This window comes from Lygodium microphyllum, chromosome 2, assembly GCF_053477565.2.
Source record: "Lygodium microphyllum isolate KBCC chromosome 2, Lygodium_microphyllum_v1.1.10, whole genome shotgun sequence".
Lineage (NCBI taxonomy): Eukaryota > Viridiplantae > Streptophyta > Polypodiopsida > Schizaeales > Lygodiaceae > Lygodium > Lygodium microphyllum.
The window spans coordinates 157,952,912-158,097,090 of record NC_141136.1 but is presented as its reverse complement, the minus strand read 5'-3'; positions in this window follow the sequence as shown (position 1 = coordinate 158,097,090).

Sequence of the window (144,179 nt, the reverse complement as noted above, 5' to 3'; positions counted from 1 at the left end):
CACTATGATGTAAATATCCCTATATATAAGTTAAAAACGTTAGGTGACATCAAGATAATATAATGATTGTTACATGCAATGAATAGATCATGTAATAATGTATGTGCGATACTAAATGTAGATTGTGTTTCCTCTTCATTCCTTTTCATACTCTATCCAAACATGTTATTATGATTAGAGTAGAACTCATGTTCTTTAATTCCATATGCCTCTCTCTCAAACATCACCATGCATATACTAAATGCACTACCAAATCCTAGTGTGAATATGAGTGTAGTATTCATCTAATATTCCAGCATAGGTTTTAGTGATTTCCAAGCACCCCAAATCTAAACATATCTTTGAAAGGACACCTTGATATCTCATATTATAAAACGTGGTCCATTGAAAACAAAGACAAGTCATCAACTTATTTGAGGAACAATATTAAAGTGCTAAGGTCTCACAACATCTCCTTAATGAGAATTGGCATGCTATTAGCTTCAAAAACATTCTCTCAAACATTATATTACTAGCTACTATTGTGTTCTCAAAGCCATTGTCCTTTATCATGATCAAATCATTTCACATATCTTTTGTTTACATTGAATTACTTTACTAAAACTATAGTGTTAATGTGTTCTCTTATTGGTCAAATGTGGTATGGCTGTGCCAAATATTTTACCGTTCAATTTCCTCTCATTTATACTCTACATTTTGTGTACCATACAAGGATAAACCGGATATTCTCTACTTGAAATGCGAAGCATTATGAATGGACCATTCTACAACTATTTGATAGCTTGCAAATGTTGATCTTATAACTATTTGATAGCCCTTGGGCACACCCTCGACCATGGTCGATACACCGTACTCTTAAGGAAAACCCACATGGATCTTACAAATGACATATGCCCATCCCTAAATATTGGAAGGGGGTAGGCTTTCTCTTTATAGCTAAAAATGACCTCCAAGGTGGACTTTGTTGTTCCAAAATTTAAAGCATCTATACTTGAATCACCACCATACCATGGCCAGCAATCCTAGACATGTGACTTTACCTATCACACAATAGAAAAATACTTGACTTCAAGCTTTGTCTATCACCACCATACCATGGCGAGCAATCCTAGACATGTGACTTTGCCTATCACACAATAGAAATATACTTGAGATCAAGCGTTGAAAAATAAGAACTATCTACCATAAACTTCTAGGCATGTGGAACTACCTCATTCTTGTGTCATCAACATAGCAATATCTAGTGTTCCTTTACATGTGTAGACTTACAATAATAAGAATCCCATGATAGATGTAATTCTCTTTGAAGCTTTAATGCCATTATAGAGCTTTAGACAGAGTTGCTTTTGAACTAACATAATATTTCAAATAGAGAAGAAAATCCATTTCCCCTACAATCTTTGTGAAGTACTAAGGAGATTCCCACATAATTAATAGCTCTATGCTTCTATACAAATCCCCCACACTACCATCTTTGTAGGATAGAAAAGTTATTGTCATTGCTTGTTGTTGAATCCTATGCTATTTCTCCCCCCCCTCCCACACACACATCTATAGAGAGAGTGTACGTATGTGCTTTTGAAGAATAATAAAAAGATAGAAGCCAAAAAATAGGCACAAGCAATGTAGGTATGTCATGTAGATAAATCTATTCCACTCATTTGTTGTTTTATAGCTACGTCGTGTAGATCATGCTATGTAAAATAACAAAAAGACAGAAGCTTTGTTGTTTTGAGTAGCACCCTAGCCACAAGCACCATAGCTATGTCATGTAGATACAATCTTCTTCACTCATTTAGTATTCATAGAAATTATTTCTTCCACATTAGACCAAAAAGAAAGCCTTGACAACCTTTACTTTAATGTCTTATGAGCTTCTACTTAGAAAATTGAAGCACCATTTTGAGGGGGTTTAAAACTTTCAATGTACATAAGGTGCATACCCTCTATGAAAGTGAGTAATATCCATTTGGTATATGATAGAACAATGATATTCTTCTTGCCATTTACAAGCCCCCATATTTGAAAATCCAAGAACATATTCAAATCTCATTGTAAATTAAGAAGAAAAGAAGAGGGGAGGTGACTCTTAAAGATTGACAAAAACAATAATTTCCACTTTTTCATATTGTTATATGAGTTGCTTGTTGGAGTTTGGGTTAGGGTTGTAGAAACAAACAAAAATGCCTATATCGAGAATAAGAAGCTGAAGAGCACTTAAAGTAGAAGATGAGTATAATGGAGTCTGCTAAATATAAAGACACAATATCCCTAACTAGGCATATTACATGCATCAGACAAAAACTCCTAAAAAGGGAAAAAGTGCCCCAAATTTGGTCCTAAGTGTGTTCTATGCTCAGTGTGTTCACATAAATTACATCGTAACATAGTGAAAAATCTTTCCTAGGAGTGTAACGCTTTGGAAAAAGATTCAAACATCTCATAAGACAAAGCATTTATGAAAAGAGCTACAATGTTGACTTTTATTGGCACACATGCCAGGCTAATTTTCAATGTATTGACTCTCCCTTGACATAATGACATTGCATCTCAATATGCCTTGTATGAGCATGAAATATTGGTCTCCTCATAAGTACCAATACACTCTACTTTGACTATCATTGAAGATGGTAGTGGAGAAATATTGTCCAACATCCAAATCTGTTGTAAGGTGGTTGACCCAAACATACTCAATATAATAGATGAGAATGCTAGCCTATACTCAACTTCACAACTTTATGTGGTTGAGACATGCCCCACAATGAACTACTTCTTGTTGTGCCATGAGATATGCTAGTCATCAAGCTAAAAGAAAGATCGCTAAAGGAGACATATGTCATAACAACTAGTTAATTGTGAATCTAGTAAAGCATGAAAGTCTAGTGCTAATGATTCCCCTTGGAATAAGATTTGGCATCAACTAGCAAGAAAAGAGCATTATTTCTTGCCAATACTTTATGCTTGGATCATGTAAAAATAAGCTCATTTATGAGATTTCAAACTAAATGTACAACCTTGTAATGCAAACATGTATGGTGCATCCTATAGCCTCTTGGTAGAGAACATGATCATAAGAAACTTTGATATGTGAGTGCTAACATATACCAAGTTCTATTTAGCCTTAAACTTGTAGGATGTCTCTTATTGTCCTAACAAGCAACATCTAATCAGCATATAAGACAATCACTAACAATACCTCACCATCCCTTTTCACATAAAATGTACACTTAGCTAGACTATTGCAAAAATAATACGCTATAAAGTATTATTATCCTTTTGAGCAAAATTTTGAGGAACTTGCTTCAAGTGAAATAATGCTTTCTTTAACATGCACATATTTTTGTCCTACCTTTTTGGGTGAAATCATGAGACTATGATATATATATATCTCCTAATGTTGATCTCATTAAAGAATGTAGTATTTCTGTCTAATTGAAGAAGATATTCCACCCATTGAAAGCAATTTCTATAGGAATACTACAAGTGGGAGTCACATGATAAGTGGGAGGAACATATTTTTTGTCATTGCAGTTACTAGATGTGATCTCTGTGTGTAGGAAACATAAGCATAAGATGCATTTTGAGAGCTAGAATGAGTGCAAATAGGTAGATGAGTGGCCAATTTGTTGTAACCTAAAGCTTACATTTGCCACTTTGGCATACTTCTTGACTCTTCAATAGCTATCCTTTCCTCCTCAACTACGTCAGTATATCTACATAATGAAGAGATAGATTTATGGGTTGATCTTCAACTTATATAGGTAATTACTTGCCTCCAAATGAGCCTCGTGAGTTTTTACATATTGCTATCCAATATCTAACAAATGTAACAAAGCATCATAAAAGTATTATAAGCTTGAATTTGTTAATTTAGTATATATAGGTAATGATTCTATGTGTCTTCCAAAATATCACATCTCATTAACCATTATCCTTTGAGTTTTAGGATGATAAATTTTGTATTCTTGCTTCCAACACCATACCCAATAAAGATGAATTTTATAGCCTTATCATCAATTTTCCACATTGCATTGGGGGCACAATAACGATATTCAAACAATCAAAAACATAGATAGTGATAACTTTAAAACTTTACAAACCTTTAGTGAGACACCTATACAGAAGATAACTAGCACATGATAACCTCAAGCCAAAATGTGTATATAGCAAGATCTGACTCTTGACTATGTATATGACCTATGCATTTGTGCTTTGCCTTAGGTCCAATTAAAAATGTATCAAACTCTTTAGACCTACATGTACGGTGCCCGCTTTAGATCTTGATACATTTTTTATTGTGACTTATAAGATCTTGATACATGTATGGTGCCCGCTTTAGATCTTGAAACATTTTTATTGTGACTTACGAGATCCAAACCTCTAAGCTTGTCTAAGCCAAAGTGAAGATCACCACCAACTCTGTGGAAACACTATATATACCACTTCAAAGATTAGAAAAAACACCCATATATTAAATCCTAATGGTAAGTGCTAAACCATGTGGAACATGTGTGAGAGGATTATTCTACTCTCTTAAACCAACTTGTAAAGGTCAACATTGTAACGTGTCCGCTTGACCACTTGTGGGACACATCTTAACAGCCCATCGAGAGGGGAGTCTAGAAAGCGCCACCTGGCACTCGCAAGGAAAGTCACAGGGTTTGCAATCTAGGTCTTCCCGAGTCTTAGCACCCCATCAGGAGGGGAGTCTAGAACACGCCACCTCTGGAACTCGCAAGAAATGTCACAGGGTTTGCGATCTAGGTCTTCCTGAGTCTATCCCAAGCGAAAGTATCCGGCCATTCCCACTTAGGACTGCCAGGGTCTCTTTCCTATCAACAAAGTCTCTAGGCACAGTAGCTAGCACCGAGCTCCAGATGAACCACTTTGCGTAGGAACGACAGAGTCGAACCGGATTTATGCTGCACTTGGTTCATGGAGAACGGGAAACGAGAGGGATGTGAAGCTCAACTTCTCTGCCCATAAGGCATAGTTCCATTCCGCTCCCCTAAAATAGCATAAATCGAGATTCTAGCTCTACTCCTGACTCTAGGTCTTCACAGTATCATTTTTACGTCTTTTGAGAAAAGTTCCCAGCTAACCGAGACCACCCTTCCGTAGGATGGACCCAAGTCGCATCCACTGCACTTTCCTCGGGTTGCTTAGTTATCGAATTACCTACCACATTATGTTTGACATGCAAAGGCATCTTCCTTAATTAATCAAGTTAAACACAGGTTCCTTCACGTAACTTAGGCACTGGCACAAAAACAATGTCAAGCAAGTTCCTTTTCCAAATATCTGACCTTTATTTATCATAGTCTTGGAATACATCAAGTATCATGCCCGAAGGCTATCCTAGCAATCAATAGGATTGCTGCTCCAAGTTTCGTCCATAGAGGCCTCAAGATCCCATCTCGAGTCACGTTGGCCTCTTGTGCGGGATCCGGAGGCAAGGAATTTATGGCCAAAGCCTCCCCTAGCACCCAAGTGTCCTCCCACTCCAAGCACCACCCACGGAGAGACCTCTCATGACAAGTTCGGTCCATGTACCTGGCGCGGCTAACAACCCCCTTGGATAGGGCCAGGTGGGCAGCTGGAGGTAACTGAACCTGCCTCTTCCTTTAGGCTATTAACTTGAAGTATTAAGTGTTTGGTCTTGAATTAGTTCCTTGAGCAAAGAATTTCAAACAATGTACCTAAGTGTACAATCACGATCATTTCAGAGGTCGTTCGTACGGCCAACTGCTAAGGTGTGATTCCTTCTTCTCGAATGCTCCCAGCATTCGATCCTGGATCGTTCGCGACTAGGCCAGATTCCAAGGGATTGGCAAGCTAGGTTGCTTGTTTTCCCTTTTTCTTTGGGTTAGGGTTTGTATCCTACCGACCTAATTGTCCTTACCTTAGGTCTCCTTGTAAAATAGATCATGGATGACCCCGTCGTCCTCAGGTTATCTCCTAGATCCCTTCAAGTACCTATGTACCTTTATCTTTGATCTTAATTGATCAAGATTGTCTATCCCCTTGACCATGGTTGGTCAAGATGGTTCTGTTTAGAACAGTTTGTACTTTGTCTTAAGTATAATCTTCTTAAGCCCTCTTAATAATGCTCACATGCTCTAAGTTTTTACCTATCCCTCTTGAAGTCACCAAGGACTTTGACATGGGACTTAGGGATCTCAATCCCATTTGGTAAATTACAAACAACGTTGAATTTTCCCAACAACTTTAATGCACGCAACGTAATGCCATGCCTTCATTTCAATGCTTAAAATTTTGATATAATCCATACGATATTTTATGCCACACATGTGAAGGTATTGTCTATGCATGCAATCTTAACATTATCCTCTATGTAATTATTTACACGGTCTATAACCTTCTTAAATGATATGATCTTTATAACTTTATGTGATTATTGTATGAGTCTACCTGCACTATAATCTTTTCTGTAGTTTATTACATGTACCTTAGAATCCATCTTGCGATATGGAGATGCACTTTGCTTCTTTCGATGTCCTCTGAAATGTATTTTGCAAGAACTTGTGCAAGGAGCAATGCACTTTATGCAAGAATTCATGCAAGAATTTTTTTTGGGGTAATTTACAATACAATTACCTAATCAATTTCACCTATTATGATGTCATCTTACAACGAAATTTATCTTGTTTGTTACGAACATCACAACTAAATTCATACCAAGGCAATTACCCATCAATCGCGCGCGCAATCAATGTGATGCATGTGAATATGATTTTCACCATGATAATTATAATCTATGATTTAATAATAGAGCAACTTGGGTTTGGAGTGATGTCTTGATTCTAGTGGTATTTACTCCTGATGATAGGCCATTCTTGGTTGCGGTACCGTCTTGATTCAAGCCGCCATCCACTCTTGCGGGGTTTTCGGCTATCCTTGTAGATCTACGCTTCGGGGCCATACTCGAAGATGTGCGTACGAGAGATAGAATTCTCGCACTCTCCTATGCAACTTTAAGTAAATTCTTGCAGCCTCTCCTTGAGTGGAGAAAAGATAATGAAAGGGGTTGTATTTTCAAAAATATTAGAGGGGGCGTATGACCTCTCTTTAAGGGAAGGGAAAGAAGAACCCTCGAAAAGCTTCCCTCTCTCTCTCTCTCTCTCTCTCTCTCTCCCCGTCAGAGAAGCAGGGGCGGCGTTTTCTGATCACAGTGGGGGGTGCTGCTGAAGACAACGAAGGGGGGGGGGGGGGGGGGGCTCCCCTTTATAATGGGGAGGGGGTGGTATATGGGGGGGGGGAGACGGCCGTCTAACAGCCGCCATCCCTCCACCTTGGGGGCTGCATGCCCCCCTTCTCTTTCTTTACTCCCTCTCTCTCTCTCTCCCCGACATGCTATCGACGGGGAGAGAGAGGGAGAGAAAAAAATTTGAGTTAAATTTAAAAAATTTTAAGGGGGGGTTCTTATGGGGAAGGTACGGGGGGAGATATTACATCCTCTCCCCCTTAGAGGATTCGAGATGTCCTCATCTCGAGAAGACCTGGGGGTATTGTTGGTTGAGAGTATTTTCGTCCATCCAGGTGGCATGCTCTTCTGGATAATCTTTCCACTGGATGAGGTATTCTCTCAAGGTCCTTGATCTCAAATGCCTCTCCCTAATATCTAGGATTCTATCAGGCCGTAGCTCAAGGACTCCTTGTCTAGGCATTACAATTTGTTGATCATCAAGTACATGATTCAGATTAGGTAGATACTTTTTCAATAGGCTAACATGGAATACATTATGAATCTTTAGAGTTGCGGGCAGCTGTAGTCTGTAAGCATTAGGCCCTAGGCACTTGATGATCTTATAAGGTCCACAATACCTCAGACTTAGCTTCTTGTACTCTCCCAAGGACAGTGAACTCTTTTTAGGGTGTACACGGATGAAGACCATATCACCTTTGACGAAGGATTTGTCTTGTCGTTTTGAGTCAACATAGGCCTTCTGTCTATCCTTGGCAGATTGAATGTCTTGTCTTATTGATTTGATTTTATCATCCATGTCTTCCAGCATCTGTCTTGAAGCTTCTACCCTCAAAGTTGGATCCAAGAAGTTCAAAGGGTACGACAATCATGCCCATACAATGCTTGGAAAGGGGTCATTTGAATACTCTATTGGTAAGAAGCATTGTAGGCAAACTCAACCAGTGGTAAGTATTGAATCCACTTTTTGGGTTTGCGACAGCAGTATGCCCTAAGCATATCTTCAATGACTTGATTGACTCATTCTGTTTGACCATTAGTTTGGGGATGGTAAGTTGTACTAAAACATAGTTGAGTTCCAATGGCCTCAAAGATAGCCCTCCAGAAGTGTGATGTGAAAAGAGGGTCACGATTCACTAATGATTCTTCTGGGTAACCCATGAAGTTTGAATATTTCCTTGATAAATAATCTTGCGATGTCTGAAGCTTTATAGTTCGTCTTAACAGGGATGAGATGTGCGACCTTGGTGAGCATATATACTACAACCATAATAGAGTTATATCCTCCCTGAACTTGGGGTAAGCCAATAATAAAATCCATACTAATGAACTCCCATTTCATTTGTGGAATGTCAAGTGGTTGCAATTTCCCAGGCATTTTAACATGTTTTGCCTTAATGCATTGACAAGACAAACATTTCGTGACATATTTTAGTACGTCTCCCTTGAGCCTTTCCCAAAAATAGCTCTTCCTGACCATGTTAAGGGTCTTGGCATAACCAGGATGCCTTGAGAAAGGGGAGTCATGGGCTTCCCAAAGTACCTTCTGCTTGAGAGTTTGGCTTGCAGGGATATATAATCTTGTCCTAAATTAGACAAGTCCACTATTGATGGAGAATTCTTGATACTTCGTCTTTAGCTTCGGGTCTTGATCCTTGATGGGGATCTCCCTTAGCATTTTTTGATAGACTGGGTCATGATATGCCCCTTCTTTTGCTAGCTCAAGAATTGGGTTGTTTGGCATTGATATCTTTGTGGCTAGAGACCTTGCTGTTGATGGATCTTGCAAAATGAGAGAATTTAGAAATGCCTTGCAACTGAGTGCATCGGCAACTACATTCTCTTTTCTAGGCCTATATTTGATTTCAAGATCATATTCTTCCAGCACTTCGATCCATCGACGTTGCCTCATATTGAGCTCATTCTGAGTGAAAATCCATTTAAGAATCTCATGGTCCGTTACTAAGGAAAATTTGTTACCTAGCAAATAATGTCTTCAAAGTTTGAGAGCATGGATGACAGCCAACAGCTCCAAGTCGTGGGTAGCATAATTTCTTTCATGGCTCTTCAATTTTCTTGAAGAATATGCTACGGGATGACCTTCTTGCATAAGTACACATCCTAAAGCAAGTGTGCTAGCATCAGTTACCACTTCAAACTCCTTACTAAGATCAGGAAGTTTCAAGATGGGTGTTGATACTAAGCTTTGCTTTAGTTTGTCAAAGTTGGTCTATTCAGCAGGTGATCATACAATTGCTACTTGCTTCTTTAGTAGATTAGTCAGAGGTGTTACAACCAAGGCATAATCTTTGATGAAGATCCTGTACCACCTTGTCAACCCAAGAAATCTACGTATTTCTTGGTGTTGGCCATTCCAAAACATCTCTGACCTTAGCTGGATCTACTGAAATTCCTTCTGCTGATACAATGAATCCCAAATATTCAATTTGTCACTTAAAAAAGATGCACTTCTTCTTCTTGGCATAAAGCTTGTGTGCTCTCATCGTTTCAAGAACAATGCAAAGCTGGGGTTCATGGTCCTTTCCCTGTTTTGAGTAGACTAGGGTATCGTCAAAAAAGACGAGTATGAAGTCATGAAGATAGGGTCTAAAGATATCCTGCATTAAGCTATTGAAGGTAGCAGGAGCATTCGTCAGCCCAAATGACATCACTAGGAATTCGAAGTGTCCATACCTTGTACTGAATGCAGTCTTTGGAATATCTTCTTCTTTGATCCTTATTAGTTAATATCCAGATCTAAGATCTATCCTTGAGAAGATCTTTGCCCCTTGAAGACGATCAGGTAATTCATCTATTCTTGGAATGAGGTATTTATTTTTTATGGTTGCTTGATTCAACCCTTTGTAGTCAATGCATAGGCAAAGCATTCCATCTTTCTTCTTTTGGAACAACACTGGAGCTCCCCATGGTGAACTGCTAGGACAGATGTAGCCTTGATCTAAAAGTTGCTTGAGTTGCTCTTGTAGTTTGATAGCTTCCGAAATGGACATCTTATATGGCCTGATGCAGCTCCTGGCACAAGTTTGATTGCGTGGTCGAATTCCTTTGGGGAGGAAGTTTCGTCAGATATTTAGGGAATACGTCTGTATATTCCTTTAACCATGAAGGTTCTTCTCCGGATTTCTGATTCTGATCTAGCTTATTCAGTTTAATCAGATAGATAGGTAGACCCTTTTGAACACCTTTTATTATCCATGTTGCTTTTGCCAACTGTATTTTTGGCTTACTAGCCTCACCTTGAGTCATGACTAGTTCCCCTTTATAATTTCAGAAGGAGACTTGGCTCTTCCCACAGTGGATGTTGACATCATTGGGTATGAGCTAATCCATTCCAAGTAAACATTTGTGGACACCTAGGTTCATCACCTTGAATCTCACAGAAGTTGGATTTCTACCCAGTAGGAATTTCACCTTAGCAGTTTGCCTAGTACAAGTGACCTCACAACCATTTGCTAGTTCCACAAGTAAAGTAGGTGCATCTATTGTGGCTATCCTTAATCTTTTTGCACAAATTGGTGAGATGAAGGAATGTGTACTGCCACAGTCAATCAAGGTTTTGAAGCTTTTACTTGATATTCTGATGGAGTTTGAATCACTGAGAATTGGCGATTCGGACCCTTCTTGTGAAGAGTGGCGTGTACCGATGCCCTCTCAATGTCAGCTTCCATGGATGGGTCTTCTTCATTGTCCAACTCCTTAGTGGAAACACTGGAGGTTCTCCCTCTGGCCATAACGGTGGTTCCTTGGCCATGAGTAGCTCTGTTTTGACCTTGGAATTGCCCCTGGTGATGCCCTCTGCCAAGCTTGGGGCACTCCCTCTTGAAATGTCCGGGCTCGTTGCAATGGAAGCAACGTGGGTTGCGATCATTGCTTTGTGTTGGGACAAAGTTGTTGATAGCATTGACCCTAGTCTTCTTTCTTTAGCCCTGATTCTGACCATGTGCTCTCCTAGTCTGAGCCTTAGATATGCCCTTATTTTGACCTTTGTAAGGCCAAATCCTATTGTTCCTTGGGTTGGTCTGCACCTCCTGTATTATTGGATCAGCTCGAATGAGTGCATCTTGTAGGTCCGTTGGGCGCATTGATTCCAATCGAGTGTTTATGTTTGGGTGGATTCAACCCAATAGAGAATTTTGACACCTGTTGTGTCATATCCATTGGGGGTGCATACTTTAGGAGTGAAACGAACTTCGAATAATATGCTTCAAGGTATAATCCTAACTGCTTCAAGTCATAGAATTCATTCATCTTTTGTGTGCGGTAGGCAGGTGGCAGATACCTCCCTCGCACAGCTTCCTTAAGCTTATCCCAAGTGATTGTCCCCTCCGAGATGGATTGGTCTCTGCACCATTGTTTCCACCAAAGTCTCGCTTCGCCTGTAAGCTTAAGTTTGGCGAGCATGGTTTGGTTAGTAGGTGTAGTTCCTGCTACCTCAAAATAGTCCTCCATGGACTTAATCCAGATCTTGGCGTCGGCTTGAATAGTCCTTCCCTTGCCATCAAACTCGGGTGGCTTAATTTGTTTGAGAAGGAATTTCTTCTCTCGAGCCACAGCTAGACTTAGTGTAGGAGTCATATTTGGAACCTGCGCTTGGGGTTGCATTTGAACAATAAGATTCTTTGTGTTAACATCTTATAATACGTTTCCATATTACGTTAATATGAACAGCATAGCTTTTTAGCTAAGTGATTTAATCACTTAACATCTTAGTTAACATTTATGATCAAGATAGATAATTGTAAAAAGTCTTATTTATTCATGAAGGCATAACCCCTTGAGCACATTTATTTTGGATAAGTAGAGCAGGCTGAATGATACATTAGTTTGGGAAAAATAGGATTGTGTTATAATCGCTACAGGGACGGAATAATAATATGGAGTGGGGTCATGGATTTTCAGGAAACGGTAGGTCATAGGAAGCTTGGGATATCCCTTCCTTTGATACCCGTTCTTCTCATAGTGCCCTAACACTTTGATTCTGTCTCAGCAAAGATCACCCGAGTCACTTCTTCATAGACATACTTGTTCTACTTGACTTGCCATCCGCTCACATGCAAAGTTGAGTTTACGAGAGCTTCAACAAAGATAAACAGCTTCACTATCTTTAAATCCTCCATCCACTTGATTCTCTTCAAGTTGGTCTGAAGGTACGCGAGTCGGTGGGCTGCTATGTAGTGTATTCCTGAGTCTCCCGTCCATCTCCCTCCGCATACAGGGGCAAAGGATTATAGATGCGGTCCATAATATTCATCATGCCAAGCCTCTGACGATAATTCGAAGCATGCATTGCAGTCATGTACATGATCTGGAACACCAAGAACTTGCTCCATGCTTCGTGACTTTGTAGCCCAGCATCCATAAGTGAGTAAAGAAATGTTTTCAACACAAAATACTGCTCTGTTCTACTCACCTTCCCCTGTTTATCCCCTTATTCCCTTTATTTTTCTCCATTATGTACCCTTATAATCTTTAGATCTTTTTGGTTCACTCTGATACCAACTGTAACGTGTCTGCTTGACCACTTGTGGGACACGTCTTAGCAGCCCATCAGGAGGGGAGTCTAGAAAGTGCCACCTAGCACTCACAAGGAATGTCACAGGGTTTGCGATCTAGGTCTTCCCGAGTCTGCCCGGAGCGGAAGTGTCTGACCATTCCCACTTAGGACCGACCTGATGCCAGGGTTTCTTTCCTATCAACCAAGTCTCTAGACACAGTAGCTAGCGTCGAGCTCCAGATGAACCACTTTGCGTAGGAACGACAAAGTCAAAGAGGATTTATGTTGCACTTGGTTCATGGAGAATGGGAAACGAGAGGGATACGAAGCTCGACTTCTCTGTCCATAAGGCATAGTCCCATTCCACTCCCCTAAAACAGCATAAATCGAGATCCTAGCTCTACTACTGACTCTAGGTCTTCACAATATCATTTTTACGTCTTTTAAGAAAAGTTCCCAGCTAACCGGGACCACCCTTCTATAGGACGGACCCAAGTCGCGTCCACCCCACTTTCCTCAGGTTGCTTAGTTATCTAATTACCTACCACATTATGTTTGACATGCAAATGTAGCTTCCTTAATTAATCAATTTAAACACAGGTTCCTTCACGTAACTTAGGCACTGACACAAAAACAATGTCAAGGAAGTTCCTTTTCCAAATATCTGACCTTTATTTATCATAGTCTTGGAATACATCAAGTATCATGTCCGAAGGCTATCCCAGCAATCAACATGACTGTTGCTCCAAGTTTCACCCATAGACTAGTATATGGGCCTCGAGATCCCATCTCGAGTCATGTCGGCCTCTTGTGCGGGATCCGGAGGCAAGGAATTTATGGCCAGAGCCTCCCCTGGCACCTAAGCATCCTCCCGCTCCAAGCAGCACCCACGAAGAGACCTCTCAAGGCGGGTTCGGTCTATGTACTCGGCGCAGCTAACAACCCCCTTGGATCAAGCGAGCAGTCGGAGGTAACTAAACCTACGTCTCCCTCCAGGCTATTAAGCTGAAGCATGAAGTATTTGGTCTTGATTTACTTCCTTGAGCAAAGAAGTTCAAACAATGTACCTAAGTGTATAATCACGATCATTTCAGAGGTCGTTCGTATGACCAACTGCTAAGGTGTGATTCCTTCGACTAGGCGAGATTCTAGGGGCTTGGCAAGCTAGGTTGCTTGTTTCCCCTTTTTCTTTGGGTTAGGGTTTGTACCCTACTGACCCTAATTGTCCTTACCTTAGGTCTCCTTGTAAAATAGATCATGGAAGACCCCGTCGTCCTCGGTTGGTCAACTTGCTAGTTATCTCCTAGATCCCTTGAAGTACCTATGTACCTTTATCTTTGATCTTAATTGATCAAGATTGTTTATCCTCTTGACCATGGTTGGTCAAGATGGTTCTGTTTAGAACAGTTCCTACTCTGTCTTAAGTATAATCTTCTTAAGCCCTCTTAATAATGCTCACATGCTCTAAGCTTTTACTTATCCCTCTTGAAGTCACCAAGGACTTTGACATGGGACTCAGGGATCTTAGTCCCATTTGGTAAATTACAAACACGTTGAATTTTCCCAACAACTTTAATGCACGCAACGTAATGCCATGCTTTCATTTCAATGCTTACAATTTTTATATAATTCATACGATATTTTATGCCACACATACAAAGGTATTTTCTATGCATGCAATCTTAACAGTATCCTCTATGTAATTATTTACACGGTCTATAACCTTCTTGAATTATCTAATCTTTATAACTTTATGTGATTATTGTATGAGTGTAGCTGCACTATAATCTCTTCTGCAGTTTATTACATGTAGCTTAAAATCCATCTTGCAATATGGAGATGCACTTTGCTTCTTTCGATGTCCTTTGAAATGTATTTTGCAAGAACTTGTGCAAGGAGCAATGCACTTTATGCAAGAATTTTTTTTGGGGCAATTTACGATGCAATTACCTAATCAATTTCACCTATTATGATGTCATCTTACAACGAAATTTATCTTGTTTGTTACAAACATCACAACTAAATTCATACCAAGGCAATTACCCATCAATCATGCAATCAATGTGATGCATGCGAATATGATTTTCACCATGGTAATTATAATCTATGATTTAATAATAGAGCAACTTGGGTTCGGAGTGATGTCTTGATTCTAGTGGTATTTACGCCTGATGATAGACCATTCGTGGTTGCGGTACCGTCTTGATTTAAGCCGTCATCCACTCTTGCAAGGTTTTCGACTATCCTTGTAGATCTACGCTTCGGGGCCATACTTGAATATCGCACCCTCCTATGCAACTTTAAGTAAATTCTTGCAGCCTCTCCTTGAGTGGAGAAAAGATAATGAAAGGGGGTGTATTTTCAAAAATATTAGATGGGGCGTATGACCTCTCTTCAAGGGGAGGGAAAGAAGAACCCTTGAAAAGCTTCCCCTCTCTCTCTCTCTCTCTCTCTCTCTCTCTCTCTCAAGTGCACAACACAAATTAGGTACAATCTTCCCCCATGTATTGAGGAGCTCCCTCAATCCATGTAATTGATTGAATTTAGCATCAGCAAAAACTTTGAAATGTCAGGAGTCCTTGAGGATTATAAATAATACCTATACATCTAGTATGGGGAAAATGGTGCTCATGAAGCACCAAAAGTTCATGTACCTATTTGATCAAGTGCATGCGAGAAGAATCTACATGCTCACTACATTAGATGAGCTTGGAAAGGTGTTCGATCCACTTCTTCTATAGGAAGAATTGAAGAACAAGCACTCATTTTTGAGTCAAAGAAAGGACTCGTTTGCACTGGTATTGGATGTATATATTGTGGAATCACCCTTGTACATCGGAGTGAGCATCACACTTGGAAATGATGGATATCTAAGTCAACTCACCACAATAGAATGGAAACATAGACATGATTGCTAGACATGTATTTATAGGCACGTATTATACCTCATATAAAAGGTGGAGGAGGAGGAGAAGAAGAAAAAGAAGAAGAAGAAGTTGAAGAATCCACTTTCAATAAAAAATCAAAGGTATGGATTTCTATGATTCTTTTGATATTTGAGGCTTAGGATAAGGGGTAAAACTTCTCTTTTTTTTTGTTGTGATTGCTGATGCAATAGCCTAGGATTGCATTTATAGGTGTGTTAGCTCCAACTAAACAAATCTATAGTCACCTTGTTAGACATAGTTTTACTATATAGAAAACATGATAGTATATACATTCTTTAGCATGGTGCCCATTGTTTAGGGTATACAAGTTTCTACATTTAAATGCATGTGTAGCTACACTATTGAACAAGGTTATTCCATACTATAAATGTGCAAATATGTTGAATGTGGTGCATGTTCTCTTGACATTATGTATGAATTTTTAATTTATTATTATTCTATTTGGGATGGAATTTCTTTTTATAGTTTAAAGTTGGATTTCTCTTCTTTGGTACTTGAAGAAGAAGACAAGGAGTACAAGCTCTACAAAAAATCAAACACATGGATTCCTATGATTCTTTTGATGTTTGGTAAGATTTCTCTTCTTTGTTGTTGTTTTATATTTCAATGGTTGAGTGGATGAGGGTGTACTAGCCATTGGTTAGCATCCTTAGGCTCTTTTTTGGATGAAAATGAGGATGTTTGGAGTGTATGTATGTTATGCTAGATCTATTTAGATGGAGAAGATCAGGTATTTAATCCCTAAATCCATAATTCAATACCCATTTTAGTAGTTGTAGCAGTTGAGCTGTTTGGAGGAGCCTATTGTTGTGACATGGTGGTGACTTGGTCACCACTATGTTTAGGCTAATCCAATAGCTTGGATTCGAGGATGATAGTTATTAGATGAACTATAGATGCAACTTCTTCATATCTTCCTTTTATCAATCACTCATGGCCACAAGGCTCTAGAGGTTGGTTTAGGTTACATAGGTCCATGTGTGCTCTAGAGTGTGAGAGCCTACACATACACCTACACTAATGCACATATGCATGGGGTATGCCATGCCTATGCATCACATAGGCATGCCTATGTGTATCCTATGCTATGTGTAGCCTAGGATAGGTATAGGTGTAGATCATGCATATGCATATGTGTATGTGTATGTGTATGTGAATGTGTACGTGTACGTGTACGTGTACGTGTACGTGTACGTGTACGTGTACGTGTACGTGTACGTGTACGTGTACGCGTATGCATATGTGTATGTGTATGTGTATGTGTATGTCATGCATATGTGTATGCTAGGTGAAGCATATGCATATGCCATGCATACATGTATATCATGCATATATGTATGGTATACTAGGTGTATGTAGTGTGTATGTGTATCATATGTCATGCCATGCATATGATAGGCTAGGTGTATGTCATGTGCATGTGTATCTCATACCATATGTATGCATGTACATATGTCATGCATATGTATTTGCTAGTCGAGGTGTATATCATATGTATGTGTATGTGTATGCCATGCCATGCATATGCTAAGGCTAGGCATTTGTCATGCCATGTGTATGTGTAAGAATATATATATGTGTATGTCACACATATGTGTATGCTAGGATAGGTGTATGTCATGCATATGCATATGTCGTGCCATGTGTATGTTGAACTGAGTGTATATTGTGCATATGCATATATCATGCCATGATAATGTGTATGTGTATGCACATGTATGTCATGTATATGTGTATGCTAATCTAGATGTATGGAATGTGTATACATATGCATGTGTCACACTATGTATATGCTAGGCGAGCCATATGTCACATGTATGTGTATCCATATACACATGCCATGCCATGCCTATGTTTATGCAAATGCATGTGTATATCATGAATATATATATGCTAGGCTAGACATATCTCATGACTAATGTGTATGTTATGCCATCCATATGCTAGGCTAGGTGTATGTCATGCATATATCATGCCATGCATATGCATGCGTATGTCATGCATATACATATTCTAGGATAGACATAAGTCATGCATATGCATGTGTTAGACTATTAGAATGCTAGCATATTATTATTGTTAGACTGTAACTTGATTTTGAATGCTAGTAACATGACATGTTGTGCTTTTGTAAATGTATCCATGCATCATGTTGTGCCAATGTTGATGTGGTCTGAGTCATCATCTTAGAATTTTGACCTCAACATTAAAGGGGATAGTGCAATATGTGATGGATTTATGGCAAAGTTAGAGCCTTTTTTTGAGCATCCCCTACCATAGTTGAGCTTTAAAAGTACACGACTAGTCCTTGGCCTTTTTAGCCAACCATAGATGGCCTCACAATCCCCAATGATCATCCCTTCAACACCATAGAGCCTAGCCTGACCACCACTAGTGGGAACATTGCTTGCTCTTGTTGCAATTGCTCTATCATCTCCGTCATTAGGGTTGTCCTAAGAGAGTGGTGATAGTTGTGGATGCCATAGGTATAGGGAGAGAGGTAGAGGTAGAGAATGTCTAAGAGTCTATTTTGGTAGTTGCATCCCATCACCACTAGTAGCCCATAGGTTTATTTGTGTTCAACACAAGAATTTCTTTAATGAGACATGATGTCAAAAAATTTCAATAGATTGTTCATTCTTTTGACATCTCTTTACATAGTCTAAAAAGATCTATTTGTGTTAACTTGAGGATTTCCTAGTTATGTCCACTTTATATTTTGCAAATATTCATCTTAAACATTGTTAGTCTGGGTTGATAGTTATAATGTTTGATTACTTAGCATTTATTGGGAGCAAGGTATTGAAATCCCATGTGCACTTCCAAATTACATGGATTTTTTGGGGGTGGCCTTTGCTTCAAGAGTTGGTGTTAAGGAAGGAATAGATGGGTTAAGCATGACTATAATGAACAAAACTCCTCTACTATATGAAAGTACAAGAGCTTACAATTTAAGGAAAAGTTCAATGGAAAATAAATTCTTAAGGGTTTCTAGGTGACCAATTAATCAGGTCTTTTCTCATTCTTTGTCCACATGCGCATATTATAGGTTGGAGCATCTCATGTATATAGACTTACTTTTTCTCTTGCAATGTGACTTTTAACTACTGTGCTTGCTTACTATAGAGACTTTTTGCTACATTGTTGTGTAATTGTTGTTTCAACACTTTCAATAAACATAAAGGGTATGTTATTGTGTACTGTCATTGGTCACTTTAGGTGACTTTTGTACATTATATCACATGGCCTTTTTCCTACATTCATATGTTGTTGTTATGTCATATTGATTGTGTTTGGTGAACATGTTATTGTAATGTTGTTAAGAGACGTCTCTCTAGCTTCTCTACAATTAACATGTTAAACTTTTATATGGTATTTGAGGCTTGAACTAAAACTTCTTAACTACCATCTACACCCTTTTAAAAATTATTCACATTCTTGTCTCCATAATAAGACATCATAGAAGATATCCTCCATGTGCGTGCTTCTAAAATGGAGCACTTTTCACGTGCTCAATGTGCTACATAGGGATTGCATGACTTTAATAACCCTCTTGTGGTATCTATAATTTCACTTGTATTCTTAGGTACAATTGATCCAAATAAAGTCAATTTTATGTCACTTTCTCTAGTGCTCCCTTAAGATTACACTCTTACTTGTTTGTAGCACTATCACTCAATTATAGACTAGTTTAATCTAAACTTTTATGCTAAAAGATTAAAGGAAATTGAGGTATCATTACAAGTAGAGAGCAACATGATATCATCATCATATACCAAACTCTAGCCTATCAACTCCCCACCCCTTCCAAATCAACTCATTATTTTACCCATATTGAGTAACTAAAGTGGACTATGTGACAATGGGCATCCTTCCTTGCTACCATCTTATTTTGATTTTTAGTGAGCATAATGAGAATAGTTATGGTGATTAAACTTAAATAGAGCATAACATCAATATAACTTAAACATGGCACCAACACAATTGTTTAAATAGTGCAAGGGGAAAATGTGACACTCAAAGTGTAGATTGAATAGAAGGTTAGCAATACCTTAGAAATAGGTTCTTATCACTTTAAGTCAATACAAGGTGTGCTAGATGATAAGTGACTAAAAATTGGTGTACAAGGGGTATGCACACTTACCAAGCTAAAATCCGTAAGATGAAGTCCTAAACACATTTTTTTTTCATTAATCTCACCTAATTTTTCTTCAAGAAAGATTAAAACTAAAATTAGGTTTTGGATGCGTGTTTTGATTGTCTATTTCTCTTTTAAGTCCATAACTTGATTAATGTCATTATTTTATGAAAGTACCTTATCAAGAGTCATAAACATGGATATTGTTTTTCCATAACGTCATGACACATGCTCTCTCTAGTAGCTAGATAAATTGAAAGGAAATATCTCCAATACGGATGGAACATACATAAACTAGTGCTTTCCCAACTACTTTCACTTTGGGAATGCATTCCAAAACGTACATGACATTCACATCCAAGGTCCAAACACAGTCATATAGCCACTCAAATCAATGGAAAACTTGCATTCAAGCACATTTATGTGGTTAAAAGTTACATAAAACATGATGTAGCATGTCAAATGTAAAAATAACTAGCCTTCATACTTTTTTTAGTAAAATTAAGGAGTCTAGTGTCTCAAGTATTTGAGAAACATGAAATGACTTTCTTTTATGTATTTGAGAAATGCACTACAAAGAATATGCACATCTAAACATAGATTCCTTTGAGCATTCCCAAGTGTCTACAATGCTTATGGTTGAGTTGTACTTACATCAACTTATCTTTTAAATCTTTGATATAATGGTGTGATTGTCTTTAAAGCCTACATAGTATATTATTAAAGTTTCTACCCCTATTTCTCAAAGAAATATGTACATAGGATCTTCTAGATTTTAGCTTGGTGTCCCATGTGTGATAAACAACATGCATTGGGGAAGGAATATCAACCTCCACAAAAAAGGGAGTTTGATTGTGTATCTTAGGCCTAAGATGTCCTTTGTAGAGGCATCTGAATCTAAATGTATCTCCTAAAAAGTGATAATTTAGTTAATTTCACAATAGCCAAGCTAAGACTTGATTTGTTTTGACATGATTGTTTAATAATTGTACAATAATCAAGTCAAGTGTATTATGAGACCATTATAACTAGAAGGACGACTTTAGGGGCTAGTATTCACCATTTGGTTGATTTTTCCAAAAATAAAAACTTGCTTCAAAAGGTAATTATTCTTATCAATAAGAAACTTTTAAAATGCAATTCCTCATAATTTGAAAATTTCATAGGAAACTACATAGAAATTTCCTCTTATACAAAGACTCATAGTTTTACATCTATATTATATATAGTTTTTGATAACGATATAATCACTTTATCTTCTTTTTGGGATGGTATAGCACTTCTCTTTAGGTTTACACTTCTTTTGTTAAAGAAATGACATTTAGAAATACCCAATTTCGGTAGGGGACTATTCTTAAAGTATTTCTAAGGAAAATGATTGCAAGTCTTTATCTAATAAACATGCAAATCAAGTCTTCCAATTTTCATGTATGATTGCAAGAGGTATCAAATAACATATAAGTAATCCAAAAAGCTAACAAATGATGCAGATTTGTAACTGTTAGCTTGAGATTTAATTGTCTAATAAAATCTCTATGAGACATATCCAACATTGTAACTCTTAGCTTGGGATTTAATGTAGTGTACCTATCCCCATGCAAATCCTTGCACCACGTGATGTACCTTCCCCTAGCTAGGCTAGAGGAGATAATGTTTAGTCGTCATTCAAACACCTCTCTAGAAGCAGCACCATCTGGACCCAATTTGGATGCATAGACTTCAAGTCTACTTCATAACAGAATATCAAGGCCTGAATCCAAACTTGAGGGTTCCTAGATCACAAAGATCTCCTAAACAACAATCTAGCACCCACATAAGAATGGTCACTTTGTAAGCAATCAAATGTAGTGGCCTAACATTTCACTTGGTTCAAAGAGAGTGAGAGACAAGGAAAAGTGTTACTCTATCTCCCTACCCATAAGGTAAATCTTAGCTATGGTCCAGTTAAATATCCTATTGAATTGGAGTCACATTTTGACAACTCTATCTAGTGTTTAGAAAATTTATTCAATTAATTAGATCTACCAACCATAGACTCTCATTCTCATCAAGATTGAGGCCTCCCATTTTCCTTGATGGGTATGTTTTAGTTTATTAATGTAACGTGCCCACTTATCGCATGTCTAGGCATGTTTTAGCGGTCCATCAAGAGACAAATCTAAGTGTCACTGCCCAACACTCCCATGGAATGTTATGGGGTTTGTCGCCTAGGGTTTCTCGAGTCCGCCTTGCAACAAAACGTTTGCTACCAAATCCACTAGGATCAACCTGGAATTTGGGTTCCTAGTGGTCAAGGTCTCCTGACAGCATTCTAGCGTCAGGCCTTGGACATCCTACTTTACGCAGAGATACCCAATTAAAAGCAGATCCATGTTGCACTTGGTTCAAAGAGAATGGAAAATGAGAGGGATGCGCCGCTCAATCTCTCTACCCACAGGGCATAGTCCCATTCCGATCCCCTAAAATGTCATGAATCGGGGTTCTAACCTAACAATCGGTAAGGTCGGTTGTCAATAAAACCTTGTGAGAAGCCTCCCAGTTCTTTGGGACCACCCTGCCATAGGAAGGACTCGTCGGGGGTTCCACCCACCCGCTTCCCTCAATGGGCATTCTTTAGTTATCTAATTAGGCCCTATCATATTTATGTGTGACATTTAAAATCGGATTCCTTAATTAAGCCTTTTAGGGAACAGGGTTTGTTCACGTAATTTATGGCACATACACAAAAACAGAGCAAGCAATCCTTTTTTCAAACAAGTTTCTTAACTTATCTTCAAGTTAATATTTGTCTCCTTTCCATACAAGAGAAATTATATGTCCCTTTTGCCCTGCAGAAGTACTTGGTCCAAATCACATGGCACCATAATTTCCATCCTTCATCTAGAATAGGATCTTCCAATGCCACAAACGTTGGGCTCACGGCAGTGTTCAACTCCGTTCTAGACTAGGCAAGGGTTGTCCAGAGCTCCACCTGACCCACAAGCAGCCTAGGAGTGAAACATCATTTCCGTGGTTGGCCTTTTCACCACTCGTCTTTTGGCCCATGAATCGAGCAGTGCCCTTCTCGGGTTAATCTGTAGTGCGATATTGGAGGTGAACCACCCGTGTAAAATATCATTTTCTTAATTAATTCATTTAAGAATCAAGCATAGTCAAGGCAACCAGTCGTAATATCATCTTTCAGAAAGCATTCCTTTATTCCCATGGCAACTTGTCATCACATACCCTTGCCATGCATTAACCACCAATCACAAGCACTTGGAATAATCATCCAAACCACAATCCAACAATCAGTTGAATGTACAAGCATTTAGGGTGTTGTTCGATCAACCAACAAAAACCGATTGTATTTTTTCCAAACAATACAAGAATAGGCGCAATAACAATTCCATTGCATATTTGCCCTCCCCCTTGGGATCAAAGAGTGATTCTATGCAAAAATTACTTATCACTTGTATGCACAATTCTTAATGTCATTCTTTTTATGATTGTGCCATTCATAACCCCTGACCAATTCTTCCTTGTAATTGATCTATCAATGAATAAGCCATATGCAACTAGGTGCAATTAACTTCCCTTGATACATGCACTTCGCAAACTCCATCTTTCTAATATTTGCGATGAATTTATCATTTTTAATAACCCATTCTCGTGCGGCATAGTACATGCCTGATGTATCTCATGCAAAACTAAAACAAGGTGCTTGACAACTTAGAAATGTATTATCCGGTACCATAGTTGTATTGGTGGTGGTACCCTTACCTAAAGCTTTGTTGTTGGTTGTGGGATTGCCATCCATACGCGACATTCTTCGCTTGGGGGCCATCTTTCGCAAGTAGATTCGAGAGATAAAGAAAGCAGAATAGATTTGAGATGGGAGAGCATTAGAGAAGATGGGTTAGTTGAAGACCGAGATAGGGGGAATTGAGCTAACTCTCTCTCTCACAGCCTCTCGAGATAACACGCACACACACACACACACACACACACACACTCTCTCTCTCTCTCTCTCTCTCTCTCTCTCTGGGTCTCCTTATGCTTCCTTGTGTCTTCCCATGCCTCATATTTATAGCTAAACAAGAGAAGAAGGGTTGTGGTTGAAAAGAATATCTCTTTGTGGAGGGGATCTTGGAAAAATCAATGATCTGATGATCAAATCATAAATATGATTGTTCCATTAGTTCCGAAAGGAGGGTAAAACCCCAAGACACTTGCTTAGGAATCTTTTAGATCACTCCTTTTTGTTTTTCCTATTCAAAGTGATGTTTATTGCCTGTGAATTGTGATCGTGGCGTGCATGATTTTGCAAATACCTCTTTTTTGTATTAAATCTCTAAAACTAGCTTTAAAAATCACTTGCTTTTTTTTACATGACATCTAGTTTTAGAAAATTTCATATCTCTTTAGGATATTTACAATAAGTAATATTTAAAATATCTAAAATATGCTAGTTTTATCCAAAATCTAATATTTTTGGACCATCCATACTATACACATTAACACTAGTGATTAATATGGCTCATAACTCTCGTTCTTGTTGTAACTTCCGTGAAGGGTGGCTAGGGTCCTTGTCAATCGGATTACAACTCTTGGTTTTTTTAACATATATTTTTAATTAAATAAAAATCATTAATTATTAACGTTAGTTAGTTTTTACTTTAGTTAGTCTTTAGCTAGTAATCTTACTAACTTATTAATTGAATAACTTTCGAACTAACCAACTCATTTTTAATTGTGTGGAAATATTATATCTTATTAGCAAATCATGTTGCCACACTATGAGAACATATAAAAGCAACTTCCTTTTATTATCATGTTACACAAGGTTCATTACACATAATTTTGGCACAATATATGAGCACTCAATAGGAAACTCAATTTCTTTTAATTAGGTTTTAACTCCTTTATTATGATCCCTACAAGGATTGTGGCTTCTATGAAGCCGTCTCAGTCTCCCACGAGGACCCTTGATCCCTCAAGGTCATTTCACCTCTTGACTAGTATTTGAGGCCATCCATCCCTAAACCGACGATGGGGATCATGAAGATCTACATCCCTATCACATAGGACATTGAGGAATTTACTAGCTCAAATTCCATCTAAGCTCCTTCCCCTGAGATGATGTAGCAACAATGTGCTTGGTCTTTTTCACCACTTGCTTCTCAACTCTAGATACCAAGCAGTACCCTTGCAAGTTTATTTCAATCACTATTGCATTCCCATTGGACCTTGGGGATAGCTCGATTGTTGATGGTTTTGTTGGGTCCATGGATCCAATAGTTACACATCCTCTTTCTATAATCCCACAAATCCAATAGTTACATATCCTCCTAAACCTTAGAAATCATAAAGCAAATATATCGAAGCAAGGAATAAATCTTCTCTAAAGTAACACTTTTCATCAAAATAAAACTAAGAAAATACAAAATAACAACTCAAATCTAGTTATTGTGACATGATATGATACGTTCTACATCCTTGATGCCATCTTTTACATTATTCATTTAGGTATCTTCCTCAAGTTCTCGAGAACTGCCTTCTCAAATGACCTAATTTCCTTCATGATATCTCTTAGGGGCCATCATTTAAAGTAAATTTGATAGAGCTTCCTCATATTTGTGAAAAAATAAAAAACAAGCTAGGAGGATTTTAGCAGATATTCCATATGGTTTTTGGGAAGACAGAAAAAGCTTTGAGGATTTCGATAGAGCTTTCTACATGATGGACAAGAAGAGAGGAAAACCTCGATGAGTTTCAGTAGAGCGTTGGTGCACATATGGGGAAGAGGAAAGAAACTCGATGGATTTCAGCAAAGCTTCCATGCACATGTGGAGAAGAGGCAAGAATCTTGGTGGATTTTCACAGTGCTTTCTCATATGTGTAGAGAAGAGGGGAGAAGCTTATTAGAGTTTGGTAGAGCTTCCATGCATGTGTGGAGAGGAGAAGAGAAGCTCAATAAATTCTAATAGAGCTCATGCACAATTGTAAAAGAGAGGGAGAAAGCTAAGAGAAAGATCTTCCCCCTAGCTTTACATGTATCCATAAAATGGTGTCTCCTCTAAGAGAGTTATGTGTATTTGAGACTGCCTGTGGGCTATTTATATAGATTGGTGGGGGGGGGGGGGGGGAAGGGGGACTTGCTTAAAGCTTGAAGCAAGCTATTTTGAGTGCTTTTTGAGTGGTTCAACTTAAATTAATCTATCCACGTCTTTACAAATCTAGAAGTCTAAAAAGGTAAAAACACAACCCTTTCGCACACGCATGCAACTCTCATGTAAAAATTCATGCACATTGGAAAGAACTTAAAACTGCCATAGCTTTTGATCCAAACTTAAAATTCACATCCATTTGAACTATTGCAATTGTAGTAATGAGGTCTACAATCTTTCCACTTCATTTTCCATTTTCAAGGAAATTTTAAAAAGTCAAAATTCAATCTTCCATTAAAAAACCCTATCAATATCTTAGAAAAATCAATAAAGATAAGGCCTTCAATATTCCCAAACATCATTACTCTTGAAGTTATTGATGTGGAACAAGAAGCATCTTTAATTAATTTTATCACTAAATATTACATAATATCTAAGGTTTTCATTATACACTAAATTCAACCCACATGCTGTAAACGCCCCGAACAACGTAGTATGCTTAACAATTATGATATTCGCTTGTTTTCGAGATTTAATATAAAAGAGAATGAACACTTAAAGCTGAAAATGAAAATTACTCACAAAATTACAGCTATGAAAATGTAAAAGTAATGGAGACAAGATTGAGGGTTGAAGATGGGCAACCCCCCCCCCCCCCCCCCGAAGGAATGTATTTCTGCTCAACCCAAGTCCCTTAGGGAAGAGCTCAGTTACAATCAACCTGAGAGTGAGAAGAAGTAATTCTCACTCTCACAAGATCATGCAAAGATGTACAAACACACATGCATTATCTATTATGCAATGATAAGAACTGATTTCTTTACAGTATGAGAGAAGAAAAAGGGAAATTCAGCCTTTCTCCATCGTTGATCAGCAGTACATGGATAGGGCTTGCTTCTTGTAGCTAAAATGGAAGAAAAAGCTCGAGAAGGAGGTGTTGTGATGAATTTACAGGCTTGCTGTCCTATAAACAACAGTGATAGAAGAGGGAATATGGAGGAATTTGATAATGAAGAAGTGGGGGATGATGATGGGGATGGATGGGGCCAGTTTCTGGCTATCTGTGGGGTGTTGTACATGAGTTTACAGCAAAGAAAAATGATGATCAATGAAGAAAAACGAGCTCTTATTTATAGGAGAGGGGAGAGCTAGTACAAAAGGGAAAAGTGGAGTAGCACAAGACAAGTGTCCAGCCACATGTCATGAGATGTGACAAGTGGTGGGACACTTGGAAACTTGTGTGACAAGTGTCTTGACACTTGTCTCTTCTCTATGGCCTTCCTTTTTGGGTTGAATACTGTCAAGAATAGAAACAACCAAATTTAGTAAGCACAGTCAGAGTACAGAACTTACTATTTTTAGAATGACATCCCTATTTTTTAGGACTAGCATTTTTAGGCTAATTCGAGGCTCCTAAAATTTAGGAACCTCCTAAAATTTAGGGATCTCCTAGAATTTAGGGGACCCCCCAATATGGGTATCATCTGAAAGCTTTTTCCGTGTACATCGCAAAAATGGTATCCGAATCTTCATGTGACTTTCCTATGCAAAGAAATGTGCATTTCAAGCTTTCAACCCACACATGCACATTATACAAGCATTTCATGATCATGCCATCTTGTTGATTGTAACTGTCTGTTCTGGTGGATCTAGCCCACACTTCAAGGCATCAATCCTTTCTGTGTGCGAGTCTAACCCTGATATGCGTGAGTTCTAGTCACAGGCGCCCAATCGGGTCATATAGGTGGAAGTGTGAACTATCTTTTCTCTAACCCACCGTGTGGGTCCACCATAACCTGTGACCACTCATCAGTGGCCAGCTCCAATGCACTTTTCTTTATATCTAATTAGTGCAAAGGAAATAAATTTAATAAATCATTATATAGACAAATTAATGAAAAAGGATACAAATTCTGTTTCTATAGAGTTGTGACAGCCCTCTGGCTTTTATTCAGCTGTCCTCAACTGAAAATCTTCTTGATATTGCTGTAGAATATTTGGGTAATCCTTCATGAATTTTTCATCTACCCACTGTGCATCTGTTGTGGGTAGATTCTTGAATTTTAGCAAGAATTTTCGTGTCACAAGGCCACTTCTCGTGGTTCGATCCTTGAGAAACAAAATCTTTTCAGGTTCCAAGAGTTGCTCTGTTTCTTCAACTTCTGGGGGATCTTCAGTAATGGGTTCCTTTGGTTCTGGTCCTATGTAAGGTTTTAGCAAACTTACATGAAAAGCATTGTGTATTTTCCAATGAGTAGGAAGCTCAAGTCGATAAGAAACTTCATTTTTTTTCTCAATCACTTTGAAGGGTCCAAAGTATCTACTGGAGAGCTTTGGAAAAGATGAATTTTGACCAGAACCTTGTTTGAGCCTGCTTTTATCAAACTTTAGCAAGACATATTGACCTTTTTCAAAAGCCAAATGTCTTCTTCGTTTATCTGCTTGCTTCTTTTGTCGCTCTTGGGCCACTTTGATAGTGGCTCGAACTTGATCCATTGTTGTTTTTAAATCTGAAGCAAACTCATCAGCAGCAAAAATCTTATCATTGGAGGAGGAATCACTTTACCCTGTACTATTTCATTTGGAGCTTTCCCTGTGGATGAGTGCATTGTATTGTTGTAAGAAAACTCCAATAATGGAAGATATTTCTCCCATTGTGACTTATGTTCACTAACATAAGCTTTCAACATATCCAAAAGAGTGAGATTCATCACCTCTGTTTGGCCGTCAGTTTGAGGATGAAAAGCTGAGGAGAACTTTAAAGTGGTTCCCAAATTCTCAAATAAAGCACGCCAAAAGTTACTTGTGAATTTGGAGTCTCTATCTGAAATGATCTCAGAAGGCATACCATGTAATCGGAAGATATGTTGAATGAAAAGTCTTGCAGCTTGTGCGGATTTCAATGTTTTATGACATGGAATAAAATGTGATTGTTTGTTGAATCTATCAATTATGACCCAAATCATATCATGACCTTGAGGTGTTCTTGGAATACCTGAGATGAAATCCATTGTGATAGATTCCCATGGATCTTTGGGCACTAGAAGAGGTTGCAACAATCCTGGAATCTTCTGCCTATCATATTTGGATTTTTGGCATACCAGACAAGCCTCAATGAAGTTATGTGTATCTTTTCGTCATGTTGGCCAATAAAAGTAGCGCTCAATTGCACTTAGAGTGGTTGCCCTCCCTCTATGCCCTGCATAAGGGGGTTCATGACTTTCTTTAAGCACCTTTTGTCGAACAGGAAGAGTGACACAAAGGCGATTGTTCATGAGGAGGTAACCGTCTTTGATGGAATAATCTGGATGAGAACCTCCTTGCTATAAATTTGACCAAATTGCTGCAAAATCAGTATCTTCATCATAAGTATTCTTCATCGTTTGAAAATCTTCATGATGAGCCACTGTAATAGTTGCAATGCGAGGCACTCTAGAAAGTGCATCAGCAACTACATTTTGTTTCCCTGGAGTGTACATAATTTGAAAATGAAACATAGACAAGAAATTTTCCCATCTTGCATGTTTCTCCTGCAAATGCTTTTGAGTCTTGAAATACTTCAAGCTTTGATGATCGGTTTTAATAAGGAATTCATTGCCTAAAAGATAATGTTTCCATATCTTTAAAGCATGAACCACTGCTAAGAGCTCCTTTTCATAAATGTCATACCTTTTCTCCACATCATTTAGACGGCGGCTTTCAAAGGCTATGGCATGGCCTTCTTGATTTAGCACTGCACCAATACAATCACCGCAAGCATCTGCTTCCACCACAAATGGTTTTACCAGATCTGGAATGATAAGAACAGGTCCAGAAGTAAGAGCTATTTTCAGCCTTGTGAAGGCTGCCTTCTCTTTTTCCTTCCATTGGAAAGAGATATTCTTCTTTGTAAGGTCATGAAGTGGAGAAGCCATATGTGCAAAATGCTTGATGAAGCGGCGATAATAAGAACATAAGCCAAGAAACGATCGCACCTCATGTACATCACGAAGATGAGGCCATTCTTGGATTATCCTGATCTTTTCAGGATCCATCTGAATCCCTTCAGAAGAGATGACATGCCCAAGGTAATTTATTTTATGCATGAAAAATTCACTCTTTTTACCATTTACCAAGAGTTGATTTTGTTGTAGTAATTGTAGAACAATTTCCAAGTGTTGATGATGCTCCTCTTCATTCTTGCTAAAGACAAGAATATCATCAAAGAAAGTACCGACATATTGTCGATGCTCTCTAAAGATGCGCTCCATCATTCGATTAAAGGTGGCTGGTGCATTGGTTAATCCGAAAGGAACCACCAAGAATTCATAAAGACCGTATGAAGTGCGAAAAGCAGTTTTGTGTACATCTTGTGGTATTACCCTAATTTGATGATAACCACTCTTTAGATCAATGCGGCTGAAAACCTTTGAGCCTCCTAGACGATCCAAAATGTCGTCAATTCTAGGAATAGGAAACTGATTCTTCACAGTGATTTTGTTGAGGGCTCGATAATCAATGCACATCCTGAATGTGCCATCTTTCTTTTGAACAAGAACCGGTGAACAAAATGGTGAGCTACTTGGCCTAATTAGCCCACGGTTGAGTAGGTCTTCGACTTGCTTTCTGATTTCTTCTTGTTGAGGACGGCTCACACGGTATGGTGCTATATTAGGAGAAGAACTACCCGGGATAATATCAATATGATGGTCTTCTAGCCTTTCTGGGGAAAGCTGATAAGGAAGATCATAGGTATGGTGTCTCCAGAAACTCCAGCTTGGATCTCGTACTTCTTGCCTTTGTTGGTGAGTTCTACCTTCTTTTTCTGAGAGAAGATGGTTGAATCTACTCTATGATTCCAGGGCATGCCAAGAATCACATCGCAACCATCAAGGTCTCCGATACAGAAGGTATCTTCGTCACTGTAGCCTTGAATTTGAAACTTGAGCTTGCCAATGTAGGGTATCACAGTCTTCACTGTGTCACCTTCATCAGCATTTAAAGCTTGGCGAACTTCTGCCGGAGTGTCCATCTCTTCATTCTTTAATCCAAGCTCTTTAGCTAATTGCAAGGAAATGATATTTTCATTCGCCCCAAGATCTATCAAGAATAGTGCTTGCTTACCTTGTAACTGTCCCCAAGCTTTTAATAATTTGCGCGTCTCTGGAGTGTGAGTTGTGTTTGCAACTACATCACTGATAGCATTGATTTTCACTGGCGACTTAGGCTTGTTGTCAGAAACCTTGCTTTGTCCCTTGTTTGGACATTGCTTCGCTATGTGGCCTGTTTGTCCACATTTAAAGCACTTCCCTTCTTTCATGAAGCATTGCTTTTCTTCTTCGGAAAGCTGCTTTGCTTGTGGGTATAGATTGGAGTGAAATTGAGGAGCATTAGGAGGTGCATAGGGCTTCATCTTCTTTTGATTTGATGGCTGCTTTTGCCACTATTTTTGTCCTTCATTTAGGGCTGAATACTCCTCATCATCAGCTACTCTCTTCTTATCATTCTTTTGGAATGATTTGTTGCCATTGTGCTCCATTTCCCATGTCTCAGCATGGTCAATGAGTTCCCTGAGACTAGAACAATGATAATGATTAAGAGCAGTACGAAGTTTAAAATGCAAACCTCCTTGAAACTTCCTAAGCTTTTCCGAACTGCTGATCTTCTTGAAATGTTGGACCTTCAAAAGTAGCTCCCAAAATCTATTGGTATAGTCACCAAGTGACTCATTTTTCTTTTGCCAAAGCCGATCCCATTCCATTTTTACATCTCTTTTGAAATGAACAGGAAGAAATTGGCATTGTATCAGGCGAACAAAGGACCGCCATGATTTTGGGGCAGCATGATCATATTCCAACCCCGTCCACCAAGTATGGGCTAAGTCGATTAAATGTAAAGCTGCAAACTTAATCTTTTCTTTTTCTTTATACTTGTCATGACCATACAAAATTTGAAATTGACGAATAAACTTCAGAAGAAGATCAGGATTTCGGGAACCATCATACATACTGAACTTGATCTTCTTTTCAAGTTGAGATAGTGACTTAGTCTTCTTCTTCTTCTTATGCCTTCGTCCATGCTCGGATCTTGAGGTTGAAGATGATGAAGTGCTTGATGGGGATGAAGATGGAGACGAGGGTGAAGAATGTCGACGCCTTTGACGATGATGAGGTCTTCCACGAGAAGGGTGTGACTCTTCATTACTAGAAGAGGATCCATCAGAATAGGCGCCAGATGACTTTGAAGAAGAGGATGAGCTTCGACGCGATCTCTTTCTTTGTCTTGAAGTAGAATGGGACTGCCTCTTAGAAGTAGTTGGACTTCTTGATCGGCTCCTTTCATTGGTATGGCTTTGTCTCCTTGAAGTAGAGGGGCTTCTTTCCTTGAATTCTTTGGGATTCTCAACTTTTTCTAGTTTGAGAAGTTGCTCACGAATTTGCTGATTCTCCTCTCTAAGACTTTGAATGGCTTGAAGGATAGCACTCGATTGATCCATTGAGACTAAAGAAAAAAAATATATGCTCAAGCACTCAATGCAAGGGCTGAAATCAAACAAACTTTTAGTTGTAAGCACTACCAGTGTTGGGGGTGAGGACCGAGCCAAAGCTCTGATACCACTGTAAACGCCCCGAACAACGTAGTATGCTTAACAATTATGATATTCGCTTGTTTTCGAGATTTAATATAAAAGAGAATGAACACTTAAAGCTGAAAATGAAAATTACTCACAAAATTACAGCTATGAAAATGTAAAAGTAATGGAGACAAGATTGAGGGTTGAAGATGGGCAACCCCCCCCCCCCCCCCCCCGAAGGAATGTATTTCTGCTCAACCCAAGTCCCTTAGGGAAGAGCTCAGTTACAATCAACCTGAGAGTGAGAAGAAGTAATTCTCACTCTCACAAGATCATGCAAAGATGTACAAACACACATGCATTATCTATTATGCAATGATAAGAACTGATTTCTTTACAGTATGAGAGAAGAAAAAGGGAAATTCAGCCTTTCTCCATCGTTGATCAGCAGTACATGGATAGGGCTTGCTTCTTGTAGCTAAAATGGAAGAAAAAGCTCGAGAAGGAGGTGTTGTGATGAATTTACAGGCTTGCTGTCCTATAAACAACAGTGATAGAAGAGGGAATATGGAGGAATTTGATAATGAAGAAGTGGGGGATGATGATGGGGATGGATGGGGCCAGTTTCTGGCTATCTGTGGGGTGTTGTACATGAGTTTACAGCAAAGAAAAATGATGATCAATGAAGAAAAACGAGCTCTTATTTATAGGAGAGGGGAGAGCTAGTACAAAAGGGGAAAGTGGAGTAGCACAAGACAAGTGTCCAGCCACATGTCATGAGATGTGACAAGTGGTGGGACACTTGGAAACTTGTGTGACAAGTGTCTTGACACTTGTCTCTTCTCTATGGCCTTCCTTTTTGGGTTGAATACTGTCAAGAATAGAAACAACCAAATTTAGTAAGCACAGTCAGAGTACAGAACTTACTATTTTTAGAATGACATCCCTATTTTTTAGGACTAGCATTTTTAGGCTAATTCGAGGCTCCTAAAATTTAGGAACCTCCTAAAATTTAGGGATCTCCTAGAATTTAGGGACCCCCCCAATATGGGTATCATATGAAAGCTTTTTCCGTGTACATCGCAAAAATGGTATCCGAATCTTCATGTGACTTTCCTATGCAAAGAAATGTGCATTTCAAGCTTTCAACCCACACATGCACATTATACAAGCATTTCATGATCATGCCATCTTGTTGATTGTAACTGTCTGTTCTGGTGGATCTAGCCCACACTTCAAGGCATCAATCCTTTCTGTGTGCGAGTCTAACCCTGATATGCGTGAGTTCTAGTCACAGGCGCCCAATCGGGTCATATAGGTGGAAGTGTGAACTATCTTTTCTCTAACCCACCGTGTGGGTCCACCATAACCTGTGACCACTCATCAGTGGCCAGCTCCAATGCACTTTTCTTTATATCTAATTAGTGCAAAGGAAATAAATTTAATAAATCATTATATAGACAAATTAATGAAAAAGGATACAAATTCTGTTTCTATAGAGTTGTGACACATGCAAATATGCATCTTCCAACCCTATCACCATGGACAATTGGAAAAATAAATTTGCTTCAACTTGCATGAGAATACCTTACAAATTTGGGTAGAGAGGATAGACACATGATTACATGAGATCCAAAACTTCCTTGCCCCTCCCATGGGTGAGTACATGAGTGTGTCAGAGCTCGTATAGTGGCACAAAAAACATATGATTGCCAACAGGAGCAAAGTCCTTTGATTGCCATGTGGCAAGCAGATATGCCAATCAACGTTGCTTTTTATTGCTATAACAAATATCAAAGGTACATATATGCTTTAATACTAAGGATATTATTATAAAGTAAAGATCGGCTCTTTTGTAGAGCTATGTGCTCAAATCACAATGTTATGGTCAATTCTGTGTTGGTCCTCACTTTTGGCAATGCATTGATAGCCCTCATGCACTAAGGCTAGGATCTCCTTCCTTATTAGGGTCCTCCACCTTTATTTTTCCCTCCTTTACCCCCCCTAGCTTGTATCCAACCATTTTACCACCTCCCTCCTTCCTTCCCCTACTCCTCCTCCTTCATGTCACCCTATTCATAAATTAGGAGGACCCACACAACTTTCTCTTCCCTAGAATCCAAGGACAATGCTTATTATCTATCCTTAGTGAAGGATGGAGGAGGATTCTTCAAAAAAGTCAAATGGAGAGGTTGCAGCCTCCCAACCATAGCGAAATCAACAGGTTAGTGCCACTACCTTTTCCCCACACATTATGCTTACCTTGATTTGTATGCTCTAGATATGGAATTTTCACTTATGACTTGGTTTTTCTTGGTTTGCTTGAATAGTTGATTAGAGCAAAAGAATAGAAAAATAGTTGTGACTATTCAAGAATATGTCAACTCTTTTTTGAAGATTAGGTTGACAAACTCACTATTACACCTATAAATTACTATAAATGGAATGCCATAAAGGCATAGGCTAACATATATACCTAGATGGCACCATCCCTATGGCTTACTAGTAGTAGGGGATTGCAATGACATTTTCTTTAGGCACACAAATTGATATATTTTATGTATAGCTTGCATGCCAAGGATTTTTTAGAGGTTTGACAAAGTGAGTTTGAGAGGGATCATTGAAGTTCAAGTTATTTTGTCAAGCAAGTGAGATGGGAAATTTTGGCCAAAGAAAAGAGAGAGAGAGAGAGACAGAGAGAGAGACAGAGAGAGAGAGAGAGAGAGAGAGAGAGAGAATTTATATCCCCAAAGAAGGTCACAACATCTATGCATGAGAGGAGCATTCAAATCTAGATTGCATGTAGCCTATAACCTTTACCCTAAGCAATGTATGGCAAGAACTTCTCCAATGCGATTACTTGAGTCATGTCAAATCAAGCCACCCAAGTCTTTCTAAATCTTATAAATTTAGTTTAAAAAGATAAAGATATTTTCCCTTATCTATCACATATTCTTTTATGTTGTATTAATGAATCAAGAGGAATAGAGTACTTGATTTATTATTCATTTCACATTGATCAAAATTTAGCAATATACCCATTATATGAAGTAAATTCACAATGAATTAGAGGAAAGTTTAGCAACTGGTTGTAGATAGGAGTCTTAGGAATACCATATGGAAATTCTATATTAAAAATGCATCCCCATTTGAATATGATTTCTATAAATTAGCATTGATACTTAGGTAATTGACAGATATGTACGATATGGAATGTGTTTGAAGCCACCCCAAGTGATTATAAAGAAGAGGTGTTTTTGAAGATAGGGATCATGTGACCATATCCCTAAGGTTGATTGAGATTGGAAAATGCAATGTTTTTCTTGAATTGTACCTTGTGCTTACTTAGGCATGTTGTAGGGATCTTGCAATGGTATACCATATGTGCACTGATGTGTTATCATCAAAGATAGAGAACATGTAATGGTATCTTATGTGTGCTATTTATGGGATAGGGCGGAATCATCATGTGGTATTAGATTGAAAGTGTTGTGATTGCTTTAAAATGGAATTACTATTTTTGTAAAATAGTCTTGCACTTTGTAAGATTATTTGTTGAAGAGATTGAAGAAAACTATATTGGCTATTATGGATGTGCTTTATGGGAATAATGAATTGGAATATTAGACTAACATTGTACTTTGAGTCTGACTAGGGATGGATATCACTCAACTAGATATTATCATTTAGAGTGTGAGATTGCCACACATAGGTTCCCTACTACAGTGGCACCGGGCCAAATGCGGACACTAGTTCTACTAATTTTAAGCCCAAGAGACCCTAATTCTAGGTAAGGGTAAGGGTGACAAACATGAGAAGGGGTTGGATATCAAAGCTTGAATTGAGGTGAGGACTAGGAAGGGGTGAAAATATCCAATGATGGAAAATCATTGATCTATTGAATAAACCAATCTAATAAATACTACTTTAAGTAATTAATTGAAAATAAAAATTTTAATCTATTTTGTGTTGTGCTACTAAGAATGGTTGGAAGGAAATGCTTTTTTATTTAAAAAATAATGAATGAATCAGGGTTTGCATTATTGAAAGAAAACCAGGCCCTCAATCCTCCCTCACACACATTCCTCCCACATGAGAATGGAGTACATATGTGGGGTTAAAAAGTTTTGTGATGGTGGGGGTGAGAAACCACACCAATGGGATATGTTAGACAGGATTGGGATGACGCATGTGATAACCACATCGCATTATGAAAAATGGATAAATAACTTTGTTTACACAATAATGCAAAAGGGTGGAAAAAAATAATTGGAGAAAAGAAGGTAGTAGGCAGCCATGATATCATTTTCAATATGTATAAAATGTATAAGAAACCCATCAAAAGTATTGAGATTTGTAGAGTAATGTTCTAGGAGGATGAAAACCCACCACATGAGTGAATTGCATGACCTCTCCAACATGATCCAAGGCTTGAACAGCCTACTAATATTGAGGTGGGAGTTTCTAAGGATGTTGGATACCCCCATGTCTTATAGGATAGATAGGTGGGATAGCCAAAGTTTCTTATTGAACCAATTTTATGTCGTTCTACAAAATACATTGGAAAGGTATAAGAGCATTTCAATATGGAACGACATAAAATGCTCCATATTTGAAACTTATTTAGGACAATAGCACCAGGTCAGATGAGAGCAAAAGGCTGAAATGACTAAGATTCATTATGAATCCATAGTTGGTAGCTTGATGTATACCATGGTTGCTACATATCTTAATATTGCTTATGTAGTGGGAGTTATTAGTAGGTATATGACAAAACTTGGCAAGAACCATTGGGAGGCAGTTAAGAGTATCATGACATACTTGAACAGAACTAGATCTATGTGTGTATGCTTCAAAAGGTGGGATGCATCCATTGTTTTATTTGTAGATGTTGATTTTACAGGGAGTGTAGACTCTAAGAGGTCCATTTAGGTTTTGTCTTCACTTTCATATATAGTGTAGACTTGGGTGTCTCAATTGCATTCATGTAGCACTTCATTTATCATTGAGGCAAAGTATGTTGCATTCATTGAAGTTTGCAAAGAAGCTATATGGATTACTCATCTAATAGAATACATGGGTATTACAGAAGAGGTGCCTATACTGCATTGTGATAATTTGTGTTATGCAATTGGCATAGAACCTTGTCTTTCATGCCAAGAAAAAACAAATTCAGGTGAATTATCACTATATTAGGGAGGTTCTTGAGGAGAAGCACATTGACCTTGTCAAGATTCATACAGATGATAACCCTTTAGATCTTCTAAAAAATAGTTTACATGTTGCGTGCTTTCCATATTGTGGAGTGTTGATGGACATTGGATAGTGTCTTTACTTTCTTCTTATAAATAATCCCATAAATTTGTATTGGCCTTTAAATGGGAGATTTTTAGGGCAAAGGCCAATGGCATATAGTTGAGTGAGCACCCCTTGTATGTGCACATTGTATAGTAATGTATAAGTGGAGATAACAAAGAATAAGGTAGCATTCATTTCTGTACCCATACAACTCTCTTGTGTTCTTCTCCCTCTCAAATCTCTTACACTCCATAGCTTCTACATCACATCCCACCATTTCTTCCCTCTTAAGCAAAGTGACCAGTCATAAATAAGTGGAGATGACAAAGAATAAGGTAGCATTCATTTTTGTACCCATACAACTCTCTTGTGTTCTTCTCCCTCTCAACTATCTTACATTCCATAGCTTCTACATCACTCCCCACAATTGCTTCCCTCTTAAGAAAAGTGACATTTCTTATCCGATAGAGATCGAGAGTAAGGTCCCTCAACATTAGATGGCTGATAGAGATCGAGATTCTTAGGTCCTTCATGTCAATTCTAGTGCATCAAGGCCATGATGTTCTATTGTGAGATGGACTCAAAAGTCACCTAACCATCTAAGTTCAAGAATCCTAAAGGATTCAAACAATACTACTTAGGGAAAAAATCCAAGTGACTACCAAATGTCTCCACCCATGGCTTAGTTAGGGATGTATATGTCACATACATTACCACAACAAAAACTATTGATGACTTGGATAGTACGAAGTGACTTGTTTAAATGAAATTCTAGCTCAAAAAAGACACCTAAGTTCTTTTCTAGATGAGGATGTATCCATTTTGTTGAGGGAAAGAGAATGTATTGTACCTATACACATGCAAATGCCTCCATCAAACTCAACTTGTATGTGAAGACTTATCCTCGAACATGATCACTAGCATGAACAATGTGAAACATAAATTGGCTTCAATTTGCACGATAAAATTTTGGATAGAGATAATAGGTACAATAATAATGTATGTATGTATGTATGTATGTATGTATGTATGTATGTATGTATGTATGTGCAAATATGTATGTTTATATGTGTGTGTGTATGGGTGTATGTGTGCATGTGTCTGTGTGTGTGTATGTGTCTGTGTGCGTGTGCGTGTGCGTGTGTGTGTGTGTGTATGTGTCTGTGTCTGTGTCTGTGTGCATGTGTATGTATGTATATATGTGTGTGTGTATGGGTGTATGTGTGCACACGTACACGCACACGCACACGCACACGCACATGCACACGCACACGCACACGCACACGTACGCGCACACGTACACGCACACACACATGCACACACACACACACACACACACGCACGCACGCACGCACGCACACACGCACACGCACACGCACACGCACACGCACACGCACACGCACACACACACGCACACACACACACACACACACACACACACACACACACACATGCTAGCATATTCTTAGAAAAATAAAAAGGGGGAATACTCATGTTAGTAAGGTCAGTAACTATGTTACTAAATTGAACTACTTAATTCATTAAGTTGGTTAGTAAACTTGATTAGTTAGTTAATGAATGAACTTAGATTAGTTAATTTAGTTTAAACTAATTATTGAGCTAGGTAAGCCATATAAATTAAAAAAAGGGGGAAAAATAATGTTAAGGAAGGAAGGGAGAGTTAACGGAGGGGATTGGTGGCCCCTATAGCCTATAGCATAAGGTTAAAGACCCCTAAATCCTTCTTTGTCAAGGTTCCAAACCTCCCTAGTGCCGTGCCTAAGCTTCCTCCCCTGTCTTTATACCCCCCTCCTCCATCTAACATACAACCCTTCTGCCACCTCCCTCCTTCCCCCCCACTCTTCCTCTCTTCTCACTCCATCCCATTCATCGATGCTATGAAATTTTGTGGGAGGACCAATACAACTTCTCTCTTCTCTAGAATCAAAGGACCATGCTTCTTAGCTCTCCTAAATGCAAGATGAGTGGGTATTCTTCAATAAAACCAAAGGTAAATGTTGTAGACTCCTAACCATAGCTCCATTGACAAGTTAGCATGATTGGGTCTTCCATAAGACGAGTCTCCCAACAGTAGCATTAAAAAATGGTTGCATGAAAAACAAGAAGGAATGCTTATTGAATTGTCTTTACTCCCTCTTTTCTTATAAGCATCAAGAATGACTTACATCGATCCATGTCTTTCAAGCATAATAGGTCTATAATTGAGGATCTCAAATTGATGTATTACTAGGAATACCTTGTTTATTACCAAACATTGTTGGTTCTACAACAACAATGGCATAAACTTAGCATTTCTTATATCTCTTGTACTTTAATTACATGTAAAGTAAATATAGTTGCCTTGATTTATATGCTCTAGATATGGAAGTGGAGTTTATGATTTGGTTTTGCCTCACTTTCTTGGATAGTTGATTGGAGCAAATAAACAAAAATGCACTTGCGACTATTTAAGCTTGTGACAGCTCTTTTCTAAAGACCAAGCTCATGCTTACTCACTATTATACATGTAAAATACTAAAAGTGGGCTGCCCATAAAGGCATAATCTAAGTTATATACTTGGTTGGCATCATCCCTATGTCTCACTAGTAGTAGGGGATTGCAAGGATATTTCAAGGCACAAAAGTTGATACATTTTGTGCATAGCTTGTGTACCAAGGGCTGTTGAGAGATTCCATAAAGTGAGTTTGAGATGGATCATCAAATCTCTAGTTATTCTATCAAGTCATTTTAAAGGAAAATGAGATGGGAAATTTTGGTTGGGGGGATAGAAGTAGATAAGTATAGAGGGAGAGAGAAGGAAAGAACACACACACATGAGAGAGAGAGAGAGAGAGAGAGAGAGAGAGAGAGAGAGAGAGAGAGAGAGAGAGAGAGAGAGAGAGAGAGAGAGAGAGAGAGAGGGGGGGAGGGGGAGGGGGAGAGAGAGAGAGAGAGAGAGAGAGAGAGAGAGAGAGAGAGAGAGAGAGAGAGAGAGATTTATACCCCAAAGGAAAAGAAGGTTGCAACATCCACACATGATGGGAGCATTCAAATCTAGATTGCGTATAGACCATAACTTTTATACTTCTCCTTCTCTCATTCATTTTTTCATTCCTATGAGGAATGGCCCCTAAGAAATGCCTCTAAGCTATAGGTGTGTGAATATGATAGATTATACAAGTCTTATACTATCAATCTAGAAGAGAGAGAAGATGGAGCTCTTCTTGGTAGCAAGCTAGAGATACCTACAACCATTGAAATTAATAGTATTGATCTATAAGAGAGAGAAGATGGAGCTCTTCTCAATAACAAGCTAGAGAAGATTGGTTTGAATGCCCACAACCATTGAATTTTCAAGGAAAAGTCATTCTCATGTTTTGAGCAAGAAATGAAAGAGGTGATAGTCACTCTTGGGAGAGGGCTTGCAATCAAAGTATAACTCACTACAAAAAGATCGTATGTGAAATTTAGTTCATTTTCCTAGTGGAAAAAGTGTGCTTTGCCATGCAAGTGAGTGTGCAAGTTGAAGAGTACCCCTGGATACCCCATGTCAACCTATACGACTAGATTGGTTGCTAAGGGTTTTAACTGAGAGTATGGTGTTGATTTTAATTATTTCTTCTCTCCTATAGTTAAGATGACTATCCTAAGATTGGTTTTGGCTTTGTTTGCACAATTAGATATGGACCTCTATTAGATAGATATTAAGATAGCTTTCTTATATGGGCACTTGCATGATGAGATCTATATGTGTTGAGAAAGAACCTTTATATCCTTAAGTACTTAAGGAATGGTATATAAGTTTGATGCTTTCATGCATTCACGGGGATATACCCAAAGTAATATGGATATGTGCCTATACACGAAGAAGGCCCATCATGGTAGCCTTATGATTTTGGTACTCTATATGAATGATATGCTAATTGTTGGGAGCACTCATAAATAGTTAGCTCAAGAATAGCTTTGAGATGAAGACATGGGACATGCTTCACATATTCTTGGGATATGCATCACACATATCACTTGAAGAGGATCCTTTACTTATCGTACAGGGGGTACATCCAAAAGATCCTTGATTGATTTCATATGCAAGATGTTAATCCTATTGGTGACACTTTATCTTCTCATGTGAAGGTTAGTCATACTAATTGTCTAGAGTCTAATGAGCAAAAGGTAGAAATGGCCAATATTCCTTATAAGTCCATAGTAGACACTTTGATGTATATTATAATAGCCACTTGTCCTAACATAGAATTTGTAGTGGAAGTTGTGGCACACTATACGTCTACACCTAACAAATGATATTTAATGCCATGAAGGATATCATGAGGTACCTTAAGGGCACTACAGATACGTGTGTATGTTATGGGGGTGAGGATATAGGAGTCATGGGACACATTGACTCTAATTATGCAAGACATGCAAAATAGTAGAAAGTTCACCTCTGGCTATGTCCTTACCTTTGTTGGAGGTGTTGTTTCTTGGATGTTCAAGGTGCAGAAATACAAATCCCTATCTACTATAGAGGTAGAGTATGTTGCAATCGCTAAGGCTTGCAAGGAGTCTCTCTAGTTGGCTGTGTAGTTGTAGACCTTGGTATTCCTAATGTGGTATCTATATTGCATTCAGATTCTATGAGTGCTATTCAATTGGCCAAGAATCTATCCTTCCATGTGAAGACAACGCACATTGAGTTGTGTATTACTTTATTAGAGAGGTCATTGAGGACAAGTCCATCGAGCTTATTAAGATCTCAACTAACCAAAACCCTACATAAAGTCTATTAGCAAAGTGCTTTGCCTTCCTTAGGAAGCTGATGGGTGTTGGATGAGATGATATCTTTTCTCATCCTATTGTTCTTTGTGTACATTTGTACTTTTGTTATTTTTTTCTTGTTTTGTCCTCACTAGGGACACATTCACCTTTAAGTGGGAGGTTGTTGGGGATAAAGGCATATATGCATGCACCGCAAGTGTATATCACTACACTAATAGTACCCACACACTTGTACACTATAGGTGGCAAGTACCCATCACTATCACTTCATTTTTTATTCTTTCAATGGCATTTGAATAAGGGAAGACTAGTCACACATTGTGATTGTTGGACTTCCCACATCTTGAGTCTCTCTCTCTATTGCTCTCTTGTACCATCTACCATAACTCATTCCTCCATTACTTTTGCTTGTTCATGATCTCACTCAAGCTTCTCCCTTCATTTTGATAGGGTATAACACACATAAAGGATGATTCAATTTACTTGTGCAATAAGATTTTAATGATTACAATATATATCAACAAATTTTAAAGCAAATTTTGTTCTAGATGTAAAGTTTAGTTATATGAGAGCCAATATATTTATGGTCAAAGCTATTGTCACACTTAGACTATACTGTTTATGGTTATGCCCACAAGTGGATTTTTTTTTTGTTGCAAATAAGGTGTTTTTCAGTTGCTATATACCATTGTAATTTCACAAAGAAAAGAAAAATCTTAAGCAATAACAAATAGGAAAAATTCCCAATCCTTAACCAAAAGCTGTAAATAAAGAAAAAGAATGCACATTGTGGTTCATTAAAATATAGGAAGTGAAGCATACCTTAGATCTTTTGAGAAGAGAGTTCACTTGTTGTTTTGAAGGCTTTTGCACCTTGGATCTCTCTCTCTCTCTCTCTCTCTCTCTCTCTCTCTCTCTCTCTCTCTCTCTCTCTCTCTCTCTCTCTCTCTATACCTAAATTTTATCCAGTGGATGTTTCAATATAAGCACCTCTATAGTCACATTTAAAAATGTATTTACGAAGCTTATCTTTGAATGTACATAGGTATACTTAAATGTGCATAAGGTGCTTTTTAATACCTAATAATTTTTGTGCTCTTCTTGTTGTAAGGATGCACACACGTGCTAATGTGTACTTCCATTCTATTGTATTGGAACTCACTCCTAGGTACTAATCAAGATGAATGCCAAATTTGCACTAGATTTCAATGCTAAATGATTTTTAAAATTTGTTGTCTCTCTAACATACGGATAACAAATTTCTTAGTGCTTCTAGTAATTTGACATTATTTATTTAATCTCCTTGTAGTTCTTAAGTTGTTCGTATATTTTTTAAGAATATATCTATTAGTTAACATTACTTTATCTAGGGTCGCAACCCTTTGATTCTAAAGTAGTTGGAATTGCTCCAACACCTCTTAATTAGCATACCCATTTAAGTTCAAAATATAATTTCATGGCATTGATTGTTAAAACTATGGATTGGTTAGAGTCTTAATCAAGAATTAAGTACTATTTTAGACACCTTAGAAAAGGGACTCAAATGCTCTTTTAAGTTACCGATCTTAAGCTCGATCATTAGGGTAAGTTGTTTTATCCCCATGTTTAGTAAAGAAGTTTGCCTCAAGGGTCTTAAAGTGAGGTACAAAAATGCTTTTAAGACCCTTGGCACATTTTACAATAGGATAGGACTACAAACCATTGAAGGGCTCAAGGGCAATGGATTGTGTGAATGGGTATTCTAAGATCAATAGTTGTGCATGGCAAAAAATTGTTGTCGTGCTTTTGTTTCCCTATAGAGCTAGTTGATGTGGAAGGGGCAAGATAGATCACACGTGGAGATGCGGCTATATGACACTTTCAAGCCACTTGCTATGATGATTCCCATGAACATGGAGAGTAAGATAATGAGGTCTAAGGTGCAACTTATGTAGGTCATTATGGTTCCTTAAGTGATAATCTCTCACCTAACAACAATTTTACTATCACTTCCAAAAAGAATAATGAGAAGGCTGTTGATATCTACATTATAAAGCATGTAACAACTAAGAACCCTATAACTAAAAAGTGAATCAACAAATCATGAAACAACATAGAGGCCCATACTTTTATGTGTCATTTTGTTTTACCACTTTTAAGTGCTACAAAACCACCTTGAAGTGGTGCATCACCATTTTGAAGTAATGCACAACATTTAGTGGGGGAACAACACCTTTCTCAACTTTAAGCCCTAAAAATTGGTGCATCACCACATCAAAGTGGTGCATAACATTAAATGGCAACATCTTTGTAAGACTTGATATTAAGCCTAAAACTATCAACTTTACAACATTTACTTCCAACAAATAATGGCGTATCACAAAAAACGCAATAATATCTCATGCTGAGCAACCACTTTCAAGTGGTGGAGCACTATCTAAGTTGTGTTGCACCACTTCAAAGTGGTCGAAAAAATTAAGCACTTTTTAATGCTAACACCACACTCAAAAGTGATGTAGCATCATCCAAAAGTGGGTTTGGACATTTAGAAAGTGTTTTAAAATGTAGATATTACAAAAAGGTATACTAAAAGTTCTCTAAAAATCTTACTACATCTCATTTGTCCTTTGTGGCTATTTACGAAAATAGAAGGTTGGTCCTTGCAAGGGTGGAAATCTCATTTGTCCTTTGTGGCTATATATGAAAATAGAAGGTTGGTCCTTGCAAGGGTGGAAAAAGTGCGCGGGGGAGGTAATAAGAGAAATTTTTCTCATCTAAATGATCAAAAGTAGATGGACATATGCATTTGTCCCTATCATTGTCATTACATATATTTTTATATCTGTAGTCATCAATTAAAAATGGTCGAGTGGCATCATACTTAGGAAACTTGCTCCAAAGCTAAAAAGGGGGCTCAAAGTACATATGCTTATATGCAAGATCACTTAGAGCATTGGCAATCACCTCAAAGTAGTTCCACTTCTCCCACCATTGATTAGAGAAAATATTAACAAAATAATAACGCTTGTATTTATGTACATTTAGCGAGCATGACTTCATGAAGAATTCGTTGTCATGCATAAAACAAGAGCTCTAAATTATGGCATCTGCTATTTGCTTCAAATTTCAAAGAAATTTCTAAGTATCCTATCTATAATAAACTCACACCCATTTCATCAATCTAGCAAATTCAATGCATTATGAAGCTAGAGGTGCTAGATCTATAATTGCCCCTTCTTTTTTTGGAAACATATCTTTTCACAAAAGTAATCAATTAAGATCAAGTATGATAAGCTTCTTTGGAGGGGAGCTATGGAGCTCTAACCCGAGACCTACGGACCGCTTATTGATCAAGCGTTTCAAGCCAAGTGGCCATGGCTACCTCTCACATAGTCGACGCACAATGCCTACCTTATGAGTGTAGTGAGCTTACCTTGATGCTCGATCGAGTCCCCTCCTCTCTCTTGCACTCCGGTAGCTCCACGATCCTTGTGGCAAGCTCAAGAAACCTCAAGCCCCCTCCGTCAAGCTCCATTCTCCATAGCCGCATGAGAGAAGAGAAGAGAAGAGAAGAAGAGAAGATGAAGAGAGAAGATGGAGAGCTTCTTCTCCACGATCCCTCACTCTCACACGCTCACTCCCTCACACTCCCTCAATCCCTCACTCAAGCACAAGCAAGAAGGCAAGAAACAAGAGAAGAAGAAGGAGAAGCTTTGACCACACACAAGAATGAGCTTCTCATTCACTTTTGAACTTTATATACATGCCCTACTTTTTGGGCGGTCATCCCCACTTTTTGCATGGCCGGCCATTAGCCTAGGCCCTCTTTTCCTATTTCCCACCGTTCAAACTTATCCCATTCCTACTAATGCATACAATTTGCACAGGAGTGAGCCCGACACTCTTTTTACAAGGATTCGGGAGCACCTTCATATTTAATGGCGCGCTTTTACTCTCTTCTTTTCTCGAGGCAACATTGAAGCCTTCTGGAGAGGTCCTCATTCAAATTTTCAAGGTCTGACCTCTATCCGGGGTGCCTTTTCCTTCCTTTGTCCTGTGCATTTATGGTTATCTCCTTCTTCCATTTTTCCCGCACTTCTGCTCCATTTTCTAATCCTCTGTGCTGTGGTAAACATTCTTAATCCTATGAAAGCTTGTAACTGGATACTGCTATCCTTAGGTAGCTTAATGAAATCTCTTCAATCTTGGGACAACCAGCCAACTTTGAGCATTTCTTGCATTTATATGTTTGCATGTGTGAATCTTGCTTACTATGTTTAATCTTGTCATCTGATTCTTCTACCTCTGCTATCCAATTCAGTTCTACTACTACAAATGCATCAAAGTACAACGCCTTGAGAAACACTTTTAACAACCTATATCTTAAACTTAACCACTTACATCAAATTATTTGTTGAACTACATTACTTTCAAGATGAAAATGTATCAAACCACACTTCAAGATTATGGTTTTTTGGGATATTATTTTCCACTACATTTATTCCTTACATTTTTATGTCAACGAATGTTCACTTTAGCATACTTCCTCATTTGTGTTCAAAAACTACAGGGGGAAAAAAAACTTGAAAATGTGTACCATGACTCAAAAAAAATACCAACTTAGTAAATGAATAATGAACAATAGTGGATAGAATATGAATTACTCATTCCATTGTCAAGGAAATTACACATTAGAAAACAAGTTATAGTGATGATATAGGTTATGAAGATGTCATACAATTAGGCAAGTTTAACAACTTGAAATGGGGCTACAAGAATCCCTTCTAGGACTTTAGTTTGGGGGTTTTATCATTTGATTATTTGATGTTAGTGTTCTTTTGAGGAGATGAACACTCTTTGGTCCTTTTACCCCTTGAAGCAATTACCATCATCTTTGTGGCAACCTTTGTCTTTTCTTATGATTGGCCTAGTACTCATTAGTGGTGCTCCTCTTTTTGTCTTTCTTCAAGATTTCTACGTAAGCCTTTGAAAAAGTTTCCATCCCTCTCATCTAACAATTCTATTGTTTCTCCCTCTTCAAGATGGCTTCTCCTTGATTGGATTTTAAACTTCATAAGCATGGTTCTTGCAACCCATTCTTTTGCCATACAAGTGCTTTTCACCATCCTCTATCATATTGAACTGGGGCTATCTTCAATACCCTTGCACTTCTACCATACGAGTCCACATGAAAAACGAATGTTTTTCTCATGGTTTGGAGGATCTCATTGATATAACTTGTGCTCACCTTGTGGTACAGAAGGACACACTCCTACTACATGTTTGGCCTTATTCCCTTTAAGTGCACCATCTCCCTAGTGTAGCATTTATGTAGCTAGACTGTCCATCACTATGTGTATATGAAATCATCATAGCAAAGGAATTTTGGATCATATCAAACCAATCTAACCCACATTCAAACTTGAATTTTTTCTTTGATTTTTTTTTTTGGTTTGTGTGGGCAACATTAGTCATGGTGTTGTCCACCTCATTGCAAAAAATGCATATGCATGCATGTCAATATTTAATGAGCCATAGGTACTTTTTTACCACCTTAAATTTCTTCTTAAATACCTTAAAGTGGTGGTCAACACTTTGGTAGTTCTTCACCAATTTAAAATATTTCAAAAATGTCATGCAGTGTTACACCAACATTATTGCATATTGGTGAGTTATGATGCTCCCAACTATTATGGACCTTTCAACATTGCTCCACCACTTAAAATGTGGTGGATAACCACTCAGAGGTCATGCATCACATAAAAGAGGTGATTGCTTTATTTTTTGAGTATGTGACACATTGCACCACTTTCTAGTGGTGCTCCACTACTTAAAAAGTAGTGGAAAACCATTTCAAAATGGCATATAACCAGTGTTGCATGGTGGTTGCTACAAATTTTCAATGATCATGAGGAATTTCGAGTAGAAACCCACCAATTTTTAGCATTTTTCTAGCTCCTAAATGTGGTCAATGATGATTGTGTGGTGACACATGATGTAATGTGGAGTGGTGGAACTACTTAAATGTGGTGCTCTACAGCTAGATCACCACATGTTAGTGGTGGAGTACCACTCCACATTAAGTGGTTCCTCACCACATAGTGGTTGTTCACCACTTAGGCATTGGAAAAATGCTAACAAGTGATGGGCTTCCACTCAAAAGTCCTCAGTACCACTAAAAATCTCAGACACCACCATGCAACAATGGTTGAATGGTTCTCCCCCGGTCTTCAATGGTGGAGAAAAACTTTTAAGTCAATGTGGGACAATAATAAAATGTCATAACCACAACTTTTGGAGTGATTGTTTACCACTTTAGTCTAGGTTTTTACCACTTTTGTGCAATGGAGTACTAATAAAAAGTGATTCAACAAGGTATACATTTAGAAAATGAAGTGATGCACCACTTTTAAGTAGTGTCTCACTTGTGAGTAGTTATTCGCCACATTGAAGTGGTGAAGAGACTCTAAAAAGTCCTTATCACCCATTCAAATCTTGGAGCACCATAATGCACCACCATTCAATAGTAGTTGTTTTAGAGTGTTTGAAAACCATTTTTAAGTGATGGAGCATCACTAAAAGGGAATGCAATGTTGCAGACATTTGAAAAATGAGGTGATTCACTAATATTATGCAATGCCTCACCTTTTAGTGGTTATTTGCCACTTTTAAATGGTGAGACAACTACTAAAAACCTCAAAGCACCTTAATGCACTACCATACAACTATGATTGTTCACCACTTTTATGTGGTGGAGCACCACTAAAAGAGGTGCAAGGATGAATGTGCACAAAAATAAAGGGATGCACCATAGAATGCACTACTTTTAAGTTATCATACAACTCAAAAGTCCACCACACCACTAAAAAGTGGGGAGCATCACAACACACTATGGAATACTATTAGTTGCAACTGGTATTCTACTATTTACATGTAATACTAGACCACTTTAATTGGTGCGCTTCCACATAGTAGTGGTAGAAGGTGGTCTACTGGCACTTGTAAGTAGCATAATATGACTTAAAAGTCATTTCATACTATGTGGAAATGGTATATTACCACTAAGCAAGCTGGAGACCACTTGTAATTTTTTGCTAATAAGTTGAAGAGGATTGCTTGGAAGTGGCCACAGACACACACATATATATTATCAAGGAATTTTATAATTAAGATTTCAAATGGTACGAAAGATATCTATTGCATGGAAAAAATTTGCTATACATGCTACATGGTACAAATTTAATTTATGCGAATATATTTAGTCCATAGAGAAACTATATTCTACATACCTTCTTGACACTTACTATATTTTTTTGGCTTCACATCTTGCCCCAAAACTTCTTCCAAAATGGCCATGATGCCCATTTTGTGCCAAACTTAAAAATAGATTGATTTGATGCATGCCTCTTTGGTAAGGTAATGATATCAATTTAAAAACCTAGAAATCTAATAATTTACTTAGTTAACCAATTACACAAATGCATGCATGCAATAACCCTACTAGGCAACATTTACATACTAGGAATCCTTCCTTTTCAAGGAGTAGACTTTGAAGAGTTTGAGAAAGACCCTTTTGCAATTAGGTTCTTCATATACAAACTACATGTACTGAGTGCATGATCCCAAAACCATTAAACCTATGTGTAGTTGTATTGACTACATTTTATGCACAAATAGGGGACAAAACATTCAAGACACAAAGCAAAGGAGACTACCTCATGCTTCAAATATGAGTTGCTCCAATTAGTAGATATTTCTTGATGTAAGAGAGAGAGAGAGAGAGTGTGTGTGTGTGTGTGTGTGTGTGTGAGTGAGTGAGAGAGCTAGTAGAGAATATTTTGTAGCATACCACTTATTACATCACTACCTTAATAGTACTTGAAGTCATTATTAAACATTTTGGGCTTTCTCTTCATCAATGTTAGAAATCTAACCCTCTTTTTTGAATAAACTTGTATCTTGACTATTTATTATATGTCAAAAGGCTAAACCACCCATCTTTAAAACCCCAAAATTGTCTACTTTTTAGCACCAAAAATAGGCCACCTATCTATGCTTTCATCCACATACAATTTTCAAATGGTTGTTAGTACAAAACATTTAGAAAGCATACAAAAGGATTGCCTTAGTAGGTAGTTTCATCTCATATTATTAGAGCACTATTATAAAATGAAATTATAAGGTAGTTCCATCTCATATTATGAGATCACTATTATAAACTGAAATTATGAGGTAGTTCCATCTATACTACTTTATTATTTGAGCTACAGGTGTCAAACCACCACAGTGCTCCTGAACCTAGCCCCCAAACCAAACCAAAGTGACCATTTATGTCACATGATTAGGGAAAAAAGAAAGGTAAGTGACCATTTATGTCACATGATTGGGGGCACAAGGAGACGTGGTCTCCTTCCACCACCTTCTCTTCTCACTCTCACTCTCACTCTCACTCTCACTCTCACTCTCACTCTCACTCTCACGGGACAGAAGGAGGCAGGCCAGCAGGCAGCATAAGTAGGCAACAGGAGCAGGAGTAGGCAGCAGGAGCAAGCATCATGTTAGTCCTCTCTTTCTCTCTCTCTCTCTCTCTCTCTCAGCATTTTTGTGTTCTCTCTCTCTCTCTCTCTCTCTCTCCACTGCTGGTCAGTCCTCAGTGGTCAGTCCTCAAAACCACGTTTCTCTCTCTCTCTCTCTCAGCTCCATACTGACTTCCAAGTTCTTGGTCGACGGCCTGATGCTCCACGCTGACTTCCAAGTTCTTGGTCGATGGCCTGATGCTCCACGCTGACTTCTTGGTCGATGGCCCTTCTCTCTCTCTCTCTGAGCTCCACTCTGATTACTACTCTCTCTCTCTCTCACACAGCCAGTCATCAGAGAGAGAGAGAGAGAGAACACGCATTCTCTCTCTCTCTGACGACTGGCCGTCAGAGAGAGAGAGAGAGAGAGAGTATTATCAACCCCCCAAGCTCTCACCTTCCTTCTCCGTCCTATTGCCGCTGCTTACATTCGGATATTTTGAAGCGTTTATTGGGCCTTTTAAGCCTGCGTCTGATGCAGTTGCTTCTGCTCCTCCTTGTTGTTCGCCTTCTTTGTCCTCTTCTTCGTGATCGCGGATATCATCGTCTGCAATGTGGAGAGTAATGCAAGAACATCGCTCGAGCAAGAGGAAGAAGGCGGAGGTGAAGCTGGCGCCGATCTTACCGGCGAGTCTCTCGAGCTTGCCTGCGTGCGGGTCGTGGAGGAAGGCACGATCGTCGACAGGGGAAGACATGGAAGGAAGGCAGAGAGGAAGGGATCTATGGGGAAGCTATGGCGGGAGCGAGAGGGAGAGAGAGCACGCTATCTCTGCAAGCTGAAGGGAGCTGCAATTGTCGAGACGAGGCAAGAGAGAGAGAGGTGAAGGACCAGTGCGGTGTGCCAGAGCGGGCTTGAAGAGAGAGAGAGAGAGGTGAAGGACCAGTGCGGTGTGCCAGACCAGGCTTGAAGAGAGAGAGAGAGAGAGAGAGTATTACTACTCTCTGAATCGACCTGTTCGTATGCCATTTCCCTGTTCATATGCATGCCCGCCTTCCTCCTCCCCTTCGTCTTCTCTTCCATCAATATCACCTTCTGCCGTACTCTCTGAATGGACGTATGGGTATGTACCACTTCCATTGCCACGTGTGAATGGACCTTTTAATGTGGGTATGTGTTAGATGAATGGACGTGTGGGCAGCAAACTCAAGGGCTGGGCGGCCATAGATGACTGAAAATGCAAGTGTTTGGCAGCCCCTAACTTGGTAGCAGTTGGTTATGATGGGCAGTAGCTCTAAGCGTGCCGAGAGAGAGAGAGAGAGAGAGAGAGAGAGAGAGAGAGAGAGAGAGAGAGAAGTATATTGAGCTTCAACTTGAGTTTTAATCTTTATGTTTCTTACTAAAATGGAATGGTAATGGTGTATTATTGAGAGAGAGAGAGAGAGAGAGAGAGATTAGTTTTGGTTGTTTGTGGTTAGTTAGTTTATTTTACATAGTTTATTTAGTTTAAATTATTTAGTTGATTAGATTATTTAGTTAGTTTTATTTATTTACATTATTTTGGTTGTTTGTGGTTAGTTAGTTTTACATATTTTATTTAGTTTATTTAGTTGGTTGATTAGATAAGTTAGTTTAAATTATTTTTGTGTGTTATACATGGATTTAGTTATTTAGTTAGTAGTTACTTCAGATTGTGTGTTAGTTACTTTAGATATAGTTTAGGGTTAGTTTGTTAGTAGGTTTTACCTTAGATTAGTTTCTTAGTTACTTTAGATTGTGTGTTAGTTTAGGGTTAGTTTTTTTTGTTTTAGTTTATATATGTTTGTTTCTTTTAGTTTTAGTTTAGAGAGAGAGAGAGAGAGAGCGGTTGCTTTGCTTGGTATGGTTTAATTTATTGGTATTTTGGTTTATTTTGTGCAGTTTGTTTGTGAAGATTGGTATTTCAGGTCGGTGATCTCTCTCTCTCTCTCTCTCTCTCTCTCTCTCTCTCTCTCTCTCTGGTTGTAAATGTGTTTTGATGTATCTATTGGTTTAAATAGTAAGTTAGTTAGTTAAATAGGTTGTTAGTTAGTTTGGTTAGATTTGTGGTTAGTTAGTTTAGTTAGTTTTGGTTGTTTACTTAGTTTAGTTAGTTTGTTTAGTTAGTTATTTAGTTTATTTAGTTATTTTATTTACTTATTTAGTTTAGTTAGTTTATTTAGTTAGTTGATTAGATAAGTTAGTTTAAATTATTTTTGTGTGTTATATATGGATTTAATTATTTAGTTTATTTAGTTATTTTATTTACTTATTTAGTTTAGTTAGTTTATTTAGTTAGTTGATTAGATAAGTTAGTTTAAATTATTTTTATGTGTTATATATGGATTTAGTTATTTAGTTAGTAGTTACTTTAGATTGTGTGTTAGTTACTTTAGATATAGTTTAGGGTTAGTTTGGTTAGATACATTAGCTTATTGTCTATCGAATAGTTTAGTTAGATTGATTGGTTATTTGTGTTAGTTTGTTTTTTTGTTTTGGTTTATATATGTGTTATGGGTTAGTTAGTTGGTAGGTTTCACCTTAGTTTAGTTTGGTTAGTTAGTTAACTTTAGTTTAGTTAGTTTGTTTTGTGTATGGTCATGTTTATTGAGTTTTGAGAGAGAGAGAGAGAGAGAGAGAGAGAGAGATTAGTTTAGTTAGTTTATTTGGTTAGTTATTTAGTTATTTTATTAAGTTTGTTTTTTTGTTTTAGTTTATATATGTGTTATGGGTTAGTTAGTTAGTAGGCTTTACCTTAGATTAGTTGCTTAGTTAGTTTAGTTAGTTTAGTTAGTTTATTTAGTTATTACATTATTATTTGGTTAGTTTTGGTTGTTTAGTTAGTTTATTTAATTAGTTATTTAGTTAGTTTCAGTTATTTTATTTAGTTAGTTAGTTTATTTACTTAGTTGATTAGATAAGTTAAATAGTAAGTTAGTAGTTACTTTAGATTGTGTGTTAGTTACTTTAGATATAGTTTAAGGTTAGTTTGCTTTTTTGTTTTAGTTTATATATATGTTAGTTACTTGAGAGAGAGAGAGAGAGAGAGAGAGAGAGAGAGAGAGAGAGAGAGAGAGAGAGAGAGAGAGAGAGAGAGGTTGCTTTGCTTGGTATGGTTTAATTTATTGGTATTTTGGTTTATTTTGTGCAGTTTGTTTGTGAGGATTAGTATTTCAGGTTGGTGATCTCTCTCTCTCTCTCTCTCTCTCTCTCTCTCTCTCTCTCTTTCAAGTTGTAAATTTATTTTGATGTATTTATTGGTTTAAATAGTAAGGTAGTTTGTTAAATATAGTAAGTTAGTTAGTTAAATAGGTTGTTAGTTAGTTTGGTTAGATTTGTGGTTACTTAGTTTAGTTAGTTTTGATTGTTTATTTAGTTAGTTATTTAGTTTAGTTAGTTTATTCAGTTAGTTGATTAGATAAGTTAGTTTAAATTATTTTTGTGTGTTATATATGGATTTAGTTATTTAGTTAGTAGTTACTTTAGATTGTGTGCTAGTTACTATAGATATAGTTTAGGGTTGGTTTGTTTTTTTGTTTTAGTTTATATATGTGTTATGGGTTAGTTAGTTAGTAGGTTTTACCTTATATTAGTTGCTTAGTTACTTTAGAAGATTGTGTATTAGTTTAGGGTTAGTTTGTTTTTTTGTTTTAGTTTATATATGTGTTATGGGTTAGTTAGTTAGTAGGTTTTACCTTAGATTAGTTGCTTAGTTACTTTAGGTTGTGTGTTAGTTTAGGGTTAATTTGTGTGTTAGTTTGGTTATATCCATTAGCTTATTAGATTAGTTAGTTTAAATTATTTTAGTTAGATTGATTGGTTATTTGTGTTAGTTACTTTAGATATAGTTTAGGGTTAGTTTGTGTGTTAGTTACTTTAGATTGTGTGTTAGTTACTTTAGATATAGTTTAGGGTTAGTTTGGTTAAATATGTTAGCTTATTAGATTAGTTAGTTTAAATTATTTTTGTTTATTATCTATCGAATAGTTTAGTTAGATTGATTGGTTATTTCTGTTAGTTACTTTAGATATAGTTTAGGGTTAGTTTGTTTTAGTTCGGTGATCTCTCTCTCTCTCACTCTCTCAGGTTGTAAATTTGTTTTGATGTATTTATTGGTTAAATAGGTTGTTTGTTTTTTGTAAGTTAGTAGACAAATTGATGATTGATTAGTATGTTAGTAGGTTTTACCTTAGATTAGTTGCTTACCTTACTTGGTTTAGTTAGTTTAGTTGGTAGGTTACTTTAGTTTAGAGGTTGGTTAGTTAGTGCATTGGTTGGTTGGTTAGGTGTATAGAGTTTGTGAGGAGAAGCAGAGAGATAGGGTTAGTTGAACTTTGGCAGTATTAGACATGGGAGTTTTTGTTGTTTTTAAAATTCGAGAATATTTTATATATCCCTCAAGGCTAACGCGTGCTTTTTGTCCAGTATGGAGGCTTCTACAGCAAACAAGAATATGTCTATAGAAGATATTATACAGTGCACTTCTAACGTGCAAATGAATGCACGTAAAATAAAGGAGGCCACAAGGAAAAAGGCTGTTCGTTGTGCACTTAAGCATGTTGCAGGGCATGATAGTTCCGTTGGTTCCTTAAGGTTTATTCGTCGCTTGGATGGGATTGAAAAGCAAGTGAAGACACTATTTTGGGGTCAAAAAGCTTCGGTTTCAATTTCTGAGAATATTGGTGACCGTCTATAGAGGATTGAGAGAATGTTGGACGAGAAATATGAAGGGAACCTTGCTGATGCAGTAACGATACATGGCGAGTTAGAAGAGATCAAGGGTTATATAGGTGACATTTATGAACATATCCAAAAAAATTGGTGGCCGCATGTTGGATCTTCGAACGATCAAGAAGAGAAGTTGAAAGATATTCTTGATAGTGCAGGTCGTATAGAGGATGGAGTATGTGAGCTGATTGCACACAAGAATGAGAGCTTAGTTGCACCGGAGAACATTGCTCTTGATGTGCAACTTACTTCTTTGAAAGTTTATCTGAATAGATTTTCAGCAGTGTTAACGTAGATGAATCGCCGTGCAGGCTCATCTTCTGGCACTGGAGATCATTGCCCTTGATATGCACTAGAGAACATTGCATCTTTGAATAGTGGTTCACAATAGGTTTTTTGCAATGTTAACCAGTGATTCTTTGTCATGGTTTGCTTGGTATATGTAATTCCTGCAAGACTTCTTAAATGAATTGTTTGATGAAAATCTTCATTTTGAAACACATCGTATGTGTCTTGCAAATTATAAAACTACTTTTAAACCATTTTAATAGTCTCTCTTTCTCTCTGTTTCTCTATGTTTCTCTCTCGATTACTAAGCAATTTTGCTAATGTACTTTTGTAACTTAGATTGGATTAGATACATAGAATGATTGCAGCTTTGATATGTTGGGACGTTTTGTATAGTTTGCCTCCCTCCCTCCTCTCTCTCTCTCTCTCTCTCTCTCTCATACTTAGGTGGCTTATGTGTTCTTTCATGCATTTAGGGTTTGTGGTTGCGAATGTGAGTTGGTAAGCTATTGTGTGTCCTATGGGATTGACACCAGTAAGTATTTTAAGATTGGGGACACCTTTCTATATAGGAGATGTTCTTTTCTCTCAAGATTGTGCTGATGTACGTGAATGAAGATCGACATGGCATGGCCTTTAGGCAATGCGTGGTTGGTACTTGGTGAGCGTCATGTGTGCATGATAGCACTCATGTGTAGCGTACATATATTCTTTCATGCATTTAGGGTTTGTGGTTGCGAATGTGAGTTGGTAAGTTATTGTGTGTATGGGATTGACACCAATAAGTATTTCGAGACTGGGGACATCTTCCTGTATAGGACATGTTCTTTTCTCTCAAGATATTGCAGATGTACATGAATGAAGATCCATTGGAAGGGCCTTTAGGCAATGCGTGGTTGGAACCTGGTGAGTGTAATGTGTGCATGATAGTACTCATGTGTAGCGTACATATATTCTTTCGCGCATTCAGGGTTTGTGGTTGCGAATGTGAGTTGGTAAGTTATTGTGTGTCCTGTGGGATTGGTACCAATAAGTATTTCGAGATTGGGGATACCTTAATGTATAGGTCATGTTCTTTACTCTCAATAAGATTGTGCAGATTGTGAAGATCGACATGGCATGGCCTTTAGGCAATGCGTGGCTGGTACTTGGTGAGTGCCATGTGTGCATGATAGCACTCATGCATAGTGTACATATATTGTTTCGTGCATTTAGGTTTTGCGATTGTGAATGTGTCTATCACTTATGTCTTGACGTTTGGTGTGCAAATAGCTCTGAAATTTATTTGTTGTGCAACTCTTATGTTCTCTTTAAAGTTTGGTGTAGCCATGGAACAAAGCAAAGTCATAGGAGATATTCCCAATGTAGTGCTTTCGACTCCATTGAATGTAGTGGATTCAATTGAATTAAACAAAATGGCAATGACATCATCTCTTCGATGCTTGCTAGCTTGGTGCTATTTGCATAGGTATGGAAGATAGTTTTCTTAATTGTGATTGCATCAAAGTGCTACTATTTATATTTTTGGAGATGATTGTTTATATGTTTCATTGCAGCCAACGTATGGGCTCTAATAGAATGAATGTGTGAAAAATGAAAGAGGTGGCAAGGGGACAAGAGATGCATGTTGCTAAATGTACAAGAGCTGGAAAGATTCGAAGAAACAAAAGGGCTACTTCGGGTGCTTCGGACTTTTAAAAACTTGAGGCCAAGATGAATGAGTTGATGGAAATGCAGACGAGTTTATGTACGCGTGTTGATAGTGCACTTGCCATGTACTCAATGGAGTTACATGAACAGGCTAAAGGTCTGTATGGTGTTGTGTGCGAGACAAAGCACACACAGGGTGTTCTCCAACAAGTGTCGAGACTGATCTAGGTGGTGAAGTAAGGGCACTTTCAACAATTATTTTTTAGACAAGCAGATTAATGAATCGGCTCTGCTGGTGAACAATATGTGGGCTTCGGTTTGGGGGCTTGGAGATAACCACAAACCTGTGATCTACCAGAGGGGTTGTCGGTTGCCGTTCTTGCAGTTTCAAATGAATGTTAGTAGGTTTAATGCTTTGTTGCAACAATTGAGCCGTCGGATGAACGGTCGCATCTAAGGAGACTATGTGTATGTGTTACAAAAGGATCTCTTTGTATAATGCAAGAATTTCTTAGGTTGGAACCTATAGGTTCAAATCGTCTTGCGTATTTTAAAGTGCATGAGCTAGCACTTTTTATGATAATATTTGCTTCTTTTTTGTAAAGCCTACGTGGAAAGTGCTAAGATGTGTAACACTTTTGATATAACAAAGCGTATTTGAGTAAAATGTATTGAGTGTGTATGACGTGATGTCTCTTTCTTGATATTTACATAGAGCAGATTTGATAGTCCAATGATAATTGGTATATTTAGACTTGATATATTGTGTACATTGAATGTACGCAATACATTTAGTTTAGAAATCAAACCATGCCTTTGATAAAGTGTATTGATAGTCGTTTTTGCGGTTGCATGTTTACTTTCTTTTGTTAATTAATTGAAATGGATTAATTGTGCATGTGTTTATTACCAAGGTTACTTCTATCTTAGCAACCAAGCTCTCTCTCTCTCTCTCTCTCTCTCTCTCTCTCTCTCTCTCTCTCTCTCTCTCTCTCTGTGTCTCTCTCTCTAATGGGTGGGCGCAATGTCTTTGTAGACAGATACATTGAGTGGGTTGTAGTGGTTTTGTGTCATGATATTTAATCTTAATATTTAGATATTTAAATATTAAATGTGTCTATACGTTGATAATAGGTTTTGTGGCCAACTGATCAATATGGGTTGTTCGCATCGAGTAACTGGCAAAGACTATGCGTTGCATGTTCGTAGGGACATGCTTACTTTCACAAGGTATGAGCGATGACAGATTGCTAGACTCAGGGCTCGGAAAGGGATTTTAGATCGTGGTAGATCCATTCAAAGAGACATTGAAAAATTGACATTCCATGAGGGGATTCTAAGTGGTCATCGTGAACTAGGCCAGTATAGATGTGGCTAATGTTTTGCCATCACTGGATAGAACCATTAGGGGATTTCAAGCCTAGCACGAAAGTTTGGTGTGGATTTGATGAATGCTTTGCCATCAGTGGGGGTGGTTGCAATTGTCTTAATCATGTGACTTTCGAGTCACATGTTAATAATGTTTCAATGTCTAAGTGCCAACATGGGGGAAATCTTAGTGGAGTGGTTTGTGAGAGTGTGTCTCACCGTGTTGAATTTGTAAATGGGGATAATGAGCTAGTTGAACAACATGTTGATTTAGATTTTGGAAATCACCACAATGTGGAAAATTCCGTGGCTAATGAGTCACGCGTTCATAATATTGTTGTTTTTTATCCCCAAAGTGGTGGATTGTGCTCCATTTGAAATGCTTTGCCTACAATCGATGTTCACGCAGCAATGTCAATACTACTATTTCAAGAGCCAGATGTGCATTCCATGGGGAGTCTTTGTGTGATGTGTGAAAGGTGTTCAGCTAAGTTGTGGAGATGCGAGACTCGGGTTCAAGGGTCGATTTTGTTTGGAAGACACTGTTGTCGAAATGGAAAAGTAATGTTGCCACCATTGCAACATCCACCACAGCCATTGCATGATTTGTTGCATGGTATGCACCCTCAGAGTAGGATATTTAAAAACAACATACGAGCATACAACAACGCTCTTGCATTTGTATCACTTGGAGCTAATGCTGACGAGCTACCTATTATTGGGAATGGTTACACCTTTAGAGTGCATGGCTCTGTTTATCACCATATAGGTACTTTGCTTCCTGATGTGCAGCATCAAGAAAGGCCAAGATTTGCACAACTGTATGTTTATGATACCGAGCATGGGTTGCTTAATAGGTTGGGGGTTATACGTGATTTATTACCAAACTTGCTAGGGGAGCTTCAATGTATGATGCATCGACACAACATATATGCACATGCTTTTAGGTCAGTGGGTTTGCAATTGCAAAATAATCCCGTGTAGGAACTAAGAATGAGTATTTTTGGTATTCAAATAACCAGTAAACAATACTCTGCTCCTACAGCAACTGAGGTTGTAGCTATCATGCCAGGGCAGGGTAACGAGGGTACTCTTGATCGTCAGGATATTCATATTTACACTCGAGGTGGTCGATGTGTTGCTATTTCAAACTTGCATAGGGCATATATGCCAATGCTATATGTCCTCCTTTTTCCTATGGGAGATGATGGTTGGCATGTAAAGGTTCTCTATAGTAATGTTAGTGTTCCTGTTAACATATATGAATTGTCCAATAAAAATTGTGTTACCTAGATACCGTTTTATGCATTTCGTCTTCAAGTACACGAAGATACTGAGGTGTGCATATTGCGTGCTGGTCGACTATTGCAGCAATTTATTGTTGATGCTTATTGTAGTATAGAGCAGTGCAGGTTAACTTGGTGTCACCAGAATCAATCAGTGTTACGATCGGAGACCTACAAAGGCTTGGCGGACATGGTGGGGGCAAACGATAATGGGACAATGCCGATTGTTGGTGCCTCTGTTGGCAAGAGAATAGTTTTACCATCGTCATTCACAGGTGGACCAAGGCACATGTATCAATTATATCAGGATACCATGGCTATAGTGTGATGTAAGGGAAAACCTGACCTTTTTATAACAATGACATGCAATCCAAAGTGGTTGGAGATAACTAATTCTTTATTTCCTGGGCAAAGTGCTTATGACCGTCCAGATTTGACTGCTCGTGTGTTTCATAAAAAGCATGCTGATTTAATGTATACGTTGTTGCGGAAGGATCTCTTTGCAAAGGTTGCAGGCTATGTTACTGTGATTGAATTTCAAAAGAGGGGGCTACCACATTCTCATACTTTGCTAATTTTAGAGTTGTCTTTCAAACCTTCTGAAGCATGTGACTACGATAGATTGGTTTGTGCTGAGTTACCCAATAGAGTTAAGTTTCCAGCCTTATTTGAGACAATTTCAAAGTGCAACATTCATGGCCCTTGCAGAGGATTGAACCCCAAGAGTCCCTGTATGGACAAGGGTAGATGTACTAAAGATTACCCGTGAAAATTAGTGGGCATGACAACGGTTGATAGTTCTGGCTATCCCATTTATCGAGGACGAGATGATGGAAACTCTATGATCATAAATGGTAATGTTATTGATAATCGATGGATTGTTCCATATAATCCATTCTTGAGTAAAAAATACAATGCACACATAAATGTGGAGGTGTGCTCGACAATTGCGGCTGTGAAGTATTTGTATAAGTATGTGTACAAGGGGCATGATCGTGCAACTGTCAAATTTTCTGCTGGGGTTGATTCAGTCTGGAATGGTGGCGATGCTCACGAGGTGGACGAGATTAAAAGTTATTTGGATGCACGATATGTTTCTGCCTCTGAGGCGTGTTGGTGGATCTATGATTATGCATTGCACGATGAAAAGCCTGATATACAACGTTTGCAGGTACACTCACTTGGTGAGAACTATGTGGTGTTTCGGGATATAGATAGTATACTAGATGTTGTGCAAAATGAAGACCTCTAGAAAACTACTCTTACTGAATGGTTTATGTGCAACTGCATTCATCTAGAGGCTAGGACTATTCTCTATCAAGACTTTCTAGTGTATTGGATGTGGAATGCACGACATAAGATGTGTAATGAAAGCAATCAACCATGGAATGAAATCTAACTGAAATTGAAAATTAACTAAGCTACAACAAAGACTTAACAAATCTATTGCACCAAGACATCCTCATCATGTATTAATGGTTGGGGATTCAAGAATACATGACGGCCATGGCTGAGTGCTTCATAGGCTAAGAAGAAGCTAGCTCCAAGAAAATGGTAAAGCCAAGATTATTGAATGATCAAAAGATGTCTTGCCTTTGGCCTCTAGTCCCTTTTATTCTAATCCTCTTCCAAACTTAAGGGCTGTTCACACATGTACACATAGGCTAGGGCTAAATTTACAAAGGTTGGAATTAATCCAAGGTGCAAATATTAATGTTGTATTTTCCTTCATGACAAACCATCCCGTCCTGAAGATGGTTTTGTTCTCAAAACCAAGAAGTAATGGACTAAATCCAAGTCAAGGATGATAGTAATCATGCCCATTCATCTTCCCAATGATAAGAAAGCACTGTCCATGAAAAGAAGACCTTTTTGCATGCCAAACTGTGAGAAAAACTGGCTGCTGTCCAAACAGGGCTGATTCACTAAAACTGCCATAACTTTTGATATATTGGTCCGAATAAGGCGTATGAGGTGTAGAAATGAAGTATACACTCCCAAGCATCACCCCATAACATCAGAATCAAATTTTGATGAAGTCAGGACAGTTTTATTATCTGCAGAAATTTCATACAACAAGCTGTCTCTGCACAATCACTGCATACTGCATCATATATCATCTTATAATAACCAAGGAAAGTTACTGACATAAGTGGATGGTTGCCAAGAAGACTCTTCAATGGGCAAATTCTTCCACTTAACGAGATACTCAATGAGAGTACGATTTCTGAGAACTTTCTCTCTCTTTCCAATAATGCTTTCACATTCATATATGATCAGTCCTGCCTCATCCAATGGTGGTAACTCTTCCAATACTTGTACATCAGGCCCAACATACTTCTTCAGCTGTGAAATATGGAATACATCATGTATTCTAGTGGAAGATGGTAGATGAAGTTTATAAGCAAGCTCTCCAATTTTGTCCAAAATCAAGTATGGCCCATAAAACCTATGAGCAAGCTTGTTGTTCCACCCTTTAATGAAGCATAATGCGTCTTGGGAACTTTGAGAAATACCCAATCTCCAACCTTGAAGTCTAAATGTCTTCTTTTCTCATTAGCATAGACCTTCATTACATCTTGTGCTTTCCTTATGCTATCCTTGCATTGCCTCATGAGCAACTCCATTCTTTCCAACTCTTCCTTTGCTTGTGGGTTGATGTCTTCATGGAATAAAACTGATGGAAGTTGGACTTTATACCCATAAAGAGCTTCAAACAGAGACATCCCAATGCTCATGTGATGCGTGTTATTATAGCAAAATTCAGCAAGGTGGATCCAACGATCCCATGAAGCTTGTGTGTCATGACAATAATGCCTAAGGTACACTTCCACCCAATGATTAACTCTCTCCGTTTGCCCATCAGTCTGAGGGTGATAGGCCGTGCTAGGAGTGAGGAAAGCACCCATAGAAGAGAATAGACTTTTCCAGAAGTTGCCCATAAACTTCGAATCATGGTCTGATACTATTCTCATAGGCATACCATGTAGTTTGAACACACCTTCCATAAATTGCTCGGCGACTTGCCTTGCTGAATATTGGACTTTAGTTGGGATAAAGTGGGCTGATTTGGTCAATCTATCAACTACCACATAGATACTATTCCATCCATGACTGGTAGTAGGCAATCCCGTTATGAAATCCATGGAAATATTTGTCCATTTGCCCGTAGGTATGGGTAAAGGCTGAAGTAAGCCGGCTGGTAATAAAGTGGAATCCTTATTTTGCTGACACTCCAAGTACTGAGATACATACTCTTTAACATCTTTCCATAGACCTTTCCAATAGAAGCTTTGATGAACTCTATCAAACGTCTTGAAAAGGCCCAAGTGACCAGCCATTGGCGATGAATGCATCTCTTGAAGCACCTTCAGCTTGAATTTACTGCTGGGAATCAAGTACACTTTACCCTTAAACCATAAGAGGCCATTATGCACTTTAAAATTAGGGAATTCAGCATCACACCCTTGCTGTAATTTCTGTAAAATATGGGCAGCATGCTCATCAAGCACATATTCCTCTTGAATGTCTTCAATCCAATCCTTATAGATGGTAGACACAGTAGATAGACTGCATGCCCACATTCTTGATAACGCATCAGCCACCACATTATCCTTTCCAGCCATGTATGATATTTCAAAATCATATGATTGCAAAGTGGCCAACCATCTATTTTGCTTACGAGAAAGATTGGGCTGCGAGAGAAAATATCTCAAGACCCTATGATCGCTTTTGACTTTGAAGTGTGTCCCATAGAGGTAGTGGTGCCATTTCTTGATTGCATGTAAGATAGCAAGCATCTCCTGGTCATAAACATGCATCTCTCTCTCTTTGTCATCAAATTTTCTACTCTCAAATGCAATGACACCATGCTCCTGTATCAAAACTGCTCCCAAACCTCTACCACTAGCATCTGCATAAATGGTAAAAGTCTTGGAGAAGTCAAGGCAAACTAGTATAGGTGCTGAAACAAGCAATTCTTTCAGCTCATTAAAGCTCTTGCCAGCGATCTCATCCCAAAAGAAGGCCTCCTTTTTCAGCCGATCGGTAAGAGGAGCTGCAACATGAGCATAGTTCTTCATAAACCGTCGGTAAAAGGATGACAAACCAAGGAAACCTCTTAATGAAGTGGCATTGGTTGGTGTAGCCCATTCTTTGACGCACTGAACCTTCTTAGGATCCACTTTGATTCCATCTTCTCCCACTATATGACCCAAGTACTCCACTTCCTTTGTCATAAAAGAGCATTTAGTGGCCTTGGCAAACAGTTTGTGTATCCTCAATATGTCAAAGACCTCTTTTACATGCTGCAAATGGTCTTCTTTATTCTTGCTATAGATCAAAATGTCATCAAAGAATACCAAAACTGTTTTAAAGAGCAATGGCTGAAGTATCTTATTCATGAGAGATTGGAATGTGGCTGGAGCATTTGATAACCCAAAAGGCATAACCATAAACTGATAAAGACCCCTCTCCGTCCTAAAGGCTGTTTTGAATTCATCCCCTTCCTTCATGCGTATTTGATGATATCCCGATCTCAAGTCAATTTTGGAGAACACCTTGGCATTAGGTGGCTGAAAAATATCATCATATTCTTTCAGCAATTTACAAAGACATGGGTCCATATTTTTGGTAGGAGAAGAGGGCTGATCCTCTTCAATCTTGGAAAGAAGAATGGTGAACATACATGCCTTTGCATTTATCTCTTTCTTAACCTTCTTGGGACTGATCATCTCCATTCTTTTCTTTTCAGCTCCATGTAGTGTTACTTGTTGTCCACACCATTTAAACTCCATTTCCATGTTGTTGAGATCCATGGTAAATCTGCCCAAAGATTTCAGCCAGTTGCAGCCAAGTATTATATCAATGGGACCCATTTCTAATGCAATTAGGCTCACTGATGTAGTGCACAATGGGGAAAGACTGATAGGTACATTTGGACAGCATTGATTGCTCATCTCAAAATTTCCATTTGCCACTTGGATTTTGAGTGATGTAGGCATTTCATGCATATTCAATTTCAGCCCATTGAGTGACTTAGCATTAATGAAGCTATGTGTACTTCCTGTATCTATGAGTATATGAGCGGTCCTTCCCTTGATTTGACCTTTAAGGCGTAGGGTATTATCCCCTCTTGAACCACTCCATGCATCACTTGATATGGCACATAGCGATGGATGTAAATCAGTCCATGAATCATCCAAATAATGACCACCCGGGTCGAAAGGAAATCCATCCATCGGATCATAGAACTCATCATGGCCATTCTCTTCATTTTCATGCGCCTCTTCTTGAGTTGTTGTGACATCAAGCTGAGCCAAGCTTCCTTCAATAGATTCAACATCGGAATCATCCTCGATGATCATGTTAATCTTCATATTTTTGGTCTTGCATTTGGACTTATGATTGGGTGACCATTTCTCTCCACATTTGTAGCATAGACCTTTAGCATACATATCTTTGAGCTTGTCATTCGATACATGTTTGCCTTGAGTAGGGGCTGAAGTTTTGGCATTTATATCAGTCCTCTTTCCATCAAATCTATTTTCAGCGTTAGGTCTGAAATTACTGCTTTGTTTTGACCCAAACACAGTAGGAAAAGTGGGTATCTTGCTGTAGGTATTGCTAAAAGTATTTGATGGCTTCCCAATATGCTGAAAATCAGTTTTAGCATGCCCATAATGGCCTGATGTCCTTGGGAACTGCGTAGGCTGAAAAGAATGCCCTGTTTTTGGTTGAAAACCCTTGTATTTCTGCCCATAACATTCAGCCAATTGAATGGCAGCTTGTAGGGATGTAGGATTCATGGCTCCAACTTCAGAAGAAAGAATAGGTTCCAAACCAAATATGTATTTATTCAACTTGGCACTATCGGAAACCCCATGAACATAGATTGAGAGGTTCAAAAACTGATTTGAGTACTCTCTAACCGAGAGACCACGTTGCTCAAGTGCATATCACTTTTTCTCTAACCGCTCTTTTTCAATAGGAGAAACAAAGACTTCAATCGTAGCATTTTTCAATGCGTCCCAAGACAAGAAGTCATGTCCCATCCTCGCCATATATCTCCACCAAGTGTGAGCGTAGCCTTCTAGATGAAGGGCTGCTAATTTTACTTTGGCATTCTCGGGCCTTGGGTAAAGGGAAAAATACATCTCTAACTTGTCAAACCACTCCTCCAACTCCATGGGTGAAGGGTTCTCTCCCTTAAAGTTTGAGATAATTATTTTCTCCTTGTACTCTCTCTCGTATTGAGGAGGTTGTCCATTAGGGTGCTGCTGCCCACTATGGTGTTGTGGCCCAAAAGAATTGCCAAAAGGTCCTTGCCTAGGATATTCATTATTTCCATGCTCTTGCGCATAAGGAGTTTGCTGTCCATAATGCATACTATGACTTTGTGGCTGGAAACAATGTCCTTGAGGCTGAAAGTATGTGTTGCTCACATTGGGGGGTTGTCCATGCATAGGTGAGCTGAAAGGTGGTTGCTGCCCATTATTTTGCTGATTCCAACCATGATTTAACATGGGACTTGGCCTATTGGGCTGCACTTGAGTAGAGAAATTATGTTGTGACTGTCCAAAAGCATTTGGGGCTGAATTCACATGTCCATGTGGCTGCCCATAAGAGTTTGGGGCTGAATTAACATGCCCTTGCTCATAGCCACCAACATTTGCTTGAGGGTAAAATTGCTTGTAGAAAGAGTTGCACCCATGGATGTCTTCATCATGCTTTGAGTTTGTTTGCACTTTCTCTTGAAGATCCTGCCCATGTGGCTGAAAGTGACCCTTTTGTTGATGGAATTGTGGCTGAAGTGAAGTGGGATGAACAAAATCCTTAGCTTTAGATGACTCTCCAACTTCAAATTGACCTACCACCTTAGGAGTAGGTGGTTTAGGTGATTCTTCGACCCTATGAGGATGTGGGATATTAAGACCAGCTGTAGGCAACATTTTCTCACCAAGAAGTGCTACAAGCTTGTCAATACCCAACCTCATACCCTCGAAACCTGATTTCATATCCTTTATGTCATTTGACAATTGTTGAAAACTGTTTGAATTCATTGAGATATGAGACGTCTCTAGGGGTTGATTGGTAGGGGAGTGGGTGGAACTTGCATCGACTTCATCGTTCTCATAATGCATTCGGTAAATGGCATCTTGAGAAGTGTCATGTTCACCCCTTTCCTGTTGATGTTCATCCCTTTCCTATTGATATTCCTTCAATTCTTCATTGATAGTATCCAAAACAGGGTCTCTCTTCTTATTTCTAGCCATGGGTTGATTTCTGTCCTGAATTTCCTGCAGTAGAAAAACTTGATTATCTTCACTTCTAGAGCTCCAAATTACGAGGTCTTTGGCTCTATTCAAAGCTTGAAGATCCCTCTATCCAACGATCTATCAAGTGCAGAAAATAGATGAGTACATAAATTTCTATAAGGGATTTTCTGTTGCTGTCTGAAAATTCCTGCAGGCAGTAAATACCCTGTTCTAGTCAATTAATGGCTTGTACCATCAATACCAAGCATGTACCAACTTCATAACCCTGTAGGAGAGCCTCATACATCTGCCCATACTGAAAAATGACCTCTGTAACCAGCAAAATGGCTGTCTAACTCAATGTAGACTGCAATCTTTAATGAGGATATGCATACATACTCTGTTCCAAACTTTAATGCTGAACCATAGTGTCTTTTCAATAGGATGCATACATTTTACTGTAGCCATATGTCTTCATACATTTGCCATACATTCATGAGTACCATACATTTGCCAATATCTCAAGAACTCACTGCCCATAACTCATGCTATAGGCTGATTTCAAGTGCCTTTGAGATTTGTACCTGCACCTAAACTTGAAAATACGTGGGATCCGAGACCTGAGGGGTTTGCAAAGTTCCCTCTCGGGCCGGGTTGTGCTCCCCTTCAGGGTCCTCGTCGGTAGGGGAGGGTCACCTCTCTTTTGTCCTACTGACTCGCCCGGCATCCACTTTTCCTCGTGGACAAGTACATGGCAAGTGAATTCTAGCTCTAAAAATCAGTATGATATGCATGGAATAGGAAGGAAATACAATTGCCTTTCATTTACCCTTTTCATGATATGCAAGATTGGAATTGAAAAGGATGAAATGTAAATGAGAAATGGAGAGGTATTTACCTCAGCAGTGACTCACTGCTTACAAAGCTTTTCTCACTTACCAATTGGGTAATGATTTTCTTATGATCAAGAGGCAAAATAGGCAATCAATTTCATGTCAGGGTTAGGCAATAAAGATTGAGTAATGAAGCTCAAGAAATTACTGATTTTAGTGAATGAAAGTAGATGGGTAATGCTCATTCATTATGGAAGAGTTTGAGACATTTAGAGATGGCCACTTCAGTAAATTGAAAAGGTTTAGCAAAGACAATGACTGACATAACCTATAGGCTTCAAGTAATGCATTAGGCTATGAATGAAAGCTTCATTAATCCTCTTATTTCTCTTCAACAATTGGAAATGAAATCAGCAATTGGATGTAAAGAGAAATTAAGAGTGATTAGAGTACCTCATTTAATTGATTGGAGAAGAGCATTGTTGATGGAATGACCTTCAATCCATAATGCTTGACATAGGTGAGTTGAGCTTGATAATCCTTCTAAAATCAGTCCAAGAGATCTTCAATCTTCAAGAATAATCCCTTCCTTGATAAGCTTCAGCTTCATTAATCCCATGAAAGCTCCATTACTCCATGAATGCTCCAAATGAGGGTTGATGAAGACCGATTACCTTCTCTACTTGAAGTAGGTTGCAATTGGTAATAGAGAGGGCTTCAATGTGTCCAAGAGATCCCGAAATTTGAGAGGGAATGCCAAAATTTAATGGCATAAAAGCTTCATGCTGTCCATTGAACACCTAGACCTCCATTGGCTTCAATCTCCTTCAATGTCGGTCCAATGTTGATGGATTCTTGAGGGGAAATGGTTGAGGAAGCTTCAGAGATGCTTTGCCCACAAAAGCCCCATGAATTGCTTTAAAAATTTTAGGAATCTTTAATGCTGTCCCAAACTGTTATACATAGAGTTTGCAATCTCTATATCCAAGCTCTATCAAAGCTTCAAGCTTCAAGATCAATCAATGTTGGTACTAGGATGTATGTAGAAGCCTCAGAGAGTATAATAGAGCAAAAACCCTTTGATCTTGATGAAAAAATTTGAGAAATTTGAGTGCTGTCCAAAACTGTCATAAAACTCCATACCTAGGGTTTGAGAAAGCTCCCATCTTCCAAAAGGAGTGAAAGATCAAGTAGAAGATGATGTAGACTCATAGTTGCACTCCATTTGATCCTTCCATGAAGAGTACAAGCTCTGATTGCTTCACGTTTGCTGATCAAGAAGGGGGGGGGGCTGTAAAAACAGCGCAAACTGCTGCTGAACATGCTCTTACATCACGTGATGAAAACGTGGTAGATATGAAGCATGTAGGTACTCAATAGGTAGCTTAAGACCCATACTACAGTCTTACATAATCCATTTGAGCACTAGAGATCATGGGAAGAAGATCTGAGAAGAAATGTCCATGGCAGTTTGTATGGCAGCTTGTAGGAATGAGGAAAGGGAAGAAGAAACCCTTCCTTCTCAAAAGTAACTACAGTTAAAATGTCCAGTAACCATTAGTTTGTACACTTACCCCAATTTTTGGCTCAAACCTTGATCACGTCCTGCTATTTTGGCTGGAGCCCTCCATTTCTTCCATTATTAATGCCAAGAATCACCATCTTCATCCCTGTTTATAGCAGACTTTCACATGTAACTCCGGTTTGAAGCCTTCATGTCCTATCAAGTCCTGTCACTCAAATTCCTAACTATGGTTTGCTCTCTCTAGCCTAGGAAACTGAATCTAGTACTTGAAAATGACTTCTGCAAGGATCTAATCTACAGCTCTGATACCAATGTAATGAAAGCAATCAACCATGGAATGAAATCTAACTGAAATTGAAAATTAACTAAGCTACAACAAAGAATTAACAAATCTATTGCACCAAGACATCCTCATCATGTATTAATGGTTGGGGATTCAAGAATACATGATGGCCATGGCTGAGTGCTTCATAGGCTAAGAAGAAGCTAGCTCCAAGAAAATGGTAAAGCCAAGATTATTGAATGATCAAAAGATGTCTTGCCTTTGGCCTCTAGTCCCTTTTATTCTAATCCTCTTCCAAACTTAAGGGCTGTTCACACATGTACACATAGGCTAGGGCTAAATTTACAAAGGCTGGAATTAATCCAAGGTGCAAATATTAATGTTGTATTTTCCTTCATGACAAGATGTGGACTAGAAGGAAGCGTGGGAATACATGTGGTCGGATGTATTTTGTGGCGCCTACCTGTGGTGAGCTCTACTATTTGCGGATGCTTTTAACAAAGTGTCGGGGATGTACTTCTTTTGGTTGAAGATTTGCGTACTGTGATAGTGTGATCTGTGATACTTTTAGGGATGCTTGCATTGCAAGGGGCATGTTGGAGAGCAATGATGAATATGTTGTGTGCTTAGAAGAAGCTGCCTCTGTGCAAACTGGTGCTCAACTCTGAACTTTATTTGTTGCAATTTTGGTCTTTTGTGAGCTAGCTCGACCTGGCCATCTATGGAAAAGATTTTTGGTGCCAATGGTAGAGGATATCATGCATATATTGCAGCTACAGCACATGCATGCCTCTCTTGGTGTTCTGCAGCATGAGGCATCTAACATGGCTTTGTTACATCTGCAAGACCTTTTAAGTCATATAGGATGAAGACTCTATGATTTTGATGGGTTGCCTGAACCTCATCAGCCAAAATCACAACTGCATGCTGACTCTCTTTTGCAAGATGAATATGCATACAACATATCAGAACAAGATAGGGTTTCTGAATCCATGGAGGGAATGTTGAATGAAGGACACGGTTGTATGGCATTGGCAACAGCATCATGTGGCATTGCTACCTTGCTTTTGCCAAGTGGTCGTACAGCTCACTTGCGGTTTAAAATCCCAGTAGAATTAAATAATCAATCCACTTGCAATATTCCTGTTCAAAGTGACCTTGCTCGGTTATTGAGACAAACAAGCCTTATTTTGTGGGATGAGGCTCCTATGACCCATCGATATGCCTTCGAAGCGATTGATAGAACTCTAAGGGATGTTATGAGTTGTGATAAGCTGTTTGGTGGAAAAGTTATTTTGTTTGGGGGGGATTTTAGACAGGTCTTGCCAGTTGTGGTAAAGGGAACACGTGAGGATATTGTTAATGCTGCATTGTGTTACTCTGATTTGTGGCGTTACATAAGGGTACTAAGGCTATCTGGCAATATACGAGTATCGACAGCTGGTAGTGTGGTGGACAATGGGTTCATCTGTTGGATTCAAGGAATAGGGGATGGAGTGGGTGTTACCGAAAGTTGTGATAAGTTGTGTGTCCCACCTAGCATGATATTAAAAGGGCACTCTATCGAAACATTGATTGATAGTGTCTACAGTGACGTGTCCAATGTGGATGACTACACATTGTATTTCAGTGAGCGGGCTATACTTGCCTCACGGAATACTGAGGTGGCTACTTTGAATGATCGTGCATTGCAACTAATGCCAAGAGAGGTTAGGCAATATTATAGTGCACATTCAATTGCAGAGACCGACGACTCATTTTTGTACTCTGTTGAGTATTTAAATACATTGGACCTTGGAGGTGGATTTCCTCCTCATTTATTGCTGTTGAAGATAAATGCACCTATTATTCTTCTTAGAAACCTAAATCCAGGAAGGGGTATGTGTAATGGTACGCGATTGAATAGGAAAGTGATAGATTCTCAGATAATAATAGGGGCAAATGTGGGCGAACGAGTTTTTATTCCCCGGATTACTTTTGTTTCAAATGCTCACAATTGCCATTTACTATGAAGCGGAGACAGTTTCCCATCCAGTTGGCAGTCACTATGACAATTAACAAGTCACAGGGGCAGACTTTGTTCATTGTTGGGCTTTATCTAAAGGCACCAGTATTTACACATGGTCAACTATATGTTGCATTTTCAAGGGTAAAATCTTCGCATGGTGTGAAAGTGCTATTGGGTGAAGAGGATGGGGATATGACCACAAACATTGTATACAAGGATGTTCTCCGAAAGGTGCAGTAATGTGCATTACTTTCTTTGTGGAGATGTAGTTATTGACGACCATGAAGGGACATTGGTTTTGCATATATGTGAATTACTCTCTGTTGCTTTCTTTATGGAGATACAGTTATTGATGACCATGCTGGAACGTTGGTTTTACATATGTGTGAATTGCTCTCTATGCCCTGTTTGGCTGGCATATACTCTCTTGGAAGTATAATTTTTTCATATTTCACTATTCATTGAACTTTTGCAGATGCCTACCCTAGAGTGGCACTATTACCCAGCTTCTGACTATCAAAAGGAGCTACAATGCACATTACTCACTATAGCTCCTGGTGATATCATAAGAAGGACACTTGCAAGGGTCATCGAGCGTTTATATGATGATGTTAATATCGACATCAAGCTTCCAGTTTTTATTGAAGTTGTACATTGTGGATACACGTAATGTTTTCGGGTGCATATGTACGAGGTTGACCATAAGAAGAGATTTCAACGCTCTCATACCAATAAGATATCAAGGCATTGGTTCAAGTATGGATTCAAAGATTTGGGATGTTTTGTGACGCCGCATCAACGTTTGTCAGTACCTACAGAGTGGTTCACAAATGTTCGACCAGGTATTATTATTGTTGGGTTGGAATGATCTTTGTTAGTTGTTCCATGTACTTATATTGTAATTTTTGTTCTAATGTAGGTGGTAAAGAGAGAGGTAGGACCGTTGCATCGCCCATGCCATTACCAATAGAAAGTGTGGGATCGTTCCCTGCTTCACCTTCACATATTTTGCTCAAGGAGGAGGATTTTGTTAATGATTCCTCGAAGAAAAGGAAGATTTCTTTCCATTAGGCGTCTTCGAGACATTGTCTTTTTTTGTTGGCATCGGCCATTTGCCTATGGTACTTGGAAACACATCAGTGTCTTATGCTTGGCCTTTGTGGCTTCATTTTGACTAGCTCTCTTATAGAAATTCTTTTTGTGGTGATTGGTCTTTGTCTCAATTATGACCCGCTTTAGTGTAACGTTGTTGTTCCACATACTTATGTTGTTATTTTTGTTCCAATGCAGGTGGTAGGACCGTTGCATTGCCCATGTGATTACCAATGGAAACTATGGGATCATTCCCAGCTTCGCCTTCTCATGTTTTTCTCAACGAGGAAGATTTTGTTAATGATTACTCAAAAAGCTTTGTTTCTATTAGGCATCTTCGAGACATTGTCTTTTTTTGTTGGCATCGGCCACTTGCCTATGGTGCTTAAAAACACTTGTGTACCTTATACTTGGCCTTTGTGACTTCGTTTTCAGTATTACGTTGTTGTTTCTAATTATCGTGTGTGCAAGCATATGATTGCTTACATTGATATCGAGAGGAATGTTTGTAAGTATTGTGCATGGAAGAGATTGTTTCTATGTCTGGCATTTTGTGTTACATTGATTTTAAACCACTTTTAGTTTTAAGTTTTGTGTGTGTGTGTGTGAGACAGAGAGAGGGTGCTTAGAGAGAGAGAGAGAGAGAGAGAGAGAGAGAGAGAGAGAGAGAGAGAGAGAGAGAGAGAGAGAGAGAGAGAGAGAGAGAGAGAGAGAGAGAGAGGTTGAGAGAGAGGTTGAGAGTGATTGAATGAGTGAGTGAGTGTGGATACAAAGGGGGGAGGTGTAAATGGGATGAGAGATAGAGGGGTTGTGAGTAGAGAAGAGTAAAGCATGTGAGATAGGGAAGTGAAGCTGCCGTGCGGTAGCTTCACTTCCCTTGCACCCCGCTCTACGGCAGCTTCGTTGCTGCGGAGCGGGATAGCGTTCCTTGCGCGCGAAGCGCGCCAAGAATGCTAGTCTCATATTATGAGAGCATTGTTGTAAAATGAAATTAAGAGGTTATGAGTTAGCATCCAATGATGTAGTCTTCTTTAACAATTGCACTAGAAATTCACAATGCATGTCTTCAAAAGAAAGCTATGCATTAGAAGCTTACTTTTAATAATTTTAACTTGGTCTTCTTAAGTGAAGCTAAGAGTCTAAGAAGTTATATAATTTTTCTCTACTCTTGTCATTCGGATTAATCAAAGAATGTATTCCTTTTAGGATCTTGTGTGCATTTTCCACTCTACCAATTAGGAATAATCATGAGAAATGCATCCCTTCTATGGAAGGGACACGCTATCCACCATTAATTTTTAAAGCAACTTTTGGGCCTTATACTATCATTTTACTTTGTAATGCCTTGATTAACTTGGATCTTTGGAAAGTTTAAATCTAGTTATGTGATGTGATTGTGTAGACATGATTAAAGCTTCTACACACAATCTAAAAGAAAGTTGCAAAGGAATCATCACACATAAGGACACGTGTTTGCATCTATACAAATGGCTCTTTGAGAGATTTTCATATTTTGGGTGAACCATTTAGTTTTCCTCTCAAGAAAGGTTTGTATGTAAGGATCCAACTCACCTTTTCTTGAATTTTTGCCAAGTCCATGGATGTGAGTAGGTGCATCCACAAGCTTCTTCCCTCATGAATAAGTTCTTGTGTGAAAGCACAAACAAGGGTTAAGCGAGAATATTATAGCCTACTAACTAATTTATACTCAAACCTTACAAGAAACAATTCAATACTCTCTTTCACATTAGCCATTTGTGGACAATTCAATGAAAAAGGGAAAATGTAGACTAATATTGTGGCACCCCAACCCAAGCTAAGAGCATGCAAGGAGTGTCACATGGACAATTGCACAATGACTTTGTAGTTTGCATAGTTTTGGTGGCTTCTTTATCCATATTGGTCAATTTTTCCTTAGTCAGTGTTATATTGGAATCTATTTGATATTTGGCATCTCAAGGAGGTTTACAACTGGCCATTTTCCCAAAAGGATTGATAACCTTCCATAAAATATGATAATGCATGCTCATGCCAATTTTATCCTAATAGTCTTTGTGATTAAGGAGAATCAATGCTTTTGACCTTATAAGGTGAGGTGACATGCTTCTTTTCCTAAAGTGAAGCTTTGTGTATTTGATAAGACAATGTTTAATATTCATCTTTTTTGGTTAAGTATTGAGCAATCACATATAGCAATATATAGCTTATAAACTACTAAATTGAATCTTCTTCGTGAAAGTAATATGTAGCTTATAAACTAATTGAAACTTTATGAAAGTAATATGTAGCATATAAACTCATTGGAACTTCATGGAAGGAAAGGTTACTTGTTGAAATTAAACTTTTAACCTTGATTGACTTGTATACTATATGATTGAATTATTTTTTACTAAAAAGACGTCATTCAACAGAAAATTTTGAAGAAAATAATGAAACTACCTTTTTGCATACCTAGACTAGCAAGTGATCATTTTCCATGTCATTCTAGGTAGGCCCTATACTTGATTTTCATTAAGTGGACCCTATAATTGTTACTATTATTGTTGCACACGTTGTAAGGTAGTGAAGATGTATGCATGCATTTAAAGATGTTCACGTGAATGAGATTTAGCATGGGACTATTATTCAACATTTTAGAAAATTCTATTGGGTTCTCAATAAAAATATCATCATCATGTGCTATTAAGTTTGATTTAAATCAAAGTGATGGTAATAGCTCGTAAGAAGTCACTATGCACTTGTTGATGCATATACAAAAATCATCACATGTCCTATCATAAACTACTTGCATTGCTTCTTAGCTTGGAAGATGAAATTGATACTTTGGAAATCCTTCTATTATTCAAGGTTCATGTGCAGAAGTTTTTGTTTACTTCACTTCACTAAGTTTAGATAGAAAGGATGTATTGTTGGTGACCTATCATCTATCTTCCTTTGAGTCTTTTGAGTGCTCAAATGACTACTCGCACATGTCCTATCTCTTTGGAAGAAATAAAATAATATTTTGTTTACTTCCAAAGACTAAGTTTAGATAGAAAGGAATGTATTGTTGGTGACCTATCATCTATCTTCCTTTGAGTCTTTTGAGTGCTCAAATGACTACTCGTGCATGTCCTATCTCTTTGGAAGAAATAAAATAATCTAGTGGGCCTGGAACCAAGTTAATGTGTTTAAAGTTTTTGATCACACACTCCCTCCCTCCCTCCCTCCCTCCCTCCCTCCCTCTCTCCTCTCTCTCTCTCTCTCTCTCTCTCTCTCTCTCTCTCTCTCTCTCTCTCTCTCTCTCTCTCTCTCTCTCTCTCTCTCTCTCTCTCTCTCTCTCTGTGCGCATGTGCATGCCAAGATCTTTCATTCATTGGTGTTAAGGGTCCTCCATATGAGGCATGTTTTACATTTAAAGTTGATTGTACATTTTTGGGGGAGATTGGGTGGATGGATACATACTGAACCCATATAACACATGAAATCATGAAGTAGTTATGAGAACCTAGTCATACACATTTTTGAATCTTAGATATATCCCCTCAAGGAACTATTTGGATAAAATAAGTAGCCCTTAAATATCAAAAATTTCCATTCCACTTTTAAAACCCTTTGTGAGTGTACATAATCTATAGCTTCAATTTTTTTATAAACCCCTTCTATTGAATTCATCTCCTTTGTTACATATATATTGAATTGACACCCCTAAGGGCGTGCTAATGTAATACTATGAACATTCTATGGATAGTATACAATGGCATCTATGGCATTTAAAACATGCTCCTACAAACTCTGCATTTGAACTCAACCTAGTTCCACATTTACAAACTCCACAACAATCAATGAAGGCTTTTTCTTGAGTATGTTAAAGATTGAAACCTCACATCATCCTTAAGAATAATGAACAATATCAAAGGATAATAAAAACAACATGGACTTGATGTTAAAGTTAAAAAATGAGAATTTATCAAATGGGGAAAGTGCTCCTATATTAGGGCATAAATTTTAGGTAGCAACTTTTCAAAAGATGGTATTAGAGATGTGATATCTAAAGATCTAAGCATTAAAATTCTATGATGTGAAACAATGAAATGTTCCTCTCAATATAATCTATAGCTTTGATGGTTGGGATCACCCATATTTGACTTATATCTCTTGTATCATGCTTGCATTATGGATAGCAAAAAGCTATGGGAAATCTAGAGTGCAACTACCTACAGTGAGGACTAGAGGACTTCTACCTAAGCACACAACCATTGTATGAGAATGGTGCCAAAAGACTTATCCATTTTATCATTTATTTATCACATATTATAGAAATTATTCCCAAAATTTTCACAACAGAAAGTAATTATCTCTTAGATATCTTACTAAAAGGTTTGGGGGTGCCACTATACATATACATACATACATACATACATACATACATACATACATACATACATACATACATACATACATACATACATACATACATACATACATACATACATACATACATACATACATACATACATACATACATACATACATACATACATGTATCTATATCCACACACACACACACACACACACACACAGAGTTGACACCTTAGCCCAAATAGAATGACTACCGAGTTTGCCATCCAATTATCGAGACACTAGTGCATCATTGCACCTGGACTACACCACAAATGATTGTTACATTTCATTTTTTATATCATTAAACTCATCATCTAAAGATCATATTCACTACCTTAACCTTACTCCACCCATCTCGTATGTTGTTGATAAGTCATATCCTCTTCTCGTACTACTAAATATTGTAGTTGTTTAATCTTCTTCCTATCCTCAACCTCTCACCCCCTTATTCGTATCTACCTTATCACTATCTCCCTTGCAAGCCCTAGCTCTTTGGCATGCAACTTAGCCTCTTGTGCTACCATTAAAACCACTAAAAATCCAAGACTGCAATACTATCTTACAATTAGTGTAATTTTCCCTCCTATAGCCCTTGAGGTCTTTTGGTAAAAAATGTTCATTGAGAGAATCTTGCCACTCTTGCAGATTAAGGATGTTACTAGGATCATGCAAAGCCTAGCATTAGGAGCAAGCAAAGGAATGGAAGCATCAAAGTAACATGTGACAAATGGCACCTAAGAGGAACTCTTCAGGTTTGAGACATGCCACCGAGATAACATCCACAACCCCAAATCCTACTCAATCTCATCAAGTGCCCTTGTATTAAGTTAAACAAAATGCAAAGTCAAGGATGTAACTTGATATTATCATTGCATAGAAATGTTTATCGCTCATTATATGGGGTTTGATTATATGGCTAGACTATTGAAATGTTTAAACTAAGCATGGACACTAAAGGAATGAAGGATACACTTCTAATACTAGGATAAATTGAGACAAGATAGACTTTCTTGTAGTTCTTTCCCTATGTGCTTGGTTTTCTCTCGAGAGCTAAACAAAATAGAATGTACAAATTTAATAGCTAGTCATCATTTCTTCATGTTTCCAAGTTAAGTCCACACACATCCTTCTACTTTATCAATCAAAGAAATCTTTATTGTGAATCACCATCTAGTTGATCATCTTCAATTGTAATAGCTTTAGTACCTCCACTTCAACGAGGATCATACACACATCACACAACCACACAAACATATACCAACATATAATAATGTGAGTGACATCCCCAAGCTAGGAAAGAAAAAAGATAGTTGCATTAAAGCTGGAAAGAGAAATACATTCAAGAACCTCCACAAAGCTGTTTAGTTTTGAATGCTTGGAGATTTATAAATCTTTCCAATGATTGATGCTCATCCATAAATATTTTCAAAGAGTTTTCTAAAAATTGCAAACAACACATCCTCTCCAAAAGCACAATGTAACAAGATGGGAACAATTGAGCTTGTTAATAGAGAATATCAAGTTGACGATGGTCAATATCCATGTTTGGATTTAAGCACAACTATGGCATTGTCTTCTAATCATTTTGGGAATATCTATGCATGAAACCTAGATGCCAAGAAAAATATGTTGCTAAACAAACTATTGGATCTATGGATTGATAATAGATTTTTGCAAACTGGACAAAGTTGTGAAAAGCTTTCACTATTGCATCCTACTCTCCTGGAATAAGAGGCCAATTAATCTATGGACCTATCAAAGAGTCTTGCAAACTCTATTGATGGTCTCAAGAATCAAACCCACTATATGCACTAACCATCTAAGAGGGATCAAGAAGAAGAGAAGTTGAAGAAGGAGGAGAAATGAAGAATAAAGGTTGAAGGAGAGGATAAGAAAAAACATAAAACAAAGAAAGGGATAATGAAAGGTATTTGCACAAATAAGAGCATGCAAGTTTTTGGTTTGAACAAAAAAGGCTTCAACCAAATGAATTTCTTCAAGGATTTGAGCTTTCTTTAATGTTTCTTGATGTGCCTTACTTTTAAATCGTCAACCAAGTAATTTTCAACCTGCAATTTTCAACTCTCATCTTGGATTTTTGACCAATTTGATCCAGGGATAGCCAAGGCACATCCATTGTAAGACTAGTATGACTTGAGCATTGCCATAATTGACAATGTTGTTGTGTGCATTTGTTCACTCTAACATTAATTTTGGGTCCTTCAAGAGAAGCTTATGATCTTTTGATAAAGATTTTGTTTAATATTCCAACCACAAGGCATTCAAATTCTAATTGATAATGTTTTCTGCTACAATATTGATCTTCCACTAGCCATCTTGCGACTCTAGCTAGGATGATGGTGGCCTTATTGTAAGTGAAGAGGTGGTGGAACACCTATCTTCTCCCATCTTTGTGTGACCTAATGTTTTTCATGTGCTTTGTTGTTGTTCTATATTTTATTCCAAGTTCGAAATTCACTATCCTTTCCACAAATTGATCATCCTATTTTATGGCATAGGAGAACTTGTTGGATTTTTTGTTGGAATGATACTTTTTTATGAGAGCTAAACATGCCACGAAGTGAACACTAGTCACTGTGACTTGGACATAGTTGTTGAGCCACATTTGGCTACCAACTCTCTAGTGATTTGGAATGTTTTGACCAAGCCTTCTAGATTGGATAGAAGCAAGAATCATAGTAGCCCTACTCCCCACATGCTTTCATGCAAATCAAAATCTAGCCTCTATTGCATGTGATTACCAATTTGTCCTCATTGAGGTAGTCTTTGATTAATATTGGATGACAAATGGGTAACATTGGAGGGATGAGGGATTGCTAGGTTACCATTTCCAAAAAAAGGAATTAATGCTCATTAGGATTATCCATTAAAAGGAAAGAGTAAAGTATAAATCACTTGCCAATTTTCCTCTAATTTAATCTTTCTACCACAAAAGTGACTATGGCTAGGTGAGAGTCTCCTCGATTGTTAGTTCCCTTGTAAAGAGGAGTTGGACACAAGAGAATTGCAAAAAAGAATACAAGCTTCCAAGCTTGTAGACTTGAGTCTATTACATGCAAGGTTTAAGTTGTGTTTAGTCAAAGGACTCAGTTTTATTAATATGTATATGAAGAATGGTTTTATTTATGTAGAACAAGAGTTTTAAGGATCCAGTAGTCCTAAAAATCTGGATTCACTAGTCCTAAAAATTTAGCTTGTGTGTGATTTTAGTGAGGGTGTAATAGCAAATTGACTACTCAATGGTGCTCAACCAAGGTGAAAAGGCAATTGCCTTTAGTAGCCATTTTTTAAGTCTTGCCAAACAACTTTGTGCAAAGTAACTTGAGGAGTTAAATTTTCATTTAAGTGCTCCTATAGTGGTCGCATAGATGGGAAGAATGTGGCATTTTCACAGCTAGTGTTTGGGTAGTTCATAAGAGGATTTCTCTTGAATAGAAATGCTTTTCCAATATATGCTCTTTCTATGTGGGGAGCCATTGGGATGTAAGAGAGATCATATTAGTGTTGGCTAGAGACTGAGGTCTAGCCAACACTAAAAATAGATTGAGGTCTATCAGGACAAAAATATTTTTGAAGGTGCCAAAGGTAGAGTCTAGCTATAAGAGGCATTCAATGGGGTGTGCATGATTTACTACCACCATGTCATAGATAGAGTGATAGTGCCAACTCTTCTTTAGATAGCTAGGGGGAAGTGGTTTGTTGTCTCATTGATCCTAAAGGGATATGTAGCACTATGGTTTGCATAGTGGTAGAGTTACTGAGGTCAACGCTTTAGTCAAAGGATCTTTATGAGGTGCTTAATTGTTGGCTAGGCTCATAATTTCTAGCATCACAAGTGACTTAGAGAGGAATGAGGGGGTCTCAAGGATTTTCTTAGGTCAAGATTTAGTAGAGTAGATGGATCCATTACATAGGACCTTCTGGAGGTGAGATAGATGGCTACATAACACTACATAGCTTTTCTTGGGTCAATCACTAGGCTCCCAAGGGCAGATAGACAATATGGCTGAGTAGATAGGTTGAGGAAATATTTGATGGCCCATTTTACAAAGGAACTAGAGAAGGTACTTTTTTCATTGTCCTCATGCAAGTATCCAAGAGAAGATTGATTGAATAGGTCCTTTTTGAGCTAGTTGGATCTTATTAGTGCAAGCCTCATCTCAACTTTCTAAAAGATTATGGCATCAAGATTATGTTAAATAAACTTTCAAAGGGATTGATTCACTTCATTCCCAAAGGAACTAGAGAACTAGAGACAAATTGGAGATCACAACAAACTAAGGTGTGCCTAAGGCCTTTTTGGATATCAATGATGGGGCAGTCAGTCTAATGTTTGGTGTGATTGACTATGTGGCTTGGATGATTAGATGGGTTTGGTGGGATCATTCCACAATGTTCATGAGATGGAGTAGTGATGCTTGGTTTCTTTCTTGTTGTGTTTCCTAAGTCTAAGTGTGGATCAATGTAGGGTAAATCAATGGATCTTGATGGTATGAGTGTACTAGCATGGTTTGCTTAGGGAGCCAGAGGTATGTACAATCTTGATAATGCCCTCGGGCACATAGGAGGGCCTTGGGAACCCATCACAATGTCATTTGTGGTCTATGAAAATTAAGTTAATGTGTTCATTTAGAACTAATAGTGATCTTGGAAGATTTGGACTTTGCATGAGAAGTGGACTAGGGTGTGTGGTGGTCAAGCTTCGGTGCTCACAGGTCATTGGTTTTGAGCTTGCACAATGAGCAATTACAAGAGGAGGATCACTTTGATTTGGGGGATGGTTAGTTGGGTTAATGAGATAGAAATACTAATTGGGATGGGCCATAAAGTTAGGCCACATTGATAAAGACTAAAGTTTGCATGAGGGAACTTTAAGAGAATGTGTTTCTTAACATAGTTAACATGGTAGTATATGATGTATTTGAATGAGTGGCCCAATAATATTTTAGTTTCAACCCCTTCTCTACTTGTTAAAGTATAGAAGAGAATTGGAATGGTTTCAATCTATACTATCACAATTGTACTTACACTTGCCCAATAATGAATAAGGTTGGCCTTTGTAAGGCTATAGTTTTACATTAGTGACTATAACATTGGTTAACCTAATTCTTGCCAATAATAGTAAGGAAGGATGTTACAATTAGCACCTTCTTTGATAAGCACATTAGCAATGATATAATTGGCAACAATCAGGTGGATGTGGAGACAATCAAGTGGAACTATAACATCATCCTTTGATCCTAGATAGTTATGCTATCACATTGAAGTTCCTAGGGATGAGACTAATTGAGTGTTGACTAAGTGTTTAGTAGATTCCTATGGCATGGACGTTAGGGACACCAATGTGCAGGCTAGTGATGTTGTAGTCTGCAATGCTTGCTTGCAGTGTACATGATGGCTATCCTCCTTTTCATGTTTTCTCTTTCCTACATTCCTTTGCTTCCTCATTGCTCACTCTCTAGGACATGTGTTTGAATGGATTTTGTTGTAGCTAGATTTTTTATGGACCCCCCTATCTCCTTCGTAATCTCTTTGTACAAGTTGATGATGCCAATGCCATATCTACCACACATCACATTAGGACATCTAAATAATGCAAAAGAACCACAAACATAACATAGATGGAATATGTCGACCCTCGATAGTGTCTATCTCTAAAGTAATGCTACACATTGGCATTACACTTGTTCTTTCAACATTAGATGATTCTCCTTCTATTGGAGGAAAATACATTGTTATTATTGTTCAAAAATAAACAACTTGAAAAAAGTTTTTTCAAAACATTAATTTGGGAAACATCCTACTTATCCATATTCTTTCTCTACAATATGCACCTATCCTACATTTGCACCCTCATCCAAGTCTTTGGACATTGTCACATCATGAGGTATGCATGATGTGTTGGATTGTCTCTAATTTAAATCTTACAATCAATATGAACACAATTGTCAATGAATAGTCACATCACCATCACAAAGCACAAAAGAAAACTAGTACATGATATTATGCTTACTTTTCCAAACCACAATCTCTTGCTTCCATGTATCACCCAATGGGTATTCTAACCAGCATGGGCACTCGTGTTATCCCATGGTGTTAGCTTTCTCTCTAGCATTGTCTTGGAATATATGTAGCTATCACTATGAAGATCTAGCCACTCCTCTAATAGAGGAGGTAGAATCACAATGGCTCCATTTGAGAGGTCTCTCAACCATCTACATCAAATAAACATCTACCCAATTTTAATGTACATGAACCCAATAACAAAAATAATAACCATACAACTACATCAATAAAAGTCAACCTATACACGAAGCATCTACTAGATTGCATTAACTTTAATATCTTGTCAAAGTCCACAACATTCTTTATGTCCACCAACAAATGGGAGAATACCTCTAGAATATGATGGCATCTCTGTACCTTTAAAAAAGCCTCAACCTCAATTGGCAAAATAGTGCCATCCATCTGCAAAATGACTTGACAAGTAACAATCACTTGCCAAGTTGATACTAGTAAACCTCTTGGAACATGTAAACTCAAAATTTCTTTGGATTGGCCATATGTGACATGGAAGATTCTTGTGCATGCCAAAGTCAATAAAATCTCTTACATTCCATTTGGAAAGATACAATATTGAGTAAGCAAGCTAGAAAGCACTTGATATATTATGATTATAACATATTTAAGCATTCACTATAGTCACAAAAATTTACATTTCTAATGAAATATCCACATTACAAATGGCATACAATTTGTCCTTTGTGATTGCCATCAATTTTTATCTTTCCACCTACCTCATACAAAATTGAGAAAAAATCCTCCCCATGAGCATAGTTTGCAATGGCAATATATTTATAGCCCCTATCTCAAAGATTGTCCTCTTGCTTTTGTATGAATTGTTTTATTTTTGTATCAAAAATAGCATATGACAATTGCAGCTCTCTCAACAGTGACTCTTCCTCTGAAATTGCAGCATTGTGCTCATCCTACATTTTTTAGAAATCCATTTCTCAACAAGCACACATTTAAAACATACAAAAAATGTATATCACACACTTTCTTTCGATTTCTACCTTTCTTCAAACAAGCAACGCTATCAAGAGACAAAGTGACATGTACCATGGGGCATACCCATGGTAGTTTTTCTTTCTTTCTATCTCATATTCTATCTCTACTCATCTTCTTTATTTTTGGATTAACTTATCAAGGATACTTTCTTCATTAGAAGCAACCCCAAACTTCTAGATTAAAAAGATCTCATGGCCTAGATTGGGGTTCATATGAACTCTTGTAACTCTACAAAAAGGATATGAAGGAAAACATATCGTCAATGAAATATAATTCAACATGTGTGAGAAAATTGAGAGAATTGATTGAATTAATCACATAGACGTGCAAGTAATGGTAGAGGTGATGCTAAATAGATTTAGGGGATAGAAATGGTGAATACTATCATTGCAAAGAAAGAGGAATGTAGAGAGACCTTATCTCAAAAATGGATTGAATGAGGATGATTGAGTTAGTGAGAGTTTACAAGAATGAATGGGTGAGAGAGGGGAGAGAGAACGAGTGAGTGGATGAACAGGAGTTTATGAGAGAAAATGAGTTAACAAGTGTTTATGAGAGAGAATGAGATTTTATGAGAGTGAATAACTGAACAAGTGAGTGAGTAGGTGAATGAGAGAGAATGAGAGAAAATGAGAGTCAATTAGTAGATGAGTGACTGAATGAGAGTGTATGCTAGAAATGACAAATAAAAAATCAACCACACAGACATGCAAGTAATAGTAGAGTGATGCTAAATGAAATAAGGGGATAGAGATGGTGGATACTATTATCGAGAGTGGGTGAATGAGAGAGAGCTCGTAAGTGAGTGAGAGAGGGCTTGAAGGTTTATAAGAGAAGATGAGTGAGTGGGTTAATGAGAATAAATGAGCGAGAGTTTATTAGAGAGAATGAGGGTGAATGATAATAAATAATGATTGAATTAGGTGCATTAGAATGAATGAGAGAGAATGAGTGAGTGATGGATTATGAGAGAGGATAAGTGAGCGAATGAGATTGAACAAGTGAGTGAGAGTGCACAAGAGAGAATGAGAGTGAAAGTAAAATGCTATTGAAAATAATAAAATTAATACTATATATCAAAGTGAATTGAGATTTTATTTACAATTCAATGGAACTATGTCTTAGCAACACAAAAAAGTGTAATCAAACTCAACATATGCATTGGTGGAATTGAGAGAGAGCAAGAGCTCTCCTTCCTTTCTCTTGTCTACAATTATAAATTGATAGTGAACTCTTACATGCCTTACAATATCATCAGCATATACAACATCAACATAATAAGAAAGAATTAGACACATATCTTACCATGAACTTTATATCAAATGATTAAACAAAAGAGTCCACAACAAACTTACATCCTTTATTCTTTTCATCCATGTCTTCAATTAACAGTTACAATCCCAAACCAAAAACTTTGCTTTAGGTCAGCCCATTCCTCTATCAACTCATCTTCAAACTATCTGTTGCCACTACCTTAATGAGGCTGAAGGGCACAACCTCTCTTCTGAGCTCCTTGTCTACCTCATGCCATGGTAGAGTCTAGAACAGTGTAAACATTTAAACAACTTATGTCAACCAAACGCAATTATTTTTATACTTAATTTTTGCTATATTGAATCCTTAAAAAATTTATCCAAAGATAGATGTGCCATGAAAACAACTCTAAATTTCATGTTTAATACCCATTGAAGGAGATTATTTTGAAGGATCTTACAAAAATTTTACTTAAAGAGATGCAAACATTTAAACAACCCATGACGACCATACTCGAACATTTGTACTTAAATAATGATAAAAGAACAAAATGAAAGGACATATAAATAGTGAGATGTGACATGAAAATAATTATAATTTCTATATTTAATCATTATTGAAGAAGGCAAAATCAAAGGGTCTTACAAAAATTATACATAGAGAGATGTGTTACAAACACAGCCAAATAAACACATGTTAGGTTTAAAATACCCAAAAATTACTTCCAACAGAAAGAAAACCCTAACATTCCACTCTTATTTCATGGAACTAATAAATACAATCAAAGGAGGAGTAGAAGAGATGGAAGCGCATAGTGGCTGTCAGCCCCTTGGACCGCGGGACACATCTTAGCAGCCCATTGAGAGATCAATCTAGAAGGTGTCTCCTGACACTCCCAAGGAATGACATGGGGTTTTCCAACTAGGGTCTCTTGAATCTGCCCCGCAACGGAACTTATCCGGCCGTTCCCACTAGGATCGACCTGAAGTCCGGGTTTCTAGTAGTCGAGTCTTCCTAACAGCCTTCTAGCGTCGGTCTACAGCCGCTCCACTTTGCATAGATACAACTGGACCCAAGCAGACTCATACCACACTTGGTTCAAAGAGAATGGGAAACGAGAGGGATGCATCATGCGACCTCTCCCGTAGGGCATAGTCCCATCCTGGTCCCCTAAAACGGTATGAATCAGGATTCTAACCAACATTGTCTAAGATCATCATCCATCCTTCCCTAACGTTCCTCGTTAACATTTCCTTTTGAGGAAAGCTCTCGGATAACTGAGACCACCCTTCCGTAGGATAGACCCATTGGTCACATCCACCACGCTTCCCTCGGGGGTTGTTTTAGTTATCTAATTACCTACCACGTTATGTTTGATACATAAAAGCAGCTTCCTTAATTAACCCGTTAGTCACAAGTTCCTTTACGTAATTTAGGGCACTAACACGAAGACAAGATAAACAAGATCAAACACTTCCTTAACTTATCTCAAAATTAATGTTTGCCTCCTACCCATACAGGAGAATTAAGTGTTCCTTTCTGCCTCCGCAGAAAAATCCTTCCGTCTCCCGGCAATAAAACCCAAAGGTTTATCCTCCCAAGATTCCGCCTTGTCACTAGTATCAAGGCCTCGAGATCCCATCTCGAGTCACATAGAACACTTGTGTAGGGCCTGGAGGCATTGGGATTTATGGCTAGAGTTCCCTACTGGCACCCAAGCATCCTCCTACGCTAAGTAATTTCCACTAAGAGACCTCTTGCGGCAGGTTTGGTCCACATTCCCGGTGCGGATTCATAACCCCCTTGGTTAGGGTTTGGCAACTCGCGAGAGGTAGCTAGCACCATCCTTACTTAATTATTCCTTTAGGGAATCAATCACAACTGAAGCACTTAGCTTACAAACAATTACTAAGGAAAACATCCCTTTCATTTCCAATCAAGAAAATATCATTTTCTACTTCAAGCAATCACCTTGCTTATAAACCACTTGTCCTTAGTAGGATCTCCACTTACCAAGGCAACTAGCCAAATTCACTTAGAAATATCCTTTTCAAGATAACCAAGCATAAGCCTTGATCAACATTCCATTTAGAGTTAGTTTACTAGCCTAGCTAGGAGGGTATCCACTTCCAATAATCCAAGACAAGATCATTAAGAACAACTCACATCACGTGTGTTTAATCACTCAACTTCTTTTGAATCCCTCTTCCCCTTGGGCTTTTATCCTAGGGCTCCAAGTTGTGAATCCTCGATTTTCTTGCACGTCTTTTAACATACTTGGTAATCTTTAAAACACAATATATTGCAAGACTTGTCATACATTCTTTCCATCCTCTCTTAGTGTGATGCTATGCAGAATTTTCTAATCAAACTTATCTCACATGCACATGGTGCATTTAATATATTAGTACAGCCTAAACAATCTTTAACTCTCTTCATATCTGGCAATGAGTACTTGTTCCTAAAGTGCAGGGTCCCATGTGACTTGAGTATATAAAAGTTTAAACTCAATTCACTTATCACCTCTATGCTCTAACATAGGTAAAAGATAATCATATAATGCATAAAAAATCTTTCCTTGTAAGCATTCCATGAAAGTCTAAGAACTTGTTAGTATTCCAAATGCAATTTTACCCTAATATTTCATGTGGTCTCCAAACATAAACATTGGCTATCATAGGATAAGACAACCTATTTGTGGTAAGCAAGATCAAAATCTATCTTCCGCGTGGAATGCAAGATAGATGATAAGTTCTCTATGCTTCTGTGTAGTTGCATCCTATGAATGGAAACTAACATTTCATGTATTTATTTTAGTCACAGAAGTAAACCATGAATTATAGTTAACAAATCATGCACTAAACTAAGTGAAAGTCTATCATTTTATGTGACATATTATGCAAACCTTATCATTTCATGTGGCGGAATGAAATCAATAGTTCTTCCCTAGGCCAAGGAGAGCCTCGTTCCACGAGACGAGGTCTGGAGTTGTGCTAATTCCCGCGTTGGCTATACCTGGTGCTCCATTAATGGCCGCAATTCCAATGGCTCCAATTGCGCCATGAATTCCATCTGTACTTGTCCCTTGAGCAACTATGGTAGCTCCCGCGGTCTTCACTCCTTCGCGACGCTTGGGGGCCATGGTAAGTAGCTAGCCAAAAATTGTGGATATGATATCAAGAGGGTAAGGTGATGATGATTGTCAAGAGGGAGGATAACAAAATCTCACTCTATCCCTGTCCCTTATCTCTCTCTTTCTCACTATCAATTCACTCTCCCTACCTCTCACCTATTTGTTTTTCTTAACCTTTCTCTCTCAGCCTATATTCTCTCTATTTATCTCCCCTAAACTCTCCTTCTCTTCTGTCAAGATTGTGGGAGAGAAGGAAGGAGTCTCACTTGTAGCTTTCTCGCTTGCACAATGGGGGAATACACACACAGGTGGAGGCTGAAAACAATTTTCCTCTTCTTAGTTGTGTAAGCCAAAAAGAACACAAGTACAGAGAAATAGAAGAACCCTATATATGAGTCTCAAACCAAACTCAACTAACTAAGGTGGAATACTAGGATAGCTGTCATCTAGCTATTATTCATGGGCGGTGTACCAACCGCATCTGTAGCTAACACGTCGGTGACATAAATGCACAACGATCACCTTGGCATATCACGAGTGGAGCTCGATATCTCAACACTCCCCCTCGAGCTCAATCCCAATTCCTGCACACCAAGCAGGTCTCTGAACTTGCGCAGCTTCTCTGCGCCCAATGCCTTCGTAAATATGTCAGCTACCTGATCCTCTATGCTGACATAAACTAGATAAATAAGACCTAGTAAAACCCTCTCTCGCACATAGTGATAATGCACCTCAATGTGCTTTGTTCTAGCATGATAGACTAGGTTATTTGCCAAGTGTATACTACTCATGTTGTCACAATAAATGCTGGCCCATCTGTAGGCTGATGCATATCATAAATTAGCTTATGCAACCAAGCTACCTCACATGCAACCATTGCTACACCCCTGTACTCAGCCTCTGTGCTCGACAAGGCAAATGTAGGCTGTTTCTTGCTGCTCCAAGTGACTGCATCACTCCCAAAAGAGAACACATATCCATTGGTAGATTGTCTATCAAAAATACTACCAGCCCAATCAGCATCAATGTATCCATGCAATTGTATCTGAACCCCAGTCTCATAAAATAGTCCATACTGCAATGTGGACTTCGCATACCTGAGTATGCGTCTAGCCGCATCCAAATGCGGTTTCCTTGGAGCCTGCATAAACTGACTTACCAATCCAACAGCATAGCTCAAATCTGGCCTGGTAATAGTCATATAAATCAAACTTCCTACTATGCGTCTGTACATAGTAGGGTCTTCCAGAAGCTCACCTGCATCTGCGCTCAGCTTCACATTCTACTCCAAAGGAATTGAAATAGGCTTACAGCCTGTCATCCCATATTTGGACAGCATGTCCAATCCATACTGCCTCTGCAAGAGCCGTATCCCACTTGGTGATCTAATCACCTCAATGCCCAAGAAATAATGCAACTCTCCCAAACCCTTCATCTCAAACTTCTGCTTCAATAGCATTTTCACATGAAGGATATCTTCATCACTATCACCTGTCATAATCGAATCATCAACATAAATGACAAGTAGCATAATACCTTTCTCTGTTTTTCTCACATAAAGTGAGAAATCTACCTTGGAAATCTGAAAGTGAATAGTGACAAGATACTATCCTATCTTGTCAGACCATGCTCTAGGTGCTTGCTTCAAGCCATACAAGGCTTTCTTCAACTTGCAAACAAACTCAGGATGAATAGCATGCACATAACCTGGTGGTTGCTCCATATAGACCTCTTCTTGCAAATCACCATGCAAGAAGACATTCTTTACATCCATCTGATGTAAAGACCATCCCTTTGATGTAGCATAGCAATGACTGCTCTTATGGTTGCCATCCTTGCAACCGAACTGAATGTTTCTTCATAATCAATGCCATATGTTTGTGCATGCCCCTTGACTACTAATCTTGCCTTGTATCTGTTCACAGAACCATTTGCATTGTGCTTCACCTTATAAACCCACTTACAACCAATTGCATTCTTATCTTTAGGCAAAGGTACCAATTCCCATGTAGCATTTGCTTCCAAGGCATCCATTTATTCATCCATGGCTTTCTCCCATTTTTCTTTTCCCATGGCTTGCTCAAAAGAAGTGGGTTCTGGTTCCTATATCACTTTGACCATATAGGCATAGTGAATGGCTGTAAATCCATCATATTTCAGCCTATCCACAGGATACCTAGCTCTGGTAGACCTGCGCAAAGTAGGTTTACTCCCAGGTGCTCTCAAAACATCCCTGGTCTTCCTTACTCCAGGTGTAACAATAGAAGGAATACCCAACTCATCATCAATGCTCTGTTCTGAGCCACTGGATTCACCATCCACATAAGAGTGACCTGCATTCACATCAAACATGGGCTGTTCTACCTTCTCTTTTCCTTTTCGTGAAACCTGCATACCACTATCTGCATTGCTTTGAGGAGATTCTCTTAATCTCAATCTTTCCGTCCATGGCGAAGAATGCGAACCACTGCTAGAGGACACTCCAGGTCCACTAATATTTTGTGACTGCTGCTGTGAATTCTGTGTAGCATTACCATTTTGTGCATCCACATCATCAATCACATTTATTGGTTTATACCAGCTACTCATCTCATCAAAAACAACATCTCTACTCACTGTAAACTTACGAGTAGAAGGGTTATAGCATCTATACCCTTTCTGCTGCTGTAGAGAGTAACCAATAAAGATGCACTTCTCAGCTTTTGGATCCAACTTGGATCTCAACTCATCTAGCACATGAACATAGGCAATGTAACCAAAAATTTTCAAATGAGAAATATATGGTTTCCTACCAATATACCTCTCCTCTGGAGTCATCCCATGTATTTCTGCAGTGGGAGTCATGTTCATTATATAGACTGCTGTAGCAACTACTTCAGCCCAATAAAAATCTGGCAAGTCTTTTTTGTTGAGCATGGCATGAGATACCTCTCCAATATGCTTGTTTTTCCTTTCTGCAATTCCATTTTGTTGTGGGTTATGACTGCATGAATATTGCTGCTTTATGCCATGCTCCTGCAAGAACCTTGCAAACTCATTTGAGAGGTACTCTTCCCCTCCATCTGACCTTAGGCATTTTATTTGCAGGCCTATTTCTTTTTCAACCATAGCTTTAAGAGTTTTGAAATGCCCAAACACTTCACTTTTCTTTTTCATAAAATACGCCCAAACTTTTCTGCTATAGTAATCAATAAAAGTGACAAAATGATGACAACCTCCAATAGATGCAGCTTTAGTAGTCCACACATCAGAGTAGATTAATTTCAATGGCTTCTTACTCTCTTGAACATGTCTAGGAAATGGTTTCCTTGCATGTTTTCCAAATTGACAGGCTTCACATACCTTATGCATTTCTGCAACCTTGAATTTAGGCAATCCTGCAACAATATTTTGGGCTTGCATTGATTTAAGTTGCTGTACATTAACATGACCAATGCGTTTATGCCAGATATCAATATCTGCAACTACACCGGTCCCATGTGCAAACATTTTATGCTTTTGGGACTAATTTGAGCTTGAAATATCTCAAATTTTTCTATCATTTCAATGTTATAATAATAGAGAAACAAGAATTTATAAGAAAAAAGCTTATACCTAATGCTCATTAATACTTTACGAGATACTCAATGGATGTACTACTACTTCGATTGTTGTATATATTTTCCAATATGCTATGGCATGATTTTGAGCCTAGATTGGAGCTTCATTGCATTGATATTGGCTATGGTTACATACCTTGCTTAATTCAATGGCTTATGTAGTTATGGGCTTAAAGAATCTATTGGCTTTTATGCTCACGGCTCATGCTTCATGTATCTTGGATACTTAGATGTCATTAACATGATGTTTTGAGCTTTGATTGCTCATTTGGCATTCAACTTTTACTTCAGTAGGAGCTACTCGACTTTCTGTATTGAGCCACATTGGCACTTGGATATACTACAAAGCATTTGGTTTATGCAGTTAAGCTTGAGCTTATCATAGTGAGATAGTGGGACTCATTGTGACGTGTACATATTCTCTTGATATTTATGGGATGTAGTTACCCTATGGTGGGCTGATTTGATCTCTTGGCTTGGACCTGGTACTTATGTCTGTCAGGGTGTTGTCAGTGGTATTTATATGCTTCTGAGTTATGTATTGAGCTTTTACTCAATGGGTTATGTATCTAGAAGTCCTCTTCATTTACCCTTGAGTCCTACCCTGTGCATGATATCTATGCTTATCGTATGTATGGTTTCTAACACATTGCAAGTATGGCAATCTTCAATGCTGATTGTTCTAGGTTTCTTCCTTCTTGGTTGCTCATAGTTGCTTATTGGCATATTGTTGCAATTTATTATAGAAACTTATTATTTTAGTTTTCTAGGGCAACCATCTAGACTTAATAGTCTTTCACTTACAATTTGTGAATAGCGCATTACTTTGGCAATATCTCTTGTCTCCTACTTGATTTAATAGTAGATCTGGGGCTGATTTGGAAGGTGTTATAGCAACCCACCGTATTTCCCTTCTATGTACTCACTTGGTTTCATTATGGCTAGTGGTTCTCATGATAGTGCTATATTCAATATTGAGATATGGTAGGTTTTAGTATAGAAATTGCAGGTTCAACCACTCAAAAACGGGAATGTCAAACCCAAAAACATTGTGGCTAAGGATTGGGATGAACTAGATGAGCTATGCAATTCCACGATCATTTTATCACTCTCCAAAAAGGTTCACTACATTGTTGTAACTATAAATTAAACTATATATGAGCTTTAGACACTGATTAAGAATCTTTATGACAAGCAGAGTCCTACATCAAATGTATTTATTGAAACAATTGATGGACCTTTGCATGAAGGAAGGGACTTCTATGTTTTCATACTTGAATGAGTTTCACTCTATCATAAGACATTTAGCTTTGTAGGAGATTGAGTTTAAGGATACTTTGCATCCTTTATTTTTGGTTAATACCCTACTTGAGTCATTGGACACGTTTTGTATGGCTCTCTGTACTAAGGATGGGCTGAAATTGCAAGATGTTGAGAGTGCCCTCTTGACAGATTAGGCGAACAAAAAGAATGTGGATGCTTCTTGTACATCACATGCATTAACTGTGAGATGCCAACATGATGGAAATGGCCATAGTAGAGACTCTAATAGGTCTCACTCTAGGACACGTGGGCAGCCTCATAGTAAGTCCTGTGGTCATAAGTATGATCTTATGTATATCATTATTGTGGGAAAGTAGGCCATATTTGACTACAATGCCATAAAATGCACAAAGACAAGCATAAGAAAAAGTGTAAAGTATAGAACAAGGATAATAATTGCAACATTATACCAAATAAGTCTAGTGTCAAGATTGAGAAGATTAATTGGTATAGCCTAATGTATCTAATGATCTTATATTGGCAACTTCTTCTTTGGATGCTTCACAACAACTGGTTGATGCTTTATCAAGATATACTCAATGTTGGTTAATAGATTCAATGGCTTCCTTTCATGTTACCGCTCATAGAGCGTGGCTTCACTTCTATCATAGTATGATTGGATCTATTTATTCGGGTAATGACCTATCATTGGAGATAGTTGGTATTAGTGATATCAAGTTACATTTTGATTCAAGCAACAAGTGCACTCTTCATGATGTATATTATGTACCAGCTCTCAAAAAGAGCCTTATCTTTGTTGGAACCTTAGATGACATAGGTTATGTTTTCTATTTTGGTGATTCCTCATGGAAGATTACCCATGAAAATCTTGTTATTACATGTGGTGCTAAGTCTAGTATCCTCTATCCTTTGCTTGTATTTGGGTCAATTTAACATGTTTTGGTTGTGGCTGCAGTTTCACATGTATCTTTTTGGCATCATTGCTTTGGGCACATCTGGAATGAAAATACTTACCAGTTTGCATTATCTTCCACCCCTAGTTTATAAGTTTTTTAAAACTTGTAAGCATTATTTATATGGCATGTAGATATGTAGTATACATAAGAAGTTTGGCATGAAGCGCATGGAATGTATGTGGACCCATGCCCTGTCAGTTACTAGGTGGTGGAAAGTACTTTGTCACGTTCATTGATGATTACTCATATAAGCTCTAGTCTTACCCAATCAAGCAAAAATCAGGTGTCTTTTCTACTTTCAACATTGGCTTGCTTTTGTTGAGAACTAGTCTAGGTATAGGCTAAAATACCTAAGGTCAGTTTTGCAATGAGTGGCGTATTAAGCATCAGTTGACCACCCCCTACATCCTCCCAAGAATGGTATTACCAAATGCATGAATGTAACAATTTAGAAGAGATTTCACAGTATGCTTAGCTATCCAAGCTTACCCTAACACTTTTAGGCTGAGGTAGTTTTACTATCGCATACTTAATTCATAGGTTCCCTTGCACTGATATTGATTGCTAAGTTGCAAAAAAGGTATGGACTAGAAAACCTCTATCACATGCTCATTTGCACGGGACAAATGTAATAAGTTGGATCCTAAGTCTGTGAAATGCATATGTTTTGGTTATGGGGATGTAGGTAAGATGGGCTATTGCATGTGGGATCCACAAGCTTGCAAGATTATCTGCAACCATCATGTCTTTTTTCATGAGAAAAAGATGTATAAGCAGTAGCCTAAGCAAGTGGTTGAGGTACGCATTGTAATCTTTTAGAAAGAGCCTCCTAATTTTGTACAAGCAACTAAACAACCTAAAGTAGATGATGCTCCAGTGGCCCAAGCCCTGCCTATTATACTAGATCAACCTACTTTGAGACACTCTACTAGAACTAGATGTCAGCTTGAGCACTTTAGTCCCTCTCAAGTAAGAATATAGTGTTGACTTCGATGAAGTCTTTTCTCATGTAGTCAAAATGATTACCCTATACTTGGTACTAGCATTGATTGCTTAGAACCTTTATCAGATGGATGTACTGACAGCTTTTTTACATGGGGAATCATATGATGAGATCTATATATAGTAGCCTAAGGGCTTTGAAGAAGAAGGAAGGGAACACCTAGTATGCAAGTTGAGAAAAAGTTTTTATGACCTTAAGCAGACACTTAGGGAATGGCACCACAAGTTTGATATTTTTATGCATTCACATAGATACACCCACACTACTATGGATCTGTGTTTATACACAAAGAAGGCTTGTGATGGTAGTCTTATGATTTTAATACTCTATATGGAAAATATACTAATTGCTGGGGTGCTCATAATGAGGATGCCTTGAAAACTCAGCTCAAAACAAGTTTTGAGATGAAGGACATGGGATAGGTCTCACATATTCTTGGGATGCACATCACGCGTGATTGTTTCAAGGGTCCCCTTTATTTATCATAAAAGAAGTATATACAAAAAGTCCTTGAGCGATTTCATATGCAGGATGGTAAGCCTATTGGTTGTCCTCTACCTTCTTATGTGAAGATTAATTTGACTGATTATCCGCAATTTTGATGAGCAAAGAGCCAAGATGGCTAAGATCCCTTACACATCCACCATGGATAATTTGTGTATGCATGTTAGCCACTCGTCCTAACATAGCATTTGTTGTGGGAGTTGCAGTACCCTATATGGCCACACTCGATGGATGACATTAGGATGTCGTCAAGGATAGCATGAGGTACCTGAAAGACACAAAAGCTATGTGCATATATTATGGTGGCCAGGACACATGAGTCATATGGTGCACTAACTCTGATTATGCAAGACATGAAAATAGTAAGAATTCCATCCTTGGCTATATCTTCACCTTTGCTAGAGGTGCTATTTCTTGGATGCCCGGGGTGTAGAAATGCATGGCTCTCTCTACTACCTAGGTTCAGTATGTTGCAGCCACTAAGGCTTGCAATGATGTTCTTTGGTTAGGTCGTTTGGTGGCAAACCTTGGAGTTATTGATGTGGTCTCTACATTGTATTTGGATTCTATAAGTGCTATCCAATTAGCAATCTTCCATGTGAAGACAAAACACATTGAGATGTGTTACCACTTCATCAAAGAGGTTGTTAGAGCATTTTTTCTTCCTTAGAAAGTTGATGGAAATTGGATGAGATGACATCTTTCCTCATCCTATTGTACTTATGTACATTTTTACTTTATCACTTTTTTCTTCTATCTTAGGGACACATTTTCTTTTAAGTGGGAGGCTATTGGGGGTAAAGGCATATGTGCTTAGCCACTCATACACTTATAGTAGTTGCACACCTATATACATTGCAGGTGGTAGACACTGATCACTGTTACTTCATTCTTTATTATTTCAGTGATATTTGAATATAGGAAAGGCCGGTCACACATTGTGATTATTGGAGTTCACACATCTCTCTCTCTCTCTCTCTCTCTCTCTCTCTCTCTCTCTCTCTCTCTCTCTCTCTCTCTCTCTCTCTCTCTCCACAATAGCTCTTGCTTTTGATTGCATGCTTCCACTTTGGCTCACTCCCTTCATGTCATCCATCAAGAGATGTACCAAGGTGACTCTATGTAAAACTCCCATTGAATCTCCAAACCTTATGGCCTAGGGTCACTTGATTCTACCCTCACAATGAAAGCTCTACCTCATTCTTGCAAGGATTACAATCGATAAAACTGGTTCTTAGTTGACTAGGATCTCTTAATAAAGTTTCTAGTGTTGATTTTGGGTAGTTTCTTATGTGATAAAACCTGAACCAAAGCAAACCCATATCACACTTGGTTCAAAGAGAATAAGAAATAAGTAGAGCTAGACACATTGAGCCATCTACTCAAAGGGTAAAGTCTCCATATAGTCCTCTAAATTGACCTAGTTTAGGAATAAGACAATGCTCTAAGGCAGCCAATAGTAAGCTCTTCTTAGAAACTCCTAATCTAACATATTATTGTGGAAAATCTCATGGCTAATTGAGATAAAACAAGCATAGGAAGAACCTACTAGGGATTTTCCCTCCCTCTTTTCATTTGCGATAGGGTTTTCTTAGTTTTCTTATTGCCTACTAAGAGACCTATCTTAAGCAACTATTCCTAGTATACCCAAGGAATTACAACCAGAGACCCTTGGCACCTTAGTGTCTCCTAGCTAACTCTTAGTCCCTAGCTATAGAGCGACCTCTCACGTCTAATGCCAATCCTAGCATCTAGAGCAAATAAACAACTCCCTAATGAAGATTCCATAGCTAACCTTGGGGGAGGTCTAGCACATATCTCCAAAAGTTCAACCTATACTAATGTAACCTTATTTTGGAATACACAATTCTCAAGTTAATCATTTCTAATTCACCAAGCAATTGTTGAAGTATAGTTTATGTATCAAAATCCATTCTAGGCCGAAAGTTGAAAGCTTGATGTATCTTGGGTGGGTAAGGGTAGAGAATAAAATGAATGCAAGAGTTGTAGTAACGAAGCATAGATCCGCTCTTCTTTAGGTGGAGATCCACTCTCATATTTCAAGATCAGCCTAAGCCTTTTGGTGATCTTTGGCTACTTGAATATCTTTTCTAAATTTCTTTAACCTACTCATCCATTTCTTTTAACATTTCTTAAAGGCTTAAACTTTAAGGCTAAATAAGAAAAGTTGAGCAATGTGAGATATCTTACCCATGCAAATATTAGAAAAGCGTAGTGGAGTTCGAAAGTTCATATAATTGAGAAGGCCAACAAATTTATAGGCCATAGAGGAAGGTGAGAGATTATATGATGAAGTAGAGGCAAGAGAGTGGAAGGTGAGAGACTATATGATGAAGTAGGTTGCAATGAAACATAACAAACTATATGATAAAGTAGAGACAAGAGTGGCCATGAATCAAGGACAAGGTCCTACCTCCCTCAGTGTGCTAGCAATGTTGTACTAGAGTAACTTGGTTCCTGGGACTATACCCTACCCCTATCCACCTATGCCTATAGTGCCCCAATATGGTACTCCAACCCAACAATGGCCATAGATGATGCCTCCAATGATGGCTCAACCATAGCAGTTATGGACTCAAACAACCCCATAACGATAATTGTGGAATCCTACCAAGTGAAACTAGCAATAACAACCAATCCAAAGAGAAGATCTAATTAGAATAAAAATAGAAGCCCCTTTTGCATCGAACCAACCGATCTATATTGTCATCACAGAGACACATCAAAATCTCACTACAAATGTATGAGGACAAGAGAGTTTAAAAGACTACCTATTCAACTCCATTGTAAATATCAATAAGGAATGAATTGATGTGATAATAGAGTAGCTACAAACTTTAAAAATGAATACTGCTAGTATCTTTAATCCAATAGGGGCAGCTTGAGAGACACCACAAGGTCAAAATAATACTTGAGAACCACACTGAGGATATATAGTCCTTAAAGGAGATACATGAAAGAAGGCAGAAAGATGAGGAAGCAAGATTTCATCTACTGGAATCCAAGATAACAACTCAAGACATTGAACCAAAGCCCAAGAGAGTTTGGACCTAATTTTGGTCCAATGAAATTTTCCTCACAAAGCTATAAAGGAAGATAGTCAAGAAGTGGAATGCCATAGAGGAAAACTATTAGGAGGTAGTTAGAGGTAAAAAATGGAATGCTACAGATGTGGAGAGAAGGGTCATATTTTCCCAAACTATCCAAAACCTAGAAGGTTCATGGATTATAAGCCCCTATATGGTTAATGCGAAGGTAAGGGCCACATTGATAAGGATTGTCCTAGTTTAGTCCCTATGAAGGCTAACACCATTGGTAATTAGTTGAAGGCTCAAGAAATTACATTCAACTTGGGAGAATTGGATGTGTTGCAATTACATGTGCCAAGAAAAGAGAAATATTAGTTCCAAAAGAAAATAATCCATTTATAAGAACTGTAAAATTTAAGCTCTCAATAGAGCCACTAAGAAATACAGTATAGGATAGTGTAATGTAGAGCACTCCAATGCTGTAGAAGGATAAAGAGAAAGTGCAAGAAGCAAGAACAAAGGTCCAAGATATGGAAGAGATGGAGATGTTGCTAGCCTTATGCAAAGTACTTATGCAACCCATTCTTGAATAATGAAGAAAAATGATAATGGGTCATCCCATTGCCAAGCAGACTAGAAAAGCTAGCGGAAAAGACTAAGAAGTATGCCTTGATCAAGAACCTAGACACCAACTTAACATTTCATCAATCATTGATGCTTGTCTCCCATCAACTATAAAAGATTCAAAATAATTCTAATAAAAAGGCATGGGATAAGTACTGCCAATGTAGTGCCTTCATAAAAATCCAATAAAGCTCTAGAGCATATGAAAGAAGGACATGGCCAATACCTTCTTGGATTTTGGTACTCTAGAAAGTGATGTATATATTAACGAATGTTACATTGTTGATGTGTTGATTGAAGGAGGTTCTTCTGAGAACATGATAAAATATGTGATGATATAGGACTTTAGATTGCAAGACATGCAACCAACTCAATGACTCATTCAATAGATTAGAGCATAATAAAGTCTCTAGGCATTCTTTCCTATGTCAAGACTACCCTAGCTAGAAGAGATTACTAGTTGACTTATTTGGTGGTGAAGCCTAACTCTTATAAGACTCTTATCCCCTATTATTGGGAAGACCATGGTTGCTTGAAGCCAAGGTGTGTGATGAAGCTATATGGTCCTAGAAAAAGGAAATAGATCTACCTCCCTAGAAGTCTATTCCGACTCCTCCAAAGAAACTATAAAAGGAACATTAGCTAAAGAAGAAGCCATAAAAAATCTTTCCAAAGAAGATAGAGGCACGATCTCTAATAGTAGGCATTGTGAATTGACTCATTAAGGAAACAAAGTTGCTATCAAAGGGTGAATACCTCTTGTCTGAGCAAGAAGTAACCTTTGAAATTAGTTCTAGCACTAAGATAGAAGCAGAGATGTATTGGAGCCACAAATAAACAAAGACTTAGATATGGGGAGCCTATTTTTCTCTTACAAATGCATTCTAGTGGTAGAACCATAGTCTGCAAGTGATGAGCAAGGTTATGAAAATAAAGTGGAAGAATTTTTCCAATTAGAAGAGAAGATAAATGATGATGTAGCCATAGAGGCCTCAAAGGATGAATATCTCATGTTGTTGGATGGAATGACATTGGTACCCCTTGGACTCATTAATGAATCTCATCATATGTAAAAGATGCATAAACAATGGATCAAGCAAATAAAGATTTCCTTTACCAGTGGCTCTTGTTGTCCTCGTCTACTTTTCTCAAGAAAAGATGACGATGATGCACTGTACCAATAAAAAATAGTGCCACAAAAGAAAAGCAACTTAGATGATACTTGTTATGTGGCATTCTAGAAGATGAATCCTTGAGTCAATAAGTAATTATCCCTGAAAGAAAATTAGAAATAACCATTATACCATTTCAATATCCAAAAATATCCGAGGAGTTATAGTCAAGGGAAGAAGAGGTTAGTTCCAGTGTAACATTTAAAGATGAGGCAACTCCCTTGAAGGATTTGGGACCTATATCCAAAACCTATCCATGGGACCTTCATTTGAGAAGTGGAAGGTGAAAAGTAGTTGACCTTTATTAATTTAGATGGGACTAAACATCATCTCAAAGTGGGTAGTAGTCTTTCTGGATGAGGAGTTATCAGCCCTTCGTGACTTTCTGAAAGGAAAATTGGATATGTTTGTGTGGTCCTATAAGAATCTAAAGGGGATGGACCCCATGGTGTATCAACACCATATTGATCTAGAGCTTGATGTCAAGCCTGTATGGCAATCAGAGGTACATGAATCCTAACTATTCCATCTTGGTCAAAAGACAGTTGCTAAAGCTTTTTAAAGTCAAGTTTATTGATCCAATGACCAATAGTAAATGGCTTTCACCTATCATAGTCATACCCAAGAAGAATGGGAATCTATGAAGATGGGCAGACTCTAAAGCAGAATTTTAAGACAAAGAAGGATAATTTCCCAATTTCTTTCATAAACTAACTGCTAGACATGGTAGCAAGACATGAACCATACTCCCTACTAGATGGATTCAATGGATATGATTAGGTGCAAATTGCAAAAGAAGATCAGCCTAAGATAACCTTTACCACCAAATGGGAATCGCCTTATTTGTAAGGTGCCCGCCCATCGACTATCTAGGCATGCTTTTAGCGGTCTATCGAGAAACAAATCTAAGTGTCACTACCCGGCACTCCCATGGAATGTTCTGATTTTTGTTGCCTAAGGTTTCTCGAATCCGCCTCGCAACAAAACGTTCATGGCCGAACCCACTAGAATCGACCTAAAATTTGGGCTCCTAGTGGCCAAAGTCTCCTAACAATATTCTAGCATCGGATCCTGGACATCCTACTTTACGCAAAGATACCCAAGCCGAAGCAGACCCATGCCGCACTTGGTTCAAAGGGAATGAAAACGAGAGGGATGCGTCGCTCAACCTCTCTGCCATAGGGCATAGTCCTATTTCGGTCCCCTAAAATAGCATGAGTTGCGTTCTAACCTAACAATACCTAAAGGTTGAATGATGGTAAAATCTTGTGAGAAGCCTCCTAGTTCTTTGGGACCACCCTGCTATAGGACGGACCCGTCAAGGGTTCTGTCCACCTGCTTCCCTTAATAGCTTTAGTTTTCTAATTAGGTCCTACCACATTTATGTGTGACACTTAAAGTCATCTTCATTAATTACATCTTTTAGGAAACAGGGTTCGTTCGCATAACTTACAGCCCAGACACGAAAACAGAGCAAAGCAATCTATTAACAAACAAGTTCAAACAAGTTTCTTAACTTATCTTCAAGTTAATCTTTGTCTCCCACCCATACAGAAGAAATTATGTATCCCTTCTATCCAATAGAAGTATCCCTTCTACCCTGGAGAAGTAGCGGGTCCAAATCACATGGCACCACAAATTCAATCCTTTATCTAGAATAGGGTCTCCCAACATGCCCAGACATTGGGGACCACGGAGGTCTTCAACTCCATTCTAGACCTAGCAAGGGGGGTATCCAGAGCTCCACCTGACCCGCAAGTTGTCTAGGAGTGAAACATCATTCCCATGGTTGGCCTTTTCACCACTCGACCTTTGGCCCATGAATCGAGTAGTGCCCTCTCAGGTTAATCCACGGTGCGACCATGGAGGTGATCCACCCATGCAATATATCCTTCCTTAATTAAATCCTTTAAGAATCCAGCACAACAAGGCATTCAGCCTTAATATCAATTTCTAAGAAAACATTCCTTTATCCCCATGGCAACTTGTCATCATAGACCCTTGCCATGCATTTACCATAAATCATAAGCACTTGGAACAATCATCCAAACAATAGACTAACAACTAATTGAATGAAAAAGCATTTAGGATGTTGTTTGATCAACCAACAAAAAACCAATTGTATTCTTCCCAAACAATGTAAGAATAGTCGCGATAATATTTATATTGCATATCTACTATTCCCCTTGGGATCAAAGAGCGATTCTATGTAAAATTTACTTAACACTTGTATGCACAGTTTTTAATATCATGATTATGCCATTCATAACCCTTGACCGATTCTTCATTGTAATTGCTCTATCAACGATCAAGCCATATGCAACTAGGTGCAATTAACTTCCCTTGATACATGCACTTTGCAAGCTCAATCTTTTGAATACGTGAGATGAAATGACCTATACTTGTGCGTCATAGTATGGGACCTAACATATCTCATATGAGAATCAAAACAAGAATCTATCAATTTCGAAATACATTACTTACGACCGGTACTGCAATTGGATTGACAATGATGCCTTGGTCTGAAGCTTTGTTGTTGATTGTAGGATTGTCATCCACACGCGACATTGTTCGCTGGGAGGCCTTCGTCCACAAGTAGACTCAAGAGATTAAGAAGGCAGCGAGATGGGAGAGTGTAGGAGAAGATGGCGAAGTCAAGGATCGAGATAGAGGGAATTGTGTAGCCTCTCGAGGTAACTCTTCTCTCTCTCTCTCTCTCTCTCTCTCTCTCTCTCTCTCTCTCTCTCTCTCTCTCTCTCTCTCTCAAGCTCTCTCTCACAATCTCTTGGAGGGGTATCCTTCTCTCTACCTCTCTCTCGCAGCCTCTCGGGGTCTCCTTATGCTCCTTATGCCTCCCCATGCCTCATATTTATAGTGAATTAGAGAAGAGGCTTGTGGCTGAGAATATGAGCTCTTTGTGGAGGAGGATCTTGGAAAAATCAGTGATCTGATGCTCAGATCATAAATCTGATGGTTCCATTGCCTCCAAAAGGGGATTAAAACCTGAAGACGCTTGATTAGGAAGCTCTCAATTCACTCCTTCTTTTCTCTGTTCGAAGTGTTGTTTTCTATCTATAGACTGCAATCGTGGCACAACAATTTCACAAATCCCTCTCTTTATTATTTTCTTTTTATAAAATCTCCAAAACTAACTAAAACATCACTTTTCTTTTCTTTTAAATGACATTTAGTTCTAGAAATCTCCATATCTTTTTAGGATAATATCTAAAATATCTAGAATATGCTAGTTTTGCCCAAAATCTAATATTTTTGGACCATTCAAACTATACATATTAATAGTAGTGATTAATATAGCTCATAAGTCTCGTTTACGTTGTAACTTCCATGAAGGGTGGCTACAGTCCTTGTCAATCCGAGAAAAATATTAGATTTACAACTCGATTTTTTTAAATAAAATATTTTCAATTAAATAAAAATTATTAGTTATTAATGTTAGTTAGATTTTACCTTAGTTAGTCTTTAGTTAGTAACCTTACTAACTTATTAATTGACTAACTAACTTTCGAACTAACCAACTAACTTTTATTGTGTAGAGATATTACATTATTAAGAATGATTTTCCATCACACTGGCCCAAGTGCACAACTATCACGAGCAAATGGTATCTATTATGAAAATCTCACAATTTGCGGCTCGATCCCTGCAATAGATTTTAATTCAAGACTATATGAGGAGCCCCCTCTCTGATTCCTTTGTTATGTTCTCATAATAAATGCAGGTACCAAAGTGTTTCTAATACCAATCTATGAAAAAGGGAGGGTTGAATGAATAAAACCTATGCCTGTAGAGTAATGCCATCTAGGCTCTATAACACCTTAGCCACCTTTGAACGAGTGATGATGGTCGATTTCCAAAAGAATTTGCATGATTTCTGTAACGTGTCTCCCTATCCACTTACAGGACACATCTTAGCAGCCCATCGGGAAGAGAGTCCAGAAAGCGCCGCTCGGCACTCCCAAGGAATGTCACGGGGTTTGCGATCTAGGTCTTCTCGAGTCTGCCATGAAGCGAAAGCATTCCGGCTATTCCCACTTAGGATCGACCTGAATTAAGGTTTTCCTAATGGTCAAGTTCCTAAAAGGTAGCTAGCATCGAGCCCCAAACGAACTACTTTACGCAGAAACATCAGGGTCAAAGTGGATTTATACTGCACTTGGTTCAAGGAGAATGGGAAACAAGAGAGATGGAAAGCTCGACCTCTCTGCCCATAAGGCATAGTCCCATTTTGTTCCCCTAAAACAGTATAAATTGGGACTCTAGCACTCTAGATTCTAGGTCATTGTTTCTTGCTATCAATTTCCTTCGAGAAAAGTTCCCGGCCAATTGGGACCACCCTTCTGTAGGACGGACCCATGGTCACATCTACCGCACTTTCCTCGAGTTGCTTTAGTTGTCTAATTACCTACCACATTTAGTGTGACAAGTAAAAACAGCTTCCTTAATTAGTCAATTAATCACCAATTTCTTCACGTAACTTAAGCACTGACATAGAAAAACAATATCAAGCAAGCTCCTTTTCAACAATTGATCTTATTTATCAGTCTTTGGAATTCATCATATAATCCAGCCCGAAGGCTATTCCATAATCCGCTCGAAGGCTAATCCAGAATCCGTCCGAAGGCAATTACAACAATCCTCAGGGATCGCTATTCCAAGTTTCCTCCCATAGACTAGTATGCGGGCCTCGAGATCCAATCTCGAGTCACGTTGGCCTCTTGTATAGGACCTGGAGATAAGGGGTTTACGGCCAGAGCCTCCCCTGGCACCCAAGCATCCTCCTGCTCCAAGTAGCACCCACGGAGAGACCTCTCGTGGAAGGTTCGATCCACGTACCCGGCGTGGCTAACAACCCCCTTGGATAGGGTCAGGCAGACAGTCGGGGGTAACTGATGGTGCCTCTCCCTCTAGGCTTTCAACCTGAAGCATTAATTATTTTTCCAGCTTTAGTTCCTTGAGCAAAGAAGTACAAACAGTTCTCCTAAGTGGATAATCACAAGCATTCCAATGGTCGTCCCTACAGCCAATTGTTAAGGTGTGAATCCTTCTCTCTAAATGCATCCAACATTCGATCCGGGATCAATTGCGACTTGGCAAGATCCCAAGGGTTTCGTAAGCTAAGTTGCTTGTTTACACTTTTATCCTTGGGTTAGGGTTTATACCCAATTAACCCAAATTGTTTCCACCTTAGGTTTCTTTAAATTAAAGACAGTAAATCCTAGGCAACCTCGTCGCCCTAACTTGATTGGTCAATTGCTTGCTAGGCAATTCATAATCACCCTAACTTGGCAAATCAACCTCAAAGAAGGGTGATGTAGCAGGATGTCTACACATCCTCTTGCAAATTAGACTTGTACGTAGAACTCGCCAACCTTGTTCTAAGGAGTGGCAATACTATTTTGTGATTTAACACAAAATCATGCAAAGTTGCAACTTGTTGCACGAGACAAGTGTCGCACCTAGCTTGCAGGGTCATTTCTCCCATCGCACAGTATTCCTTGGTCAATAATACCTTTGGTCAAGATGTAGGGTTTGGAATGTCCCCTTGACCCAATGCAACCCTTAACCCTACTAGGCTGACAACGTTTGGCCCTAGGGTTTCGAAAGTCTAGTAATTGGCCAATTGATCTTTAGGGTGAGGACCCTAGATTGTTCTTGCATGGGCATTTAACTAACCCTAGCATTCCATGAATGTGGGTAGGACCTTTGAGGTCGGAAATATTAAGTCAGTTTCCCGAGTGCGATAATAGGCAGAATTTTATCGCGGCTTAGCTCTACCTAGCGCATTGAGGTGATCATCATTTGAGTTACACCATTACAAGTGATTTACCTAATTGATCTAATTGTCTTGCGACAAGAGGTGAACTTTCATGGACTTTTTCCTTCTATGCAGCTATAAATTCTATAATGATCGTTACTTTCCCTTGCCTAAACTATAATGACGATTGACAAATCAGTGCTAACTCGTATAAAAACCTACGTTGATGCAACGAAATCAGGGCTTTAATAATTTTGATGAAGATGCGTTCAAATTTTGGCAAAGGACTCCACACATGAGCGAATACCATGAGTCCAACATTAAATTAATCCTTCCTTTATCACTTAACCCTTCTCAAAATGAACTATCATCACATGCAATTTACAAGTTCATAAAATTCATTTCCGTGCATTGCGACTATTTTGGACAACATTCAATGGGTGTCTAGGATTATCTCTTGCATGAGTCACGATTAGGAAGTTATTACCTAAGTGCATTATGCGTTGTTCTTTTCCGCAAGGCAATCTAGGATGCATTTAGACAAATCCATATTTTTAACCTATGCAATATGCGTTCAGGATTGCAACTTGGAAGTGCAAGCAATTTCAAATGCACGACATGTACTAACTTCGTAAACGAATGAATAAATGTATTTAAATTTTCCAAAAAACCACCATGCTTAACGCATCCCCTCTCATGCAAGAATACAATTGGAACCTGGGCATGAGGACTCGTAGCGTTGTGCACGCGTGAACTCGGGTTGGAGGCTCCCGCGTGTGCGCCTCGTGTCTTTAGCTTTGGAGCCATTTATGCAGTGTATTTTGTCGCAGCAACTCCCCTTGGGGCACTTCCGCGTATCGAATCTGCTTCTATCCGATATCTCCTCCTTCCGCGTAGGACATAGGCCTTGGAGACTGGGTTTTAAAAACTCCGAGGAAGGTATGGGAGAACATGGCTTATGGAGGCTTAAATTTAGAAGCTTCCAAAGAAACTTCCAAGCTTCTGTGATCTGACAGAAGACGTGGAAACAGAAGATGAGGATGGAGGTGAGGAAGATGACGATATTGACAAGGATGGTGATGAGGATGATGATGGTGGTGGGCAGGGGCGGCAGCCTAGCGAACAGCACGGCGGCGTGAATGGCAGATGGCGGCGGCCTGGGCAGCACGTCGTCTTCTTCTCCCCTCTCCCCTCACAAGCTTCAGGGGGGGTCATATAGGATAAAGGGGGGGGGGGGGAGATAGCCACACACGTGGCTCTACATGCCTCCTCCCTCCCCCATAATCTTCACCACTCAAACTCTTCCCACACTCCCTCTCCACCATGCATCGGCTGAGGGGGAGGGGTTATTAAAAAAATTTGCACAAAATTTAACCATTATCCTTTTACTTTTTCCCATGAAGGGTGTTCTCATGTGGGCTTACGGTTTCAAGCCACGGTCTTCCATACACAACACGGAGCTGGAGTTTATTAATGTGCGCGGAGGGAGCACTTAGCCACCAACATTTAACGTTGCAGGAGATTACTTTGGGTTGCATTTAGCGTGGGGTGTGCGGGGTTTAGGGTTGATTAATATTTCATTGTGGAAATATTACATTCTCTCCCCCTTAGAGGAATCAAGATGTCCTCATCTTGAGAGGAACTAGGGGTATTATTGGTTGAGAATATTTTCATCCATCCAAGTGGCATCCTCTTCGGGATAATCTTTCCACTGGAGGATGAGGTATTCTCTCAAGGTCCTGGATCTCAAATGCCTCTCTCTAACATCTAAGATCTTGTCAGGCCATAGCTCAAGGACTCCTTCGCTAGGCATTACAACTTGTTGATCATCAAGCACGTGACTAGGGTTAGGCACATACTTTTTCAATAGACTGATATGACAAAACATTATGGACTTTTAGGTTCTCACGAAGTTGAAGTCTGTAAGCATTAGGCCCTAGGCACTTAAGAATCTTGTAGGGTCCACAATACCTTGGACTTAGCTTTTTGCATTCACCCAAGGATAGGGAACTCTTCTTTGGATGTACGCGAATGAAGACCATATCACCTTCAACGAAGGATCTATCTTGCCATTTCAAGTCCGCCTAAGCCTTCTGTCTGTCCTTGGCGGCTTGGATGGCCTATATTATTGACTTGATTTGGTCATCCATGCCTTCCAGCATTTGCTTTGAAGCTTCAACCCTCAAGGTTGGATCCGAAAAGTTTAAAGGACTATGACAATCGTGCCCATACAATGCTTGAAAAGGGGTCATCTGGATGCTTTGTTGGTAGGAAGCATTGTAGGCAAACTCAACCAGCGGCAAATATTGAATCCACTTTTTGGGTTCGCGACAGCAGTGTGCCCTTAGCATATCCTCAATGACTTGGTTGACTCGCTCCGTTTGACCATCAGTTTAGGGATGGTAAGCTGTACTGAAACAGAGTTGAGTCCCAATGGCCTCGAAGATGGCCCTCCAAAAGTGTGATGTGAAGAGAGAGTCATGATCACTAATGATTCTTTTGGGTAACCCATGTATTTTGAAAATCTCCTTGATGAATAACTTCACGATGTCCGAGGCTTTATAGTTTGTCTTAACAAGGATAAGATGTGCAACCTTGGTGAGTATATCCACCACGACCATAATGGAGTTGTATCCTCCCTGAACTTGGGGCAGGCCAACAACAAAATCCATACTAATGAATTCCCATTTCATTTGGGGAATGTCAAGTGGTTGCAATTTCCCTGGCATTTTGACATGTTCAGCCTTAATGCGTTGACAAGACAAACATTCCATGACATATTTGAGAACGTCACCTTTAAGCTTCTCCCAATAATAGCTCTTTCTAACTGTATTGAGGGTCTTGGCATAGCCAGGATGTCCTGAGAAAGGGGAGTCATGGGCTTCCCAAAGTATCTTCTACTTGAGTGATTGGTTTTTCTGGTATACATAATCGTGTTCTATAGTAGACAAGTCCACTATTGATAGAGAATTCTTGATACTTTTCCTATAGCTTCGGGTCTTGATCTTTGATAGGGATCTCCCTTAGAAATTTTTGATAGGTTAGATCATGGCATGCCTCTTCTTTAGCTAGCTCAAGTATTGTGTTATTTGGCATGGATACCTTTGTGGCTAGAGATCTAGCTATTGATGGATCTTGTAAAATCACAGAATTCAAAAATGCATTGCGACGACTGAGTGCATCGGCAACTACATTCTCCTTTCTAGGCTGGTATTTGATTTCAAAATCATATTCCTCCAGCACTTCAATCCATCGACGATACCTCATATTGAGCTCATTCTAGGTAAAAATCCATTTAAGACTTTTATGATCCGTCACCAGGGTAAACTTGTTACCCAGCAAGTAGTGTCTCCAAAGCTTGAGAGCATGGATGACAGGTAACAGCTCCAGATCATGGGTAGCATAATTCCTTTCATGGCTCATCAATTTCCTCGAAGAGTATGCTATGGGATGACCTTCTTGCATAAGCACACATCCTAAGGCAAGTGTGCTAGCATCAGTTATCACTTCAAAAGTCTTACTAAGATCTGGAAGTTTCAGGATAGGTGCTGATATCAAGCTTTGCTTTAGTTTATCAAAGCTGAACTGTTCAGCAGGTGACCATACAATTGATGCTTGCTTCTTTAGTAGATCGGTCAGCGGCGCTGCAATCAAAGCATAGTTTTTGATAAAGACCCTGTACCATCCTGTCAATCCAAGAAAACTACGTATTTCTTGTTGGTGTGGCCACTCCAAAATGTCTCTGCCCTTGGCTGGATCTACTGAAATTCCTTCCGCTGATACAATGAATCCCAGATATTCGATCTGTCGCTTGAAAAATGCACACTTCTTCTTTTTGGCATAAAGCTTGTGTGCCCTCATTGTTTCAAGGGCAATGCGAAGCTGGGGTTCATGATCTTCTTCCTGTTTGGAGTAGACTAGTGTATCGTCAAAGAAGATGAGCACAAAGTCATCAAGATAGGGCCTAAAGATATCCTGCATTAGCCTGTTGAAGGTAGCAGGAGCATTTATCAACCTGAAAGACATGACTAGGAATTCAAAGTGTCCATACCTTATGCTGAATGCAGTCTTCGGGATATCTTCTTCCTTGATCCTTATCTGATAATATCCAGACTTGAGATCAATCTTAGAGAAGATCTTCACACCTTGAAGACGGTCAAGAAGTTCATCTATTCTTGGAATAGGATATTCGTTCTTAATGGTTGATTGATTCAACCCTCTGTAGTCAATGCATAACCGAAGCGTTCCATCTTTCTTTTTCTGAAACAACACTGGAGCTCCCCATGGTGAACTGCTAGGACGGATGTAGCCTTGATCTAATAGTTGCTTGAGTTACTCCTTTAGCTCAATCACTTTCGGGATGGACATTCTATATGGTCTCTTTGCAATTGGTGTAGCTCCTGGTGCTAGCTTGATTTCGTGATCGACTTCCCTTTAGCTCAATCACTTCCGAGATGGACATTCTATATGGTCTCTTTGCAATTGGTGTAGCTCCTGGTGCTAGCTTGATTTCGTGATCGACTTCCCTTTGAGGAGGAAGCTCTGTCAGCTCTTCAAGAAATACGTGTGCATACTCCTTTAGCCATGAAGGTTCTTCCCTAGATTCCTGATTTTGATCTAGCTTATTTAGCTTAATCAAATAGACAGGTAGCCCCTTTCTAACTCCCTTTATTATCTGAGATGCTTTGGCCAGTTGAATTTTTGGCATACCAACCTCTCCTTGAGTTATAACTAGTTCCCCTCCAGAATTTCGGAAGGAGACTTGGCCCTTTCCACAGTGAATGTGGGTGTCATTGGGTATTAGCCAATCCATTCTGAGTAAACACTCGTGGACACCTAGGTTCATAACCCTGAATCTGACCGAAGTCAACTTTCCTCCCAGAAGAAATTCCGCCTTAGCAATTTGCTTGGTACAAGTGACCTCACGACCATTTGCTAATTCCACAAGTAAGGTAGGTGCATCTTTTGTGGCTATTCCTAATCTTCTTGCATAGATTGGTGAGATAAAGGAATGTGTACTGCCACAATCAATCAGGGTTTTGAAGCTTTTACCTTGATAATCCGATGGTGTTTGAATCACCGAGAATTGGCAATTCGAGCCTTTCTTGTGAAGAGTGGCATGGATCGTTGCCCTCTCAATGTTTGCTTCCATGGATGGGTCTTCTTCATCACACAGCTCCTTGTTGGCGACACTCGAGGTTCTCCCTCTGGCCCTGACGGTGGCTCCTTGTCCGCGAGCGGTTCCTTGGGATGGCCCTTGACATTGTCCTCTGCTAAGCTTGGGACACTGCCTTTTAAACTGACCAGGCTCGTTGCAATGGAAGCAACAGAGATTGTGGCCATTACCTTGGGTAGGAACGAAATTATTGATAGTGTTGGCCCTGGCTTTCTTCCTTTGTGCCTGATTCTGTCCCTGCATTCTCTTAACCTGGGACCTATACACTCCCTTGTTCTGATCCTTGTATGACCAAGTCTTGTTATTTCTTAGCTTGGTCTGCACCTCCTGTATTATGGGTGCAGCTCGAATGAGCGCGTCTTGTAGGTCTATTGGGCGCATTGATTCGAGGTGGGTGTTTATAGGTGGGTTTAATCCAGCACAAAACTTTGATACATGTTGTGTCATATCCATTTGTGGCGCATACTTCAAAAGAGTGACGAACTTTGAATAGTAAGCATCAAGAGATAGTCCAAGCTGCTTTAGTTCATAGAACTCGTTCATCTTCTGCGTGCGGTAGGTAGGTGGTAAATATCTCCCTCGCACAACTCTTTTAAGGTTTTTCCATGTAACTGACCCTTCCGAGATCCCTTGGTCTCTGCACCATTGCTTCCACCAAAGTCTTGCTTCGCCGGTAAGCTTCAGTTTGGCGAGCATCGCTTGGTTAGCGAGTGCAGTACCTGCTGCTTTGAAATAATCCTCCATGGATTCAATCCAGATCTCGGCATTAGTTTGGACGGTCCTTCCCTTACCATCAAATTATGGTGGCTTGATTTATTTGAGAAGAAACTTCTTCTCCTGAATTACAGCCGTACTTGGTGTAGGGGTCGGACTAGGAATCTGCACTTGAGGTTGTGCATGGGGAATAAGATTCTTTACGTTAAAAACTTGCTAGACATTTCTCACATTACATTAACATGCCCAGTTCAGCTTTTAGTCAAGTGACCTAATCACTTAACTCCATTACCAACACTTATAGCCAAGACAGTCATTGATAAAAAAAAGTCTATTTCATTCATATGGGCATAGCCCTTTCTAAGTACAATTATTTTTGGGAAGGTTAACAAGCTGATTGGCACATCAATTTGGGGAGAATAAGATTGTGTTACATTCAGCTACGGGAGCTAAGTAATAATATGGATTGGGGTCATGGATTTTCAGGAATAGATAGGTCATAGGAAGCTTAGGGTATCCTTTCCTTTGATACACGTTCTTCTCATAACATCCAAACACCTTGATTCTGTCGGCAGGGATTATTCGAGTCACTTCCTCGTACAACCTTTCGACCGCCGACATGTAGGGTTGCGTTTGCATGAGCCTCAACAAAGATGAATAGCTTTACGATCTTTAAGTCCTCCATCCACTTGATTCTCTTCAAGTTGGTCCAAAGGTACGCAAGTCAATGGGCAGCTATGTAATAAATTCCTGAATCACCCATCCATCTCCATTCCACGTACAGGGGTGAAGGATTGTAGATGCGGTCTAGGATATTCATCATACCTAGCCTTCGTGGATAATTTGAAGCACGCATCGCAGTCATAAACATAACCTAGAACACCAAGAAATTGTTCCATGCTTCGTGATTCTACAGGCCAGCATTGATAAGTAAGTAAGGAAATGTTCTTAACAGCAACGTTTGCTCTACTTCTCCTCATTAAGTTTCCTTGTAAGTATTAGACCCTCGTTGGTTCGCTCTGATACCAACTGTAACGTGTCCCCCTGTCCACTTGTAGGACACGTCTTAGCAGCCCATCGGGAAGAGAGTCCAAAAAGCGCCGCCCGGCACTCCCAAGGAATGTAATGGGGTTTGCGATCCAGGTCTTCTCGAGTCTGCCACGAAGCGGAAGCATTCTGACCGTTCCCACTTAGGACCGACCTGAATCAGGGTTTTCCTAATGGTTAAGTTCCTAGAAGGTAGCTAGTGTCGAGCCCCAGACGAACTACTTTACGCAGAAACATCAGGGTTTAGGGTTTAGGGTTTAGGGTTTAGGCTTCCTTAATTAGTCAATTAATCATCGATTCCTTCACGTAACTTAAGCACTGACATAGAAAAATAATGTCAAGCAAGTTCCTTTTCAACAATTGATCTTATTTATCAGTCTTTGGAATACATCATATAATCCAGCCCGAAGGCTATTCCATAATCCGCCCAAAGGCTAATCCATAATCCGCCCAAAGGCAATTCCAGTAATCCTCAGGGATCGCTATTCTAAGTTTCCGCCTGTAGACTAGTATGCGGGCCTCGAGATCCAATCTCAGGTCGAGTCATGTCGGCCTCTTGTGCAGGACCCGAAGACAAGGGATTTACGGCCAGAGCTCCCCCTGGCACCCAAGCGTCCTCCTGCTCCAAGTAGCACCCACGGAGAGACCTCTTGCGAGGGTTCGGTCCACGTACCCGGCACAGCTAACAACCCCCTTGGATAGGGTTAGGCAGACAGTCGGGGGTAACTGATGTTGCCTCTCCCTCTAGGCTTTCAACCAGAAGCATTAATTATTTTTCCAGCTTTAGTTCCTTAAGCAAAGAAGTACAAATAGTGCTCCTAACTGTACAATCACAAGCATTCCAATGGTTGTCCATACAACCAATTTCTAAGGTGTGAATCCTTCTCTCCGAATGCATCCAGCATTCAATCCGGGATCAATTGCGACTTGGCAAGATCCCAAGGGTTTCGTAAGCTAAGTTGCTTGTTTAACCTTTTATCCTTGGGTTAGGGTTTATACCCATTTAACCCAAATTTTTTTCACCTTAGGTTTCTTTAAATTAAAGACAATAAATCTTGGGCAACCTCGTCGCCCTAACTTGATTGGTCAATTGCTTGCTAGGCAATTCATAATCACCCTAACTTGGCAAATCATCCTCGAAGAAGGGTGATGTAGCAGGATGTCTACACATCCTCTTGCAAATTAGACTTGTACATAGAACTCGCCAACCTTGTTCTAAGGAGTGGCAATACTATTTTGTGATTTAACACAAAATCATGCGACGTTGCAACTTGTTTCACGAGACAAGTGTTGCACCTAACTTGCAGGGTCATTTCTCCCATCGCACGGTATTCCTTGGTCAAGAATACCTTTGGTCAAGATGTAGGGTTTGGAATGTCCCCTTGACCCAACCCAACCCTTAACCCTACTAGGCCGACAACGTTTGGCCCTAGGGTTTCGAAAGTCTAGTAATTGGCCAATTGATCTTTAGGGTGAGGACCCTAGATCGTTCTTGCATGGGCATTTAACTAACCCTAGCATTCCGTGAATGTGGGTAGGACCTTTAAGGTCGGAAATATTAAGTCGTTTTTCCGAGTGCGATAATAGGCAGAATTTTATCGCGACTTAGCTCTACCTAGCGCATTGAGGTGATCATCATTTGAGTTACACCATTACAAGCGATTTATCTAATTGATCTAATTGTCTTGCGACAAGAGGTGAACTTTCCTTAAAGATGCAAATACTTTTCCTAAAATATGTAAATAATTGCAAGATATAACATTCCATGCAAATATGCAGTTCATGGACTTTTTCCTTCTATGCAGCTATAAGTTCTACAATGATCATTACTTTTCCTTGCCTAAACTATAATGATGATTGAAAAATCAGTGCTAACTCGTATAAAAACCTATGTTGATGCAACGAAATCAGGGCTTTAATAATTTTGATGAAGATGCATTCAAATTTTGGCAAAGGACTCCACACATGAGCGAATACCATGAGTCCAACATTAAATTAATCCTTTCTTTAGCACTTAACCCGTCTCAAAATGAAGTACCATTGCATGCAATTTACAAGTTCATAAAATTCATTTCCATGCATTGTGACTATTTTGGACAACATTCAATGGGCATCTAGGATTATCTCATGCACGAGTCACGATTAGGAAGTTATTACCTAAGTGCATTATGCGATGTTCTTTTCCGCGAGGCAATCTAGGATGGATTTAGACAAATCCATCTTTTTAACCTATGCAATATGCGTTCAGGATTGCAACTTGGAAGTGCAAGCAATTTCAAATGCACGACATGCACTAACTTCGTAAACAAATAAATAAATGCATTAAATTTTTCCTAAAAACCATCATGCTTAACGCATCCCCTCTCATGCGAGAACACAATTGGAACCTGGGCATGAGGACTCGTAGCGTTGTCCACGCGTGAACTCGGGTTGGAGGCTCCCACGTGTGCAATTCGCATCTTTAGCTTTGGAGCCATTTATGCAGTGTATTTTATCGCAGCAACTCCACTTGGGTCACTTCCGCGTATCGAATCTGCTTCTGTCTGATATCTCCTCCTTCCGTGCAGGACACAAGCCTTGGAGACTGAGTCTTAAAGACCCTGAGGAAGGCATGGGAGAAGAGGGCTTATGGAGGCTTAAATTTAGCCACACACGTGGCTCTACATGCCTCCTCCCTCCCCCGTGCTCTCCACCACTCAAACTCTTCCCACACTCCCTCTCCCCGCCATGCATCGGCTAAGGGGTTATTAAAAAAATTTGCACAAAATTTAACCATTATCCTTTTGCTTTTTCCCATGAAGGGTGTCCCCGTGTGGGCTTGCGGTTTCAAGCCGCGATCTTCCATACACGACACGGAGCTGGAGTTTATTAATGCGTGCAAAGGGAGCACTTAGCCACCAACATTTAACGTTGCGAGAGATTACTTTGGGTTGCATTTAGCTCGGGCTGTGCGGGGTTTATGGTCGATTAATATTTCATTGCGGAAATATTACAATTTCATTGAGATATACTTGGATGACTTCTGTGTCTTTAGTTTGCTCTACAAGCACTGGGGATACTTACAATAGTGCTTTGATCAATGTTGGAAGTATGGAATCTCCCTCAACCTTGACAAGGGAATGTTTTGAATCTCTCTCTACACAAGGGATTACAACAGATCTAGCAAAGGTTTAGAATATTGTAGCCCTAACTACACCAACCAATCTCAAACTATTGAGGGGGCTAATATGCCATGTTGGATATTATAGAAGATTTATTGCATACTTTGCGACAAAGGTAGCCCCCCTTCTTGGGAAGGATATAGAGTTTATTTGAATGATGGATTGTGAAGAAGCTTTCAATACCTTGGAGTAGGTCCTGATTAAAGCACCCATTTTGTAGCCGCCTAATAAGATGAAGGAATTCCATGTGCACACTAATACATCAGTCAAAGGGTTCGATGGTGCAATCCTATGGAATAAAGGTTTCTCAAAACTAGATCAACATAATTATTATGCAAGCCACAAAGTCATTAACAAGGAGTAGAACTATACATAATGGACTTGGAGTACCTGGTGATGGTGTTTGACAAATAGCAAGATAACCAAAATACACACATAATATAATTATCTCCTTTATTTACAAAAAAACATAAAACATCAAACAATAATATCTAATTAATTATTTTATAAAAAATAAAAAACATGAATAAATAATAAAAATAAATACACATAATAAATTTGGGAATTTTTTTAAAAAATATAAAATAAAATAAAACGTATATTAATATATTCATGCACACGCGTGCGCATGCATGACGCGCGCGCACACACACGCACAATATATTTAAAAAATGGATGAAAAAGAGAAAAGAAAAACTAAAATATTAAAAAAACCCCACACATACCCTAAAACTTTCCACTTATGTCCATGTCGCGCGCGCGCACACACACACACAGAGTGTATTCGAATAAAATGGATGGAAAAGAGAAAAGAAAAACTAAAATATTAAAAAAACCCCACACATACCCTAAAACTTTCCACTCATGTCCATATTCCAAATACCCCTAATAATCCTCCAATAAAAGACTAAAATGGATCATTACAAAAATCATATTCTTATACTATGCCATATTATGAAAATAATTATTTTATTTAGAAAGATAAAATTAAAACACACACACACACACACACACAACATCCCCCTTGCAACATCATCCTTGCTATACAGTTAATCTTTTTTATGTGTATTTACATTTTCCTTATGCTATATCTCTACAAATTAGTTTTTTGGTTGCCATTGTGATACATATTGTGGATGCGCCATGATTGAGGTTGCTTCACCGTGTCACTTGATTTAGGGTGCATTCACATACCCTCCAGGTTTTTATCTTTCCCTTTTCTTGGCATGTATAACCACATATTTAATTGGTAAAAATGAACCTATTGACCACCCTTTGCACATGCATCCATGCCCAACATTTGCCACTTAATTCAAATAAAATCCAACCTGATAATCACTTTTACATGCACTTCATCGGCTAAACACACCCTTTAATTTGTGAACAAAGTCAACCCATTGTAACAAATGCACATGCAACAAAAAGTGTTCAGTACACTTTAATTTTTTAATTAAGAAATTCACATTTCAAGACCCTTAGAGTTTGGGAAGTCTAGAATCGTTAATGCACTATGTGAATATAATAATAGATTGATGGCAACAATAAGGAATCATCATCTTCTTTTCTAAAGTTGAGCATATAATAAAAATTCTCACCCATTGATTTAAAAAATATTAAAATAAACTATTCATTAAATTTTAATCCATTGACATTGCACCTTCAACATTTAATTCATGAAAGCAATTCAAGGATTTTGGGTGCATAGTTTGTAAGCATGTCTCCATCGCAAGGGTATTGGATGCTTGATTGTATGAATTTCATGAAGCTATCGATGGCATAAGTTCTGTATCACTTGATCACTCATTTTGGGTCCATTATCACTAGCAAAAGTTATCGATGGCATAAGTTCTGTATCACTTGATCACTCATTTTAGGTCCATTTTGGGTCCACTATCACTAACAAAAGTTAGCTTTTTACATTAAATTATCAATGATGGATCTTTCCCCTCTAGAGGATGGGTGGTCTGCATGTATTTGAGGATTCAATTACTCTTGACACAATGTTAATGTCTTATATGTATGTTCAAGGAGATTTGCTTATTCCTGAGATGATGAGAGTTTGTCTTGATATGTTGGAGATGTGATCCTTCAAGATGCATCGTATGTTCATTTTTTGGAGCTAAGTGTGTTAAAGATCTTTTTCAAGGTTATTCCTCGAAGGTGATGAAGAAATATTTTACGAAATCTTGATATTCTCTAGTGGACCCTTTTGTCGTAAATCAGAGATAATTGAAGGTCCCTAGTTGACTCCAAAATCATACCCAACAATAGAGGCAAGATATTTTGTCCTAGAATTCTTAAAATTCTTTTAGACTTATTCCTATCGTTCTACCATAAATCCATCAATTCCTTCACTTATTTACTGAAGCCTATATTTCCCTAATGCAACTTCAACCTCAGCTCATTCCCCCTCTTTTAATCCAACCTTCTTCAAAACCTTAGATATCCATTTTTATTCCTTTTTCTTATATTATTAATTGCACATTTTCTCCTATCCATCATCTTCCTATGCCTTCTATCCCTATCATTTCTACATTTCTAGCTTTTTCTCTGAATCCATTCCTATTGGAATCTATTTTTTTGCCTAATTGATCAATTGATCAATCAAAATCAATATGTTTATTCCTTATTCACACAAGTTGCCGATCCTAAGCACATTGGAATGTGACACCAGAACTCTTTTGTACCTAGTCTAAAGATATCAAGTCACCTTGACCACCCTCTTATGCTTGTTGATATAAAGAGAATACCTTCCCATAAATATATGGTTGAGTCTAGTAAAATCATATTTAATACTTTGCCTAAATACAAATTTAGGACAAGCAATGACTTGTAAGCAAAGATAATTCTGTAACATGCCCGCTCCTCAAATCGTGGGACATGTCCTAGCAGTCCATCGAGAGATATATCTAGAAGACGCCACTCGGCACTCCTAAGGAATGACACGGGGTTTGCCAACTAGGGTCGCTCGAGTCTGCCTCACAACGGAACTTATCCAGCTGTTCCCACTAGGATCGACCTGAAGTCCGAGTTCCTTGAAGTTGGGTCTTCCTAACAGCCTTCTAGCATCGGTCTACAACTACTCCACTTTGCACAGATACAACTAGACCAAAGAAAACTCATATCGCACTTGGTTCAAAGAGAATGGGAAACGAGAGGGATGCACAAAGAAAACTCATATCGCACTTGGTTCAAAGAGAATGGGAAACGAGAGGGATGCATCGCTCGACCTCTCTGCCTGTAGGACATAGTCCCATTCTGGTTCCCTAAAACGGTATGAATCAGGCTTTTAACTTACAAGTTCTAAGGTCCTTGTCTATCTAACGTTCGCATCAAATAAATTCCATTGAGGAAAGCTCTCGACTAACCAAGACCACCCTACCGTAGGATGGACCCGATGGTCACATCCACCACGCTTCCCTCGGGGGTTGTTTTAGTTATCTAATTACCTACCACATTATGTTTGACACATAAAAGCAGCTTCCTTAATTAACCCATTAATCACAAGTTCCTTTATATAATTTAGGGCACAGACACGAAGACAAGATAAAACAAGATCAAACACTTCCTTAACTTATCTTCAGATTAATGTTTGTCTCCCACCCAAACAAGAGAATTAAGTGTCCCCTTCTGCCTCTGCAGAAATAATCCTTCCGTATCCCAAAAATAAAAACCCAAAGGTTTATCCTACCAAGATTCTGCCTTGTAACTAGTATCAAGGCCTTGAGATCCTATCTCAAGCCATGTAGAACACTTGTGTAGGGTCCCGAGGCATTGGGATTTATGGCCAGAGCCCCCTTGGCACCCAAGCGTCCTCCTACGACCCCCTTGGTTAGGGTTTGGCGGTTCGTGGGGGGTAGCTAGCGCCATCCTTCCTTAATTATCCCTTTAGGCAATCATCCACAGTTGAAGCAACTAGCCTAACAACATTTACTAGGAAAAACATCCCTTTTGCTCCCATGGCAATTTATCCTTATAGTTTCCGCTATGAAAATATAATCACTTGGATATTCATCCAAAATCACAACCAATCCTTAAGTATCCTTTTGGAAAAAATCAAGCTGAAACAACCAGCCTAACATCCTTTAACTAGGAAAACATCCTTTCCTAATCCAACAAGTAACCACTCTGCTTACTAACCTCTTTTCCATCTCAAACAAGGTCAACCCTCATTAGAAACATTAATGGTAAACCATCTCAACAAGTCCCTTAAGCCACCTTGCATTGGAACTTAGCTTATCCCTACTTAAATCATTTTCATTCTTGATATACTACCTCCCTAGGGTTTAATCTCCCCCTTGGGATCTAGGGTTGCTCAAGGAACAACTTTAACGGTTATCTTCTAGATCTTTTTAATGATCTATGTGATTTCACCTTGACCTTTATTAATCAAGGCTGCCTATTTAGGGTAGAAGATCAACCCATCTTAAGCCCTTTAATGGCGAATACATGCATTTATGTTTTTCATGATACGTCGGATTAGGGTCTAACTTTCCCATCTTCTCTCTAAGACAACTTTTAACTTTATCCTACAATTTCAAGGCTATCGTACAAAACTTGAATTCAAGCACTTCAATGTACGTTAAAATTGATGCAATCTTCCTATGCAACCTTGACACACTTCTTGTTATATTTTATGCAATTTTCCTTCAATGCATCATCTATTGTTACTTGCTTTTTAGTCTCCTTTCCTATTACTCATCTAATGTAACACTAATGATTTTTGCATATTTTATGCACATGATTCTACCTCTATTTAAGAATTCAAGATGTGTGAGAAGAATCTAAATCTTGGTACAACCTAGATATGAGCTATAGTTGCTGGAGGGTTGGTGGTATCCATGTCTCCGCTTGCATTGGATATGTTCCTAGCTCTGTTTGCAACTTCAGCACTTGTGCTCCTTGTAATTTGTCTCTTGGGTGCCATCCTTGTGCGTTCTTGGTCTTGCAACCCTTGAGGTAAATTGACCGCTCTTGCCTTGGTAGAAGGAAGTGGTACGAGGGTTCACAAGGAATCTAAGGCCAATCAATGTGACTTCAAACATGCATAACTATTCTTCTTCTTTTACCCTCTCCCCAATTTGTTTTCCTCCTATCTCACCCTCTCCATCTCATAGTCTTCTCTCCCTCTCTCTTTGTCTCTCACTCCTATTTTACTTCTTCTTCTCTTCTTCTCCTCCTCTCTCTCCCTCTTCTTCTTCTTCTTCTTCTTCTTCTTCTTCTTCTTCTTTCTCTCCCTTCCTCTTCTTCTTCTCCTTCTCTCTCTCCCTCTTCTTCTTCTTCTTCTTCTCCTCTCTCTCTCTCTCTCTCTCTTCTTCTTCTTCTTCTTCTTCTTCTTCTTCTTCTCCTTCTTTCTCTCCCTTCCTCTTCTTCTTCTTCTCCTTCTCTCTCTTTCTCTTCTTCTTCTTCTTCTTCTTCTTCTCCTCTCTCTCCCTCTTGTTCTGTTTCTCTCTCTCCCTCTTCTTCTTCTTCTTCTTCTTCTTCTTCTTCTTCTTCTTCTTCTTCTTCTTCTTCTTCTTCTTCTTCTTCTTCTCTCTCTCTCTCTCTCTCTCTCTCTCTCTCTCTCTCTCTCTCTCTCTCTCTCTCTCTCTCTCTCTCTCTCTCTCTCTCTCTCTCTCTCTCTCTCTCTCTCTCTCAACACTAATCACATGGGAGGGGGGGGAGATTTTCTGACGACAGGGGCGTGATGACGCAAGCCAGGGCAGGGGCTACTTTCGTCAAGGGGGGGCTTGCTGCAGTCGTCGACGAGGGAGGGGAGGACCGCCTTATATGGTGGAGGGGGAGGTGGCTTATTGGGGGGGGGGGGGGTGGGGGAGACGGCGTCACCCTCCATCTGGGGGGCTGCATACCCCCCCTTCTCTACCTCTTACTCACACACTCTCTCTCTATCTCTCTCTCTCCCCGCCATGCACATGGCAAGGGGAGAGAGAGGGAGAGTTAAAAAATTTTCAAAAAATTTTTAAAAAGTTTTAGAAGGGGGATTCTCATGGGGGGAAGGCACGGGGGAAGCACCGGGGGGGGGGGGGGATATTACATCCTCTCCCCCTTAGGGGAATCAAGATGTCCTTATCTCAAGAAGGCCTGGGGAAGACAAGCACTAATGGGGCTTACAACCTGTGGGTTAAGACCCACCATGCATCTGCTGTGCTACTCTTGATGTTTCAAGTAGTGCACTCATATTATTCGAATTAACCATAGGTACAAGAGTAGGATCTATTCTCAATTGTGTTACCTGCCGACTAAGCTTCTAGGAATTTTAGTCCTCCTAATAAGGTTGAGTGGGCTCTAGATCTTCGTCTTCATCTGATCCATCTATATATCCATAGACTGCACCTGTGTAGCTTCGTTTTCTTGGAGGCTCAATGTCTTCTAGACTTAGATCAGGGTGGTTTGCTTGGATGTGTCCTAGCTCATTACAATGGAAGCATTGATGGTAGGGACATCTCCTACGGATGTGCCCTATCTCTCCGCAGGTATGGCATCTCTTATCCTGATCTCCATAGTCATCTTTGCTACAATTTCCTGACTTAAGTTCTTTGACGATTGGATTCGCTTGGAATAATGCATCTTGCAAGTCTGTTAGACGCATTGCTTCAAGATAGTGGTTCAAAGGAGTATTCAGGCCATGACAAAACTTGGATATTTGCTGTGAAATATCCATAGGTGGCTCATATTTTAGTAGGATTACAAACTTTGAGTAGTAATCTTCCAGGGTTAATTCCAGCTGCTTGAGCTTGAAGAATTCATTCATCTTCATGGTCGGGTAAGTTGGCGGAAGGTATCATCCGCGTACAACATCTTTCAATTGAGTCCATGTAACAGCGGCTTCAGAAATACCTTGATTTTTGCACCATTGCTTCCACCATAACCGAGCCTGGCTAACTAACTTTATTTTTCCAACCATTGCTTGATTCATGGAGGCAGTTCCCGAAGCAGAGAAATAGTCATCCATCATCTCAATCCATATCTCTGCCTCTACTGTGATGTCTAACCCTTCTCTACCAAACTCGGGTGCCTTAATTTTCTTGAGAAGAAGTTTCTTCTCTTGCATGTTAGCATTCGTGGGTGCAGAAGGTGCCTGACAATTCAAGCCATACCACTCAGGTTATTTTTGTTTAGGATATGTCTATGAACTGCATTAATCAATTATATATCATCATGGAGTTTTTCTCTGATACCAACTATAACGTGCCCCCTCCTCAAATCACGGGACACGTCTTAGCAGTCCATCAAGAGATATATCTAGAAGACACCACTCGGCACTCCCAAGCAATGACACGGGCTTTGCCAACTAGGGTCTCTCGAGTCTGCCTTGCAACGAAACTTATCCGGCCATTCCCACTAAGATCGACCTGAAGTCTGGGTTCCTTGTAGTCGGGTCTTCCTAACAGCCTTCTAGCATCGATCTACAACTGCTCCACTTTGTGTAGATACAAGTGGACCAAAACAGACTCATACCGCACTTAGTTCAAAGAGAATGGGAAACAAGAGGGATGCATTGCTCAACCTCTCTACCCGTAGAACATAGTCCCATTCCAGTCCCCTAAAATAGTATAAATCAAGTTTTTAACTTACAAGTTCTAAGGTCATTGTCTATCTAACGTTTGCATCAAATAAATTCCAGAGGAAAGCTCTCGGTAATTGAGACTACCCTGCCGTAGGATGGACCTGACGGTCACATCCACCACGCTTCTCTCGGGGTTTTTTTTAGTTATCTAATTACCTACCATATTATGTTTGACACATAAAAGCAACTCCCTTAATTAACTCATTAATCACAGGTTCCTTTACATAATTTAGGGCACAGACATGAAGACAAGATAAAACAAGATCAAACACTTCCTTAACTTATCTTCAAATTAATGTTTGTCTCCCGCCCATACAGGAGAATTAAGTGTCCCCTTCTAGCTCCGCAAAAATAATCCTTCCGTATCTCGAAAATAAGAATCCGAAGGTTTATGCTACCAAGATTCTGCCTTGTAACTAGTATCAAGGCCTCAAGATCCTATCTCGAGTCACGTAGAACACTTGTGTAGGGTCCGGAGGCATTAGGATTTACGGCCAGAGCCCCCTTGGCACCCAAGTGTCCTCCTACGCCAAGTAATTTCCACGGAGAGACCTCTTGCAGCGGGTTCGGTCCACATTCCCGGCGCGGATTCATAACCCTCTTGGTTAGGGTTTGGCGGTTCATGGGGGGTAGCTAGCACCATCATTCCTTAATTATCCTTTTAGGCAATCATCCACAATTGAAGCAACTAGCCTAACAACATTTACTAGGAAAAACATCCCTTTTGTTCCCATGGCAATTTATCCTTACAATTCCTGCCATGAAAATATAATCACTTGGATATTCATCCAAAACCACAACCAATCCTTAAGTATCCTTTCGGAAACAATCAAGCTGAAACAACCAGCCTAACATCCTTTAACTAGGAAAACATCCTTTCCTAATCCAACAAGTAACCACTCTGCTTACTAACCTCTTTTCCATCTCAAACAAGGTCAACCCTCATTAGAAACATCAATGGTAAACCATCTCAAACAAAGTCAACTCTCATTAGAAACATCAATGGTAAACCATCTCAACAAGTCCCTTAAGCCACCATTGCATTGGAACTTGGTGTATCCCTACTTAAATCATTTTCAGTCTTGATATACTGCCTCCCTAGGGTTTACTCTCTCCCTTGGGATCTAGGGTTGCTCAAGGAACAACTTTAACGGTTATCTTCTAGATCTTTTTAATGATCTATGTGATTTCACCTTGACCTTTATTAATCAAGGCTACCTATTTAGGGTAGAAGATCAACCCATCTTAAGCCCTTTAATGGCGAATACATGCATTTATGTTTTTCATAATACGTCGGATTAGGGTCTAACTTGCCCATCTTCTCTCTAAGACAACTTTTAACTTTATCCTACAATTTCAAGGCTATCATACAAAACTTGAATCCAAGCACTTCAATGTACGTTAAAATTGATGCAATCGTCCTATGCAACCTTGACACGCTTCTTGTTATATTTTATGCAATTTTCCTTCAATGCATCATCTATTGTTACTTGCTTTTCAGTCTCCTTTCCTATTACTCATCTAATGTAACTCTAATGACTTTTACCTATTTTATGCATGCGATTCTACCTCTATTTAAGAATTCAAGATGCGTGAGAAGAATCTAAATCCTGGTACAACCTGCATATGAGCTATAGTTGCTGGAGGGTTGGTGATATCCATGTCTCCGCTTGCATTGGATATGTTCCTAGCTCCCTTTGCAACTTCAGCACTTGTGCTCCTTGTAACTCGTCTCTTGGGTGCCATCCTTGTGTATTCTTGGTCTTGCAACCCTTGAGGTAAATCGACTACTCTTGCCTTGGCAGAAGGAAGGGGTACGAGGGTTCACAAGGAATCTAAGGCCAATCAATGTGACTTCAAACATGCATAACTCTTCTTCTTCTTTTACCCTCTCCCCAATTTGTTTTCCTTCTATCTCACCCTCTCCATCTCATAGTCTTCTCTCCCTCTCTCTTTCTCTCTCACTCCTGTTTTACTTCTTCTTCTCTTCTTCTCCTCCTGTCTCTCCCTCTTTTCTTCTTCTTCTTCTCCTCTCTCTCCCTCTTCTTCTTTTTCTTCTTCTCCTCTCTCTCCGTCTTCTTCTTTTTCTTCTTCTCCTCTCTCTCCCTCTTCTTCTCCTTCTTTTTCTCCCTTCCTCTTCTTCTTCTTCTTCTTCTCCTTCTCTCTCTCCCTCCTCTTCTTCTTCTTCTTCTTCTTCTTCTTCTTCTTCTTCTTCTTCTTCTTCTTCTTCTTCTTCTTCTTCTTCTTCTTCTTCTTCTTCTTCTTCTTCTTCTTCTTCTCTCTCTTCTTCTTCTTCTTCTTCTTCTTCTTCTTCTTCTTCTTCTTCTTCTTCTTCTCCTCTTCTTCTTCTTCTTCTCCTTCTCTCTCTTTCTCTTCTTCTTCTCCTATCTCTCCCTCTTCTTCTCCTTCTCTCTCTCCCTCTCCTCCTCCTCCTCCTCCTCCTCCTCCTCCTCCTCCTCCTCCTCCTCCTCCTCCTCCTCTCTCTCTCTCTCTCTCTCTCTCTCTCTCTCTCTCTCTCTCTCTCTCTCTCTCTCTCTCTCTCTCTCTCTCTCTCTCTCTCTCTCTCTCTTAGTGCTAATCACGGGAGGGGGGGAGATTTTTTTACGACGGGGGCGTGATGACGCATGCCAGGGTGGGGGCTACTTTCAACAGTAGGGGGGGCTTGCTACAGTCGTCGACGAGGGAGGGGAGGACCACCTTATATGGTGGAGGGTGAGGTGGCTTATGGGGGGGATGGCGCCACCCTCCATCTGGGGGGCTGCATGCCCCCCCTTCTCTACCTCTTACTCACACACACACTCTCTCTCTCCCCGCCATGCACACGGCAGGGGGAGAGAGAGGGAGAGTTAAAAAAATTTCAAAAAAAAAATTTGAAGGGGGGGTTCTCATGGGGGGGAGGCACGGGGGAAGCATGGGGGGGGGGGGTGTATTACAAATTCCTATATTTGGATAAAAATATGAGGCTTAGAGTAATAACCAAGAACATTGTAAAAACAATTTCTATAAAAAGTTATAAACCTTCTAAGAATCATTTTATTATCAATGAGACTATAAACGTTTAATATAGTATATGAGCTTGTAGTAATTGGGAAGAACACTCTCTTATGCCTTTCAATATCATGTGCACAAGGAGATTGTGTTGGGGGGAGAGAGAGAGAGAGAGAGAGAGAGAGAGAGAGAGAGAGAGAGAGAGAGAGAGAGAGAGAGAGAGAGAGAGAGAGAGAGAGAGAGAGAGAGAGAGAGAGAGAGAGAGAGAGAGAGAGAGAGAGAGAGAGAGAGAGAGAGAGAGAGAGAGAGAGAGAGAGAGAGAGAGAGAGAGAGAGATCTAACAAGAGGATTTGACTCCATAGCCAACACATCGGGGAGGATACAAGCACAAAGGGGCATCAACTCATGGTAAGAAAATTCACTATCACATAGCACTTATAACTCTTAATGTAAGATTTCAAACTCTTCTTGGTTTCAACCAGCCATGGATGCCATGCTATTGGTAGTTTGCATTCATTGGAGACAAGGCTATCTTCTCTATCTTACCTTTTCTCCATCATCAATAGAATTTTCTTTTACCATCTACAGCACACCTATCTTCTCTCCACACATTATTATATGCTACTATTCTCTATGGTTACATGAAATCAGGATCTCTAGAACTACCAAAACATGATCTCTACTTTGATGATTGCATATCTACAACTACTCAAGGAAGAAATAGGAAAAGAGTTATTAAGCTCAAATAGATGATTGTTAAAGCAATAAATTATTCTTGAGACCATCTTAAGGATAAGAGAGGAAAAGAGTATTTTTCCTTGCAAATAGTCATTTATCTCGATAGCTAAAATTGAGTTTCCTAAGGAAGCTTATGGCCATGAACATATGTCATCTAGAAGGTCTATAGAGAAGAACCTTAACAACCTAGACTACTCATCACATAATGTATTCCAAGGGCTGGTATCTTGAAATGATGCAAGATAATTGAAGTACAGTTGCACATACTTGGGAGGATTGGTTTATTCCTAGTACTAGTTGATATTGTACCTAACATGATGAGAATAAGTTGTTATGGATTGCATCTTCTTTTGCAAGCATTCGAAGGACATTGTTTTGTTTTGTTGAATTCATTTTTAAGAAAAGGCTGATTTTTTGAAATACTTAAAGTTCTTGTTGGATTGATATTATGGAAAAGGAGTGTTTTCCTAGTTGTTGATGATAGATTGATTGCCTTGGTTGTATATGCATATAATAGTTCTTGTGTCCTCATGGGCAGATTCCTAGTTATGTACTAAAACTCCCTCAAGGAAGCCCATCACCAAGGGGCTACTTGACTGTGTTAGAGGCTAGGACCATCCCCAAATGGGCGAGGTCTCTCCATAGGGAGGATGTTAGACTAGGAGGCAACACGGGTGCTTAGGGGGCTCTAATAATAAATCCTTTGGGTCTGTGAATGAACCTAGCCTAATCCCTCTACTAGGAGCCTAGGATGGACTTTTTCAAAGGCCTTGATGCTAGATAAGGGTAGATTGGTGGATTGTGTACTCAAGATTTGGACATGAGTCTTGAGTTAAGGGACGAAATGCCGAGTTGGCATTGTGCCTTGGAGGAGGTGCAAGAGAAATACATTTTTTTACAACCACTTTCAAAGGATTGTTATTTGTGTCTGTGAAAATAAATTACATGAACAGGATTGGTATTTAATTATTAATTAAGAAAAGTATATTTGCATGTTAACATAAATATGTTAGGATAATTATACAGCTAAAACACATCCTCGAGGAAAGTTAAAGGGTGAGATACCCAACGGGTCCGTCATCCTATGGATGGGTGCTCTCCGTAGGTCAAGTGTTTTCCTTCAAGGTACTATAATTAGGAAATGACCAAATGTTTGATTACCTAGTGTATTTTCCTAGATCTCGACAAATGCCATTTTAGGAACTAGAGTTCGAGACTATACCCTAGAGTAGAGGGGTCTCAATGCAAATTGCTACCCCTCATTTCTCACTCTCTTTGAACCAAGTATGGCATTGATCTACTTCAATTTGAGTTGACTAAGAAATGTAGTGGCTCAAGGGATTGATGCTAATTAAGCTGATATGTGACCTTATCATTGAATTAGAAACCTAAATTCAAGTCGATCTTTATGGGTTGCTGTTGGAACATTCTTTTACAAAGTGGATTCGAGAGAGCCTAGGCCACAAATCCCATGTTATTCTAAGGAGTATTAGGTGGTGCCACTTAGCAACGTCTCTTGATGGACCACTAAATCATGCTACTAAGGGCTCCTCAGTCAGGCATGTTATACTGAGTACGAGCTATAAAGGATCCATTGGGCCAAGAGGCTCAACATAGTTTGATTGTTTACCTTCTACCTAGGTCCTCAAGATCTTGTAGAGTATCATGAGGGAGAGGCTATGAGTTGAACCTAATGTGTGTATAGTAGGATTATATGGGTCACCCAACCCAACCAAGTTATATTTGCCTACAGGTCTCATGTTTTTGGTTATTAGGTGAAGGGATTCCCCAATCTCCCCATTGAGTATCTAGCTTTAGATGTCTTGAGTGAGCCACCCAAATATAAAACTATCTCCCTTTAGGAGTTTCATGACTAATCTAGTATTTTAGTTTTTGAGTAAAGCCCTTGTAAATAAATAATGGAGTAATACAATTGGATTCTTTCTTTACTTTGAATTATTTTGTCTCAAAAAAAGGAAAAAAAATGTATCATGTTTAAATTAACTTACCTTCTGGCATATAGATCCAAGGTGGACTATGGCATGATTACCTTATCTTTCACACTATGTACCAATCTGCTCTACACTCGTAGGATTGCACTTGGTGGAAAGATTTCATGCAAAGTCTGGAGAAACTTTATTATCCTCCTAGATATTATATAGAGAGGCGATGGACTCAACACGGTATCTATTGCTTCATTGATGTGCCAAGAGGCTAGCCTATCTTGAAACAAATGTTAAAAGAATTCGATGGATGGAGAAACTCAAACTTGCCAATATACTTTTGTTCGAGAAACCATGTCAAAACCATCATAATTGTAAACTATCAAAGTATCTATCAAGATTGGTACATTTATGATCGAGTGACTGATATCTTACCTCCTCATAGAATAACTCACTTAGGCAAGCACAAACAAAATGTTTACATTGTAAGGGATTCCTTGAATAGCCAAATCATTATTGAGTTCTTAAGCTTCATGAGAAACCCTTTGTATATAAAGAAATACATGTGGCCAAGTTCCATGATTAAATCCTTCCTCAATGTATCAAAAATATATCTTCTAAAGCCTATATGATGATACATACGGATGCAATAAAACTAAGCTTTTAATGGCGTGAATAATCGCATTTAAAATTCAAATAAATCTTTCAATTATCCCCACACCAGGCTCTCTGGCTAATTAATAGGAAAATAAGTTTCTACTAAAGCAAGTAAAGCCTTTTGAGTTTAATTGTAAATAATTGAAAATAGAAACTAACACAAAAACATGGATCAATCATATGGAAGACTACTTTTCCACGAATGGGACAAAAGTAGTCAATCACGCTATGATTTCCCAACTATGTCATCTTACCAAAGAAGCCCATATTTGATGAAAGCAATGTTGTCACAATAAAGCTATTAGTGAGACCTACCTCCCAAACTTAAGAGCAGATTAAGGCAGCTATTCAAGGGAGGTAACTATCCCTAGTGTACCTAATCAAAAAAATGGACAAATTCTTTAGTTTGAGGCAATAAGGCTTAACCTCCCCAAAAGATAATTTTGGGCTACCCCACACTTATTGAATCATGGATTTTCCTATGTAAAGAGAGCAAGGGTCAATCTTCAGATGGAAAATCAAAATTGGGGTTACTTAGACCTTGTCAATAATGACCCTAACCACCAACCCAACAATAAAAATCCTCAGCTTGTAAAAACCAATCAAGGGACCCAACCTTGTTTCTTTAGATGCAACTACCTAGGCCATTTTAGAGCCCAATGTCTCATTCAAACAAACAATGATAATCCTCCTCATAATCCTCCAAGAAGGGGAAACTTTAACATTTGAGGATAAGGACGAGGTGCAGGACAAGGGATTGGTGGTTGAGTTTGCTTCCTTGCTAAACAAGAAGAAGAAGAGAGTATTGTTATTTATGAGGTAATGGAGAGAAGCACCATCTATGTGCCCATTGGTAGTCGAGGCACCAAATGCCAATTTACAAGTGCTTGTAGAGAACCAATGTAAATCCTTTAAAATTCTTATAGATTGTGATACTAGTCATTTCTTCATGTCTTGTAAATGTATTAAGAAATTACAACTAGATCTCGAACCTGCTAGAAAACTTGTAGTTAAACTAGTGAATGAGAAAGAAGTATATACAAACCAAATATGGTCAAAAATATAGAACTTCACTTAGAAAACCAACACACAAAGGCAAAACTTTTGGTTTTATCCTTAGGAACTTATGATTTTATCATAGGAATGGATTGGTTAGGTCCTAATCAAGCAAATATTCATTGTGGAAAGGAAAAATTACTTTCAACAACATTGAGGGCATCGTAATCTAAGCTCAAGAAAAGGAAAGAAAACCTAGATTACAACTAGCAAAAGTAAGTCAACTAATTAAGGGAATAAGAAAAGAACTACCCATCTATTTGATCAAACTAAATAAGGTAGAACTACCCATTGACCTTAAAAAACCTTCATGGCCTAGTGAATATATTGATGTATTTCTCAAAGATTTAACAAAACTATCTCTTAGATATGACGTAGATCCTAAGATTAAATTAATCCTAGGAGTTGAATCAATGGTGAAAAGACCTTTCAAAATGTCTATTCTTGAGGCTATCAAGTCAAAAGAATAGCCCAAGCAACTATTGAAGCAAGAGTTTATTCAAACCAACAAGTCACATTGGGGTATCCCCATGCTGTTTCAAAAGAAAAATGATGGCACACGAAGGATTTTCATTGATTAGTGTGGATTAAATAAAGTAACCATAAAAAATAAGTACTCCATTTCACATATTGATGAGTTTCTTAATAGACTTCAAGGAGCGAAATTGTTTTCAAAAATTGATCTAAGATTATGTCACTATCAAAATTGGATTAAAAATAGGATCTCCTAAAGACTAATTTTAACAAGAGGTATGGCCACTTTGAATTTACTACAATGTCCTTTGGTTTGTAATGCACCAGCTACTTTCAATAGATTAGTTTAAGACATTTTTAGATCATATCTTGACAAATTTCTCCTTGTAGTCTTTGACTTCATCTTGCCCTATTCCAAAGAAAAACAAGGCCATCTAAACTCTAAATTGTCCTCAAAACCTTGAGGAAAAATAAGCTTTATGCAAATTAGACCAAATGAGGCTTCTTCAAAAAGAGGATTGAGTACATCAATTTAATTGTCTCAGGTAAAGGAATCTCGGTCAACCTAGCTAAGGTGAAGGATGTTCAAGATTAGTCACCTTTGTAGACTATCAAAGAAAGGTCATAAGATGGTACTATATTTTCATCAAGAATTATGCCCTTACTACCACCCCTTAACTAAACTCCTCAAGAAATAGACTAAGATAGTGTGGACTTCTACAAAGGAGGAGAGCTTGGAAACTAAAGGCATGCCTCACTAATGTACCAGTATTAAATATCCTTGACTTCTCTCAAGAATCCGATGTCCTTATCAATGCTAGCATCATTATAGTGAGTTGTGTGCTTTCCCAAGAAGGCTAACTCCTACCCCATTCTTCTCGAAAACTCAAGCCTTACAAGAATAATTATGCTACAAATGATTTAGAGCTTCTAGTAGTCATCCTCTACACTCTCAAGCTTTTGTGCCAAATTATATACTTGGTCATAGATTCACCCTCATTACCAATCATAAAATGCTAAAATGGATTCTCACTTAGTTAGATCTCAATATGAGACAAAGAAGGTGGATTGAAGTCTTGCGAGAATTTGACTTTGAGATTCAATATTGAGGCGATATCGGATTTCAAAGTCAAATTCTCTTTATTGGAACTTTGAGATCCAATATCGTCCTAATAACTAAATACCCTTCAAGGCAAGAAAGTCTTATAAGCCTCTCATCTCAATGCCTAACAATCCAATTTTGGATACAATGGCTATTGAAGCCCCCAAAGACCTAGAGTGCCTAGAGATAAAAAGGGTTATTTGTCTAGAAAATAAGACCTTGAATGAGAAGGTTAAGTTTAAGAACTATATCTTATAAGATGGATTGTTGTGTTATCAATAAATACTTTATGTACCCAAAACTTGGGGGTTGAGGAATGAAAATTTGTGGAAAACTCATGATAGCCTTATAGTTGGACATCCAAGTTATGCCATAACTCTAATGCAATAAGGAAAAGCTACTATTAGCCAAGAAGGAAAGAAAATATCCTTATATACATTACCTAATGTTTGAGTTGTCAAAGGATCAAGTTCCCTAGGAAATTACACCAACCCTCTCAATATCCATCATATAGAATGGAAATATATTAGCATGGATTTTATATTAGATCTATCCATTGTATGAGGAGGATATGATTCCATCCTAGTGATCGTGGATGTGCTTAGTAAGGTAGATTATGTTATCCCAATAAAATCAACCCATAAAGATTTAAACATCACCAAAATCTTCATCAAGGAGTATTTCAATTACATGGACTCCAAAAAGAATCATCTATGATCATGACACTCTCTTTACCTCCAAATTCTTGACTAGTCTCTTTCAAGCCATCTGGACTTAGCTATGTTTTAGCATGATGTATCATCCACAAATTAAAAGAGTATCATCCACAAATTAATAGGTAAATTAAAAGAGTAAATCCTTGACTAGTCTCTTTCAAGCCATCTAGACTCAGCTATGTTTTAGCATGATGTATCATCCACAAATTAACATGTAAATTAAAAGAGTAAATTAAGTTTTGGAGGATATTGTGAGGACTTACTACAACAAGGAACCAAAAAGGTGGATTGAATACCTTCCATTGGTAGAGTACGCCTATAATGCTTCATTCGAATAAAGCATCAAGATGACTCCATTCCAAGCAGTATTTGGGCAAGAGTGTGCTTATCTCTCATAAGTTTCTCCAATCCCACCATACAGGAAAAAACCTCTAAAAGGATACTAGATGACATGTAAGAGCATGCCAAGGCAATTCAATAAGATATTAAAGCAGCACAGGATCGACAAAAGACCTACATAGACCTAAAGAGGACTAATTGAGTATTTAAAGAATGCGATATGGTCTTCCTAAGGGTTCCACCCAAGAAGAGTTCTCTAGCCCTCGGGAAATTCAAGAAGATTAGTCCTAGATATTGTGGGCCATACAAAATCATGAAATGCCTTGGAACACATGCATACATGCTAGATCTATCTCCTCATCTAAAGATCGATAATGTATTTCACATAAGCTTACTAAAATCTTATGTTCCCAATCCTATGCATATCCTTGATTATGAGCAACTTGTAATACCAACCTAAGAGATCCTTGAAGTCCAACTTGAGAGAATCCTAGCAATTAAGTGAAAACCTTTGAGAAATCCTACATCAAAAGTTTAAAAATATTGAGACAAATGCTTGTACATGTTGCATATTAACTTAAAGTTGGGGGAGGTGAATTTTACCCTAACAGTGACTTGCTATTGATGTTGAATTTTCCCATTTAAGTTGATTTTTTCATGGTTCAAAATTCAGCCTAAGGTTTGATTACATTGTTGAGAGTGCTATGTCAACATGTGAGTGTTGAGCACATGGAGGAAAGAAGAATTTCATTGTCTAACTAGCCACCCACAAAAGGTTGGTCTAAAACACATATAATGGACCTATTTTCTTAAGATTGTTCTTCTTGCACCAAATAAAAACCAACTCATCAAATAACAAAGCATTCAGATTGCCTTTCATAATTAAACAAAGAGTAAATTCAAAACCTTGATAAGAATCAAACAAAGCTAAGAATACACACACACACACACACACAAGATTTTTATTTTTTTTTTCAAAAGTAAAACAAGACATTACCTGATACCTTAGGGCTTAAGAAGGGGGACCCTTAGGGAAAAGCCATCGTTAATGGCTCCTAAATCCCTCCTTACAATTAAAAAAAAATAGTTCCTCCTTGCTAAATCTCCATGAAAACACAAATTCCCCACTCTCCCCCCCTTCGAAAATATTAAAAGGAGTGCCCCCCACGGTCTCCCCCTTCTCATTTTTTATACACAATGATAGGAAGACTACTATTGAGAGAGAGAGTGTGTGTGAGCGTCAAAGAAAATAATATTTGAGAGGTAAGGGTGTTCTATAAAAAAGAAGTTATTAGTGGTAGTTTGCATGTTGATGAAAGGGAAGTGGAACCCAGGAGGAAGAAGCTTGGTGGTGAAAGGGAAGTGGAACCTAGGAGGAAGAAGCTTGGCGGTGAGAGCTATGGCGGATGGAGAGCAAGAGCCAAGAGAGAGAGACTCAAAAGTGGGAACTCCAACAACCACAATGTGTGGCCGGGTCTTCCTTTATTCAAACTATCACTAAAAGAATAAAGAATAAGTGACTGTGACGGGCGGCCGCCACCTGCAGTGTGTAATTGGCGGGTACTATCAGTGTAGTAATACACGGGCGGCTAGGCGGAGGCGCCTTTACCCCCAACAACCTCCCACTTCTTAAAGGAGAATCTGCCCCAGTGAGAGAGAAAAATGAAAAGACAGTACAACATGTGCACATGTACAAGAGCATAAGGAAAAAGACATCATCTCATCCAATGCCCATCAATCTCCTGAGGAAGGCAAAGCGCTCGGTAGTGAGGCTCTTCGTGAGCAAGTTTGCAGGATTCTGCTCTATCGGAATCTTGACAAGGTCAGCAGACCTATCCTCAAAGACCTCACGAATGAAGTGATACCTCACCTCAGTATGTTTCATCTTCGCATGGAAGACCGGATTTTTGGCCAACTAAATGACACTCATAGAATCTGAATGCAATGTAGGCATAGCATCTATCATACCAAGGTCAACAATCAAACGGCCTAACCAGATAGCCTCCTTACATGCCTCTATGGTTGCAATATACTTGGCCTCTATAGTAGAAAGGGCTGTACACTTCTGTGCCCTGGACATCCAAGAGATAGCCCCTCCAGCATAAGTGAACACATAGCCAGAAGTGGACTTTCTACTATCTGCATGTCCTGCATAATCAAAGTCAGTGTACCCCACAACTCGTGTATCCTAGCTTCCATAACAAAGACACATATCTGCTGTGCCCTTCAGGTACTTCATGATACCCTTCACGGCATCCCAATATTTTGTCAAGATTGTGGGAGAGAAGGAAGGAGTCTCGCTTGAAGCTTTCTTGCTTGCACAATGGGGGAAGACACACAAGGGTGGAGGCTGAAAACAGTTTTCCTCTTCTTAGTTGTGTAAGCCAAAAGAACTCAAGTACAAAGAAATAGAAGAACCCTATATATGGGTCTCAAACCAAACTCAACTAACTAAGGTGGCATACTAACTGAGCCACGAACTAGAGTAGATAAGGATAGCTATCATGTAGCTATTATTCATGGGCGGTGTACCAACCGCGTCTGCAACTGACAAGTCGGTGACATAAATATACAACGGTCACCCTGGCATATCACGAGTGGAGCTCGATATCTCAACACTCCCCCTCGAGCTCAATCCCAATTCCTGCACACCAAGCAGGTCTCTGAACTTGCGCAGCTTCTCTGCGCCCAATGCCTTCGTGAATATGTCAGCTACCTGATCCTCTGTGCTGACATAAACTAGATCAATAAGACCTAGTAAAACCCTCTCTCGCACATAGTGATAATGCACCTCAATGTGCTTTGTTCTAGCATGATAGACTGGGTTATTTGCCAAGTGTATACTACTCATGTTGTCACAATAAATGACAACTGGCCCATCTGTAGACTGATGCATATCATAAAGTAGCTTATGCAACCAAGCTACCTCACATGCAGCCATTGCTGCACCCCTGTACTCAGCCTCTGTGCTCGACAAGGCAACTGTAGGCTGTTTCTTGCTGCTCCAAGTGACTGCAGCACTCCCAAAAGAGAATACATATCCACTGGTAGATCGTCTATCAGAAATACTACCAGCCCAATCAGCATCAGTGTATCCATGCAACTGTATCTGAACCCCAGTCTCATAAAATAGTCCATACTGCAATGTGGACTTCACATACCTAAGTATGCGTCTAGCCGCATCCAAATGTGGTTTCCTTGGAGCCTGCATAAACTGACTTACCAATCCAACAGCATAGCTCAAATCTGGCCTGGTAATAGTCATATAAATCAAACTTCCTACTATGCGTCTGTACATAGTAGGGTCTTCTAGAAGCTCACCTGCATCTGTGCTCAGCTTCACATTTTGCTCCAAAGGAACTGAAATAGGCTTACAGCCTGTCATCCCATATTTGGACAGCATGTCCAATCCATACTGCCTCTGCAAGAGCTGTATCCCACTTGGTGATCTAATCACCTCAATGCCCAAGAAATAACGCAGCTCTCCCAAATCCTTCATCTCAAACTTCTGCTTCAATAGCATTTTCACATGAAGGATATCTTCATCACTATCACCTGTCATAATCAAATCATCAACATAAATGACAAGCAGCATAATACCTTTCTCTGTTTTTCTCACATAAAGTGAGAAATCTGCCTTGGAAATCTGAAAGCCAATAGTGACAAGATACTGTCCTATCTTGTCAGACCATGCTCTAGGTGCTTGCTTCAAGCCATACAAGGCTTTCTTCAACCTGCAAACAAACTCAGGATGAAAAGCATGCACATAACCTGGTGGCTGCTCCATATAGACCTCTTCTTGCAAATCACCATGCAAGAAGGCATTCTTTACATCCATCTGATGTAAAGACCATCCCTTTGATGCAGCCATAGCAATGACTGCTCTTACGGTTGCCATCCTTGCAACCGGACTAAATGTTTCTTCATAGTCAATGCCATATGTTTGTGCATACCCCTTGACTACTAATCTTGCCTTGTATCTGTTCACAGAACCATCAGCATTGTGCTTCACCTTATAAACCCACTTACAACCAATTGCATTCTTACCTTTAGGCAAAGGTACTAACTCCCATGTAGCATTTGCTTCCAAGGCATCCATTTCTTCATCCATGGCTTTCTCCCATTTTTCTTTTCCCATGGCTTGCTCAAAAGATGTGGGTTCTGGTTCCTGTATCACTTTGACCATATATGCATAGTGAATGGCTGTAAATCCATCATATTTCAGCCTATCCACAGGATACCTAGCTCTTGTAGACCTGCGCAAAGTAGGTTCACTCCCAGGTGCTCTCAAAACATCCCTGGTCTTCCTTACTCCAGGTGTAACAATAGAAGGAATACCCAACTCATCATCAATGCTCTGTTCTGAGCCACTGGATTCACCATCCACATAAGAGTGACCTGCATTCACATCAAACATGGGCTGATCAACCTTCTCTTTTCCTTTTCGTGATACCTGCATACCACTATCTGCATTGCTTTGAGAAGATTCTCCTGATCTCAATCTGCCTGTCCATGGCGAAGAATGTGAACCACTGCTAGAGGACGCTCCAGGTCCACTAATATTTTGTGACTCCTGCTGTGAATTCTGTGTAGCATTGCCATTTTGTGCATCTTCATCATCAATCACATTTACTGGTTTATACCAGCTACTCATCTCATCAAAAACAACATCTCTGCTCACTGTAAACTTACGAGTAGAAGGGTTATAGCATCTATACCCTTTTTGCTGCAGAGAGTAACCAATAAAGATGCACTTCTCAGCTTTTGGATCCAACTTGGATCTCAGCTCATCTGGCACATGTACATAGGCAATGCAACCAAAAATTTTCAAATGAGAAATATCTGGTTTCCTACCAGTATACCTCTCCTCTGGAGTCATTCCATGTATTGCTGCAGTGGGAGTCCTGTTCATTATGTAGACTGCTGTAGCAACTGCTTCAGCCCAATAGAAATCTGGCAAGTCTTTTTCATTGAGCATGGCACGAGATACCTCTCCAATATGCCTGTTTTTCCTTTCTGCAATTCCATTTTGTTGTGGGGTATAACTGCATGAATATTGTTGCTTTATGCCATGCTCCTACAAGAACTTTGCAAACTCATTTGAGAGGTACTCTCCCCCTCCATCTGACCTTAGGCATTTTATCTGCAAGCCTGTTTCTTTTTCAACCATAGCTTTAAGAGTTTTGAAATGCCCAAAAACTTCACTTTTCTTTTTCATAAAATACACCCATACTTTTCTGCTATAGTCATCAATAAAACTGACAAAATAATGACAGCCTCCAAGAGATGCAGCTTTAGTTGTCCACACATCAGAGTGAATTAATTCCAATGGCTTCTCACTCTCTTGAACATGTCTAGGAAATGGTTTCCTTGCCTGTTTTCCAAACTGACAGGCTTCACATACCTTATGCATTTCTGCAACCTTGAATTTGGGCAATCCTGCAACAATATTTTGGGCCTGCATTGATTTAAGTCGCTGTACATTAACATGACCAATGCGTTTATGCCAGATATCAATATCTGCAACTACACCGGTCCCATGTGCAAACATTGCTGCACTCAATTCAGACATGTCTGCATCCAATGTAAACATTCTGCCCTTCTTCTTTCCTTTTGCTATCAAGCGACCTTTATTTTTCATATCCTCAACAAAGCATCCATGAGGATTAAATCTGACCTGCAAGCCCTGTTCAACCATTTGACCAACTGAAACCAGATTCTTGGTGATATTCGGGACATGAAATACATCGGACATGTATTTCTTTTTCCCACCCTGCATAGACAAGGGAATTTTTCCAATCTGCACAATAGGATGTGCAGTATCATCACCAGTCTCCACAAATCCTGGTTTTTCCATTTTCCTTGCATCCTCCATCCATTCTGCATGACCTGTCATGTGGTTTGATGCACCTGAGTCAACATACCATACATCATTGCTTTCTTCTGCACTTGTCATAGAATTGTTCATGTGCTGCACCATGAACAAATGCTCATTTCTGTCATCACCCTGTCTATTAGAAGATGCATAATTCCCTTGTTGCAGTTTTCCATTCATGATGTCATTCTGCTTTTTATAGCAGTCTTTAGCCATATGACCCATTTTACCACAGTAGTAGCATTCAACATTACTGTTTGCATTTTGGCCTCTTTGCCATCCACCACGACCTCTTTGGCTCCCCCTGCCTCTAGAGTTACCACGTCCTCCTCCATAGGACTGGTTTTCTTGAGTTTGCTGCATATTCTGATTTCTGCCACGACCTCCAAATCGGCCTCCTCTACCTCTGCCTCTACCTCTTCCAGCATTTGAGTAGAAGACAGCTTCTTTTGAAGTTCCTCCTGAAGAAGATGCACCACCATTTCTCTGTTCCTCAGAAATTAGAAGAGCAATCAACTCCTCAAAATCAAGAAATCTTTCACGAACTGAAATGGATGTCCGAAACTGTGCATAATCCTTTCCTAGACCATTCAAGGTCACGGAAACTAAATCATCATCTTCCACTGGCGACCCAATGGAAGCAAGTGCATCTGCAATCTTCTTCACCTTCATGTGGTAGTCGTTGATGCTCATACTTTCTCTTTGCACATTATGCAACTCTTGCTTGAGCTGCATTTTCCTGGCTTGCGTATTTGTGCTATACATTTTTGACAAAGTATCCCATGCCTCCTTTGGCGTACTTGCATCCTGAATATGCACAATCATAGAGTCTGAAATACTGATAGACAGCCAATACATAACTTTCCTGGCTCTCTCATGCCATGTTTTAAATGCCTGCATTTGTTGTTGATTGGGAACATCAGGAAGAACTGGTTCTTCTTTATTTCCTGCAACAAATTCCCAATATCCTTTTCCCATAAGGAAATTCGTCATTCTAAACTTCCATGCCTAGAAGTTGTTCTTGTCAAGCTTTTCAGTGACAATCTGTGAAAGAGAATCAGACGCCATTACAGAATACTGCAAGAAATTCTGTCACTGCAAAAAACACAGCTTCACCCTCACAAGGGCAAATCTGCAAAACTGGCGAAAGTGGTATTTGACCACACAGTCACTTCCTAGTGACGATTTTGCATAAACAGGAACCAAGGATGATTCTGAAACTCCCAATGTCTCTGCGCACAAGCATACGATGCAATTTCTACAGTAACTTTTCACCGACCTGTAGAACAGTGGTCGCACAACTTAAAACTGAGCCTTTTCTTGAGTGCGTGCATAAAACTTCCGTCTGCAAAACAGGCCCCGAAATGGCCTCAAATCAAAAAAACAAGGTCGCCAAGGGCTAAAGCCCTCACCCGCAGCATATACTGCCCTCTTGCTTCACCGCGAAGGGCGTCTCAACCTGAGACAATGCACTCCTGCAATTTCCGGCTGTGCTACCTGCAGAGATCTGCTCCCAAAACAGGAAATGAAAGCAACACTGCTCCTCTTACCAGACCACCGCGAGCTTGGCTTGCTTTCTTGAGCTCCTTACCACGAACAAGGCTCTGATACCATGTCAAGATTGTGGGAGAGAAGGAAGGAGTCTCGCTTGAAGCTTTCTTGCTTGCACAATGGGGGAAGACACACAAGGGTGGAGGCTGAAAACAGTTTTCCTCTTCTTAGTTGTGTAAGCCAAAAGAACTCAAGTACAAAGAAATAGAAGAACCCTATATATGGGTCTCAAACCAAACTCAACTAACTAAGGTGGCATACTAACTGAGCCACGAACTAGAGTAGATAAGGATAGCTATCATGTAGCTATTATTCATGGGCGGTGTACCAACCGCGTCTGCAACTGACAAGTCGGTGACATAAATATACAACGGTCACCCTGGCGTATCACGAGTGGAGCTCGATATCTCAACATATTTCTTGCCAGGTGTAGCCATATAACGTGTCACAACCCCAACTGCAAAAGCAATATCTGGATGGGTGGCTATCATGGCATACATAAGACTACCCACGGTTGATGCATAGGGAATCTTGGCCATCTCGGCCCTCTACTCATCTGTCTGGGGACAATCGGCCTATGAAACCTTCACATGAGAAGGTAATGGACAGCCAATAGGCTTAACATCCTGCATGCAGAAGCGCTGAAGGACTTTATGAATGTACTTCCTCTGTGACAGATAGAGTAGTCAATGAGATCTATCGCACATAATGCACATACCAAGTATATGAAAGGCATGTCCCAAATGCTTCATCTCAAAGCTCTTCTTGAGCTGAGCCTCAAGAGCATCTAGCTCCTCATGAGCTGTCCCCACTAAAAGCATGTCATCCACATAGAATACCAAAATCAGTAAAGAATCGTCACGGACTTTCTTTGTGTACAAGCGCGGATCCATAGCACTGCGGTTATAGCCCTGTGACTACATGAATGCATCAAACTTATGGTACCATTCCCCAGGTGCCTGATTCAAGCCATATAGACTCTTCTTTAGCTTGTACACTAGGTGTTCCTTGCCCAGGGTCAGCAAAGCCCTTAGGCTACTCCATGTAAATCTCATCATGCAAGTCCCCATGTAAAAAAGCCGTCTTGACATCCATCTAGTACAAGTTCAGGTTAAGCTGTGCAACCAAGGGCAAGACTAAGCGTAGGGTAGTCATCTTGACCACAGGAGAAAAGACTTCATCAAAGTCAACACCATGCTCCTGCTTAAGACCCTTAGCAACCAATCGAGCCTTGTATGCCGACTTGGGGTGTCTAGGGGTGCTTTTTAGCTTGTACACCCACTTTCATGGCAAAGCCTTCTTACCTTGAGGCAAGGAAACCAAATCCCAAGTCTGATTCTTATGCAATGAGTCAAGTTCAGACTGCATAGCCCTCTCCCAAGAGTGACAATCACCCCTGCATATAGCTTCATCATAAGTGAGAGGCTCTCCTACATCTGTAATCAGTACATAATCCATAGAGGGCGCAAAATGGTCAGGAGGTCATCTATCTCTAGTAGAATGCCTCAACCCAAGCTCTGTTGCTTGACTGACATCTTGTCTAACATCAACATGTCTAACATCTGGGCCATGAGCCTCAGGTGATGCTACATGCTGTCTAGCTAGCCGTGGAGCGGGCTGAACGGGAGCAGGTGGCTCCTCCTGAAAGATAACTCTGCATACCTCAACCACTTTCTTAGGCTGCATATGCATTTTGTCCTCATGAAAGATGACATCATGGTTGCGAATCACTTTCCACGCCTGCGGATCCCATAGACGGTAACCCATCTCTCCTGCATCTCCATAGCCAATAAAAATGCATTTGATACTCTTAA